Source organism: Strix aluco, chromosome 1 (assembly GCF_031877795.1).
Source record: "Strix aluco isolate bStrAlu1 chromosome 1, bStrAlu1.hap1, whole genome shotgun sequence".
In the NCBI taxonomy this organism is placed as follows: domain Eukaryota; kingdom Metazoa; phylum Chordata; class Aves; order Strigiformes; family Strigidae; genus Strix; species Strix aluco.
The window spans coordinates 171,907,664-172,010,874 of record NC_133931.1 but is presented as its reverse complement, the minus strand read 5'-3'; the positions used below and the strand labels follow the sequence as shown (position 1 = coordinate 172,010,874).

At 41.3% G+C, this 103,211-nt stretch overlaps 2 protein-coding genes across 21 annotated transcripts; one reads left to right on the top strand and one right to left on the bottom strand.

Annotated features, from left to right (window-relative positions):
- Window positions 1-3,515: 3,515 nt before the first annotated feature.
- On the bottom strand, window positions 3,516-29,708 carry SEC22C (SEC22 homolog C, vesicle trafficking protein). Of its 10 annotated transcripts, none has more exons than XR_012625822.1 (10): window positions 29,640-29,708; window positions 25,696-25,791; window positions 23,988-24,083; window positions 23,227-23,436; window positions 20,884-21,047; window positions 18,881-19,063; window positions 12,742-12,860; window positions 12,083-12,148; window positions 8,762-10,523; window positions 6,839-7,660 (listed from the first exon to the last, which is right to left on the bottom strand). XR_012625822.1 is itself a non-coding variant. In XM_074845878.1 (10 exons), the coding sequence occupies exons 4-9, from the start codon at window positions 23,406-23,408 to the stop codon at window positions 10,323-10,325; spliced, it is 915 nt and encodes a 304-aa protein (XP_074701979.1). In that variant the 5' UTR covers window positions 23,409-23,436; window positions 23,988-24,083; window positions 25,696-25,791; window positions 29,640-29,708; the 3' UTR covers window positions 6,839-9,029; window positions 10,311-10,322. The 10 variants fall into 10 exon arrangements, 9 of the variants coding, with proteins under 9 accessions (XP_074702022.1, XP_074701979.1, XP_074702003.1 ...); XM_074845878.1 differs by having other exon boundaries at window positions 6,839-9,029; window positions 10,311-10,523; XM_074845902.1 differs by having other exon boundaries at window positions 6,839-9,029; window positions 10,311-10,370.
- Window positions 29,709-53,047: 23,339 nt separating this feature from the next.
- On the top strand, window positions 53,048-98,718 carry NKTR (natural killer cell triggering receptor). Of its 11 annotated transcripts, none has more exons than XM_074845770.1 (17): window positions 53,048-53,121; window positions 53,438-53,531; window positions 61,677-61,751; window positions 68,705-68,812; window positions 69,861-69,905; window positions 71,652-71,739; window positions 80,702-80,731; window positions 81,585-81,730; window positions 82,967-83,189; window positions 83,775-83,927; window positions 85,110-85,197; window positions 88,608-88,753; window positions 89,728-92,673; window positions 92,902-92,997; window positions 93,320-93,379; window positions 94,551-94,646; window positions 96,258-98,718. In XM_074845770.1, exons 2-17 carry the CDS (start codon window positions 53,474-53,476, stop codon window positions 96,334-96,336), a joined length of 4,437 nt encoding a protein of 1,478 aa, XP_074701871.1. In that variant the 5' UTR covers window positions 53,048-53,121; window positions 53,438-53,473; the 3' UTR covers window positions 96,337-98,718. The 11 variants fall into 11 exon arrangements, with proteins under 11 accessions (XP_074701871.1, XP_074701852.1, XP_074701862.1 ...); XM_074845751.1 differs by having other exon boundaries at window positions 94,548-94,646; XM_074845761.1 differs by having other exon boundaries at window positions 83,772-83,927.
- The last annotated feature ends 4,493 nt before the right edge of the window (window positions 98,719-103,211 follow it).

Genomic DNA, 103,211 nt, shown 5'->3' with positions numbered 1-103,211 from the left:
CCATCATGATGTCCTTCCACCAGATCCTCTCCAGTTTCTCCACATTCCTTTTGAACTCAGTATTTCAGGTGTAATCTCTCCAGCAGCACGTAGGGGTGCAGAGCAGGATCTGCCGATGCAGAAGAGGTTAAAACCAGCCCCTATGGGTTGAGGTGAGTAGAAAGCATCCCTCTGCAATGCCTTTGGGAGGTGGCAGTGTGCACGGCTTCCATTTCAATTTGTAATGAATTCCCTTCCAGAGCCGAGTTCTTGTTTAGACATCAACTGGCAATTATCGGGTTTATTGTTCCTGGTTAAACTTGGTTGGCAACCCAGAGTTCAGTTCAGCACTTGTGTCTGAGCCACCGCATAAGACGTCTGGTGGTGCAGCTGGTATCCCTGGCTCGCAGAGAGCCATGGCTGTTCCCAAAGGGAATAATTCCCACAGGGAAGTCGGGCACCTTCATGTCTCTCTGTCCAGGCAGGAGCAACGTCTCTGCTATTGCCTGACTTGCCATTGCTCCAGCCAGCAATCCCCAGTTATGGCCACGGCCCTTTCAAAACAAGCTGGCAGGTGGTTTCCAAGCAAGGTGCTAGCAGGTAAACCTGTATAATCCACACCGTGCGTGAGCACGCTTGGGCATTTGGGATTTTTCTAACAAGCATTAGAACTGCAGCTGTCCCCTTTTCAGGGGGATGGCACTGGGTACCAGCTGCCATCTGCAAACTGCCCCTCTCTTTGCCAGTGAAGACGTGGTACATGACAGCCCATCGCTCTCCATGCAATGGTCCGTAAGAGATTAAAAAAAATACCAAACGTATAGGGGAAGAAATTGCTGAAAAAGCCTAGTATTTGTGGCTGGGAATTTTATTCCTGACCACACAGTGATACCAGACATAGGTAACTTCTGGTAGATACCGACACAACTCTCCTCCCCAGGCAGGCAGCTCCCCCTCACCCCTGAACAGCAGCAAATTTACTGTGGGCTTAAACCTGGCAAAACCCATCGTGTTTACCTGGCCCAGCCTTGGCACTGAGCTGTGTCACCTCCTCTTGCCAAGGCACAGCTTTCTCCAGGAAGAAGCACCCAGGGTTACCTCTCCCTCCACGTGCCCTGGGGAGCTCAGGCATCTTGGACATTAGGACGAGGTTGAAGCAGACGTAACCAGGGTGCAGTCTGGCAGCCCCAGGTGCCCCAGTTTCTGATCTTCCCTGCCTCTTTTTCTCCATTTACCCTTTTCCCCTCCATGCTGCCCTCTCCAGTGTGCTGGCACGTGTAGGCTTGCAGTGAGGTAGGTCCAGTCTCTTCTTTACACCCATCCAATTTCCCCTGCCACAGAAATCAGCACTGCTGCCAGCAAAAAAGGCAGGAGGAAGATGTGGTTGTTATAAAAACAAGTTAATCACAGAGCATATGCTGCTGGGAGGGAGGAAGGACTAATGAGATCCTGCGAGATCCCTTTCAGTATCAGCAAAGCCTCTCTCAGACCTCACTGGAAGCAGCCTGGTGACCTCAGTCAGCTCCAGCTCTGGCTCACGGGGTACTCGCCAGGACAGACAGAAAGGTTTGAGTTCCTACTGGAAACGACCCTATGTGTCCTCTACCCCACCCCTGCCAGAGCTGCCTGCTGCCATCCAGGTTCCCCCCCTTTCCACTGCACAGCAAACGGCAGCATCATCCTTTGCCCATTTCTTAGCAGAGTTTTGGAAACAAGGGTTTGCCTCAAATCCCTTTCCATCTAACTTAACTTTCCAAGCAGTTACTGCAGATGGATTAAGTCCCGAAAATGTATGCATGTATGCCTCCAGACTTCGCTCTAATTAAGCTGCTGCTTTCTTCTCTCAGAAACCCTCAAGTCCCTTCCTGAATCCACCAGGCAGAGAACAAAGCCTCGATGCTCAGACCAGGAGCACCAATATTTAGCACAAAGAACACTGCTTTGACTGGGGAGACAAAAAAAGAAGCTGCAGTGACTTTGCTTTTGACAAATTGGTTCCAGCCTAGCTAGGAAAGCGGATTTGCAGCCCTGAAGTGATTCGCCTACTGTCTCCAGGGTGTTTTATCTCCGTTTCATGAATCCCACAGCAAAATCTACCGGGAGAACCGTAGCATTCATACTAGCAGGTAAAAAAATTTGCAGGTTCCCTGAGTCAGCTGCTTGGCTTCCCTCCCAGTCTGGGCACGCAGCATTGTCTTGTACACTGGTGCCTCCCAGTGCTCGCAAGAGAGAGAAGCACAAAGCTCAAGAAGTAACCTTGAAGATTGTTTAAAATATTTTATTTTAAATCCAAATACTCCTCGATATGTGCTCGCCCATGCTTGGGGGGATCGGGAAATCCTGTGTGAGTGTAGGGAACAGCCAAGGACACATGAGTCCTGGGAATGGAGGCAGCAAGGTTCTCCCTGCTCCCTTTAGTGTATTAACCACAAGACCAAAGGGCTTCTGCTTCTCACCTGCTCCCTCCGACCCCAGCATCTGCAGAGCAAGCCAGCCTCAGCGAGAAGCTTTAAAGACAGAGGGGAAAAATGACACTGTGCCTTAGGTATGTATGGGCTGGCCACAAAGCAGAAGCTTCAGTACCAACACAGGACACACTGCGGTAATTTTGGCTTGTGAGTCCAAACCAGCAACCCAGCTGGAGCTCTTGAGAGGACTCAAGCACCAGGGGTTCCAGCTCTGCGTCATCTGAATGTTTCTCAAGAGTCTTAAGTGAGACCTGCAGGTGAATGGTGCAGGTGAAAGGTACTACCGTGGGAGGAGACTCATCTTCTGGAAGGACGCCCCAGTTCCTGGCTGTGCTCACAGGAGAGACACCCAACAGCTGCCTTGTCCTGCAGGGAAACCTGATGCTGCACACACATTCGGCTCACTCCCAAGATGCGAAGACAGCAAAACCCAGGGTGAGGCAGAGCCACTGCAGTCCCTGACACCCAGAACCATGCTCAGCAGCTGCAGTTGTACTGCCACACCTGAGCACAGCATTCATTCCCCTTTGGCCAGGGCACATCTTATCCCATTAAATGCAGGGCACTGCTGCTGAAAGCCCGACATTTTAACTGGCTGAACAGGAGCCAGCAGTGTGCCCAGGTGGCCAAGAAGGCCAATGGCATCCTGGCTTGTATCAGCAATAAATAGCGTGGCCAGCAGGGACAGGGAAGGGATCTGACCCCTGTACTCGGCACTGGTGAGGCCGCCCCTCGATGAGTGGGTTCAGTTTTGGGCCCCTCACTCCAAAAAGGCCATTGAATGACTCAAGCGTGGCCAGAGAAGGGCAACGGAGCTGGTGCAGGGTCTGGAGCACAGGTCTGATGGGGAGCGGCTGAGGGACCTGGGGGGGTTGAGTCTGGAGAAGAGGAGGCTGAGGGGAGACCTCATGGCCCTCTGCAACTCCCTGAAAGGAGGGTGCAGAGAGGGGGGATGAGCCTCTTTAACCAAGTAACAAGCGATAGGACAAGAGGGAATGGCCTCAAGCTGCGCCAGGGCAGGGTCAGACTGGCTCTTAGGAAGGATTTCTTTGCAGAAGGGGCTGTTGGGCGTTGGAATGGGCTGCCCAGGGCAGGGGGGGAGTCCCCATCCCTGGAGGGGTTGAAGAGTCGGGTTGACCCAGCGCTGAGGGATCTGGTGGAGTTGGGAACGCTCAGGGTGAGGTTCATGGTTGGACCAGAGGAGCTTCAAGGGCTTTTCCAACCCAGATGATCCTGTGATTCTATGACAGGCACAGGCTTATTCAGCATGCCTGGCACCTTCACTGCAGCTTGACTTTGGTTTTTTGGCTTCATCCAGCAAGCAAATAGCAATAATTTGGGGCTGATCACTCCAGGTCTGTGCCCTTAGCTCTCGCTCAAGGCCTCAGCAGGTAGGAGGTTGCACCTCCTAGGAGAAGGCCTCTTGTTTGTTTTGGATGGTGCATACAGATGGACACTAACGTGTTTCAGAGCTGAACTTTCCACATAATTGCTTTTTAGTGTTGAGAGCCCATGAAATAAGGGATTTTGTATGTTAATGGCTTTCCTTGCATAATGAAAGAATAAATCTCAGCCCTCCACAGCTGTATGTCATGCTATACTGACTGGTGCTTTACATTTTAATGGTCATTATTTCAAGCCTTTCTTACCATTCTTATATCGAATGACATTTATTCCACCAAAGGGAATTCTATATGCTTCTGTGTTTTGCTTACCGTATACTTTAAGCGGGAACAGAAAGCAAAGACTTTTAAGGGCTCTTTGGTTTGTGCTACTATTTAATTACTTTTGAAACGGTTCTCCCAAGCAGCCTGGACCAGCCTTCCTGGGGCTAGAAAAAATGACTCAAGGGAAAAACCTGCAGCCTCAGGGATGGGGAGACACCTCCCCTTTTAGCTGCATCTTCCTGATTAAAAATCAGCTTAAGCCAATCTAAGGCACGCCTGAGCTCAAGTTCATGCTGTTATTCACCACCACACATTGGCAAAAAAGAGCTACGACCATATCTGGCGGGGGACAGGCCCAAGGGAAGGGATATTACCTTTCATCTGTCTGCCCACCCGCAAAAGTTAACAGCTTCTCTCCTTGAACAGCCCTTCCCGAAGTGCCTGATGGATACAGTCCCATGCTATTATACATTTGCAGCACGGGAAAACGTAGCAGATACTATTCACTCCCACTCAAGGTCCTTGTTTTTGCGAGAACAACACTTTAAAGGGAAAACAGCACGCAGCAGTTGGTCAAATTTAAAAATATCACTTTGTTTAGCCTTTTGGAAAAGGAAAACTGAGGGGAAGAAGAGAAATTTCCACCCCGCACCAGGGAGCAAAAAACATACCTTCAGTTCCTGCTGGTGTGATATTGCTTCTTTCCAGAATGTTCTCCAAAAGGTCATACCTTTAGTAGAGATGTATTTGCAGACCCCCAGGAGGTACCTGTAAGAGCCAACAGGCATGGAATAAAGCCTCTGACCACTTCAGCCTTCATCTTCATCAGAGGCACCTCACTACTGAGGTTAAGACATGTGGCTGATTGCTTTTAAAAACTGTTCAGTTGTCCCCACATCCATGGGCACAAGAGCTGAGCCAGCCAGCACCACGAGGAGGTAACACATTTGAAGACAGAGCTGCTCTTTTTCTTGTGGCCATTGTTTCCTTCCCTCCCGCCCTCATAAACAGTTTTTACATGCAATTAGGTCACATTTGTAAGTCAGCACACAGCAGGAGTTACTTTGTTTAAAATAAAAACATGTATTTCTATCACCTTAGGAGCTGTTCCTCTTTCGGCACAGAGACCCTCTGATCCTCCCACCTCCTTTTATCAGCATCTTCAAAAGAGAAAGGGAGTTATAATTGCTTTCTCCCCTCACCTTAGAAAAAAAGGGAAAGGCTGCTGTTGTTCTCTGTTGGCATCTTGAGAAGAAACACGTTTTGAGCAATCATTTATTTGCAGAACAGAAATAACATCTAGATTTCAAAGGGCAGAGCAGTTCAGCAGAACAAAGTGCTCTCCTCCCTCCCTCGCCATCAGCTTTGGCTTATTATGACCTACTGCCTGCACAACCTACTGTTCTGCCCCTTTCCTCGTTACAGGGGCACACACAGGCTTCTCGTTCTCTTTTGAGCACGGCAACGAGCGCTGCAGCACCGTAACCATCCCAAACATACCGCTGACATTTCTGCGGCACAAGCCAACATCTGAGCAAGCTCCGCGGCTAAAAGGCCAAGTCAAGGCAAAAAGTGGGATATATCTTTAAAGCAGAATAACGCTAAAGAATTTGCAGTTCTCCCAGATCCACTTTACCCACAACTGCCTTCTCGATAAAGAACAACCCTCAGAGATGAGAAAGTTTCGCTTTTCACACACTGGAAACCAGTGGAAGAACCTAGCCCTTTACCCATCACGTTTTGCTGTTGCTGCAGATATCTAGGTATCGTTCCTGTGGAGGACCAAGGAGCAAATGGAACCAGTAGTTCCACAAGCCTGATTTCTTCCAGCTTTCTGATTTTTACCTCATTCTTCGGTTTCTGATGAGGCAGGGTCCTCTATGAGTCCTGCCTCTGAAAGCATCACTCTCCCAAAGCACATTTCCCAATGCCTGAACCCATCACATTCAGACGATGGGAAAGCTGAATTTGTGTCACATCAAGCCATTCATTTTTATAATAAAGCCTGATGAATCAGTGCCTTCAGAGCCTTTATCAAAGTCGGCTGAAATTGGCCAAAAAGAGTCCACAAGCTCTTAGGCACTGACTGGTAGGACTAATAGGCCTAGTTCCATTAAGAGACTAGGCTAAAGGTCTAACAGCAACCTGCAAAAAGGAAGAGGACCTATGGGACTGTGTTACATCTTACTTCACATATTTCAATACGCAAGTTTTGCAGGAAAAACCTCTATAACGTGGTGGCTAAAAGTAAAGAGCAAGACTTAAAGCTACAAAGAGATTATCACAGATACTGCAATCTGTTGCTTGGAGAAGCAAGTTTCTATATACATCTTTATAAATATATTTGTATAGTTCAACTGATGAATCCAGCCACTTTCCATCACGTAGATGACTGAATAAAAATCCTACCTAATTCCCCCTCAACAAAAAGTGCCAGTGTGCACCCAAGTAGATTAGGTCTCAGAGAAAGCCACGCTGAGTTCATACAGCTATTTCCTTCTGTAAGAGACCACAGAGACCATACACAGTCTAGGATGCACTATGACAGCATTTGCAATCACTCTGAGTTTGAAGCTCTTTGTTAAAGAGAAGAGTTGAGTTTATTTTTAAAATATTTTGAACGCTGCCACACAAACCACTAAAGATGCATATGAAAATGAAATGGCTGACAAACCTTGTTTCTAATACAATCAGCTATTTCAAAACTATTAATGAAGACAACCATTACAAAAAAGCCATTTATTAGATATGTACATATATACATGCAAAATGATTTTATACACATTTACACAGGTACAATTATTAATACAGTACAAAAATGTCTAAAAAGGTACCAGCCCACCTTCTACAAACTTAACAGGTCTTTGGGAGAAAGAAAAAAAAAAAACCAAACCCAAAACCACAGAAAATTATCAGCTTCATAAAGGGACTAAGCACTGCAAATCTTTGAATTCATGAAGTTTATTCTTTGCCAATTTTCTTGTGCTGAGCTGCTGGGTGAGGAAAAGAGTTTCCAAAAGACTTATCTCGAAAATTGACAGAATTAAGAAGATGCAATTCAAACTACATTAAACAGTTTAAAGTTGAACAAAAAAGGGTTAGATTTCTGTTTGGGGATTTGATTCAATACAGGCATAATCCCATGTTATGAGTCAGATTTCATGTACTCAAACTGCAAGTCATTCTTTTTTATTAAATCTTAGAGCACTGACATCAATGTAAACTATTCTATTCCTCTTGCTGTCTCATCAGAAGAAAATGATTAATTGTATAAATACCATACAGATATAGAAGCCATTCTAAATACTAACATTAAAAATAAAAAATAAAAATAGGCCAAACTGTGCATGCTCTGCCTCATCCTGGAATCACAATCGAAGCCTACAAAGTGCGCAGATACTAACGCACACATATTAATCCACTTAGATTCCTTAATATGGTTTACACATATTACAGGAAATAAAAAAAGGTTGCAAAGGGATTAAGACTTAACAACAAACCAGAGCTTCGTTCATTTAGTAGAACAGTTCTAGTTGCATCCTCCACCTAATCCACAAATCAAAAAAAAGAAATTACACAAAGGCAGAACTGAACCAAATGATTTTGTTTGATTTTACTGAAACATTTTCAGGAAAAAGACAATATTAAACAAAAGCTGAGTTTAATCTTTACCTACTCAACTTATGTTAATTACACAAGCTATCTAAACACCTTGTTCTACCACCCTCATTGCAGAGCCGTTGCTAACATCAGCTGGCATGGGGACGTATTTGTTTCATGATAAAGCAAACAGTCAGACGCTTGGGAAGCATCCGGAATGTTACAGTTTCTTCCAATCAGCTCAACACAAGGCTGAGGAACAGAAAGCAGGTAACGCTTCACTGGCCCCATGCCCCAGCTGTAAGTGTTCTGCATGCCTTAAGCTATAGCAGACTAGATTTATCTGAGTCTCTGGAGAAAGTAAAGCTCTTCTGGACTCTTTAGACAGATTGAGGCTAAAAAGGTAGGAGCAGGGAGTTGGGTCATATCACTAAGGTCCTTTTCACAAAGTTTTCTCTATCTGTAGTATAAAATGCTTCATCCTTTCCCCACAGGATGATTTCCCATGGTAACCCAGTGGACTGATACCTAGCTTATGCTCCAGTAAAACACAATCACTCATCAGATCCAGTACCCTTAACAAAGTGTTAAGCTTCTAGTATCAGATTTTTGGGGGTGTCCTTTTTTCAGATTTTCTTTTTTTTTTAAACTTGTAATCCAAACTCGTGGCTTAGTTCCCTGCAGTCTCTAAGAGTACCTTCCCAAGTAAAACTGGGACTGAACAGTATGAAAACTTAAAAGCTTGTCAGTACTAAAACTCCCACATCAGTGTGGTCACCTGGGCGTCTTAAGGACAGTGGTTGAATTCTGGCTTCATTTCTCCACCTACACTCTGGCAGAAAACTGGGGTAATGACAGACAAACAAACTTTAATCCACTCCCTTATAACAGAAGAGTATTCCCTTATGGCACACAGCTCTAGCTCTTTTCTGAACTGACTGGCTAAAATATTCCTCCATTATTCCTACTAGACTACTCCTCACAGTGTAAAGGATTTCATTATGTTACAGTAAATAAGCTAATATGGGATGGAAAATAAATACCTACATTTTACCACTGGAAAAAGCTCTGGCACCAAGTCTATTGGTGTCCTAGAAACTGTTCAGGTTGTAACGGGCTGCCTATTGATGCTGTTGCTGCAGTCAGCTGTATCACAGGTTTCTGGTCTAGTAGTCCACTGACACTTGTGTTTGCAGCATGAGGATTCAGGAAAATTCACTGAGATGCAAGAAAGCAATTTTGTTCAGCATTTCTGGAAACTCAGGAGAACAACTCTGCATCACGTTAATCTCTTTGCAACCACTAGAGGTAGAGACTATGTGAGAGGAAAATAAAACTTTGGTGAGACATGTCCGGTGGTAGAAACGGGGTGAACAGAGAACAGTTTCCTAAGAAAAAATGAAAGAAAATCTAGGACCATACTTCCACAATAACACCCCTACAGTTCTCTACATCTTCTCAGCTTGAATCACTACAACCCTTCAAGGACAGCTGCATCCAAATGCTGTGTGTTTTTTTGGTGCAGACAGCTTAAATTATTCATACATGTTCTAAAACGCACCTCAGTACATTACATACAAGAATACCCAGTGCAGCAGAGGTTAAGAACTTCAGCTCTTAAATACTATATTCAAAAGTGCACACTAATAAATTCATCTTAGTGTAAGAACTCAACACCATTACCTAAAGGTGTTTTATATAATAAAGAGAACCTGCTCTTGCTTTCCATTACTGGAAATGGCTTTCTACTCACCAGCTACGTGGTTTTTTTAAGAAAGGTGAAGGAGTCAGTGGCCTGTCGTAAGTAGGCTGGAAGATTTATTATCCCTACAGACCAAGCAAACATGGAGTTACCCTTATACTAAGAGTGACCTTAACCAAGGAAATAAAGGCCACTTGAGCTGAAAGATTCACTTGGTTTATTTTATGCTGCCCCAAGCATATTTGCAATTAACCAATGAGCACATACTTAACTACAACGCACTGTTTAGCCAGGAGATATTTATAGCCTTTATGGTTTTTAAAAGAGCCACAGCCTTTTCCTTTCCTTCAAAACCTAGAAAAATTACCCTGAGGCTCATCCTAACAATTTTTCCCACTGATATTTAACTCATCTAATTATGGCAACAACTCCTTTACTTAATATTTACCAAGAATCTTAATGCTTAAAAAATTCTATAGACAAAAATGTTACTCACCATTTTATCTTCATTTTACTATACAATTTTAATATTTTTGGAAGCATTGGCAGGCAAGACATTGACCTGACAAACTGTTACAAAGCCAGTAAGACAAATGGCAAAATGCTGTCTAGATGGTATTAGTCGAGGAGTAAAAGCCTGTTTATGGTAAGGAGAACCTCCATCTGTTGACGACACCTGACAAGATCTACCATGCACAATTACCACATGCCATGTTAAATACACCTACATTCTTCACTGTATGTTTGACATGATTACAGTATCCTACTTTATTTCAAGTTGCTTTGAAATATCTTCCTTGCAATAACCTTTGTCGCAGATCTTTAAAAATACTCCAAGCTATTTTTGGCCAGTTTAATAAAAAAAAAAATATTTGTAAAAATAGAGTAGCAAACCTAAAGTCTTCTTCATACTCCGCAGTCAGGCTGTTTCTCCATAAGTTGCCTTGTCAGTATCTGATAAGAAGAAAGAGATGCCACTCCTATGTGAAAGGCTATTTGCCAGAGGTTCCGTAATCCGTACAGGTAAATGTTGCATAAACAAACAGAGAAAAAGAGTACAAACGTCTTCACCTTCCTTGCCGAGCTGTAGAAGAGGTACAAGTAACACTACAAAAGGATCAGAGAGGAGGTATTAGCATTAAACTATACACATATTAGCAAGAGACGCAGCTGGCAATTGCTGGCACACCCATGCTGCTTCGATGTGCCTGCCGTCGCAGTGATCACAAAGGAGCTCAAAGCTTCCCTTCAACTCCTATGTTGAAAGTCCTCCAAGAATAGCTGGAGCAGTGGCCTCAACCCAGAGCCTACTGTGTAAGCATAGCTGTCAAAAGAAGTCGGTCAGCACAACTCATGTCCCTCCTGCCTGCCTCAGCCTGGGGTAAAATGAGTCTGAAAGCTAAGACAAAGGCTCAGAAGCAGGAAAACAGCAAACCCAAATCTGCTTTTCCTTTATTTGTTCCTGGGATAAGAAAAGGACTTAATTCTCTAGCCTTGACTTGATAGAAAGACCATCATCTCTGTTAGCTTTAGCTGGGGTTTTGGGCTCTTTTTAAATTTAAGAACAGGTGGAACCCACTTGCTAGGCATGTGTGAAGAGCATCAACCGTTACAGGAGAAAACTAAAAACTCAAAGTGCTGGCAGAAGAGTTACTTTTTTAAATCCAGCAGTAACAGATCATGCTTTCTCACTTAAGGTCACAGTTTCCAACTGTGCTGATGACATAAGTAGAGATCATCATGTAGAAAGCACTTCACATCTGAGCTCAATTTATGCACAAGCATTTTGTGAAGATGACTGCTATAAATCAAAAGGGTAAGAGAGAACTCTTCTTTATTTAGCTTCTCTAGGTTAACTGGAAAAAAGCAGGACAGAGCCTTCCTTGTGAAGAATGACTTGCATCGAGTATTTAGATCCAAATTAATATCTCCATCTTAAATGGTCCCCAAACCATTAGCCAAATGCAACAGTACTAAGCAATGAATACACTGCAGGCATTATGTTATTCCTTCTGTTAACTTCTAACTCAACTACCACAGCTTCCTGAGATGACAGGCGAAAAATTGAAGATTTTGCAAACAATACATGGCCCTCAAGTTAAATACTGTGGACCACTGTTTTCAGCATTTAAGGAACCTTTCAAGAAGAACACACTTGGAGGATGGGTTTCTTATTCTGCATAAGGAGGTCAGAGAAAATAAACCATTAAGAAAAAAAAAAAATCTAAGGAAGTCAGGACCCACATTTGTCCCAAGAACTAAAAGTAATTGTTAGTGTAATTTATGACATTTTCAACAATGTTGCTATCCTATATTTGCTTAGTCTTTCAAGGTGGTTACGCTACAAAAGCCCATCACTAGGTCTGCCACTGTCAGAAAGACATCGTGCCTATCCCTCTGGGACACAAACCATCTTTTGGCTCGCACTTATTTATCATGCTCAGCCCCATCTGGCATGTCACAACATGAAAGCACAGAAAAATCTTGCACCTGCAATTTGCCAAGGGTCAAATTGCACCTTTAACTGTATTTGTGCCACTTCACTGGAATACCTCAGTGTAGGATACTAGAATCCAAACTGCTCGTCTGCTTAGCTGAAAGTTATTTTGCCCTGTATATTACAATATAAAATTAATCAGAAAGTATTTTATTTACAGTTAACATACCTGAAAAACACAGGCTAGAAAAGGTAGAAGAAAAGCTATCACATTTCCAATTCCTTCATGGTCCTCCTGTTCGGATTTAAAAAAGTGACAAACAACTATGTCAGCTACAGTTTCTAGCAAGTACTGCTTGATATTTTAGAACACTATATTTCTCAAGTTATCTCTCATCCTAGTTTATGTTGATTTAAACAGCATGTTGTGTTAAACAGCAAGATCAGTATCACTGAACAAGATACCAAGAACTGAGGCTTATGTGACAATTCCTGCTAAATAAAACTGTGCCACCATACAATACTGGGTTTTTTCTTTTAAGAAGTTGTTTACAGTTTCACATTTGTTTAAGAAAAATTACACAAAAGCATCTGGAACAAAATACAAGAATGGAAAGAAAAAAAATAAAAAAAATCAAGCCAGTCTGGTAAGACTAAAATATTTCTCCAAATGTTAATCTCCCTAGAAAAGAATAAAATGCCATGTGCTGCAATATACAACGAAACACATGAGGTAAGCAATCAATTGTACATTCCCTGGACAAACAAAACACTTCTTGTGGAAAGATGCATGCTCTGCTACGAAGCAGAACAGCCATGCTTAATCTGGTTACCCAAATAACTCTCTCCCCTTGACTCATTTACAGATTTGAATTTAATCAGGGTTACCTGAAATGAATACTCTGCTAGGTGAACTCCTCGAATGAGATTCAAAGCTCCACACATGATGTTCAGAACAAGCGACAGAATCCCCAGGGGAGTCACACGCTGCATTCTGTAAGTAGGGACTAAAAAACAAAATAATAATAATAAAAAAAAGAGACATTACTGAAGGTTAGCACCATTCCTTTGAATCTTTTAACACGGGTTTTAAACATTTTCTAAACCTTTCATGCTTGCTCCAGAGAAGACCAATTATGAATAGAAACACCGTTTTTTTGTTGTTGCATTACACTGTTCAGTTCTTCAGACATCTAGAAATCAGTACTTTTTAATCAGCTTAAGCAATAGAATTTGTTCTTGAGATACCTGGCATTAATGTCTTCTTTAATGGTGCACACAGATATTTTTCAATTGTTTATTTCAGCAGATCACCATACTCAACACTCTTCACAGGTCAGTAGAAAAGCTAGAGGCTTTAAGCACCCAAAGGTCTGGGAAAGAGCTTAGATTTCTGACACCCATAACAGCAAGACAGCAATCAGCTCTTCCTCCACTGGTAATGAGGTATTTCTTCCCAGTGAAAGTTTGAGGCATCAGTCTGATATGCAGCAATTTAGTTTCACCTGCACAGTTTCCATACAGCATTTGGTGCCTCAATCAAGCAGTTGCCAGAATACAACTGTAGGAGCCAAGGACTTGACACTCTGCTGCTGGAACAGTTGTTGTAGGAGTTGTCGAGACGGTACTACACAACCACAGAGGAGAAACATCCGTCACAGAACTGCTGCTCTTACCTCTGGGCCTCTCAGACTGACAAAACATGGTCAAAAATGGAGCCCAGGAATTAAACTGGATGATACAGTTTTTGGCCTTTGAACCAGATTTTACAGTGCATTATAATTCCCTGCCTCCCAACCTGCCCATGCCTCACAGGTCGTGAACTACTTTGTTCCTTTCTCGCCTCCTCCACTACTACTATTTAATACCTACACCCCCAAATATCATTTCTTCAGGATGTTCTAACCGATACATACCTAATTACGGTCAAAGCAATTACTGTCAATTTGTATTTAACTTTGGAATCTGCCACTTCTAATTTGATTGTCCAAAAGCTCACCTAATTTTTTTCCCTAGCTATACTAGCTAGCTCAACAACATACACCACACCTAGATACTCACCTACATCTCTTGGCATACCCTCCCCGCCCTTGGATCACAAGTAGACCACTGTCAGCACAGCAATAAGAAGGGTAATTGGCAGTTCAGATACCAAATTCAGATCCTCTCCTGCACCAACATCCGTAAGATACAGGAGAGAATGAACAAGCGCTCAGGAAGTCTCCCCAAGTCTGAGGATCTTCCGCCTCCTGTCCAGACAGCCAGCTCCTGACTACTGTAGACAAACCATGCAACACAGCAGAGATCATCTCTGGCTTCGTTTCAGTGACAGATGAAACACTTTAACAGCTTAAATATTGCAGTACTGCATGGTTTAAGACAGGAAAACACTTGTATCTTCTCCTTCAGGAGAGATTTTGATGGATGTAAGTTCCCTGCGAAATTAATATAGGGCTATAAAATATCTTTTATAAGCATCTATGTAACTGATTTGTCTGGCATGTACTCGTCCCTCCATAATTTCATCTCCAAAGCAGCTGCAAAAAGAACTGTATTAATTCCACTTGATATATGACACATTACGTGGCATTACTGTGTATCATTGTCATACACATGCTCATGTAAATAAATGGTGCAAGTAACCCTATCATTCAAAGGCAATTTTGGTTTTTTGCTATGCAGTGAAATTTAAGGTCCGAACAGCACACTGAATAGAAGCTGTACCAGCATGTTTGGTCGTTCACTGACCTGAGTGGGGTTGTTTAGTTTGGAGAAGAGGAGGCTGAGGGGAGACCTCATCGTCCTCTACAACTACCTGAAAGGAGTGTGCAGAGAGGGGGGATGAGTCTCTTGAGCCAAGTAATGAGTGATAAGACAAGAGGGAACGGCCTCAAGTTGCACCAGGGAAGGTTTAGACTGGATATTAGGAAGTATTTCTTTACAGAAGGGGTTGTTGGGCGTTGGAATGGGCTGCCCAGGGAGGTGGTGGAGTCCCCATCCCTGGAGGGGTTGAAGAGTCGGGTCGACATGGCGCTGAGGGATCTGGTGTAGTTGGAAACTGCCAATGCTAGGTTAAAGGTTGGACTAGATGATCTTCAAGGTATTTTCCAGCCTAGATGATTCTGTGATTCTGTGTGAGTATTCACTTTCCTATTATTTCTGATAAATTAAATGACGTTGCAGCTACATATCTCTCTCTCAGGGAAATTTCCTAATAAAGACTACTGTTTCTTCTCCCTCAGTTTCTAAGGTTTACTTCAGAGGCACACAGTGTCTCTCAAACAAAGAAAAATTATTACACACAAGTTTCATTCAATGTGCAGGATCTTGTAAACTATACATCAATAGTTACCAGTCCCCAGGGAAGAACAATGCAAGTCTCAATATCCTCCTGCTTCTGCAGGCTGAAGACCACAGCATGGAATATTATGTAAAAGTTATATTTTTTTTTTGTCCAGTAGGATGGAAAGAATTGCTATCACAGATGCAGGGGAGATTACAATATCCCGTCGCTCAGGGTTCAGATTCTGTGAAAACTGATCTTTAAGTTGTTTGCTGTGGAGCTTATTTCTGCTGTATCATTCTGAGGTTTAATTCACAAACTGAAATTGCACAGAACAAGCAAGATGGGTGCTGCTAGGGAAAAATTATTACACTTCCTTGTGTGAATTCAATCCTATTTTTACAAACAGAATTTCATACTAGAATTGCTTATTACATTAAATAAGGGAACAAGACAGTACAAGCACTCTTTGTCCAAGACAGCACAATTTTGCACGAGCAGTTAAACGCTAATTGGGATTCAAACTGATTTGACTCTTCGAGTAGAAAAATTGCGCACTTCAGAGTACAAGAACAGAAGATGTTCTGGGGACTGTGGGTTACCTGGCACCCAGGAAAAATGCATCTGCAGGTTTGAACATGTACAGAACAATTTTGTGAAATCACCTTCACACGATGAGGAAACTGAAGCTTCCACACAGAGGCCTCTGGCTGTTTAATCGGAGCCTGACACGAATGCCTGTACCACGCTCCATTCTGTCTCTTCAGGGCACAGCACAAGGGTTTAACACTGAGTCACATACTCAAAGTTCCAGATAAAGATAGCACCACCAGCAAAAAAACTACATCAGACTTAAACATTTTAAAATAAAATACAAGCACACAAAAGAGATGTGACACATCCTCAGAAAACACCTTAAAAAGGACTCTGCGAAGAACTTCCTGTGTGCCTACAAAAGACTGAGAGCATTCATCAAGGGGAGCACAACGCTGCATAATTTAACAGCATGCTGACTAGATGAATAGCACAAGTTGTTCTTCTACTTCATAGAGCCAGTTCTGCTGTGAAAACTCTCCCTCCTCACAGAAAGCTACTTCCACTTCATATTTCTTCTGTACACACACCCCACTGTCCTCCGGAGCTTTATCAGCTGTGCCCATATCGAGACACAAGGTGAAGCTTTCGCAACAACAGCTGCGGTTGTGTAGATGTTGATCAAGAATGCCATGCTAGTGTCTTTCTAGCAAGAATTTGGTTGGGTTTAGTTAACAAAGGAAGGAACGAACAAAAGAAAGAATGAAAAAAATAAAAAAGAAAAAAAGCTCTTGTTTCCATATATACTAACACGGACAAAACTGCCCTGACGTTTCAGACTCCTTTCACACCAAACTGAAGAACCAGGGGGTGTGAACACACAGCTCAAAAGAAGACAGGAACCTGCTAAAACCATGTAAGGAGACTGATGTTTTGATCAATCCATTGATTGATCTGTCTTCACTATAGAATGTGGACAGAATTAAATTCTGCTCTCTTGCAACCATCACACTTCAATGCAGGCTCAAGAAGTCTCCTGTATAGCACAGCCATAATATAAATAACATTAATATGGGAACAGACACTATCCACACAGCTAAACTTAGAGCAGCAAAGTTGGATTCAGTTGGTAGGTAACGATGAGAGGAGAGAGACATAAGCCAGGAAAGATGACTCCAGCTGAGGGAAACAGATGATCACAAACACAATCCTTAAAATAAAGACAGAACAATCTGTAAGAGTATTTGCATTAGAACAGACAGAAATACAAAGCCAGATGGAAAGTAAAAGAAAGCAATTAAGAATATGGGGGAACTGAAAATGTATTTCTGATCTGTGGACACAGACCAGCTTGCAAATGTGAACAGTTTCAGTGCCAGTAAACACTAGTGCTAAGAATTTCTAATCCCTGTCACATCATGAAAATATTTAACCTTCAAGCACAGTTCTGAGGAGCGCTGACAAGTCTGACTGGCAAATCAAATGTTTTCAATTTTATTTTTAATTCCTCCTGGCCACCATCCCTCTACCTTTTCATTTAAAATACCTATGTCAAATTAGATTTCACTTCATCCATCAGAAACAATAAGACCGAGCAACTGGAACTTAATTTTATGAGTGTTTCATAAGCCAAGAACAAGAGAAAAAAAAAAAAGAGGAAATACAAGCTCATGGCACTCCAGCTGCATTTAAACCACTGTTGGAAGTGTGGGAAAAGCAAAACAGTGAAAAAACTGCAAAACACACATTTCCTTAACACATGGTGCCCAGAACAAACACAGGACGGGATGGAGATCCAGTGATTTGTGTTGCCATGGTACCAAGGGGGAATGCAAAGAGAGGTGGAGGCCGTGTGGTCGCGTTCTTCCACTTTTCTCAAGGAACATTTGACTATGCAGATTTACCTCCTGATCTTCCCCTTCTCTTAAGGACTGTTTTGCAGTACTTGCAGACCTTATCTCTCATTCTTCCTTTTCTCCCACAAAACCAGCACACAACTTGCACCAAGGAACATGCTGTGTCGTTACTCAAGAAACAATGGCTTGACCACAGTCCCACCCGCTCACACATCACACTTAGATAAATACTACCCCGAGTTTGTATCTTACTCGGAGGGATGATAATCTGACACCAGATTGGAGGGTCAGATGGATGGGTTTGTGCTCCTCACCCCCCCCAGAAGGGACGCCTCTTGGTAAGATATGGACCCTCGGCTACACCGAGTGATTACCCGGGAATTAAGCGTGTGTGATTGCAATCATTTCTGTGTGTAGTGCTCTAGAGCCAACCTGCAGTCTGTGCATTTATCGTGCACAATCTCAAAGAATCTGTAGATGTTGCATAAGAATAAACCATACTATTTGTGAACCTGACTGCTTCTTTTGAACGCAACCGGACCTACAGCATATGGGCTGTTCGTGCATCTGGTGTCAGGCTTATAGTCATGGCCATAACTGGCATAACTATTAAGAGATAAATCCAGCCACCCTAGCCCCTCTAATCTCTGAGGACTAGCTAGAATGCGAGGGGATTCATCTCTCACCAAATTAATTCATTACCCTAAATGCAACAACCATCATGCTAATAGGATTAAAATAGGGTCATAGTTTAGTGGTGGACTTGGCAGTGTTGGGTTTACAGTTGGACTCGATCTTAAAGATCTTTTCCAACTTAAATGATTCTGTGATTTCATTTTGTAGAAGAAGTAGGCAGGACTCTGACTATGCAACTGAAACACAAATAAGAAGATACCAGTTTTATAATAAACAAGTTGAGGCTAGTACTTCTAAAAGCAGGTAAAATGTCAGTATTTGTTACAAAAAGGTCTCTTGTCAAGCCTCTATGTGTTGCTTATACAGACATATCCTCTTTCAGAATTTTAGTCAAATGCATTAAACTTTAAAGAATAAAAAAGGAGAAAGCAAAGAGGGGAGAACAACCCAAGACAGACAGTCTGGGAATAAGAGTTTTACCCTCAGCTCATGTTCTTCTTGTCTTTTCTTTCCTCAAGGCTGAAGCAACTCACTGCTATAATCTAAAGACTGTATGTTGTTTACTATGATAGAACAGCAGGGGGGTTTTTTTGGGTTTCATACACATGATACATATATTTCTCAGTACAAAAGGAACGACTGCTGTTACATGTTTTTCTGTCATTTGCAAAGTTAGGTTCAGGAAGTCTACAGTCACCTGTGTGTAGTAGTAACTTACCAACCTCCACATGAACACCTGCATGCCCACCATTAGTCATCCCATTCATCAACTCCGTATCCTCCAGTTTCAGCTGAACTGGGGGCTGGAACTTCAGCTCCTCCTCAATCTTCTCCCAGTTGGCATTCGTTTGAGAGCTACTCGTGCAGTTAAAATGGCATTTCACTTTCTGAATAACGTTATCTGAAACAATATAAAAACAGGCTTCAATTAGCTCTGCAAAAGTTAAGTGCCTTAGTTAATTATTAATCAAACCATGGCATTCTTTTTTGATTGTTCTTCATTTCTTCCTTCATTTCTTTTCCTATTAGTTTCAGGTATAAAATTCCACTGCTGGTTAGGGAAGAAAAAATACCTCTCCTAGGTATTTTGTATCACACCCACTCCCTTCTGGATACTTTAAATCTCAACATCCTGCCTACCAGTGGACTGAAAACAAGCTTTCATATTCCAGGGTCCATGTTAACACGTATCTTAAATTACCCGTGAACTACCATGAGAAGCAATTCCATATTGTGTTTTAACAATGACAAGCATTAGTTTTTTTTCCAGCAGAGAGATAAAGTAATTCAATCTATATTTGAATCATGAAGCAACTCTGACGGGCAAAGTGATTCCACCAACATCCAAGCCACAGATCTATGTACAGATCACCCTGCTGGTTTGACAGGAGTTGCACTGAGGCTAAGCAGAGAATTTGTCCAAGTATGACTTGCTCATACCTCCAGGGATGAAGTATCTCACTGTGGATACAGCTACTTCCTATTTAATTGTGTAAAGATATTGGTAAATTCAAGCTATTTCAAATGCTTAGGAAGCTAAAATGCAGAAACATTTATTTTGCTAAGATATCCTGTAAGTAAAATCCATATCGTTAAGATATTGTTACACTAGAAGATTTGCATAGGGTGACCACAGCTGCTACTGGATATGACACATATGTAATAGCTTACGCACGAGTTTTGAGACCACACAGGTGGACTTTATGTTGTGCTAGAATACACAGTGCCATAAGCATTCCTTACAGTAAAATACAGGATTTTTCAGTAAGTCAGCTTGCTACAATTATCTGTAACTACCAGGCAAAAGGCTAAGATCAAGTGCATCTTTGATCCAAACACAGGAAAGGAGGGGGAAAAAAAAATAAAATTTCACACAGCAACATTAGGTAGACTCAGTAACAAAACACAGTACAATAGTAAAAATAATAATAAAAAAAAAAAAGCAATTTGTTCTTTAAAAAAGCCTTGTGCAGTTACAAGAGGCTAGAAATTCCCAAATTCCTACTCAAGTTAAAAAAAGAAGTAATTTGGATCTCAGTGTAAAATTACATCATTCTTGGAATATGCCCTGCAGGGACTCCACACAAAATACAAGATGGCTGTATAACATGCTTTCCTTGTGGATTTCTCAATCTTTTAAGCATGAGCTTAACAGTATTACCAAAATCTGGATAGAACTGTGCTAACCCACTGCAATATCTTATCCTTTCCCACAAAACAGTTTCTCACTGCAAGGGAATTGTGTTTTTCAGATGTGCCACATACAGTACAGCAGTTACTACTTAGCAAGAAAACCACTTGTATCAGGTTAAAAAAGAAACGCTAGGCATGATTCTGAAGTATTATGTGAATCTAAGTCATGCCAGAAGTAAAGCTGCCCATAATAATCTATTCTGTCTCCCTTTTTTCCTCTACCCATCTGTCTCCGCTTGTCAGATTTTTTAAATTAAGCTAGAAAGTGTTTGAGGTGTGGATTTTTTTTTCCTTCTGTGCTTGTTTTATTAATCGCCACAGCATTTTGTTGATCTAATACAAGGGCTCTCAGGAACTGTAAAACCAACAATTTAAGGCAATTACACGATCTCCTTCTCCTACACATGTATGCAAAGGCAGACACACAGAGATTCATTTTTATGATCAGGCTTTGGTCAGGAGACATTGTTTAGCATCATAAAAGTAGCAGACACAGAATCCTTACTATTAGAGAACAAAGTTACAAACCAAATTCGAGAAAAGCATATGGTCTGGAAGCTAAACTGATGCTTGTTGTATCGTAGGAAGCAGCAAATTCCCACTGAAGCTCTTCCAGGAAGCAAAATGCCATGATGGTTGAATAATTGCTGGAACAGATTGCCATGCAGGCAATATCCCCAGAAGAAACGAAACTAAAATAGAAAAAAAAAAAAAAAAAGTAACATCAACATAAAAAGGTAAGAGAGTCATGCTGAACATGAGAAGTAAACTGTGCTTTCTGTCAAAACAAAATGTAGAGACTGCAAAAAAATACATTGTTTGCACTGCTGTAATAGTCCTGCAGCCCCTGTAGATCTAACCCTCATTCCTAACTCATTCAGTACGCCTTAGCATACTACAGATCACAATATGGATTCTATTAAATTGCTACCTCAGTTCAAATTGAGGATGTTCTCTTCCCAGGCTGGCTTTAAATCATGTTAATAAGAAAAGACATGTCCAGAAAACATCACAGGCAAGATTTTGAAAGAAAACACAGTAGCTTTCCACAAACAAAAGTAAAAAACAAGCAAGCTTGTTCACAGGAAGCAAGCAGATGTACTCCTTGCTCCCTTCAAACATGACAACTTTGTGTTAACAGTAAGAGTTATTTTTTAACTTGCACAAACCAAGATATTCAAACACTGTTACTGCTAAGTCATCCGTTACAAATAAAGATGAGTTTGTACCAGAAACAGCACAATAAAAATTCTACTGCTAAGCGGGTCCCTCTAACATTGAACCCATATTTAGCAGAAGTATCCACTTAGAGATGGCTCAAAACCTTCCAGGAAACTTAACAGGGGATTCATCTGACCAAAATGTAGGCATGTACTTAAGGATGAGAGAAATCACTCCCATCTAGGCTTCATTAAGTAAGATGGGAGTCAGGGCACCTAGTTCAGATGTCAGCACTCATAACACAGACAGTAAACTTCCACAATCCCCACCATAATTACAGATTCGTAATTATCTCTGAAAGAAGACTGAGGAAATGTTCCCTTACAGGTTAGCCATTTGGTAGCAATATTTCAGTATAAAACAAAAGTTTTCAAGCTGAACAATTACTCTCTATTTTCTCTCTTTTCTACTATTTATATACTTCATCCATCTTATACAGAAATTCTTGTGGTTTCTATTTTATCACATTTTTATTTATTCGTTATACTACGTACTTGGGATTTATGGCTTTGATTAGCTCCATTACAGCCTAGTTACACTGGGTACTTTCCCTAAATTCCTTTTGTCCCCAGCTCACAGCTGAGGATCAACACCATACCTGTGAAAAACTACCTTTTCCCAGCTGTCAATAATCTATAGCCTTTTTGCCACGTATCTGTTTGCACTCTTCTCACTTCAGAGCCAGATGCATAACTACTTCTGTAAAGACTACAGAAGATTAAAAGCAGCAGAACGTGATAGCATTAAAGGGCATAAATTCACTCTGAGGGAAAAGGAATTAAAACGCTAATCTCTGCTTTTCCAATTGATCCAGTGTAAATTCATGTATCTTTTCTCCAGTCACTCCCCAAAAAAGGGATACTTAGCTTTTGCTCAGAGTCACTTTAAGTTTTTTTTTTTACATTTGCCAACCAGAAATGCAATCACAAGCTAAAACTCATTTTTAGAACTAAACTAAAATCAACAGTAAATGAAAATTCTCATCTCTGAATGAAACCTTAATTTCTTAAAATAAAGACAAGCAGATCCTTCTCCAATGAATAAAAGCAAAGATTTATAATTTCTCCATACTGGCTATTGTCAGTATGTTTCAGGTCTCCTCAAGACTCACCCATCAGCCAAGACCTCCTAGAGACTTGAACCCTGCTGGTATTCAGAAAATGGAGTGGGCCGTACGCAGGAGGGAGTCAGGGCAGTTCTGTGCAAGCCAGAATCAGACCTGCAGGGGCCTGAGAGAAGGCATCAGCAGGACTTGACCGTCCCTGAAGAAAAGGGTTTGGGACTAAACTAATTCCTAGGCACTAGGATGCCATCTTGGAAGGTATTTGTAGAAGTCTAAGATACTCCAATTGCCAGTAGTAACACGGACTGCCCATTGAGCAGAAAGCGTTTGCTACAAAAAAATGACAACTAAAATAAGCAATCTTAACATATGCTTACTAAACTGAGTAGGAGCTGTGTGGCTGTGGTGCTGAGAAATAAGGTTTCAAAATCCTGCTTGGAGGTTATAACCTAGACATGCATGGTGGGATTTCAGATTGGAGTTAGGCACTATAGAATACACCTAATCTCTAAAATTTAACTAATCCCCAGGACAACCATTTCAAAAATTAAAGTCAAAAAGCCAAACAAACAAAAGCAAGGACTTACTGTATGCTGAGGTCACGTCCTTTTGCTGTGCCTCGACTTGGATACTGCGCCAGAATTGAGGATAACACCTTTAATCTCTTTCTGCATTCCAGAAAGTCCTGATTGAAATGAAAATCTGTGGAGGCTGAGAGGGGAAGTCCATCCCTCACCCGCACCACACAGGCAAAAAAGATCATGGACATTCTCCACTGGAGTACTCATGAGGACAACCTGAAAATGAAATATTGAATTAGGTTAATGGATGTGATATTAGTTAGTTACAATCCAATATGGTAGCCAGAAATATGTCAAGGTAAGAGTTTACAGAACAGTACCTCTTGTAACACCACTGCCATTGAAAGGCAGTCAAACTGTTCTCAAAGGTCACGGCTGTGTCCATTTTTTGCTTCTCTCAGACAGAAAGGTAAGACAGCGGATTTGACAAGGAAATTATCTACCTGAAAAATATCACTATTTTCCTTCCTGCGTTACCTCAAGCATCAGAAACGCTGAGTAAAGTTCTTAAAGGTATTTATGGAAACCGGCTAACTCCCACTGACACACGGCATCTTCACTAGTGTTGTACATAACTGCATTAGCGTTGCAGTTATCTGATTTCCTAGTGTAACACACAAATACAAAACTAAATTCTAGGCTACAGCCTGTCAGGTTCTTTTTACAGAATCAACTAGGACTAAATATAGAATAAAAGTTGCCCTCCCTTGACTTCTTTCTCTTTAACTGGTCACAATCTCCCATGAAAAGTTACTGTTGGGATTTACCTGGTACATTCAGAACACAAGAGATCTGTCCTTCAGACATACCATGAGCATCCAGTGCAAGAAGTTAGAAGACTAATGCAGCAGGTCACATAATCTCTGAAAGATAACCATAACGAACTTTTTAGAAAACTAACCTATATGTACATACATATTTACAATGTAAGATCTCTGGTGCAGTGGGTAAACATATCCTAGCAAGTATTTTGCCTAAAGGAAAACAAACAACTTATTTTCTTATCCAGAATATCAATTCCTAGATGCATTCAAAGACATTATGAAATGATATGCAAAATATTTCTGATGCCCCAATCACAGCTTTTAAGTTAACCTAGCTTCTTGTAAAACAGCAGTTCTAAATCAGCAGACTTTAAGTGATCATCACAAACAAGTCAAGGAAAAAAAAAAGGGAAAAAAAAAAAAGGCATTTACTCTGCTTCAGGCAAACTGCACACATGAAGCAAGAAAAAAAATTCACACTGTGAACTCGAACTTTTGATAGAGGGAATGACTGCTTTAAACAGCCCTGTATCAAACAATTCATTACAATGTTCAAAGTTTCTTTGAAACGTGTCACGTGATCAAGTGGTTTTCCTGTCTAAGAAGGTAAGAGAGCAAAGCCTCTTCTAGCTCAGGCATTCACAACTCTCTTGCCTGTAGGGCTGCTCTAATGTCTAATAAGAGTTGAGTTCTTACCATGAGCAGCACTAAGAGAGTCTTGTTTCTGCACCACAAGAATAATTTTCATGTCACTTGTAGGAACTATCCCTCTGTCAAAGTTGGCTGCAATGTGCCAGCATGTTAAAGCAACTAACAACTGTCAGAGGAACTGACAGAAAGCATAATTGCATATAACTTGCTTCTTTAGAAGACAAAATTAAAACTGCAGAAGATTGCACATCACTTGAAAAGTATTTTGAACTTTTAAAATGGAGATTAAAGCGTTAGATGTTAATTTTTTTCCTCTATCCCTCTCACAGTTCTTCTCCAGTAGTCATTTGAGTTGTAAAATCAAACTAAGCCCACTGACTTCATTTCAGCATGCATCAAAAAGACTTTCAGCAATATTCAACGCTGTTACATGTCAACTTGAAACAACACATCAATCTTCAATGTGTGGTGCTAGCAGCCATGAAAGAAACACTGCAGAAAGCTACTTAAACATAAAAGTGAAATGAAAACAAAAAAGAAAATTGCCAACTTGGAAATATTAACTTTAACACAGTTAACTTCTACGTACAGTTGCTTAGAACAGTTCAGTTTTATGGTCAACGATGGTAATGCTGATGAATTACGTGGGAATACAACAGAAGATTGGCGAGGAGGACTGTAAACACGCCCAAGTGACTTGCAGCTGGGGTGCCAAAAACCACGTATGTCACACTAATTGTTGTTTAGCTTTGTGTGCTTGACAGGTAGAATGTCTGTGCTTAGATAACACAGGCCTGTGAGAGACTCAGAGGCATCCTACTGAACACCCTTGAGATTCCTGCCCTGCTGTGGGAAAGGTCAAAGCACTGTGGAAAAGTACGTCTGTGAAAATCCCTGATATATACAGCTAAAAGCAGCAGGCCCGAGATTTTTCCTTTCTTCTCCTTTTTCTGACTAGCAAGGACCAAGCTCCACGCTGCCTACGTCCCCACTTGCATGCCTCTACCTGGGCGTTGCTGCGGAGATCCCCCGGGTTGCAAGGTAATGGGAATAAACTTACTCTTTGCATTTCATCCGTGGTCTTGTGGTTGTTCCTGTGTCCTGTCTGCGCCAATTCACACAAAGTGTAACTCCAAAATATCCCACTTGACAAACTCTGCAGAAGCAATACGTTGAACACTCTCATTTACCTTTCAAAAACAGCCAGAAGACCAGGAAAATGGAAAGGCACTGATCTTAGAAACCAAAGACATTTTCTAAAATGTATCTAGCCTATGAAATTATTCAACTCATTATGCCACTATCAGCAGTTAACCAACTGCACATCCAAAGGTATATAGCCTTCCAAGACATACAAACCTTCATGCTTCAGGGCATAAGGCTTTTACTAAATATCAGCTGCCCATCAGAGAGATTCTCTGTTCTCCTGTGAAAGATCTAGTATCAGTCACCATCAGGCAGACTTCCAAATCAAGTGCCAGACTTCACTGGAGAAATGAGTCAATGCTCCTTCCTTGAAGATACACCTGCTGTATCGTACTATCAGACTACCACTGCTGAATTCATCCAAAAGGTTTGATTTATTTTTTTTTTAAATCTACCTGCCTGTCAATTTTTAGTTTTGTTGCCTAAGGAAATGAGGCTTATGCAACCAAGCTGTAAGTGCAAGTGGGATAGATATCTTACACGCCTTTTGGTCTTGTGAAAACAGGTAAATGTGTATAAAAGAAAGGTACATCCCCAACAGAGAGAAAGGCTGACGTGGTGACTCAAATCTTAACAGAGAGCAGAAGAGCACAACCTCAAGGCAAAACAACCGGAAATGTGTTCACTGGTTCTTACAGAACTCCCATTTACATGGTCTAAAGAATATTTGCATAGGTAACACCCTACTCCCCAAGTGCGCAAAAAGGTGTGGGATTTGAGAACAGTACCTGCAAAGACTTCTGAGGAGTTTAAAAAAAAAAAAAAAAAAAAAAAGTTTTTTGTAATTCAGGGGTTTATTTGAAATGTAGCACAGGCTTAGCTAAAAGAGGCAAGAGCTAACATCACCACACAGAAGAGGGCAAAGCCTAAAAATAAATTAATGCAACTGGTTCATCTGTCTTCTGTGTAACTCTTATCACCAACCACCTATCGCTCAGACTCATCTAGCCCTTTCCTCTTCCACGTTCCCCCAGCCCACCTACTCTGGCACTGCACCTCAATGAGGCTTTGGGTTTTCTTGTTCCTTTTTCACCAGTCTCTTGCTACACGCACATCAGAAGGTGTTCTGTGCCTGTGGCAAATAACAGTTACTAACGTCACTCCCCTTCAAAGTCCAATTACTTGCAAGCCAATGTTGCCACGTTACCCGTAAGTGAACACATACTATCACAACTAACTGGACTGATCAAGGTGTGTACACAACCAAGCGAATCTATGATCTTACTATTTCAGACTGACCCACTCTTTCCTCCCCCAGTCTCTTTCTATTTGCATATGATTAGCAGCCCAAAGTATCTGCAACTGACTTTACCCAGCAGGCCTTTGAACTCAGGTCCTGAACTTTGACAATGTACTTGTGTCTTTTGATTAAGCAGTTATCAAATCTTGCTGTATTCAGAATTAATAACATCATGTCAGGACAGCTATTTTACTGGCACAATGAAGGCAAAACCTTGAGAAATATCTTAAGCAATTGTTTCAGAAGAACAAGTTATAATTTATGACTGAAGTCAACAAAGCTTGCTTTTTTATTTGAAGCATCTGTACATCTACCAACACTTCAGAAGAAAACTGTTTAGTGTTAAGACTCACACAAACAGTACATATTTACCAGTCTTATAACAAACAAGACTCTTCAGGATATTTCCACAGTAGGCATCTAAGAAGTTATCTGAAGTGCAGTTCCGCCATCCCTCGCTTCCTAAGTAGCGGCCAACTATCTCCAGTGACTACACAGGGATTAGTAAGGCAGCCCTAATCAGACCTCTTACATTTTGCTACACTGTTATGCAAGATCCTTCAAATAAGAAGATTAGACGCAATTCACAAGCGCCACACTTCTCCAAATGCTAGACAAACTCCTACTTTATTGTCTGTACTTAGGAAACAATTTACTCAAAAGGCTATGAAAGCAAATGCAAACCCATACATAGCTCATGGAGGGAATTATTTTAAAAATTCTGTTCTTCAATAAATTATTTTATCTAACCATCAAAAGCAGAAGTTTCTTTCTAAGAATGGCAAAACACTTGCAAGGCATGTCTTGCTACCAGGATCTCTCTCAAGCACTTGTCTTCTCTCCCTCTTCAGAGTCACATTTCCCTTCTTTCTAGAGATGGCACACAGGACAGTTTCAAACCCAACAACATCCCACTATTTTGTCAAGTTCTGATCTTCCTACTGAAGGAAGAGCAGAAAGCTTTAGTGAATGTTACCATAGCCCAGGAGGCTCCTGAAGCAGTCTGTGAAGTCTTCTGGAGACATGATAGTTTGATCCATGACTGTAACTATTGTACCTAACGCAACTATCCTCAGGCAGGTAAGCTTCAGAGGGTTACAGACAGCTACAAGTGGGATGCCAGAATACAAAAGAGATTCAGGTGACTCAAACACAAAACATTTAATAGAGCTGCAGCTCAAGTGCTGGTTTCAGTCTCAACCAACAAGAAGAGAAAAGCAATTGAGACACAGTTCATGAGGGAGTTACTACTTCTCTGCAGGGTCACGAGGTGGATTTTATCCTCTTCTCACATATATATAAAAAACCAAATCCAAAATGCTGTTAAATTTCCCATCTTCTAAGATTGCAGTAATCGTATCCATCTGCTTCTTCCCAACGGCTCTCCTTCAATGATCACAGCAGCGCTGACCAAGCTACAGCGCAACAAGGGCCACTCTCCAGATTTAGCAGTGAATAAAACCAACTCAAAAGCATGATGCTATCTCAACTTTTAACACAGGACTTGTGGATATCAAGAGCCTACAGGTTCCTACTAACCCTACGGGCTTTATTCTTATCCCCAAAGGGAAGAATGTAAAAAACCCTTACCATCACAGATCTCCTGTCTACACATACTGCTATGAATTACCAGAAATAATGCGTGTTACACAAAACTCAAACCCCAACAATCAGCTCCCCCATCAACTGCACTGTCTCAGGGTGCTCCTAACCCCTGTCCAAACCACACTGTAACAACTCTGTAAGGCTCTGAAGCTCTCCCCCTACATTAAACTCTCAGAAACATCAGCCACCTTATCTGATTCCAAATACACCCCCACCCCCACCAACCCGTACCCTAAAGCCTCCTAAAGCCCATCAGCTCATCTCCATACCAGTCCACGTAACTAAGGACGCTTCCCATATCCATCCTGTTCCACTCATCACATTGTACGTACCTAAAATCTATTTACCCCTCTTCTCACCCACACTGAAAGTCCCAAAGCACCCCTTTCCCACGCTCTTTAATAAACCCAGACACCCTGAAAACCACCCGTCTCACGAGGGCACACTTTCGTACTGACCAGTCTATCCATACACCCCTCAAGCACCCGGCCCCCCCCGGATCGTACTGCCATCCCAGAGGTGCCAAACCCTCACGTTAACCCAGCTCACCTCCAGACATCCCAGCCCGGCCCAAGCCCTCCTCCTCCACCCCTCAAGCACTCCAAGGAACCCCCAAATCCTACAACGATACAACAGGATCCCCACCCCGACACACGCATCACCCCTGCTCACCCCCACCCCCTCCTTACATCCCCCAGATCCCAACTCCCCTCATCGCCTCCCCACACCTCCCTCAAGCACCCCACAGCCTCACATTACCCCTGCTCACCCCAGGCCCCCCCCCGACTCACCCCCTCAGGGCCCATCCTTCCCCCAATCACCACACACACCCCCGGCGCGGCACGGCTCAGCCCCGCCCCGTCCCCGGGGACCCAGAAGGGGACGGAGGAGAATAAAGAGGAGGAGGAAGAGGAGAGGCCCCCCCGCAGCCCGGGGACCCCTCCGCCACTCACCTTCCCCGCCCCTCGCCGCGGCCTCTGGCCTCTCCCGCCCCCCGGCGACAACGGCGGCGGCACCACAACACAACACAGCCCGCCCCGCCCCACCCCCTTCCGCCCAGCGAGACGGCGGGTAGAGTGGCCGCGGCGCGGTGCACGCCGGGACGGGGGAGGCCGCGGGTGGAGGGTTCGGAGTCCGGGCAGGAGCCGCGGGCTCCTCGCGCCCCCCCGGGCGAGGGGCACGGGCGGGGGTGGCGGGCACCGATGGACGCCGCCGGCAGGCTCCGGAGGCAGCGGCGGGCCGGGCGTGGGCCTTGGCTGCTGCGGGTGGCTGGAGCAGGGCCGCGGGTCTGGGGGGGTTCCCTGGGGGCTCCCTCAGCGCCGGGCTGGGGTCGCGGCCCTCAGCCCCTCCACAGAGCACCCACAGCGGACTGTCACCCACGGTCAGGGCCGGACGTGGGCCTGAAGAAGATCTCCAGCCATTCTGGCAGCGGCAGGGCAGTGAGGTCAGGGTGTGGGATGTGGGTGCTGTCGTCTTGGTGGCAGCACTCACAGAATCCCAGAATCATCCGGGTTGGAAAAGCCCCTGAAGCTCCTCCCGTCCAACCATTACCTCACCCTGACCGTTCCCAACTCCACCAGATCCCTCAGGGTCAACCCGACTCTTCAACCCCTCCAGGGATGGGGACTCCCCCCCTGCCCTGGGCAGCCCATTCCAACGCCCAACAACCCCTTCTGCAAAGAAATCCTTCCTAAGAGCCAGTCTGACCCTGCCCTGGCGCAGCTTGAGGCCATTCCCTCTTGGCCTGGCGCTGGTTCCTTGGCTCAAGAGACTCATCCCCCCTCTCTGCACCCTCCTTTCAGGGAGTTGTAGAGGGCCAGGAGGTCTCCCCTCAGCCTCCTCTTCTCCAGACTCAACCCCCCCAGTTCCCTCAGCCGCTCCCCATCACACCTGTGCTCCAGACCCTGCACCAGCTCCGTTGCCCTTCTCTGGACACGCTCGAGTAATTCAATGGCCTTTTTGGAGTGAGGGGCCCAAAACTGAACCCACTCATCGAGGGGCGGCCTCACCAGTGCCGAGTCCAGGGGTGAGATCCCTTCCCTGTGGGAGCCACACCACAGCCCATGCGACAGCCAAGGGAGAGGGGGAAATGGTGAGCTTCTCAGTGGCACAATGCACATGGGCTTGGACATCAAGTCCAACATGAAGCAACATTACCAGGCCCTTCTGGAAGCCATTGGCTGAAATAAAACTAAGCTCTGTAGCTCAGTTCTTGTGTTGGTGCTTCAAGAGGAACCTGTGCCACTGTGTGTCCTAGGTGACAGATGAATTTTTCATAGAATCCTAGAATGATTTGGGTTGGAAGGGACCTTAAAGCTCATCCAGTTCCAACTCCCTGCCCCAGGCAGGGACACCTTCCACTAGCCCAGGTTGCCCAAAGCCCCGTCCAACCTGGCCTTGAACCCTTCCAGGGAGGGGGCAGCCACAGCTGCTCTGGGCAACCTGTGCCAGGGCCTCACCACCCTCACAGGGAAGAATTTCTTCCTTATAGCTAATGTAAATCTCCCCTCTGTCAGTTTAAAACTGTTACCCCTCGTCCTATCCCTACACCCCTGATCAAGAGTCCCTCCCCCCCTTTCCTGTACCCCCTTTAAGTCCTGGGAGGCCGCTCTAAGGTCTCCCCGGAGCCTTCTCTTCTCCAGCTGAACACCCCCAACTCTCTCAGCCTGTCCTCACAGGGGGGTGCTCCAGCCTCTGATCATCTTTGTGGCCTCCTCTGGACTCGCTTCAGTAGGTCCATGTCCTTTTCTTTTAAATAATAAGAAGATGAACAGGGATTCAAAGTAGATTATCTTCTTCCTTCCTTCTGGTGGTACCAGGCATAGAAAAAAGTCGGGAAGCTCTGCATCTGGAATGATACCTGTGCCTCATTGCAGGTGCTGTGGCAATCACACACCGCAAACTGTCTTCTCACAGGATGTTCACCTGAAAAAACAGCAGAATAAAAAGAGTAGAAAAAATAAATCAGGCACTGAACATGGGAGCTCTGAATTCACAAATCTTGATGTGGGGACATTATCCGAGTGTAATCAAGTTGTCGCTATTCTAAGCAATAGCAGCACTGCTTAGCCCCATGTGCAGTGAATAACCATTGATGTTCCGCTGTTGTAACAGCTTCCACTCCTCATCAAAACATTTCAGCAGGTCTAGCTTGTTTAACAATCTGATTTCATTCCCGCTGAGGGTTGCTGCTTTGGATTCTTCCTGTCAGTGAAATGAAATATCCTGCTTCAGGGCAAAAAGATGTATTTGGGATTCTGGGGTACAGCAATACATCAGCTTAATTCCAAATACTTCTTTCCTTTCATCCATGCAGGGTGTTGTTTGTGTGCTTCCCATAGCATGGTGGATTTTGATCTCATTCACTTTAAAGGGAACATCTCTCTGTTTACCAGCACCACCAAAAGAAATAGATATGTTGTCTGGTAGGCTTTTTCCTCCAGTTTTTAGACCTTTGGCAGGAAGCTGGTGACCCTCCCACGTGCAAGTCCACAGTGCAGCAAGTAGCCCCGACTGCTCAGCAGTCGCTGCATCTGTACTGCCGGGTGCGTGAGAGGGAGCTGTGCTGCTGCTGAAGACAGCGTTCTTCTCCCTGCGAGTGGCAAAACCCTCTACACCATTGCTGTTACACTCTGTTAACAGCAGCTGCACTTTTTTAGCCGGCAGAGGCAAGCCAGTTAGTGATCTTAGGGTGTCACAATCTGTTTGCTTGCTTCACAAGTTCTTTTGAGGAGCTGGCTAAAGTTTAGTTGCATGGGGATTTGTTAGGCCAAGACAGCCATCCTTTGAAAGCGGTAGAGACTCCAGCCTTTGCTCCCCTCTTTTACTCTTCCAGCTCTTCAATATTCAAGATAGTCGTGCGGCCAGAAGACTGAGCAGGGATATCACTCGGGCAATGACTGAGTTGCTGCTGGCCCAGGAGGAATAAGCAGACAGAAGTTGTGTCGGATGGTTAGCACAGCACAGCAGAGATTATGTTTGATCGTGCTCATCTCGACTTAGTGACAAAAACCTTCCTGTTACCCTTTTCTCCTAATGCAGTACAAAACGCAAAGTTCCTGTCCTTTACAGAGACTGGAGGGTTGATCTACAAATTCATTGCGTGTTCAGAAGTGAACTCCTTATGTTACTGTAGCTTAGCAGCATCCCAGTGAATGACAGACAGTGCTATGCAGGGCTCTGTCTTACTGGCTACACCAAGTTGTAGCCCAAGAGTAGCTCAGAAGATTGGGAGATACGTGTTCCTCCAGGCAGCGCTTTGCAACTTCTTGTTGCCACTGACATTCTTTCCCAGTACCTGCTGTCAGAGAAAATGACGAGCCCAACAAGTAAAAATGCCGAAGCACTGCCACTCTGTCAGTAAGGCTGCACTGACCCCCAAATGCTCTGTATCTTTCCAGTTGCTCCACCAGTCTGTTACCAGTCACCCCACATTGTTCCTCTTCGCAGTAGGCAGTGGATCTGGGACAAGGAGTTTGAAGGCTGAGTCCAAACAATTACGAGGAAAAAATGTTTCCAACTACATCAGCAGTGATCTGCCAAATGATGCTGAAGAGAAAAAAAACAAAAAGCTGATTTTTCTTTTGCCACAACTCCAACTAAAAAATGAGAACAATGAGTCACAGAGCAACAACACCGACCTTCCAAAGAAAACAATGTTACGTGCAGTCAGGCTTGAACCAGATAAGCTGAGATGATCTGTATCCTATATGAGAAGCTTTGCCAGGGAATTTGAAGCCAGTTTTTGCTTCCATTTTGAAGCAGCATGTCCTCATGTCAAAGACAAAACTATAGAGTAAAGCATAGACTGAGTATTTGGGGCAAAAGGCAAAAAAAAACCCCAACCATCCACCATACTAGAGTGTTTGAAGAACCACTACATTGACAGTGCATGAAAGCCTCAGTTGTTGAAGAGCTGAGAGGTGGTGATAGCAACAGTTAGCAAAAACAAACCAGACAGAAAACTCCTTACCACTTCTCAGACTATTCAATTTTTTCCACTTCGCCTGTGAAGTAACTTAAAGATATTTAAAAACCAAAACAACAACAACAAAAACCCCAACCAAACCCAGAGTACAGTCTGAAATCAAAGCAGCTCCTAGTTTGCTGTGCAGCCAGGCCAGTTCACCGGCACTGAACGTGAGGTGATGGAAGATGGTCACATTGATAAGAGGTGGCAAAGCAGGTAAATTGAATATATTTTAAGGTTTCCTTCTGCATGGTGATACAGAGTGGGGTTAGCATTAGACATGGCACATTCAGGGTCAGGCAGCCCAGCCAAATGGATTACAGAAAATCATGCAGTAGTCCCTAAATCCCCAGGAAGCTGTGGAAGTGCTGGCCGACATGAGCAGTGCCTTGCTGTGAAAATAACTTGCTGTTATTTCACTGAAGGAGTTTTTACCCTTTCTTGTATTAAATGCAAATTCACTTCTTATTGCTGTGGCATGGCGAACAGAAAGACGCAGGGTACTCATCCACTCATTTCCCCATGCCATTCTGAAAAGCATGATTTTTTTGTCTGACCTTCTGTTTGAATTATCATGCCAGCTACAAAACAAAGGACTTCTTTATTAGATTGCTTGCCTTGGGGATTTTCTTGTGATTTAATGATCCTAGCCATGACTGGCAAAGAACAGAGCATGGCAAATACTGAAACTTTCACTAAGAGATTTAAATTAAAATAGAAGAAAACACACTGACATGCAAAACCCTTGACAGCTTTCTGCATGGATGCACGTCGGCATTTGACGGTGATGTTAAAACCAAAATAGACATAACAGCTTGTTAGAGCTCAAATGTCTTCACTAATACTTCCTGAGTGAGCAAGAGTCATGGACACAAGTCCTGGTTTTGGAGGGTCATAATGCCGGTTCCAAGGTAAACAATTGTGAATTATCCAACTGATAGCACACAGCTCTGCTTGAAAAGAAAGGTATACCCTAATTTGAAAGAGGTTGTTACAGTCTTTATGCCTTTCACAGCCACTTATTTATGGTATGTGGATACACCTTGTGCGTGTGTGAATAGTGGAGCTAAACCACTGTTGTGTATCTTAGATATGCAAATAGTGAATCCGAACCATTTGCAAAATGGAAAATTATGTGTAAGATTAAAACCTTCTCAGCATGCTCAGTTTTACACATGTCCAATAATCACAGCCTCGGTGAAAACACGTTTGAGAATATTAGTAATTTTCTGAATGGAGATTTGATGTCTTACCCAAGACAGTGGATCACGATGCCCCTCTGATAATGGCCGGCAAGAAGGCAGCTCAAGCCCCTGGTCTGTAGCCAGTGTTTCTTCTGCAGCTCCTCATTTCTCTCCCACACTGCCAGCAGGGTGACAGGCTGTCACCAGAGGCATAATTAAATGTTTTGCATGACCAACACATCAGCATAAGACACTGGCCGAGCACTACATGCAGACAAGTTTAAACACATAGTAAAGCCAGTCTCTGAATCACTTTGTAATGCTCATTTCATTATTTCCTAAAACATCTGGGAGGGAGGAACATAAGAAGTAAAGTCTTAAATTTCCATTTCCTAGGAATTTGGGAAGTAGATTTGTTAACTTCTAGAATAGCTTATTTAATATTGTAACAGGAGGGAACGCCTTCTATTTGCTCTACGTTATTGTAGAAGAACATGTCGCAATTTGTAATCTAAATCCTCAATTTTGTGAGCATTTGATGAACACATTTATTTATTTACCTCACTACTCTCACTGAGCTGAATACATCCCATCCCATCACATGCATTTAAGAAATGTAATGTTGGTTTGTATAAACATTCTCAGAATATAGGGTTTGTTTTAAACGTAATATGAGAAGAGTCAATCAGCAATTATTCAGCTTTGTCATTGTCATGGTTTAAACCTGGCTGGCAGCCCAACACCATGCAGCCGCTCACTCACCCTCCCCTGCCTTGGGGATGGGGAATGGAATTGGAGGGGTAAAGGGAGACTCATAGGTTGAGATAAAAACAGCTTAATAATTGTAATCAAATAAAACAATAACAATAACAGAAAGTACAAACCGCTAATGCACAATGCGACTGCTCGCCACCCGCCAACTGATACCCAGTCTGCTCTCGAGTAGTGAACCTGAAATACCAAGATCCCACAACTGCAATCCTGGAAGCAAGAGAGAAGCCAACTTCCTGGCCAGCTCTGCTCTGTATACTGAGCATGGTATTACATGATATGGAATATTTCATTGGCTAATTTGGGTCCTGTGCTCTGGCTCTGCCCTCTCCTGGCTTCTTGTGCACCTGCACACGGGCAGGACACGGGGAGTTGGAAACTGAAAACGTCAATACGTTATCAACATTCTTCTCATACCAAATCCCATACTGAATCCCAAACACAACACTATTCTAGCTACTCAGAAGAAAAATTAACTCTATCTCAGCCAAAACCAGGACAGTCATATTCATGTTAATGGTTTATCGTTAATAAATAAATAACATCAAAAGGGCAAAGGAGCAGGGATACTGATTCAGACCAAATGCACATGTCGACCACTGCCCTATTTCCAAAAGTGTCCATAAGCAGATGTCAAAGAATAAGTGATACTTCCCTCACAAACTACAGTTTCTAACTACTTTCATCTCAGAGAATTTAATGAACCTGATGTGGTTTGTCTACTTGGTAATCCTCAACAGATCTCTCTAAAATCCTGTCTTAATTTCCCTTTTAACCCAGGTAAACTTTCTACATCCACAACCTCTGGCAAAGAGTTCTACAGTTCAGCTGTCCATAGCACGAAGGACCATCTCTTCTTCCTCTGTATTTATATTGAAATATGTAAATACATGCTGACCTTCTTGCATATGTTTGTTGGGTTTTTTTAATTAAGGATTTAGCCTGAGTTCTCAGGTGTGTTTCCGACATTATCATGACTTGCAGATAGTTTCCATTGCTCCTACATACCCTGCAACAACTACCTCCCAATTTAGCAAACTGGTTTCCTCCCCTCAAGAATAATAATCACCAGATAAATTCATTCCGTAGCCCTGGCCCCATCTCATTTTTACATTGCTTGCAGCAGTGTTCAAAGTGACATGTAGTGAACTTTGCAAGATGCCAAATAAATAATCACGCAATCATTACATTTTAAACCAATGGTTTCAAATGGAATGGTTCGGGGAAAATACTGACTGGATGCAATACACTTTGGAGTCTTACCAAAAAAGCACAATTTGTTAGTTCTCATTGCACACTTCACAGCTTATTTTGTTACTCCGAAACATCAGAGCCATCAGACAGGATCAGCTCAGTCTATCCAGAGGAATAACCTGACTTCATCAATAACCAGTAACGTCACTCCCGGGGAAGGTACGAGGACACTACAAGATGCAGGCACGAGCTGTGCAGAGGGTGTCACCACCACTGTCTGCTTTACTCTGAACAAGCCCATATACTCTGTGCTCCCTCTTCTTTCACTCCCCAGCCAATACTCCAAGGACAAAGAAAGCAGCCTAATCCTTGAGGTAGCTCACAGTAGCTTTTAACTTTCTGCCCAGCTTTCACGTTACATAAAAGTAGCACAACTGGCTTGAAGTCTTCTCTCACCCACTGTTCATTCCTGTCACGCACTGATGTGTTGGTTTTGGTGAGAACAGCCGTGAGAAAGATCAGAGAACAGAGCAAGAAAAAAGACGTGATGCACCTACTTCTCTGGAAAAGCTCTGTTAGTGCCCTGCTCCAGTTCAGAGCAGAGCCCCACGGGCACATTGGTGCAACCAAAGGAGCAGTACAGGAGGACCATGAGAGTGTTTTAAGCCGATACCGCTGACTGCTTTGAGGTGGTTTCACATTGCGTTCACCCTCAAGTCAAGCAACAACTTGGAATATTTTTATCAGCAGGGAGCCCTATGTACTTTGACTTTTAAAAGCCTGAGCAGCATAAGCAATAAGCCAGATGTGCTTTCTGCTAAATGTAGCCCCATCAACACCGTTTCATTTTGTACTCCATTTGCGGGCCACATGAAGCAGGAACTAAAGGACACAGTGCCTCTGCAAAGGGAATTAATAATCAGTTATGCATATACCGGCAAAGAACACACCATTTTAATACTTACTTATGAGCAGAATGGGAATAAGCCTTTACTTTTATTATGTTACTACCTCCATCTTCCTCCTTCCCTCTGCCAGGAAGCTGAACGAACTGCTTGTCAGGGCGGGGCAGGGCAGAGCCATACCTGCACCCCAGCTCAGGCAAGGACCAAGGGTAAGGGCTTCTGTTGAAACGCAGCTCTCGAGCCCACAGCTGGAGGGTTCATGGGCAAAGACACCAGACAGGACTTCCCACAGCTCCCTCTTCCAACTTAGCTGTTTCCACAGCAGCCTGACGCAAGGTTAGAGCTGCTCTGTGTCAGGGCTGACCCTGAGCACCAGCAGCTGAAGTTCTAGGAAGGGCACGGAAGACGTTGCAGAACCTGTTGGTGTACTCAGCGCTGTGACAGGCACCTCCCTTCCCATCACGGTTTGTCCCCACATCTTACACAGGTCCAGCTTTGGAGAGGCAACTGTTGTGAAATGCCCAGTGTGCAGACACCACCCCACACATGCCAGATTCGCCTTTAGGTGTTCAGGGGCCACCAGTTCAGGGTGCAAGACTGTGTAGATGCTCCCAACAGACTCTTCCTTTGCTGGGATCAAACCAATGGGGCAAGCATAGAGGCAGTGCAGTGGCAGTGTTTCTGTCCCCATCACAGAATCACAGAATCATTCAGGTTGGAAAAGACCCTTGGGATCATCGAGTCCAACCATCAGCCCTACTCTACAAAGTTCTCCCCTACACCATATCCCCCAACAGCTCATCTAAACAACCCTTAAACACATCCTATTCCACTGTCTGACCACTCTTTCTGTGGAAAATGTTCTCCTAATGTCCAGTCTGAACCTCCCCTGTTGCAGTTTAAAAGACATTAAAAGACGTTGGCAGTCACTGCACTGGTCTGGGACTGCGCCTGGGGCAGAGTCGTGGTCCTGGAACTGCAGGATAGGGCAGGACAGAGTCTGAGCAATTGGGTGCTGCAGTGACCTGGAGGGGAATGGTCTTATGGGTGACGGGCCCCCTTTGGGTACTCCTCCCACCAAGAGCAGTGGCAGTCATTGGGGTGGCTCAGGGCTGGGTAGACATCCAGACTTTGGTGGCAAACTCAGAGGCAACAAAATGATGGGACGCCCCAGGACCACCAGAGCAGCAGTCTGGGTGGTGTGTCCAGCCCATGGGGTGATAGTAAGGGATACTGTGAGGTGGGGCTCCAGCCTTAGCCACAACCATATAGGTGGTGATACCCCCCAAAAATAACCCAGAGTAGTGACCACTTTCAGGGTTCTTTAGTATCGGGTTTTGACATTCAGTATAGCGCATAACCCAATCCAGGGCCCTCTCTGAGATTATTTTAATTAAACAACTAAAATCTGCTGGATAGGTGACCAATATTAGTCACATCTGACTGGTAAACCCCATAGCCTTGCCTTATCCCCATTGAGTGGTTCAGGGGCTGAGGGACAGGGACCACCATGGCTGCAGAGGTGTCAGAGGAACCTGCAAAGTCAAGACCTGCCTCTGTAGGCTGGCCAGAATCCCCTGCAGGGTTTGGAGGTCAACAGCAGATGTGGAGGGGCATCTGGAGTGGGGCTGCCCCACAGCAGAAGGGAAGCCAAGAGATGAGGGTGGCAGCAGCTTCCCAACATGGACCTGGTCCCACAGCACCCAGGCAAGGAGAGCAGAGCAGGTCCAATGAGAGTAACCAAGTCTGGCCAAGAGTCCAGCAGATGCCAGACATGTCCATAGCATCAAGGCAGGTCTAGGAAGCCAAGTCAGCAAGGTACAAGGCAGGGCATGGACAAACCTCAAACATCACTCAGGCAAGGGTGTGAGCTTAAATGCATCTCCTGAAGTATGGGAAGGAGACCCCTTCCTGGATTTCAGCAGCTCCCCACACACAGCAGGCTGACCCAAGCCTAAGACTGAACTGTTCGTTATCAGAGCTTCTTCCAGCACAGGCGGCTAAAACCCCTTATTGAGGGGAAGGGAGGAGATTGTAGAGCTTAGTGGTGCATGCAGGACCCTGATGAAAGCCTCCTCTTGTTCTTTACACCCTCTTGTCACACTGTATTAACACTGAAGACCAGACACAGGCCAGGAGCCTCTCAAGCTGACCAGGAGTTAGCGGAGGCTGTGAGGGAGCTGGTTGAAGCTTTGTGTTCCTTTACACAGAGCCTCCCTCTCTCTGTTCCCTCTCCTCCTTCATTGTAAGTCACAGCATCTTCAGACTTTAAAAGATAACATCTGCTTCATATTGGAGAGCTTTGCTATTTCTTGGCAACTAACAGGACACTCAGCTCTGGGTAAATGTTATGACAGTTCTTCCTCCAAAGAGCCATCATTGCTCCTCCTCCTCAGGCGATGCTGTGGCATCTAAAATGCATTGACAGGAGGTAGTTTAAATGCTCAGGCATTTTTTTGTCTCACAAATAAGCTGATTGACTATATCTATACCTGTAAATAAAGAAGGTCGGGGCTCATACTCTGACCTAAGATCAAATGCCATGTCAGGACTCCTGTTTATATAGCTGAACTCTGATCCTGTTCTTCTTCCCCAGGAGAGGGTGGCTTCTTTCTGCTGGCCAGGAATAGCTGCTGGCCCATGACCTTCTCAGACCATGCTCGGGTCAGTCAACAGAAGCCAACGCCACAACAAAGGGCAATGCCAACAACTGAACAGTACAGGCATCCACAGCCAAGTGTTGACACCCACGCCTGGCCCTGTTTACTGGTTTGGATATGTCCATCTAGTCCATTGGGTAAGTACATGCATAATTCTTTGCAGGACTGGATCCTAAAAAATGTTTAATTTTCTCCTCTGATTCCCAACTCAAAAAGGGGGAGTTTTAATTTACCTACCATCTGTAGGTTACTGACTTTTAGTTTCCCTTTAAATGACAAGTTATCAGACTCCATGGAGAAATAATTGGGGAAAAATCCAATCACAAATGAGGTCAGACTGGACAATTTCCTCATCCCTTTTAGCTGTCAGTATCTGAGGATTTGGGTGCTGATACTGCTGCTTTTTTGCCTGAGTTGTGTCACTCGATCCGTTTGGCTGTGCTGGAGGTCCAGCTTTTACTTCTGTGCTAGCACGTAGCAATGCATGATTTCAGCGAGGGAGGCAATGACCTTGGCTTGCCGGCATCTTGCTGTTCCCTGTGGCACTGTCATACAGCAGATAAAGAGACTCCATGCTTGATGAGCGCTTTCGCCTACCATCTCTGAGCCAGAGAGAATATTTCAATTTCACAGCCTGTGTTTCATTTATTAACCCTTCCCCACCTGCTTTCAGGGTATTTTTCTTCTTCCCAGTCTCCAAGAAGATTCAAACTGGAGGTTGTATTTGCCAAATTAGCAGTCAGCAAATAGGCAGTTTTGTAATGTTCAAAGAACCTTTTTCCCCTGAGGATCTCTAGGATTAGCCCTTTAGAGAAACAACATCATCCACCATGTAAATACACCCTGCTCGTAGCACAGTCATGACGAATGCACAGGAATGGAGAACTGCAAATTTAAAAAAGCGTATCAGAAGTGGCCAGTTATAATTACAGGGGGAATTTAAGTCTGACAGCATCGGCTAGGAACACCAGAGCTAACAACCCTTCTAGCATGCCACTGTTCAATGAGTCCTAGGGACAGGTTTAACACAGGAGGAGGGGATGTGGCACCTACACCGATACCACGTGGTGTAGCGCACCCTGCGCATCCAGCGAGAGAGTAGCAGCGGTGTTACTGCACACCCCGCCTCTGCTTCTTGCCCACGTGTCTGCATTCAGTCCGGAGGGATGCAGCGGTTGAGATGTCATCTCTTCCTCCTGTCAAATAGCACACACGTCACCAGACGCACAGCGGTGAGAGCACGTTGGGGCGTTCGGTGCATACCCAGAGTGTGACTTCACGGCAATTAGAGGCTGGATTGCAACATGCGTAGGTGGAGCGTGTCTCTTCCAACACAGCTTTAGTTTACCCTGGGAACAGAGGAACATTGTCTTCAGTACAGGCCACATAAACCCACCAGGACTCTGGGTTACTCTCCGGTTGCCGTATCTCACCAAAAGGCTGTGTCACCCAACCGCCTTTACTGTCGTACCCTGCTTGCTAGATTAAACCTGTCCCAAGCACGCCTACAGGTTTTGGGCACACATCCATTTGCAGGCACCTACAGGCCTTCACTGATGAGACAGAGAGAATAGCAGCTTCTGAGCATCCCTGGAGCACTTTTCTGTAAGATGCAGCTGTATACTTCACCGTGAGGGAGAATACAGTACCTTCAGTGAGTGACACTGCATGCACCTACATCCCCAAGCAGAGTGTATGGGAGTGGCAGGGATGGGAGGTGAAGAGACTGCCTTCCCTCCAGCAGCATCACCTTCCAGCCAAGCCCTTGTCCCAACCTGCCTGTTGTCCACCCAGCCCAATCCATTTTAGTCCATAAAACCTGAATCCCAGGCAGTCCTGATGGATCTTATCAGAAAGATCCATTCTGTCAAACAGTCATTTGATTTTTCCTCTCCATTCCAGTTACATGAGAGGTGGTCTGAAAATTAGACAGTTCTTCATCTGGTATTTAGAGAGAAGAGCTTACATAGCTTATTTTGAGCACTGTGATCATCAATTTTACCACAACCTGTGAAATATAAGATTTTAAGGTTCAAAATTTTGGAATAATAGGAAACCGGGGCAAATCCCAGCTTGCTTTCCAAAACAAATGTAATTTGTAGACCTCATAATAGGAGGGTAGAGCAAAAATATGAATCCTTAGAAGTATTAAAGAAAAGCACCCCCAACCTTCTTTGCTTTAAAAATCTGATAGACTTTAACTCAATGTTAAGATTATTTGGGGTTGGACTCAGGAGATGAGCATCTGGAGGTGATGGCATCACAGATGTACACTGGGAGTGGTGCATCAGGAGAAGGTGAGTCATCTGCCACCCAGGTCAGACCTTTGCTGATGGGGAAAAGGAGCAGCCTTGCATCAGGTTTACGGAGCGACTCGTCTTAATAAAGACATGCAAAAGGATGCATGAGAAGTATGCCCTGAACAATGAGATAACACAGGTTAAACCACTCATAAGTGGTTTTCTTGAGAAAAAATCACTTGAGTACAGAAACTATACTGATCTCATGATTTCCTGCAAAAGTACTGTTATTCCACATCAGTATTTTACCCTGTCTTTTCTGCCAAAACTTGGTTCTGCAGCCCAAGCTCTGAGTATGAACAGAGAGTGAAACTCTCACATCTTTCTTCCTCATCAGTTAAGACCTTTGTGTGGTTTGATCAAGAAGGCTGCTTCCTGAGTTATACCCACACATCACTTGCATGCATTACAAATACTGGCCAAAGAGGAGGATATCTGGTGGGTATTAAGCAGGGAGGAATGTAGAAAAGGACGACATGCTTGCATTTATATAAATCCCAGAAGTCAGGGCGCCAGGCTCAGAAGCGGTTTCAATTTTGTTTTCTCAGTCTTCCTCCAAAGAGCCCACATTTCACTGCCCTCAGCAAATGATGCGTATGCTCATAAATACTGTTTGTCCTAGAAACCTGCCTTCTAGGATAAAGCTTATCCAACTGTGGTGCTACAGCACTCTTGTTGTGACTAATCCAAATTAACGATCTCATCTCAGTTTTAGAGCATCAGATATCAACAGTGCTTGTAACCGCCTAGAAAACTGCAAACAAGAGGCCATCGGGAAAATTATTTGGAAAGTCTGATCAAATAGGGAGAGAAAACGGAAGAAAATCACTGGCCTCGGGAACAGAGAACAGGCTGTGCTGACCGAACACGATGTTTGCTGTAAATAACGCGGTGCATGCACACTGACTTTTGCAAACACTGCAATTACTGTCTGGCTGCCCTAAATCTTCGCATCTATCTTGGGAGACTTCCTCTGCCGTGTATGATTTTTCACCTCTCTTCCTATGAGCTGTTTGTTCCCCGGCAGTGTTGCTGACATGCTTGTTATTTTTATGCTTTTCCCCTTCATTTCCCTGTGAGTGGGACAACAACAAAACAGTGTAGAGAAGGGTGTGAGTGAGTTCATGTGATGGGTCAGTGACGGTTCGGTCAAGCCAAAGATCAGGTGTTTTCTGACAGCAAGTTCATCCTATGACTGTTTGAGACGAGTAACAGGAGAGGTTGTCTTTGGTGAAGGAAAGTGATTGATGTAGTTCTCTGGCAGAGGGGAAAATAGGAAGAAAATGAAGGCAGAGACACAGTTATGTTTCAGGAAATTCATTTTTTTCACCTGAGAATTAGGGGGCACAGTTTATTCCCATTCATAGTGCCAGGGGAATTTGACTTGGCCGCATCTTGCTTGTCAATGCCAGCAGGGCACACACGAGAAAAAGTGGCCATGGAGATGTGATTCAATACCCAATAATGAAGTTTTTCAATTGTTTTCCTTAGTTGATATGTTTTAACCAGATATCCAATGCTTGGGTCAGAAATTATATTCAAACCCTTTTTCTACTGTGTGGCCCACAATTTGACCAGCTCTGCAGATGTTGGCCAGTACCACTGAAGTTCAACTTTACAGGATGTGGAAGAAACATTTTCTAGTGCAGCCAAGATCTAAAAGCTCAGGAAGATGGGTTTATGGATGTTCCTCAATTAGCATATAACAACTAGATTTATAGATTTTTTTTTTGAGGCTTTGAACATTAAATGGATGATTTTGAGTGAGAGGTTTTTTACTTGTAAAATCTTTTTTTTTCATTTTCTACTCCATTCTTGACGCAGTCAAATGTTTCTTCTAGAATACATGTACGTACTTTCAGGAATTCAGTGTAACCACAGGCACAGAAAGATACTGAAGCATTTTTAGGATATACAAGTAGGATGCTAAAGGTACAGGTGATCAGGAAATTAAGTTTTGTAGCCTTAAAGCTGCTGAATCCACCCTCAGAATCTGAGGCTGAGCAAAATAGCAAAGGCTATTTACCTACAAAAAACCTAGGCTGAATGATGGAAAGGTGAATGCTCAGACAGACTTCTGCTTTCACGGCAGCTGGAGCCGTGGAGTGGGATGGGGTTGGCAGCCTTGCCTGTACTCTCATCATGCAAACTTGGCATCAGGATTAATAGCCTTCTCCTCTTCCCCCCCCCCCCCCCCACCAGCAAATTCACTCTGGTTATACCAATAGAAGTCTTGATTTATGTGCAGAAACTTGAAGGCTCCATTTTGGAAATCTCTGTGTGGTTTCAGATGTGGCCAGTCCTGATTTCTTGCCGTGGGAGGGCAGTTTTGTTGTGCACTGTAAGGGGAGCGGGACTGGAGGCTAGCTGCTCCCTGACTTAAAGCATTCTGCTATTTGTCTTGGTCTTCATTTTAAAACTGCCCTTGCCCCTGTATTTTAAACCACTCGAACTGACAGATGCTGCAGTTACCATCTTCATATCAAAAATGTCAATGTTAAAAGTGCAACTACAGTATATTTTAAATCCCAAGCAATTACCATTTGTTTATAGCAACAATTTCAATCCATTAAATGAATATGCTGGCACAATTGACAGTATATCTGCAATTATGAGCATGCCACTAAACTAGAACAAACCTGTGGCATTCTAGCCTGCATTTCAAGTGGGAGCTGGAGTAAATACCAAGCCATTTTATTTATATTTTGGGAGCTAGAATTTAGAGTCTGAGGTAAATACCAAACCTTTTTATTTATATGTTTACATTCAGGTTTTACTTTAAGCTCCTGCCTTATCATAAAGCAAACTCTTCCTATGTGGAGGCATAAACAAGATTCTCACTAGATCACGCTGGCAGTTTTAAATACCCCTGTCCACCAAGATCCTTTAGTATCAAATTAAGTGAGGCCAAAGCTCTGAACTTCCAGCACAAATATTTTGTGGTTGTTGCAGAAAAGAGAAATTGTCATTCCCAAACAGATCCATGTAGTATCCTGTCTCTGACAGTGGTCAGTGTTGAATCTTTCAGAAGACCAACCTTCTCTGTTTGTAAGTGCCCACAATGCATTTAATTGTTCAGTCCAGAAAAATAATATCTTCCTGACCTTATCTGATCATAATTGCATATAGCTTTATTTATATCAGTATTAACATTAATCTCGATGGCTATTACGCTGTTAGCAAGGAGGCACTGCATATTTTATTAATATTCTTCTCTAAACTCACTGTGCCAGTCCAGGACTTCTGGCAACTCTTCATCACCCAGCAAGTTCCTCCCATAGAAACCTCCCACTTCTTTGCAGGAACTCCCTGCATGCTGATCCATCCCTCTCCCTCATCCCAACAATTCTGCCCGTATCCACAAGCCAGAATTTCTCTGTGCCCTCTTTTGTTACCAGTGTTGTCCGTTCTTCCCCCAGGCTCAGGGGCAGGTAGCTGTTCCCTTTTGCCTGCTCTGATCTACTAAGAATTACCCGCCTCGCTGCAGCCATGCCTCTGCCAACCACTCACCTTTTTTCCTTATTGGCACTGTTCTTGCTGTTATTATCATTCTGCTTTGGAGCCTCAGCTGCAGATTCGTAGTTTTAACACCAGAACAAAGCGCTGTATCAATTAGTTTGACCTCCCAGCTCGCAGGGGCCACTAAATTTTACCCAGTTACCTTTGCGTTGTGATTTGAACTGTTTATTTTTGAAGTGCTGCCAGCTGTCTGGATTTAGATGTACCTGAGATGGCTTTGTGTGGAGTCAGCTTGGCTTCAGTATGATTTACTGGTTCAGGACCGGCAGTGCATACAAATGGAGCTGGTACCAATTTGGGTCTAGGTGCGATGCAGCTGCCTTGAGCCAGGGCTAGTAAACCCCTGCCAGAGCTCAGCTGGTTCTGCCTGGCACCAGCTCAAGCATCTCTGTGCCACATGTCACACCCCCGGGAACAGCAGCTTTGGGAGGACAGTGACAAGGTGCCCCACCAGCACTACGTGAAGTAATTTCTGGCTCAGCACAGCTTACTGATGAATTTCTACTGGTGGTAGGCTGATCTGCAGAGCTACTTTGATGTCTCTGCTCCACAGTCCCCACCACAGGCACTGCCCTGAACCCCTGCTGTCTGCGTACATTTGCATTGCAGCTGAATTAACAAACCCTCCTGCAATCCACAGCGCCGGCAGCCGGGCTGGGGAAATGTCCAAACTGTCTGAGGTAAAACTTAACAAGCTCTGAACTACCTGAACTGATTCAGTTTCAAGCATTTCAAGCACGTTGTGCTGCATAACAGAGTGTTCTCAGATGGAGCTTAGTGAGAATGTTGAGCTGGGGTTTACACATCTTTAATGTATAGGTAAGAAGGTAAACTAAACTTTAGAGAAAAAAATAAAGACAAAAACCTAGGGGAAAGGAATCATTGCAGCATTCCCCTCAAAAACCTGTTAATTAAATATTAGTTTGAATCAGGTATTACATTACACCTGGGGATATTACATCTCATACCAAGCTCCTTACAGGGTTGGTTAGCTGCCTTCAGCAATATGTACGATTTTTCCTTTTTTTTTTCCTACTTGTTCAGTACCATTTTTTATTTCTAATCCCTACCTGAGTGTGACTTCTGAATAAGGGTAGGCTTTTAGGCAAAATTGCCTTATTTCTTTTACTGACATAAGATTGAGATAGGTTGTCCAAGTACATACCAAAAGACCTTTGTTGTCATCCATTCCAAGAGCTCATCATTTAGTACAAGACAAGAGACAACAGGCGCAGAGAAACAGATGGGAGATTGCAAGAACATGGTAACACAAACAGTCTAATTTTATTGTGAGGGTAAAAACTCACTTGTGTAGCTGTTATGTAGTGTGGCCCACTCACTGGTTTCCACACAAGACTCCACATGCAAAACCAGACATCATCTCATTAACCTCTGCACTTCCCTGTGGCAGCAAGTTTCACTGGTTAATTATATGCTGCATAAACAAATGTCTTTTTTTGACCAAGTTTAAGTATTATTGAAAGGGTAAATCAAGTCTGATATGAAGTAGGCTTCATCCTTTGGATAAAGAACAGTTTTGATTACTAGCAAGACTTCATTGTCTTTCAATAGCCCTGAGTTATAGGCCCCCTGAAGTAAATGAAAAAAAAAAAAAAAATTGCATTGGGGTTTGGATCAGGCCAAATGTGATCTTGAGTCCTACACAATACACCAACCCACACATTAGACATCTGGCGTTTATTGGTTAAGAAAATATAAAATCATCAACCCATTTCTCTGCAAGCAGTGAAAGGAGAGTGAAATGGAGATATTCTTGTAAACTTATTTGGGGAGAACACAGATACTAATGATGGGGAGCAGCTAAGCAGCTAGGTAGATGGGAAGATTGTGGAGGTAGGAATCAGTCTAGAGCAGCTGGGAGAATTATATAGAAAACTACATTAAATGATGTTCCAGCTTCTAAACTCACTCATATTCAGGTTTCTTGACAGCATTTGCTTTTGCATGTTTTCTGGATGAGATGTTGGCACTGTTGAGATTTATGCCAGATCAGCCAGAGGCTGAAGCTGTTTATTTTACCCAGGGAGAGCAGAGGCAGCTAGAGGAGGAGACCTCAAGGCTCCCAAACCTGCCTGACTTTATTTCCAGTCTCAGCAAGCTGCTGGTAATAACCTGCACACATCATGTCCGTTTGAAGTCCCATCTACAGGTTCACATGGGGTATGGGTGTCGTGGCCTAAAGAAGCCATACGTACAGGAATATACCCTGCCCCATTAAGCAATTTATCCCATAATGGATTAATGGTTTGCTTATATTTCTATCATGCTGGGACAGTCATTAACAAATTCTGTTTACTGCCTGGATAGCAGATGGCTCCACCTCCTCATACCAGGGATGGAAACACTCCTAAAGCTTTGGGGCAGGATGGGGGAAAGCTCAGTAATCCTTTAGGAAGTGTGTTAAAGGTCTGGGTACTAACTGGGCTCACAGGAAATCCCCAGGGAAAGGGAAGCATGAAGGAAGAGGAGGACCGCAGGGAGCGTTTGGATGTGTAAGGTTACAAATATCCCCGTAACCTGTCCGAGCATACGTGTGTCTCCACATCAATGCTCCTTTTCAGCAAAAGCAAGTCCTAAGACAAAGGTTTTTCTTGAGACATGAATTTCAGCTATGGGACAGCTGTGTAAGCATCCTAAGAGTTTGTCAGGGAACAAAAGACAGGGATATTTATTGGAGCTGGCTCAGCGTATGGGTGACTATAATCTGGCTTTATTTTACTTCTGTGCCCTTGTCTCTATGAAGTTATTAATGACATTGTTAGTATGTTAGTAACATTAAATATAACTTTACTTTTACGTAATGTTCATATTCGGTGAAAGAGTGATTTCAAAAGATCCAGCTTTCCATTTCGATGGGCAGGCAGGGGGATGCTGGACTCTGGGGCAGCCGAAGGGTAACAGATTGTTCCTCGAGTAATGTTCAGAGGCTCTTTGGGTAGCTGTTAATGCACAGTGCCAAACAGGAAAACTACTGTCGAAGGCAGGCACTAGTGACAGTTGACCCGCCTAAGCCCCCATATCTCCTGCTGCACTTGGAACATTCTCCTCTCTGTGTCCTTCAGTTCCCACTTCACTCAGTCCTGTCAAAATAGGAACCACTAACTGTTTCCAAGGCTCTATAAAAGCCCAGAGTTTTAATGGGTTTGGTAATGTGGACAGATTCTTGCTAGCCACGCACAGATCTTCAACCTCTTGGCATTCAAATGTGTGGGAAGACGTCAGCTGTTACTGCCATGCTGTGGATTTTGATCAGCAGCCTAGAGCTGACAGATTTTGCTCTTTATTACTTATCCCCAAGCCATTTACTTCCCTTTAACACTCTAAACTCTGCACTCAGATGCTGACATGGGTATTTTTTAATTAAGCACATTTTCACTGTTTAAGTTTGCTTAGCAGGTAACTCCTGTTGGCTTTTCGCTTTCAACTTCTTGTTTGCTCAGCAGTGCGGCTTTTCATAATTATAGGCCTTTTTCAGTTATTCTGGTCTGCAATATTTATTCTTCAGAAAAAAATATCGAAGAAATGGCTTTGCACAACTGAACGATTGCAGGAAACACTTCAGGTGCTCATCTGTTCTTTAGTAACACAAGTTTTTAAATTTAACTGTAGAATTTTCTGGCTATTTTATCCACCATCTCTCCATGTTCAAAGCTTCAGTGACCCTCGTGAACATATCTGAGTCACTTCTCCTGGTGTCAACACTTCACATCCGTTTGCGCCGGATGAGAGCCTGCACAGAGCAGCGACAGAGCAAGATCTCGAATAAGCAGCCATGAATTTGTCTCACAGAAGTATTTTGAGCACAACCCCCCCCCAACCCAAACTCTCCAGATAATGAAAAGTTATGTTGAAAATTCCTGCTCCTCCTGATCTAACTAATGTGTGTGCAAATCTCAAATTAGGTGAGAAAATATTCAGCAGCTGAGGAGCAGACCAGAGGTTTTTCAGCCACTAGGCCCTGTATAGTATTGTAGCTGACAAATAAGATGGAACTGCAATGACAACATCTAAAATAGCACGAGAAAGAACTGAGCAACGACTTATTGCTCATAAAAAAAAAACTTGTTTCCAATTTCAGACTCAGGTCGTATGCGTGGAATTTGCAAAAAAGATAAAGAAAAGCCTCTATAAATACCTAAACAAAAGCTGGTTAGTCCGACCATTCATGGCCAGGTGCAGACTAATAATTATTAGGGCAATCAACACCACTTTGGAAAATAAAGACTGCGTCCTAATTTAAGCAGTTTTACCCTGATGGGCATGTACGTTGCGTAACTGTTCAGCACTGGCTTTTGCACCCTCCTACTTTTCAAACTCCTGTAGCCAAGCACGCTCTATCTCAGAAAAGAATGCAACTTTTAGCCAAGATTTGTCAACATGAATTCTTGGGCACAAAATGTACCACTGAGAAATCTCTAAAACTGATCTGAAGTGCCTTGGGTCCACTGATCTCGGTGCATGCAAAAGTTGTCTATAGGTTTAGAACATAGCTGGGAAAATTTTAGCCTATAAAAGGGGGCATTTCACAAATTTATGGCTTATCAAAACCTAGTATTATACAAAAGCAATTATTCATAACTATACTGCTTTGCCACGCAGACCTTAATCCCCCTCGAACAGCCTACAGCCATAGTCACTGCAATCAGTGGGGACTTTGTCACTGGTTTCAATGGGCACAGGAGGTTACCAGAGCAGCATCTGCAGCACTTCCCAGACAGGAACACTAGGAAAAATCTTCATTTATATCTAAATGTTTCATGTTTCAAAAGGCTGGCCTCAGATGTGCTTTGGAAACTTTTTTATTTGGGGAGTATGTCTTTCTTCCACCAAGCTGCATATTTATCAGCTCTAGTCCTAGAGATGATCCTAAGAGCTTATCTCCCAGGGGATCAGAACTTCTTTCTAATTTGCTTCTTAAAATATTCAGGGCTTGAAATCAACTTTTTTCTTTTTTTATTGCTCACATTCTTTGCTACTTGCATGAAAAGCAAGTAGCACTTTCCATGTCTTTTTTGAGACTTTTGCTTATTTCTTTGCTCATGTGCCTTTAGCAAGTTCATGCTCTGAAAACAGAAGAGACTGCAGGTAAAAGGGAATTAAAAGTTTATTCAGCTTAGGAGAAAAAAACCTCAAACCATAAAAACACAAACATATATTTACTGTTTGGGAAGATTAAGGAAATCAAGGAGATGTGTTTTCAAATTTTAATTTTGGAAAGAAATTCCCATGGACCTACTGTAACTCAATTTCTCAGCAGCTTTTTTTCTCGGTTTACTGTTTTAAAGTGAGGCAAATAATACCCTTCTACTTTATAAGAGCATTTCACAGCTAAATAATTTAGGGCCAGACTGTGCTACATTTTTTTCATGTTGTGTGATAGCTTACTGTGAAAGTAGCCCCAAAGGACCAGCAAACCTCTGTGACAAAACTCCAAAGACAGGCTTCCTTGGGGACAATCACGTGTTATTGGACATAATAAAGAATGACAGAATCTGACTGTTAAAACTTCATGAGATGCTCAAATACTGTGCTGACAGCAGCCGTTAAAGCTGTAGGTAAATTACATGTAAAACAATCCCACTTTGCTGCATTCTAAATGTCTAAAATACCCTTTGATTTCAGTATTGCTACTCTTTATTCTCAGCACATTTTTTTTAATCTAAGACCTCTGAATTTCTCCTCAGACAAGGACGTAACCACAGAGATACTGCTGCCAGGTAAAATTACTGCGGCGAGTTCTGGTTTGTATGACTTTTGGAAAGCATTCCCAAACTTGGTTTCTCGGGTGGTGAGTAGAGAATAAAAGTGCCCTCACTGCTTAGAAAGTGACAAAACTTCTTTCTGAAAGTAATAAAAGACTTTCTTTTGCACCAGGTGGTGAGGCTGTTGTTTAGCTGAATACGCAAGGGCTGTAGGGATGGGGTGTAGGCCATGCTAGGGGTGCTGCTGTCCTCTGCCTCCCCAGAAAACCCATCTCTGTGAGGGTGAGAACGGTTACAGGAGTAATTACATCAATTAAATGACTATCAGGGGCTACGTGAAAGGCTGCTGGACATCCTTGGTGTGAAGTAACTCGGCCTGAAGCATGAGGCTGAGAATTTATAGATTTCATACTCCTTCCTGAACAGCTTGACACTTCAGTGGCTGAAGTTACCACTTCCACACTCTGGGATGGTCAGAAAAAATAACCTACGGCCTGCTGCAATAATTAAAATTTCTTTGGGCCGCTAAGCCACGGCTGGATAAGTTTACTTAAGGCTGAGGCTCAGCAAGGGACAGGATCATCCCAAGCCGGGCCCTGGAGCGGCCTTGTTTTCACGCCAGAGGAGAACCCGAGCAATCCCACCACAGCCCTGACGAACGCATTGCAGCGAACATTTTCTGGTACAAAAACGTTCTGAGGTTTTTTCGTGCACGAAAAAATATTTCCCCTCCGCAGGGAGACATCTCTGCGAAACCGCCCAGGCTTCTCCCTCGGCGGTGGGGGGATGGCTCAGCCCCGCAGCCCTGCACGGGAGGCACGGCCCGGGTCAGGGCGGTGGGGGGCGCTGCCCCCGCAGCGGGGCTCCCCGTACCGTTTATTCTACCAAGCACCTTCCTCGTGCCCGTGCCTGTCTCCCCGGCACGGCGAGGGGACGGGGAAGGGCCGCCCCCGGGGGGAGCGGAGCTGCCGGCCCTCAGCCGCGCTACGGGCCGCGCCCTCCCCTCGCAGCGGCGCGGGAGGCGGGAAAGCGCGGCGGGGGCGGGGCCTCGCCGGGGGCGGGGCCTTGCCGCGGGAGGCGGACGGGCCCTTGAGTCCGTCGGTTAATGGCGCTCGGGGCCGGCGGCGCTGCGGCGGCTGGCGGGGAGTGGGGGTAGGGGGGGCCGAGGGGGGCGCGGCGCGGCGAGCGAACAAAGCGCCGGAGCTGCCAGGTAAAGGGAGGGGCAGGGCGGGCTGGCGGCGCTCCCCCTCTCCCCGCCCCTCCCCACATCGGCGGCTTGCGAGAGGAACAAATTCCCCTCAGGGTGCGTTGTTCCCCCCCCCCCCCGCCGGCCTCCGCCCGCAGCCGCGGTCCCTCCGCCGGCGCTGGAGGCAGGGGGAAGGGGGGAGGGCGCCGCCCCGAGTTCGCGGCCCCGTAATCGTCCCCGTCGGTGGGGCCGGAGGGCGGGCGGAGCTCGGCGGGGCGAGCCGGGGGCGGGAGGCGGCCGAGCGCGGCCGCTCCCCAGGGCGCCTCTTCTTTGTGTCCAGGTGGCGAGGACGGCGGCTGCGGGGCCGCCCGCGGCCATGGGGGTGCAGGACCGGCCCCAGTGCTTCTTCGAGATCGAAATCAACCGGGAACCAGGTACGGCTCGCCTCGCCGACACGAGCGATCCTCTCAAGTGTTGGGGGGGGGGGTGGTGAACCACCTTTTCCCCTCGATAATTCACTCAGGCCGTTAGCCATGAGTGTGGCCATTGATGTGTTATTTCTGAGTTAGTTTTTAGTCACTTTTGATCTTTACTGGGGTGCTGGATGCTTTTAATTCTCTCATGTGATTGATTTTTATTTTCATACACGAGGAGAGGTTCGGTGAGGCTAACGCTGGTCTGAAGATAAAAAGCATTCTGTATTAGAAGCGCTATCTGGTTATATATTGTACCCTTACAATTCTATAAACTATGGGAAACTGTTGTGAGGAAACTAGAGACGTGCTTCTAGAAGTATTTTTAATCATACAGTAATTAAAACTGGAAAGGGACCTCAGGTAGGTCATCTGGTCTTAATCTTTCCTCCTGCTCAAAATGAGTGTTCTGAAATGTAAAGGGAGAATTGACCGTGGAAGCATGGAATATCTTACCAGGTGGCCTGTTTAAAAAAATAATTAAATCCATCTCTTAACTCATATTTTCCCTATGGGATATGTAATCGCCTGTAAGTGGTAGACTGTGAGTTTTAATCCAGGAATAGTTAACTTGATTCCCTCTTCTGCTTTCCCCACTCTGTGAAGATGGTTGTACAGATTTACTTACCCATTTTTTTGAACACGAGTTTATCACTGCATAAGTTGCCTCACATATACTCAGTGCTTTATATTGCTACTATTTGTCTCTCTCTAAAAATGAATAAACGTGATGGCTTCATTATGCTTTCACTTTCATTTTCTGCTTCAATGTTTCTCAGAAAGCCTTTGAAATAGAGTTAATAGCTCTGCATTTTCAAATTTCAGTTGCATTCAAACATAACTGTAACCCATTTGGCTTGCTATTTATTTTCACCAAATTTTCAAAAGAAAGATTCAATTCTGCCTTCAGTGACCTGATAGGGCTTATCTGTAAATCTGTTGCTATTGTAACTCCTATTTGAGTTATTCAGAAAAGGCACTGTTAATTAAAATACTTTTACTGAAGAGAAAAATGTTCATGCAAATGGAGTTTTAACATTTTCTGTTGCTTTAAATTCAGATCTACTATGGAATGAGACCGCTAAAAATGTTTCAGGTTGGGTAGGTTTCCAGTTCAGGAGTGGTAGTTTGATGGGATTGGTTAGCAAAGACAATTCATTCTTCATCTCGCTTGCATTTTTCGTCTTTGTTAGGGTTTTTTGCTTTAACTCTTCACCTGAAGAATCTGTCTGTGCGCTGTTTTCTTCTGCTCTTCCCTTAAGTACATGTTCCTGCTCCCATTTCACAGTACCTCTTACTGCCTGCCTTGTCCCCCCCCTCAGCCTTGTGCTGTGCATCACGAGTGAAAGTGGATTACGTTTTTTCCCCTCACATCTACTTGGGTTTGATGACTGATAGCGGTGCCAGAGAGGAATTGCAGCGTTAGTGTTCTTGGTGGTGCAGAGCTTTGGTTACCTGGAATAGACACAGGGCTTTGGCTCTGTTCAAGGCTGGCTGTATTTATTTTCTCTTTAAAGTAACAGGAATCTCACAGCTGTATATCAAATTCAGAGCCCTGCTGTTTTTACTGCACCTGACTAATGACTTGTATTTTTGCAGGAAAATGTGCCAATTTGTAAAATGTTGGTGTCAGGACTTGGGTGTAATCTGGCTATACTACTTTATTCTAGCCTCTCTATTAATTCACTATGCAGCTATGTCTCGGAATTTAAGGTTATGTTTAAAAAGCTTAAACATTGCTCTTTTAACTGTAAGATGACCTTCACAAGCTGAATCAAGTGTGAATGATAAAGCAGTGCTTCCAGATGACATGAAGCACTGAGAGGTGTAGTCTCCTGCTGATACTAGTGAGGTATTAATTTTAACTTTTAAACTGCCAGCAGATTTCTGAATTAACATTTTGCTTATTTGACTTTAATGCAATAAGCTAATTTGCTTGTTCATTTTTATTAGATGCAGGGAGAAAGAACTGGGGAAAAGAACAGTCCTGCATTTTGTTGCTAGCCAGGAAATAAGACATTGCCCCTACCCTGTCTAAACTGAAAAGCTGAACTAACATCTCTCCACAAAACGCAGAGAATAAGAGGACGTGCCTCTCGCAGTACTGGAAAAATCTCTTTGCCTGCAGAATACAAAACTAATTTTTAACAGTGTAGGTTGCTTGGAGTCCAAAAACGTTCCCCCATGCAGCTGCCAACTCTTAGCTTTCCCCTTTCAGACTTTGCTTACCCCCTGTTTGTCAAGATACCTGTAGCAATTAAAACTGAGAGCAGTGCACAAGCTGGATGAAGAGGCAAAAGTGGGGGGGTGGGGTGCGCATATGTGAGAGGGGAGGGGGCTGCAGAGTTGGAATTAGTTTTACTCTAACTAGATCCCTTAGCAAATACAGGAGCAAATATTGTAGCTTTGCTTGTGCTTTCAGAAGCTTTATTACAGCTTGTGTGTCCATATTTTAATTTTAGCTACAGAATCTTGGAGTAAAACTTGATGCCTGCTTGTATGTGCCTCTTGCAGTGGGTCAAACTTCGTAAGCTTTGTGTCAGTGTGTTTTAAGTCTAAATTTAGGCTGCTTTTAATAAGTTGCCCGTTAAGCATTTTGTTATGAATGCACATTGTTCATAATTTTTAAAGCACAAACGGAGAATAAATCAGGAATAAGCATTTATTTTGATACTAGCCAAGAGAGCAACTCTCCCTTCTTTTGGGTCCCTCCCACCAATGGATTTGAACACATACAGCATGCACATAGGATTAAACTACTTGCAGTGTTCCAAGAATTTTGGGATGGCAGCAGATGCTTACTTAAACGATTCTGTCTTTACTCTGTGATGCAAAATCTGTGTGGAGTTTCAGTCTTTCAGGTACCGTGATGATTAGAACAGATGTCTGACTAGGATGTCACATACGTAATCTGTTGCTAGAGCAGTTCATGTGGCTGTCCAAGATTTTTTTCACACATCTCCCCTCCCCACCCCCTGACTGGCTTTATCCATCATAAAGTATGTTTTATTTACTCCTTTTTCCTTTGTTTTATTCTTACTCACAGAAGAATTTTCCTTCTCATCTTTTTTTTTTTTTTTCTCCTGTGTTCTATTATCGTTTGACCCCTTGCTTGCTCTTTCATTCCACTTCAGTTTCCTTCCTTCCTGGGCTATGTCCCTTCCCTTAGCAGTCAGTCTGTCCTTTCATTCTCTCTTAGTCACTTTTGCCTAAAGTTTGGTGTATTTTGGGATTTCAGCTGCTACAAACTTCTGAAATAAGCTCCACTGCAAAAGTCACTGTAGTACTGTGCCTGCATTAGTAGAACCGGGGATGCCTGACAGGGTTTTTGTGACCCTTCCCGAAGACAGAAGCTCTTCTCAACTGGCTTCCAATTAACTTCTAGCCCTTTGAAGGCAAAAAGTTGTAAATTCGCAGAAAATACATCAGCACTTTGTCCCTGAACCTATTGGCAAGCCTGTTGAGTGCGGTACCACAGGAGCCAAGGGACATGCTATATGGGTGGGTAAGGCAGATAAGGTGTAGATTTGGAGGGAACTGGTTTAATAAAAATTGTAATCCAATCATCATATAGAATTGTTGTCAGTGCAGAATGAAATACCCTGACGGCTTACCTTGAGGCCTAGAACAAGTTGGATTAGTAAGTGGAAGACGGAACTGATGAGCCTCTCCTGCTAGAAGACAAAGTATAGTTTCTCACTTGCATTTCTCTGTGAGACTGAAGACAGGAAGTTTTTATGTGCAGTACTGACATGTGTGCTTTTGTGGAGATGACGGAAAGTTAGAATGGAGGGAGCTTCAGGTAGTGTTTGTGAAATACTGGGCTTAGTAGACAGCTGGAGAAAGAAGTTTATGGAGGCTTTTGTTGCAAAAAGTGTAAGGTGGGGTAAGGAAGCATTAACAATATTAATGTGTCAAGACCAGATTCCTGCTCAGGGGAACTCGGACATCCATTGTTTTAACTGATGTTTTAAATAAAACCTGTTCTTTTTCCACAGTAAGCTTTTACTTTTCTGAAAACTGTAGTCACATTTCTGCTTTAAAGCAGTCTTTTTAAAATGATACGACTTAGTGTTCACAAATTTAGGGATAAATAACTTAATAAAATTAAAATACGGTCATTTTAGCGAGCTGTTATTTAAACTTGTATGCAGATCTACCGAAGCCTCTGGGCCTCTGGCAGACATCCTGGTCTCTGTCTGTAAGGGATGTGCATCACTGTCTTAATGTTTGTAATTCCTACTTTCTCCTTCAGCAGGATATTCCTCTTGATATACTGGGAAAGGTGCTGCAGTGGCTTCTTACTTGGTTTGCTCTAAGAAATTGGGAAAAGACAAACCCAATATATTTAAACTTAATTTTGAATAGGTTTATTTTGGGAGTCTCTATCTGAAATTGGTACCTTTATGACCTAAACAAAACATAATCTAGTAAAACAGTTTGTATTACATGGGAAATACATTCAAGCAATATGTGTTTGGCTCCCGAGGTTGTTTCTAAAGAGTTAAGCATCTAAGTTGAAGGAAATTACTGGATAAACATTTGAAATCAATGATCATTTAATGAACTTTGCTAGCAGGAGTCCTTATTACAACATAGCATGGATATTTATACCCTGAATTTTTACCACTTACTTTGAATCAAGCACTATTTCTTCCTCAGATGAAAAATTTATTAGGGGTTCAAAAAAAAAGTGTTCATCTTTCAATTTGAAAATAGAGTTCTGAACTAGGATTATTTCTGTTCGTGATGCTTTGTGGTTCTGTAATTGGTATTGCTCATTAGCTACAGCACTTTATGAAATCAAACTTCAAAATGTCTTAGACTTTATATATGCGTCGCTGTGTAATTACAAGTAATGTAAACAACTATTTCATCACTTGCTCTAATTTCTATCAAAAACTGTCTTTAGAAAATAAGTTAAAAGCCTGCCAACAAAGATACTTTATCAAAGTATTGTTTTACAAATAATAGGCAAATGTTAAGTTATGGTTGGATAAATTTCTGTGGTGTTGGCTAGCACAAAAAGTACAGTGATGTACTGTAAAACCTACACTGAGGTACAGACAAACATGTCTTCGTAGCTATGAGCTGGTGAGAATCAGTCGTCTTTTGAGAACAACACTAAATTAAAATTATAGATATGTCCTGTCTGCTGATGCATTAAAATTAAGTTTTTAATAGTTCGTATAATTTCCTTGTGGTACTGGAAGATTTGCAGCTCAAGTTAGGCGAGAGTTTCATTTTTAAAAATATAATCCCAGTGTTATTTGCTTTAGTTAGAAGTGAGATATCTCTTCAGGCTCGTTCCTTGGCTAAAGCTGAGCGAGCAGTCTGGGTAGGTTTGTGAGCGGACTTCACCTGCTTGAATAACTCTTCTCACCAATTTGTTTAATTGACTATTCAAGTCTTACGGTTAGTCACAGAAAGCTTGCTGCCTAGTCAGATAACCTTTCTGTCAGGGAAGTGAAGTTAAAGTATTGGAAATTTTCTCTGTACAGTGAAGGTGGATCATTTCAGAGAAGAGGTGTCTAAATCTGAGGAAATTAATAGTATCTTGAGTGCTTTTTTTATCTGTGTTATGTCAGCATATACCTCAGTTCCAAGTTTAAGATGTTTCTTTTTTTTTTTTTTCTTTTTGAGGGAAGAGGTAAGAGAAAGTTTCTTAGGTTCTAAGCATGCTTTTAATGCATTTTATACAGATTTTTTTTTTATTAACAGCTGTTACTTCATGTGTACTTTCCTGATCAAGGTGTGAAAATGTGCATGATTTTTCTCTGGCACATTTAATTGCCTGTTTGTCAGTGGAAAATAGAACCTTGCAGTGATAATGGTATTCATGCAGCTTAGGTAAAATACAGATAGTAACCCACCAGATGGATACACAGTGTGTGGTTTTTGTATTATAAGCACATGGCAACATTTTGTATAGCTGGATATAACAGTAAGCAGTACTTCGGGTTGTATGGAGGAGAGGGGGCCTTATCTTTTAAACCTGATGTATAGTTTTTGCTGTTGGATATGTGCATTGCAAACAGTCTGTAGGAGTTGAAAGACATGGGAAGCCAGCAGACATGATTATTGACAAACCACTAGTGAAAGATACTCTTGAAATCATGATACCTTGGTTATGAATGTCTTTTTCCATGTTCTGCCCTGACACCTTCAGGAAGACCGATGTGGTGGTGTCTGCTGCTTAAGGTGCTGAATATGGTGGGTTTTTTATGTGGGACAGGGACTTGCAGCCATAAGGCTTCTGCAGTTGATGCCTGAGGGCAAAAGTCCCTTCTGGAGCCCCTAGGCAGTAACACCTATTAGTTATTTGGCAGCTGTCACCTTGGTAAATCAGAAGCTGGTCTTTATTTCTCTACTATTAGTAGAATGGGGATAGTGACAACTTTTTCCCTGAAAGGTGTTGTGTTATTCCGCACAGCAAATGCAAGAGGGAATCTGCACGTGCCTTTCTAAAGCACTTAGTCACTGTTCAGCACTTTTGCGAGCAGAGGAATGGGAGTTCTGCTTTCCTGAATTACTGCACTTATAAGGAAAACTGATAACTTTTTTGCTAAAGTGTCTTCTCTGTTGTGTTCTCTGTACAAATCTTCAGTCCACACAGCTCATAATGGTTTCCTCTCTTTTAAATAGCTGTCTTTTTCGTAGTGGTAGTTACAGCTACCACTGTTTAATGTGGGGTCTTTGAATATTTGCTATTTCTTCATTCCTTGAAGACTGGCCCTACCATTTTCCTGCTGTAATGCCGAATGCTCAGAGAACATTCATACTGCAGTTAATGAAATGCAGACAGTTACACAGCTGAAGGCATCGTGGATTTTTATCTAAGAGTACAAAATACAGGTGGTATCTCTGTGTTTTGTTCTTTTTCTCCCCTTTTTGGACCAACAATTCACCTTGCTGGCAATTATATACATTTGGACAGAGCCCTAAATTGAACGCAGTTTCTTAGGAGCCTCTCAGAATTTTTCTTGGTGATGAAATATTGAATAAAATACATTTGAACTTCAACTACTTTTTTTTTAAGGGATGGAAAAGGAAAGTAATTCCTGGAGTAGTTACTTTTCTAAAATGATCCTTGAAGTCTTACCAGTGTACCCCACTAGAGGGTAGTGCTCATTGACAGATTGTTACTGGTTTCCTAAGTGTGACTTTTATGGCTTATTTCACAACCTATAGAGATAACTTTTTCTTTGCTAATTATGTGGTTTTTTAAAGATTTCATATATTTGGGAGATTTTTTTGGTTTTTTTTTCAGTAATATACATCCCAGTATCTTGGAAAATAAAATGGAAAATGTGAATCTGTTCTACAAGAGTTTTTCTTTATATGAAACCACTCCTCAGCAGTATTTTAATAGTTTTCCAAGGTACAAAGCATAACTACCACCAGTAGCGTTGGGGGTGGGTGGCTGTGCTGAGAGTGAGACTTACTCTGCTGGCTTTGCCTAGACAGAAAGTAGTATTTGTTTCATAGTATCTGGCAAGCGGAGCGTTAATCCTGAAACTGCTAGTATTGTTCTGTCTGCCTTTCATCTTTCCTATTTGATTCATCTATTTTTATTTTTTTTTTAAACACAAGGATTTCAGGCCAAGAGTGCCAATGTATCTATAATCCTTAACACAGTATGGGACTAAGTCAGTTGGATTTTTAGGTAATGATCACAGGGAAAACTGTAGAAATGTAATTATTAATGTATTTGTATAAACATAATACTTGGGGAGGGGAAATGACCCCAGCTCTCTGAGGGCCTGTATTTATGGCAAATTTTTTCTTTTTCAAAACAGAAATGAATTGACAGGGTACACTATTTTAGTAAATCAGTTTGGCTTTCCAGGTTCAAATCAAAGTAGAATCATTGGGATTTTTAATAAATGAGATACAATGATGTTACTTAATCTTCAATTTTGTACAATTACGGTATTGTTCTTTCCTGCTGCTTGTTTTAATGTATGCATATTTGAGGTGTTTTCTTATTCTGATAAAATAATTTTTTCTCAAATTATATTTTCAAAATATGATTTATTTATGTGCAGATTTTCTTACATCATTATAAACAGTTATACAACTCTTATTTTTTTTTTAATCTTCTAGTTGGTCGAATTATGTTTCAGCTTTTCTCAGACATATGTCCGAAGACTTGCAAAAACTTCCTTTGCTTGTGCTCAGGTAAGTAACATGCTTATATTTAGGAATTTTAATGTTTCTTACAATTATTATTTGTTTATGCAAGTATAGACTACAGCATAATAATAGCACTGATCATTTTTTTTCTGGTAGAAACAAAGCTGAGAGACTTGTTAGTGCTGAGGAGGATGTGAATAATGCATAGCAGGAAATAGTGTGGTATTCTGTAACCGTGAGTTAGAGTAGTGGAGATAATACATCATTACAGAATACAAAACTGTGAATTCATGGAACAAAACCATTTTTTTTTTTTGTCCCTAATGTGGGGCTCCTGTAGGTAGAAGTGATGGACAAGGCTGGGGCTGTGGTGGAATTATTCATCACTTAAGTTACACAACTGTGACAAAGGCAAGTGATTCTTTAGGATTTATCAGGGCTTTAGGATTTATCAGGATAGACATTAAGTATTAATGTCACTGCACAGTGTAATGGTGACATTTGATTTGGGACACTACTGAAAATGTTGAATATATATATATTTTTCTTATATAACATGTTGAATGTATTTAACAAACTTTTCAGGTGTATAGAAGTGCTATGCAGGGATCAGAGGACAGGAGCATCTATTAAATATGAGAAAGTTTTTCATATTTAGCTAAATGAAGGACTAAAAGGGAATATGATGGTCCCTTAGAAATCCTGGGATCATTTGGTGAGAGAAAAGAGAGATCTCTGAAATCGAAGAGACAGCATTGGCAAAAGAATGCCAATGTATAACGTAGCCCTCTCCAACCCATTTTTTTAAGCAGGACTTAACTTCTTAAAAATGGTTTCTAATGATTGGAAGAGTGAGGTTAGTAAGGGTTTGGTGGGTGTTTTTTGGTCTACGCTGTTCCTCGGGGATTTTTCAGCTGTAAATTGAAGATTAATCTTGGTTAGGTTATTACAGGAATTGGTGTGTGTTATGTGAAGAATGCATTCTGTGTCTCTGGGTCATCTCCTGGTCTTTTATACCTGATTGCTCAGCAACTTGCAGTATATCTTGAATTAACTGCATCAGTGAAGCCCCTACCTTGTACATAAAATAACTCTTTCCCAAATCATTAAAACACTCCAGCAAGACTCTCCAGGCAGTATTTTAACATGTGGCCTTAGTGAACAGCTTTTAGCTAACTGGTTATGGGAAACAAATTTGTGGTTAGCCTCATGCGTTAACTTGTTGAAGTTCATCTTGTCAGAGCTCAAATCCCCGAATGTCATGTGTTTGAACTTGTGGAAGGTACAGTACATCTCTCTTTTTTTTTTTTTTTTTTTTTTTTTGATGTCTGTGTGGTGAGCCCCCTCTTTTTTGTTCTACTTTCTGGTGTTTTTTTTAATCACTTAGACTTATTAAAGAGATACCTAGGGATGGACTGAGAATGGGAAAGAATGGTACACTACCATAGAAAAATGGGAACTTGTTTGAAGTTTATCTTAATCAGAATAGATTAAAAAAGATAAGTAAAATGCAGTAACAGACTGAATAGTGTAATGTCTGAGCCTCATGTTCTGTAGCTCTGAAGGGTTGTTTAAATCCTTACAGCAGCTTGGCTAGAAAAATGTTACGTGGAGATAAAGGAAGAGGTGTTGGAGATGATGAGGAATGAAACAAGCAGAAGAAAGAACAACTTTAAAAAAAAAAAAAGTCTGCCTTCTCTGTATTGCATCCCAGTTTGAATTCTGTTCTACAGCTGGCTGTACAGGTTTCATTGATGTCTTCAGCTGGAACCTGTCTTTAATTGGAAAAACATTTGAAAGTAAGCTCAGAATTGGGAGGTCTACTCTTGAGATCAGACTCGCAGACTTAAAAACTACTTGAAACATTTGTTTCATTCTTGCAAATTGTGTTTGCTGCATACTCATAGGATAGAATGAAGATTTGACAGGTATCTTTAAAAATTTGCTAATAAGAACATGATAATTAAATTCTGCATGGGAGAGAAAAAGCATATAGAAGAACCTGAAGTAATTTCATTTCTTTTGGTGAACGTAATGTTTAAGAGAATAAAGTTACATTAATTTGTTTTGTTGGTAGAAGCCATCTCTTTTCTGCTCACTGACCTCAGGATGGCTGAGCTTGGATGCTAGGGTCACACAGCTACCATTAATTCTTTTCTAATTTGCACTAATTACATCTGTGTTATTGTTCAGTTCGCCTGAGGTTTTTTCTTATCAACTGTTGTGTCTGCCTTTCTGCTGCTCCTTGACAAGTTCTTCCAGTGCACTTTGTTCTGCTAGTTACCTGCATTATGTGTGCCATTTTCCCTGCCCTCCTGCCTTGTCCTGTCAGAACCTTGATTGCCTCAGCATCTGAACTGAACACCCTACACGAGGGTGCTGTCTCCTGCATGGTACCGCAGACAAGAGCTGTGGCCTGGAGTGGCAGGCCAGGCTTAGTCATCCGGCAGTTCTCTGGTATGTGCTTTCTCCCTGTCCCCATGGACTGATGTAGCATTCCAGTTGGGCTACTGCTTCAGTGTTTGCCTGGGTTATGTTAGAGGACCTACAAAGCCTATCTTCAGAAGAGCAGCAGTTCTGTGATGGGAGATCTGTAGTGGTAGGATTGCACTGATCTCTGGCAACCAGAACTGAGATGTGAAGGGTTGCTTTGAATTTTTAGAGTTGTGAGCTGCTATACCATCTATCAGAGACCAAATAAGTCATTTGCTTCCAGAAGTCAGGCTCCCCTGACTCCTGCCACTTTTCACAGCAAGATCCATTGGTAGAACTTCAGTCATCACAGAGGTGTGAGTTCCTCTCAGGTATCTCTTTTGTCCTTTGCAAGAAATCTTTGAATTGAGAGGTTTACTCAGTACAGCATCACTTCCTGGAGCTGACATCTTTGTGTAGCTGTATGTGAGTTCTATGCTGGTCTAAGGAGGTATATAGCTGTATAACAGGGGATGCTATCCCATATTGGACCATATAGTCTACGTAATGGAATATTTTAGCAGCAGACTGTGAGCATTTTACACTTCTGTAATACATAAATTCTGGATTCTGCCTGTTAGGCCAGTCCAGCATGTTTTTTTCCTTCGTGTGTGGGTACTGACCTGGTTTGTGGATGGTAAAGGCATCAGAGCTGCAGAGTACCCCGCGACCTCACTTATGCTGTTATGGACCTCACAGCAACTTGATCTGGGCTGTGCACTTCTGTTGTGCCCTTGTGAAGAGGGGTTTCACTTGTCTCAGAGCAAAGTGATATGCCCTGAGAGAAAGACTGGAGACCAGTGTTTGAAATACTGTGCCCTTCATTGTGCCTGCTGCTCCCTCTATAATCTCAGGGTGATTCTGGCTGCCTTCCTGCAGCATGACATTGTTGTCAGAAATAGACCTGTCTCCTATGAGAGTGCTGTCTGCCTTGACAGCAAGAGGCTCCTTGCATTTAAATGAAAACATCTGGACTTGCAGGTCCTTCAGTCAGTCCACCTATTGAATAAACACAAGCCCATCTGCTCTTCGGTGCTTTGTCAGGAGCTTTCCTTCTCATAATCTCGAATGGACCACTGTTGGGCGTCGAACGCAAAATATCTCGGATTGGGTTGGCAGTGCAGGGTGTTAGGGCATGAGAGCAGATTTTACCTGTCAAAGGGAGAAGGACACTTCAATAAAGGCCCTTGTGTTGTGCCCTCCTCAGCTAATGGGCTATCCCTTGCAATCACTATCTAAGTTCTCTTCCACTATCCCATTTCCAGGGGATTTGCAGCACGTGCAAAGAACTGCTTAGGAAGGGTGCAAGTAGATGGGGCTGAAATACAATTTTTTTTTCTTTTTTGGGACAAAATTCATGCACATTTAGGGCAAAAAGAATAAAACTAGTATTTGGCCATAAACAGAAAAGAAGCCCAGCCCATGGGCTTTGTAGTGGCTGTTGCGGAAAAGTGTCTGAGCTTAGGGAGGTGCTGCAGCTCTAACCAGTGGAACAACTGGTCTCTGTCTTTTGCCAGACTGGGAGTCCAAGGATTCGTTTTGAAAATCAGAGTGACGTAGTACATCTCTTGCAGGAACTTAGTCCCCCACCATTTGGCCAGTAGCTTAAGCGCATTGTCTAAAGTATCTGTGGCTTATGGGGAAGTACTTGAGAGATATGATTTTGACCACAGTTGTATCATGCATGAAAAAAAGGAACACCACAACTATTGCCATTTATTATGATAGGGACTATGCTGTCTCGGCAATACCATAAAGGAGAGTAAAAAAAGGGACTACAGCTTCTGGCCATGGTCTACAGCTCACCTCTCACCTTAATGTACCAGCTCAATTACATGGAATGCAGTGCAGGATCCCGTTCTGTGAGGGGATTATTCATAGCCTGACGGACACACCGAGACATGACCAACAGTCACAGAATCACAGAATCATCTCGGTTGGAAAAGACCTTGTAGATCATCCAGTCCAACATGAACCTCACTCTGGCCGTTCCCAACTCCACCAGATCCCTCAGCGCTGGGTCAACCCGACTCCTAAACCCCTCCAGGGATGGGGACTCCCCCCCTGCCCTGGGCAGCCCATTCCAACGCCCAACAACCCCTTCTGCAAAGAAATACTTCCTGAGAGCCAGTCTGACCCTGCCCTGGCGCAGCTTGAGGCCATTCCCTCTTGTCCTAGCGCTGGTTCCTTGGCTCAAGAGACTCCTCCCCCCTCTCTGCACCCTCCTTTCAGGGAGTTGTAGAGGGCGATGACTAGTACAATGTAGAACTACAATGAGTAGACAATGTAGGCACGTACTCCTTGGTATTGACTGATGTGGGTTTTCCAGTGCTGTAGCAGAGGGATGCGTTTTTTGGGGAAACAAAGTGTGTCCATCCCTGTAATAAATAGCTTTTCTTGGATAACTTCTGTGGAAAATAAAAATGGGGTAGAAGGAAGCGTGGAGAGCCAGGGTAATGGAAAGTAAGTTGTATTCTCTTGCGTGAAGGTTTCTACAAGTATGATAAACAACAATGCCATGAGTGGGTTTTGTGCCTCAAACTGCTCTTTGCCATCATCCTGGCAGCAATGGGCTGTTTGGAATGGCAAATTTGGAGTGCTTTGATCAGTTAGTTTTGGGTGGAGGAACAATAGATCGCAAAAATAGATCTCTGGGTACCAAGTACACGTGCATTTCTGAGAGCACTGTGGTACGGAATGGGTTAAGCATCCTCTGACCAAGTGTCTAATGCCTGTTCAGTAACCAGTGGAGGGATGAAACTGAATGGTGGGTTATTTGTCCTGCCTCACTACAGAATATCTCCTGTGCATGTGGTTTATGTAGGGTTTTAGCTGTTGCACAGAGTATAATATACCTATTACTCTTAATGGCTGTGTTCTGCCAGCTCCCCTCTTCTTGGAAGCTACTGTCAGTGTCTTTATGTTCCCTGACTGGACCAGTATAAATCCCTCGTGAACCTACTATGTAGGACCTCTGCCCTGCCAATCATAGTACCCTCATCCACGTGCTCAGTGCAGTTTTTCTTCTGAATTTTGGAAGAAATGTTAATGAAGCTTGAGGTTCTGGGATGTCTTTCTCAAAAATCACCAGTAGGCTTGAACTACAGCTGCACTGGAAGTCTACTGAGTGCCCCTTCTTAGGAAATCTCAGGCTCAGAAAGGATTAACAAGTACCACGGCCTGTCTTGGCTTCTGCTGCTGGGCAAGAATGGCCCTGGTACCTGTTTAGGGTTTGGGGGATTTTTTATTTTTTTTTTTCCCCAGTTATGATTCTCATTCACAGAATCACAGAATCGTCTAGGCTGGAAAGGACCTTGAAGATCATCTAGTCCAACCTTTAACCTAGCATTGGCAGTTTCCAACTACACCAGATCCCTCAGCGCCATGTCGACCCGACTCTTAAACACCTCCAGGGATGGGGACTCCACCACCTCCCTGGGCAGCCCATTCCAACGCCCAACAACCCCTTCTGTAAAGAAATCCTTCCTAATATCCAGTCTAAACCTTCCCTGGTGCAACTTGAGGCCGTTCCCTCTTGTCTTATCACTCATTACTTGGTTAAAGAGACTCCTCCCCCCTCTCTGCACCCTCCTTTCAGGCAGTTGTAGAGGGCCATGAGGTCTCCCCTCAGCCTCCTCTTCTCCAGACTCAACCCCCCCAGTTCCCTCAGCCGCTCCCCATCAGACCTGTGCTCCAGACCCTGCACCAGCTCCGTTGCCCTTCTCTGGACACACTCGAGTCATTCAATGGCCTTTTTGGAGTGAGGGGCCCAAAACTGAACCCACTCATCGAGGGGCAGCCTCACCAGTGCCGAGTACAGGGGTAAGATCCCTTCCCTGTCCCTGCTGGCCACGCTATAAACTATTCAGGAATGGTTCTTGTAGACACAGTTTTGTTTCCCTGTTCTGTCAGTCTTTTCAGAAATGGGAGTCTGTTTTGTTCAGGTTTCATACTGAGATGGTGAGGGTTGGTGTCAGACAGATTGGCATTAAGGGGTGGCCTGACACTGTGCATGGATTGCTGAAGATGTGGCACATGCTTGGCGTAGCTCAATCCCACTTTTTCAAGAGTGCAGCACATTGAAACTGAGTTGAAGCCTGTTCTGAGCTCAGATTTTTGTCCTGGGATTCAGCTGCCATATCAGATGTATGTGGTTTGAAAAGGACTCCAGTGTAAGCTTCGGCTAACGTAGCAGTGTAGCTGTAACCATAAAAAATAGTTAACCCATCGTTATCATACACTCTTGTTTTCTTATAAATTGTCCTGAGTGGATTGCTAATGAGTACGCTCCTTCTGGGGAGGGGAGGAAATTTTTTTTAAGAAACCTAATTTTGACTTGAGAGGCCCCATGTAAAGGGGTCCCTTCTGCTATTAATGGGGGGTGAAAAGGCAACGGGTAGGACTGTTATCTTTTATAGTTGTGCTATTCTGATGGCTCTTTTACCAGCCTAGTGCTAATAGATATAAAACCATTGGGATTTGTTCAGTGACAATCTGTGGATTCTTTTTCTTTAACCTTCGTGCAGGTGAAAAAGGAATTGGCAAAACAACTGGAAAGAAGCTATGTTACAAAGGCACTACATTCCATCGTGTGGTTAAAAACTTCATGATTCAGGGTGGGGACTTCAGCGAAGGTAAAATACACTTTTAGAACTGAAATGTTTTAAATGGAACAGAAATGTTATAACTTCTGGGGTTATAATGTAACTTTAGAAAATGCCATGGAAGTATTACAGTGCCATAAAAAGACTGCATTTGCTGTGAAGTATTGCATAGATGACCCACTTCTTTGTTAATTTTTGAAATTCTAAAGTGTTTCAACTGAATTAATATTTTTTTTTAGAAAAATGTGTTTAAAGAAAAAAACCTTGCTGGAGTTGATAACACCTATCTTATTAAAACGATTCAAATCCAAACTGTAGTCTTAACGGCTTTTCTCTTATGTCTGCAGTAGAGGCAACTCTAGTAATGCTGTATTGATACAGGGACATAACTATGTGAATAATGAATAATGTTACTTATTAAAATAATAAAAAATAATAAAGTAGTAAACAAGCTGGAAGTGTTTAATGAGTAAGTTTCTAAAAGGAGATTTTTTCCCAGGAGTCTCTTTGTTTCCTTCCCTGCAGTCTGTGTACAACATAATGTTTTAGCCTGTTGTCCTTACTTGAAATACTTGTCTGTTTTCTTCGCTGTGTCCTGAAATCTTGTACCTGGTAACACGGATGCAGTGTTATGAGAGTCAAGTAGAAGTAAGGATGCATTTAAAACTGCTAGCTACTTTACCTCGTCCATTCTAGTGGGGTCTCGGCTGCTTTGAGCCAGGCAAGATTGTTGGTCATACCTACTGTTTGTTTTTTGGTTTTTGGGTTTTGTTTTTGCTTGCTGTTGTTTTTCTATCAGCTGCTGCTTTAGCAAATACCAGTGAGGATTAGCCTTTGGAGCCCTGCTTCAGACTCTCCAGTGTTCAGAGGCACTGTGACAATCTTCATTCTCAATATTTTGAGTGTCAACACGATAATGCACAGCTGTGACTTCTAATTAAACAGTTTATGCTCAGATACTAGTAACTGACTATGCTAGTAACTAAGTATCCTGGTTTGTTGTGAACTGGTGGAATGTTACATACAGTTTCTTTCATAAATGGAACAATGTGTTTAATTCATGCTTTTTAATGCATAGGTAATGGAAAAGGAGGTGAATCTATTTATGGTGGCTATTTTAAAGGTAAGAGGAATTATGTCTTTGCAGATTCTTTATTCAGTTCTGAGATAAACAAGTCTTGATTCCCAAGCTACTTAATGACAACAGGTCTACTCATAGATCACCTCTTGCATGAAACTAATGTTGCATGCGAATTCTTTTTATATGCATGACTTTCAGATAATTTTTTTGGTAATATTTAACTTTGACAATTAGTTAAGGCTAACATTATTGGTTAAACATGACTTTCAACATGGAGGTTAGGCAACTTTATTCATGAATAAACTCCTATCTTCCTGCCTAAAACTGTCAACATATTCTTTTGTTTATAGAGAATGTGGTCTTTTGCAAAATGAAAAGGTAAGAGACAAAAGCTCAGTAACACAAATTCAAACTGTTCCCTTGTACCCTCCCTAGTAAATATATAGACAACTGATACGTCCGTTTGTAGATGGATATCTGTGTTGCTTGGAGAAATGGAGAGTTCTGTGTTTAACCTCTCTGAGGGTTAATGACTTATTCTTAGAAAGAGCTGGAAATTATGCCAGTATTCTAAACAGTTATTTCTTTTGTTAATGTCCCTTTCATCCCCTTCCCTATTCAAGGTTTGTATGCTTAGTGTTTGTTTCTGAAAGTGTTTGACGTTTGTATGCTACACAAGTTATTTTACTTGCAATGAATTTGTAAATAAATGTACATTTACCTCTTTTTAAAATCAGTTGGAAGGAAAAGGGTGAGTTTATAAAGTATTCATTTAGGCATACAATTCTTTCTTGCAAAAAAAACAGGTACTTGCTGTGATATTCAAGTGTTAATGAAGGCACTATATGTATTTATGTAACAGCCCCTGGTTCTGTATGTTTTGCAAGTAGCTCTTCGTGGTCAAGTGCATACCATTAAGTTTGTCTTAAACAGAGACATGGTTTGGTGTTGAGTACTGCAGCCTTTAGTCAAAAGAAAGTCTTGAATAGATCCATTTGCTAAGAAGTTACTAGTTTCTTTCTAAAGGCGGTGAGTGCTAAACATGCAGCATTGTGTTTTGCTATGTAATCTTAAAAATAATGGCTTGTACACTCAAATTACTATTTCTAGCTTTGAAAATGAACTTCAGAAGATCTGGGTTTATATTATGCTGTACAACCAGAAGTCCTCTTTAATTCACTGGAATATAAAATGCATGTTAGATTTAGTCTTTATTGATTTTATACTTGGGTTGCAGGAAGAAAATGTTCTTTAGTTTCTCATTCAGACCTAGGGTTTTTTCCCTTGTACATCTTGAGACTCCCAGGTTTGAGTGGATAGGTGGCTATCTTTTAACATGCCATCCCAGGGCAATGGCTTTTTTTCTCTAGATCTTTCTACAAGGTGCATGCTGTGTAAATAACGGTATCATGTATGTTAAGTCTTGTTTTAGGATGTCAGTAAGTCTGCCAACCTTGTTCTTATTCAGAAAATGATGGATTTAAATCCAAGTCTGTGAGAATCTAGTGTTTATTGAAGACACTAATAAGAGTTAAAATTTTTTTCATTAGAAATGTTTGCGCTACATCTAAAACTTTTTCTTTAAGAAAGAATGCTTTCTGTCTCGTAACTGCTTCTACAGTAATTTCCGTGAGGCTTGTTTCAACTTGATTTTTGTCTTTTCCAACCTGTTCATGTTTCTTTAGCAGCAGCAAAATTTCTCCTTATAGCATCCATAAGTTGCTAAGAAAATTAGACTTGCATTGCTTGTCAGGGAAAATCTGACAAACATATTTTTTCTTCAAACAGATGAAAACTTTATTCTCAAACATGACAGAGCGTTCCTTTTGTCAATGGCAAACCGAGGGAAACATACCAATGGTTCCCAATTTTTCATGTGAGTAGATGTAATATGGCAGTTGAGCTTTTCTTAAACAGAGAAGCGCTGTTCATGAGAAAGATGGTATTGCTAAATTATCTATAACGTTATCCGCCTTATTTTAAATAGGGTTGAGCGGGTACCTGCAGCGTAAGCTATAACAGGAAACACTAGTTATCACAACTTGCTTGTGGCATTTATGTGAATTAGAAGCTGGTACTACATGGATATTCCTTGTTCATTACTTTTTACCCTAAAAATATGGCTTATGCAGTAAGTTCTTAGTGTCCAGAAAATAGATTCTTTGGCTTTGTGTGTGCACCAACCAAATGGTAACAGGGGTTGAGCATTGCATACAAAAAGGAGTGAGATCTAGAGGTGGTTTGTATGGTTTTGCATGTGCTCTTTAAAATATGATGATTTATGATTTAGTTTTGGGGTGTTTGGGTTTTATTTCGGGGGAGGATGAGTGGGGGGTTTTTTAAAATCTTTTTTAATTTTGGAGTGTTTGTTCCTGACATGCTTTTCTTCTATATTGCTGCATACTTGTGCATATACCAACTACTTTGGTACCAACACTATGTAAAATTGTGTGCTGACAATAAGATTTTTCCTTCATTACCTTAAAAAAAAAATAATCCATTTTAGTATGTAGCTATATTCTGCTAGATTATAGAAAACACATGACTCTACCATCAATAAATACTCAGGTCTGATATGTCAGGGTCTTCTGATTAAAGCAGTTGTATTCTAGGTTCAGTATTAGTATTTTGAAACTTGCTAATTTTTATGTAATTATTCCTCCTGTTAAATTCCCTTTAAAACTTGCCTTTTGTTAATGTTTAACAGTTTGTATTTGGAAGGATCTGGATTATAACTCTGGGCTTGTGCTGAGAAGAACTTTGTGAAATCACACTGGCGTTCAAAAGTAAATTTTAGGGTAGTTACTTAACTAGAAAAACTATTTTTTTCTTTGCCATCTTTCTTGGGGGTTAAGAATGAATGGCGCTTCACTGTCATCAGTAAAGGAGTAAACTGTCCTCAGGAACCTTTCTTTTTTTTCTTTGCCTGAAAAAGATCTTCAGTATGATATGATGAAGTTCAGATAAGAGACATTTTTAGGTCTCTTCCTAAAGAATGCCCTAAAAATGGAAAATGAATAGGAACCTAAGAGGAAGTCTTGCACAGTTACCGCTGTTCTGACTTTCCATAGAGATAAAATTTTAAGTGTCGAAAGCTTGTTTTCTGTTACCTTCAAACCAAATTTTAGATGTTGTGCTTCTTTGCAATAAGTCTAAATGGATTGTATACGCATTAATATGGAAAGCAATCTCTATATAAAAAAAACCCCTGTGGTTTAATAAGCTGTCTGAAAGACATGGGTTCACTATTTACTACTCGGTGACTTATCTTTTGGTTCTCTTCTCATAATTTTCCATTTTTAAGCTTATCTGAACAATATACATGAAAAGTTAATGATGTCACATCAGTCAAGCAGCTATCATTTGAGGGCTCTAAAGTTTCTTCTCTCCTGCATTTGATTCAGAAGTAGTCTTCTTTCCCTTAATGCGTAGTAGACTCAGCTTACTTGTTCAAACACCTTGTCTCTCCCCGCACACCAAAACAACCTAAAGTTGTTTTGGATGCTAAATTATAATTTACATGGGACAATAAAATTAACAGTGTTTAAGAGCACTTTCATCAAATACAGAAGTATTTTGAAAGATGCAGGCTTCCTCAAAAATTCTGGTTTTTCATAAAATCACTATCAGTTTGGTGGGAATTCAGGCAGAGTAAGATACCTAAACATGATAGTTTCCATGTAAGCTAGATTCACATCAGCTGCCTGTAGGAATCTAAAGCTGTTTTTACGGTCCTGGGGTGTCCTGCCTGGCCTTCAGCTCTTAGAGAGAAGGCTGTGGATGTTCTGAAGATCTTGTCTTACCTGCATGCCCCATGCAGATTTCTTGGATATCCTGTAATGTCTTAAATGACACCAGCTTGCCCTAGTCAGACAAGTGAATCAAGCCCAGGAGTAAACTCCCAGTAAAACCGATGAGATCTAAGTGGGCTGCTGGCTAAGTCTTTAAAGCATGCTCTAATGCTCTAGACTTTGGTGACCTTCTCGACCAGGGCTTTTTTTTTAATTTTACTGCATGCAGACATCTAATACTGTTCGAGACACCACTGGGAACTCCAAGACAGGGAGTGCAAATGTGATGTAGCACCTGCACGACACCCTGCACTTGTGGAGTAGCAGCTGGAAGGCAGGCAGGATATGGTAGGGTGGCTCAAGATGCCTAGATGTTGGCAATTGAGCATTCTGCCGAGATCTGATCAGCAGCTGAGATGCCTACTGCACTTGTGGATGCCTTTAATATATTGAAGTTTATGCATTTAAGCTGAATCCCACCGTTGGCCTCCAGTACTGCAGCCGATCCTGGGAATGAATACGTGCAGTTACAGATTCTGTACAGAAGCCCCTGAGGCTGCTCGTCAAGGCATGTGTGTATGTACGCAGTCGCTTGCAAAGTCAGGTTCCTGTTTGATAGCTCAGTTTATGAATAGGCAAGGATGGATGGTGAAACACACGGTTCAACAATCTGTCTTTTTGTACAGATTTTTTTAATGGTGGAACTTGGTTTGTGCTTCATAACATGGAGAGTTTGAATTTCAACACTGAAAGTAGGAAATGGCTGAAGATTTTATCTAGGCAGCTTCTGACTTGACCTTAAAATGCAGTATATTAAAGCAGTTAGTCTTGCTTGCTGACATTTGTCTGATTACTTTAGGGAATGTACTGTGCATTTATACAGCTTTTCTTTAAAATGTTTGCTTCCTTTAGTGTAATATACTTTAAGCTGAAATTAAAACGTTTCTTATACTCAAAAGGATGCTCAGTTATTCAGCAGTTTATTGTGAAGAAAAATGGTCTTCAAATGTATAACCTAAAAATTGTGGGAAAGGCAGTCTTCAATGGCAGCCTTTAGATTTTTTTTTTAAATGGTTTGAGCATGCTTAATTTTATTGACTAGTTTTGTAGAAAGGGAAATAGTTCATCTCCATCTGAACTTCTTTAGACCTCTGCATCTTTTTCATAGATAACTTCAGGGATGAGAACTCTATGTTTCTCCATCATACCCATCTATTGTAACAGTGCAAATAAGTTATTTTCTTTCATGTAAGTATTGGCCCATGTAGGGCTAAAATAACAGCAAGAATTCTGACTATAACAGTTCTGCTTATTCATCTGCAGTGCTTCCCCTGCTTATCACAGAGAAGTGTCATTTGGAATAACTAGTCTTTACAGAAAGTAATCAGGCAGCAAATACGTCTTTGGCAGACTGCACTAGCAAACTGGTCACAGCAAGACTCTAGGCGAAGCCTAAAAATTGTTAAAAGTTGAGCTGCAGTGGTCAGTTTTACTTGAAATAGAAGCTTCACACTAGTCTTAATGTGAACAAGCATCTGACCGATCCTAAATATCATCAGCTATCTTTAATTCATCAGAAATTTCTTTGGCGTGAACGAGCCTGAAGCATTTATAAGTAACAGTGAAGAACCAGGCACGGAAAGGACAGTGTAAGTATAGTTAGGAAGCTCCAGTGAGGCCAGTGTGAAAAGAATGAACGTGAATTAAAGCACTGGTAGAAACTGGCAAGATGCACAAGTAGAATAAAGAGTCAGAAGTGTGTGTGTGTGTGTGTATATATATATACACACACACTATAAAAAAAATCTGACATTTTTTTATATATATAAAAATACATAAGTGCTGTGTTCAATGTTTGTTGACTAATTTTCCCCGCTTCTTTTTTTCCTTACTCAACTAGGAGCAACAGCTGGGTTGAAAGGAGAGTGTTTAGCTAAGGAAGGACTGCGTTTTTCATGCACGCATACTTTAAATAGGCCATGTCTATTCACACATGGGTCTGAAACATTTCCTAGTCTGAAGAAATGCATCTTGTTGAAATCCAGCAGAAAGGTTACAGACATCATCCCTTTAGAATGTTTGGATTTGTGAAATACTGGAATTTTAATTTTCTTTACCCAAGGGGATCTGTTGTAACGTTTTACTGCAGACCTGTGTTGAAGGCACCAGGTTATAAATTGGCTACTTGTATTTTCAGATAGCACCATTACTTAGATGCTTTCTTGTGAATAACTTCTTTTAGAACCATCAGTTATTTAGTAAGTGTTCTAAGCACCACCTGAGTGTGTTAATCTTCTTTTAATTGTCCTGTTTCCATGTTGATACTCAGATATGGAATCCCTGGGGGGGTAGGTGTTGACAGGAACCCTGTAGAATCATCTTCCCTTTTCTATATACTCAAATACCTGTTTTGAACTGCTGCTGAAACGATGATGATGCTGGTTGTTAGTTATTGGGGGAGTGCATCTAGAGCATTTAGAGTTGGGGAGGGGGATAGTCGGCCTGTTCTTGGATGTTCCAGCTCAGTGGCTGTATTGTTGGGTGATGACGTTCTTGAGCAATGTATTCTGCTTCTCAGTCAAGCTGATCCGATAATGGTACTTGTCTCTTTAGAGCAACTCCGTCATGCATGTGGCCATACACAACCTGCTAGAAAGGAAAGTTACAGTACAAAATAAGTGCAATTCTTGTGAAAATGAATATGTACAGTACTATAAAATTAATGAGACTCCTGATCCTATAAATGCTTGCATGGGCTTAACTTCACTTCCATTGTCATACAAAATCAGTCAAGGGACACTTAGTAGAAAACCAGAAATGCCTATGCAGAATGAAGCATAAAGAAAACAATAGGAGGAAAAAAAAGTAACCACGCTCTTGGGCAATGGGAATTTTTGTGTAATAATTAATTTATTGCCTTGTTATTTAGCCATGTAGTTTACTGAGCGATACGTCCTTATTACAACTTAAAGAGGAGTCCTAGGTTGTGTTACCACTTCAAATGCTTGGAGTTCTTGCCTCTGTGTTCAAAAGCTATTTAAAACGTGAGGCTGTTTTGCTGTTACTGCTAGATTTATATTTTATTCCATATCGAGGTTATTGGTTTAATGTGTCTCTCAAGCTCTGCTTTCTTGCTCAAAACTAAATAGCTTTTTTTGTTTTTAGAAATGTTTGTAATGTGTGGTGCCATGCCTAGTTACTAAATTCAAACAAACTAACCATTTTGCTAAATGAAGGATAAAATAAATTGCGGGGACTCTTTTTGTTTCGATTTTACAAATTATTTCTGAATGTTACCAGCTTATTAAAAGTGGTTCATTCCTAAGTCTTTTTGGTGTCCCAAAACAGGTATTTTTCTAATCAAGTTGTTTTTTTTTTTTTTACTGTGAATGAAATAACTTTGAGCTAATTATTAAACAGTTGACAGCAATATAAAAAATCTAAACATTTCAGATGAAAGGGGCTGATGTTGCATCATCTTTGAGCAAAAGTGGTATATGTGCACTTATCACACAAGCTGGTCCTGTTGGCTTGATCAAAAGTTAATGTAAAACCACAGCCTGTGCATTCACAGGAAGCTTTTACGTGTAATAAGTAACCAACAGATCACTTCAATGCTGGAATAGGCAGAGACATAATTAAGAACTAATAGTTTATTTGGGGGGGAATATGGATAAGATCCACTGATAATGCATTTCTAAAGCATTGCTGATGTTCAGAATTATACCAGAGCAAAAGTATGGGATTAGCTGGTGCATATGTTTTGTCTTTTTTTCATCTGCAATGTGTTTTTCTATAATTCTGAACACAAACAATCTAGTAGCAATGCATATATTTTAGAGAAAACACCTGGTTTTCTCAATTTTAGAAAAGCTTCATAGTACGAGGAAGATGTCAGCTAATTGTGAAATGTGTGAAGATGCAGACGTTCTGACTTAACACATTGCATTTGTAACTGAAAACATTTAAGCTATGGGGTGCCACCCTATGAAGTAGGGGACTGGACTGGATTCAGTAGAGCATCTGAACACCTATGTGACTGCAAGCATGTGAATAAACCCATTTAAAACAGTTATTCATCTGCTTAAAGTTGTGCGCGTGTTCTAACACTTCTGCTGGATTGACACTTAGAGGGGAGTGGGAGGATTCTCTTTTCTAACTGTTTATCTTTGTCATAGTGTATGCAAGCAGGTTATGTCTATAGGTTTGTTTTTAAGGAGAACTTACTGTAGTTTTCAAAGTACCTTGTATTCTAAAGAAAATTTAGAGCCCTCTTTTAGGCATCCTTGTTCTGCATACAACTTGATTAATATTAATTTTAAACTTGTATTTAATAAAACATAGACTCAGTTTTGTCTGAAAATGTATTACAATTTATTTCTGCCATTTTTGTGTAAAATTTACAGAAACAGTGTTACATCGTGCGCTCCAAAGGTAATGTCTCATTCCTCTAAGGCTGTGTCCTTTCCTTTTCTTCTTTCTGTTTTTATCTTTCTTGTTTTTCTGATCATATTGCTATGTGCATTAAATCCTTTGTTAGGACTGAGGTTCTTGGGGGGGGGGTGGGGTGGGGGGGTGGGTGATAACATACTTTTGTCGAAAAGATGCTTTTCTATTCAGCAGTATCTATAACCAATTTACTTTAAACTTGAGTGAAGAAAGGTATTTGTCCTTCTGTAAATGACTTGGATAATATAGTACATATTATAAGGCAGATTTTGAATGTTTTAAATTTATAAAAGAACTGCATAGAAATGTTATAATAAAATAGTATTTTGGGGGAGGAGCTCATCGTGACTCTAGGATTCTGTAGTGTGAGGGCAGTAGGTAGGTTTTCTCCTGATTCAGTTTTGAAGCCAAAGCGAATGTTCAAGGATTGAAAGGCAGAACATATGCAGAAAACTTTGATGTGGTCTTTTAAAGCGCATGTTTGCAGAATAAATGTCAGGTAACAACCCTAACACTGAGATGAGAAAACTTTCAAAAGCACAAGGAGGAGTTGGGTTTCTGCTTCCCATAGGAAGCCTGGTAAGTCACCTAACTCCTCGTCCTGCATTTAAAAAGCTTTCTTTTTGGATAATGCTTTTCCTTGTGTTTTCACTTCATGAACAAGTAAATGAGAAGAATCCTATCCATTTTATCTATCAAATTCCAACTGTAATGGAAGAAACCTCTACATGAGTTTTAATGTACCAACTATCCCTTTATTTGCTTATTGAGGACTAAAGAAAGTACATGCTTAGGTAATTTACTTAATTGGTCTTCAAGTGCTGCTGCAGCATGGCAGGAGAACATTACTACAGCATTCAGATCAAGTGTGTTTGAACCTATTGCTGTTTATAGCTAATTCTGAGCACTAAGTTTTGTTTATTGTTTCACGGAAGTAACCCACTCTTTATTTTTTCACTACTTGAACTCAGCTTTATAATTAAGCCCGCTTAAACTGTTTACTTAACAGCAGGTTGTTAATGCAGTTACCTTTTGCTCATAGAACTTCAAAAGCTGTAAGAATTTTTCTGTTTGTAGAAATATGCTGTATTAGCAAGGGAAAAAGAAAGAACACCCCCTACTATTGAGAAATTGTTGTCTTGATAGCATTTCTTTCCCTCTGTTAAACCAAAGAAGTTTTCTGTATTATTCTAGGATTACAGAAGTGGAAGGTCAGTTGGCATTTGGAGCTTAAAAAAAATCAAGAGTGTAAACACTCCTGATTCATAGTTCCATCTTTTGGCATGTGTTCCAGCACTGCAGTGTTCTGAGTTCAAAACCTGAGTGAAGACCTGTGCTTAAAAAGTAGTATTTTTATTATAGCAGTGAAAAACTGACTTCATTGTACCACATCCATCTTAATCGTAAATTTAGAAAAAGCATCTGTGATTGATTGATTATTTATTTTGAGAGAGGGGAGTTCACTGGAACAATGCTAGAAAGGCAAAATAGTGCCTGGGGAGGAGAGAGGAAGAATGTTTTCAAATATTAAAATAATGTCAAGTGCAAATTATCTTGACTTCTATTTTTTTTTTTTCTTCCCCAATATACAAGATTAATGTAAGTTCTGATGTACCTTGCTGAATTTGTCTGCATAGCAAGGTTCCCTGTGCAACATTATGCAGGCTTACTTGTAGAAGTAATTTCCTTTATTTTTTGGAAAAGGATACAGAGAAATACCAGGTCATAGCGTTGTCATCAAAAAGGTGCATCTTAACATATAATTGTATATGCACAGCCTTGAATATTCCAATTTGAAGTCAACTCAGAAATTTGGCGTAACTCCAAATGCCTTTTAGGATAGTGTACAAATGTAATGCAGCTGCATTTCTCTTTCAGGCTAGAAACAGCTAAACGTGGGAAGCTGAAAAATAGGGAGGAAGTCTGCATTTATCTCGGGAGTAAACTGTAGGGTAGCATATAATGTCTGCTTGCATTGTGCTGCTGTTGCTTTTGGGAAGCCTGTGAGCTTATGAGCTGAAGTGCTGTAGTCTTGACGGTTAAAGGTACTATTGCTTTGTACTCTGAGTCATGAGGCCAAGCCAGTAACTGCAGGGTAAGAAAGAAGCCGGGGGGTGGGAAGCAAAGAATCTACCTCATGTTAACTCTTCTTTTTTTTAAATCAACTGACTTTAAAGTGACCTTGCCATGTAAGAACCCAACAATTTTAGCAACACTTAAATTCCACTAGTAACCCAATATTTATTGCCAAATTGTATCTTCTCTGATTAGCAATGTTAGTAAGTTATATATTAATGTGTATTTAAATACACTTCTTTGAAAAGTGTTTATTGCATGCATAAAATGATACTTGGTACAACATTCAAGTATGCACAGTTAGCTAAGCTTCAAACAAATTTCATGTAAAAGTTTAAAAAAGCCTGTGTGTATAATCTGTGAAGTTTTTTTAATTCCATGTATGTAACTGGATTTTTTCGCTATTTTTTTTGTCTTACCTTCACCTCTTTTCTTTTTTTCTGTGCCATTCTCCTCTTTTACTTCATCTGAACCCCTGATTATTTTTTTTACCATCTTACCATCTTGCTGTTTGTCAAACAGAACAACAAAACCTGCTCCTCATCTTGATGGGTAAGAATCCTTTATAGTTTCTTCAGTGATGGCTAAAATTTGAAGGTTGTAAGTCTTCATGTGTTATGTTGAAAGTGGACAACAATGGGGAAACATTCCTAATTCTGTGAAAGATTATACAGTAGAACAAGATGGAAAACAAAAGTTTTAGTTCTGTAAAACTTTCAAGTTGCAACTTGTTTCCTAAAACCGGTCAAAAACTTGGAAGGTCTTAAATCCTAACATTATTTCTTTAAAACTGGTTGATACCCTCAGTCCATACATCAGTGAGTTGAAATGTCAAGTTGAATATATTTGGATAGTACTTTCTTTTGTGGTGTGTTTTTATGAAGTATGAGGCAAACGGAAGGAGGAAAGAGAAATGTGGTATGGCAGAACAAAACTGGGGATTCCTTAATTAGAACTGTCCCTGCAATGCCAGTGGGAATTTGTATGCTGAGTTTATAGAGACCTATAAATGCTGCTTCTCTGGGGAAAACTGAGCTTCTCTGTCGTCTTTATGTATGGACTCTTGGTCTCTCTGTTGCACGAAATTTCAAGAAGAGAAGGATGGATTAGAAATGATGATCTGTTTACTCTGCCCATGCAGAAGAGAGTAGAGTAACGTCAAGTATTTATCTCAGACGGAACTGGGGTGGACCTCTGTTTCATGTTGCATGAAATCTTAGCATTGTCATAAATGTAACAGTAATAGAAAGCTTATTTTTAAGTTTAATGCATTTTAAGAGCCAGATGATGTCAGTGCAGCCTAATGTTTCTATTTCAGAATGACTTTTTTAAATCTGAAATTTGTTGGAAAATAATTACAGCCGTATATAAATGTTTGTACTTTTCAAATATTTTATTTCTGCAGTGTACATGTTGTCTTTGGACTGGTTATTTCTGGTTTTGAAGTAATAGAACAAATAGAAAACCTGAAAACTGATACTGCAAGTAGGCCTTATGCAGATGTACGAGTTATTGACTGTGGGGTGCTTGTTACAAAATCAGCAAAAGATGGTAAGCAGACATGTACCTGAAGTTAATTGAAGTTGACACTGTTTTCAAAGACTACAAAAATTATGTCAATGTCTGAAAATCATTATGGTAAATCTCTAGAGTCTTAATTCTTACAAGCCTTTAAAACTTAAATCTTAGTGTAGGCGAGGAAGCCACAGAAAGGGAAAAGGTTTTCTGGCCTAAACCTTTGTGCCTTGGAAAATGTATGCCTTCTTCCTCTTCTCCTTAATTAATGTTTGAGGTTAATGTGACATACTCAAAAAGTAAATAGAAGTTATTTTTCTGAGTTTGAAAGATAGCGACAAACATACGCTTTTCTTGAAGTTGAATTTTGTGCAGTTTCCAAAGCTTCATTTTAAGACCATGTGATGTTAATATATGTGGTATATGTAGTCAGCATAATTTTCCTTTTCATGAGAATTCATAGGGAATAAGTTAAATATATGTTTGGACAGTTGCTGTACAGTAGTGGAGTGTTACAAGTTTGTGTTTTCTACTTCGCTTTTGACTTTCCTTAAGGATAATGTGGTTATTTATGGCCTTTAGAGAAAGTCAAGAGGATAGATGACGTAAAAGTATGAGGATGCAGAAAGGGGAGAATGACAGAGTTTTAGAAATAAGAAATAGACAACTGAGGCTTTGACTAACTTTTTCTTAAACGTTGTTTTGTAACCTGTGCATTGCTTTCTAAAGAAACCATTTTTTTTAATTATAAATGGTCTTTGCTTATCTGTGTATTCTATTCTAACCTAAAGGTGTGAATTCAATGTTACAACCTAAAATACATTTTTCAAAGGAGAAAAGGGGGGGGAAACCCTCCTTCTTAAAATTACAGTTTTTCCTCAGCCTTTCTTTATATTAGCTTGGCACAAGTTAATGTTCAACTTCAGTTACAAACTTGCTGTGTATTAATTTAAAAATGTTTTGGCTCTGCAGTGATATGGAAGTGGTGGAAGTTGTGCATGGAAGTTCTTACAATTTACTTCATAGCAACTGAAATTTTTTTTTTTTTTTTGCAGCTATCTTTGCTGGAAAATAGTTGTAGCACTTTTTTGGTATGGGTTTAGACTGGACCCAGTTATACAACATTTTATTATCGTACTTTAATGCATGTCATTGTGAAAAAAGTTAAGCTCCTCTGAAGCAGTACGTGTGTTTATACATGTATATAATGGTATATTTTGTGCTGTATATATGCACATGTGCACACTGTAAATTTAAAATATCTGTTTTAAGCTTTGGAGAAGAAGAAAAAAGTGTGTTCTGACTCAGAAGCTTCAGAATCCTCCTCCAGTGTGTCAAGCTCTTCAGAAACTTCATCTGAAAGTGAAGCTGACAATGAAAGAAGCAGAAGAAGAAAGCGTAAAAGAAGAGTTAAAACCAAACAATCAAGAAAACGAAGAAAGGAAGAGAGAAAGAAAGAGGATCCAAAGTGCAAGCGAACCTCAAACCAAAGACGGTGACTAGTCTCTTAAATTAAAGAATTTCAGAGAAATTTGAAAAATTCTACTTTGTGTTCATGAAATCGTCAAGCAATGAATATGAAAATGCTTTTATTTAAATTAGGATTTTGGTGCTTGATTTTATAAACAAAGCAAGCCAACTAACCAAACAAGAAAAGCCCTAAAGCTGAGCTTGAGTAGATTTTTTCCATGAAAGACTTTGAGATCTTTGCAGATAGAAGCTAGAGTGACTTTGAAATGAGTCTCAGCATGTTAAACTCAGTATACCTGTGTTTAAGTGAGACATTAGGCAAGTAATAGATCTTTCATATATCTTTGATTATATTTTTAAAATAGTTCTTAACAAATGGCAAATTAAAGGCAAAATTATTTGCTGTAAAGCGAGAACTGAGCCTTCTTTCCACTAAGAGTGCACCATTCTTCCTTTAGCCTGAAATGGATTGTTAATGAAACATGGTTTGGTTGTTAAGTGACCTTAGTTTGATACATTGTGTGGACTTGTTTTGGATTTCACTTTGGAAAGTGGTGTTTATCAGTTGAGGGTTAATTTTTATTTATCAACTTATTTTTCCCCATAGCAGCCTTTCTGACAAGAGTGATACAACAGAAAAAGCAGTCGATGTTAGCATAAAGAGGGATAAACCTGTGGTACGTCCTGAAGAAATTCCCCCAGTGCCTGAAAATAGATTCTTGCTAAGAAGAGATGTGCCTGTTGTCAGTGTAGAACCTGAACCGTAAGGAACACTGAGCTTTCTTATTATATTGACTTGATGGAAGCTGTGCATAAATTTTTCCCACTAATGTTCTATTACTAGTACTAACATCAAATGATGGCTGTAGTGCCAGAATTTCTAAACGAGGTAATTTAATCGTCCTTCTTACAGTTTTCTGTGTAATATTCCTTACAACCTGTGTCAGCATTTTTCAGTGAGATCTAATGAGTGAGTTTCATTGGTCGTTACGGATCATGCATGTTATGACCTTAAACTCAATTACAGATGATGCAAAAAAAAAAAGTGAGTAATTCCAGAAGAAATTTTGCAATGTAAACCACAGCAGCGTTTGGTTGCAAGGGAAACTTGGGATTGGGAGAGGTGACTTTTCATCTTTCTTAGACTGAAGAAGAAACGTTGGTTCAAAATCAGTCAACCAGATTTGTATGACTTATTTATGATTTTTGAAAATAAGATAAGATAAGATCTCCTTTTGATAGAACAGAAGTAATGAGTTCAGTTACTTTCAGTTTGTGTTTTGCACATCTACTAAATTGCACTTAGGTTCTTTTTCTATTTAATTTCTTTGCTTTTGGACTCAGATGAGCTGATACATTACATTGCCAGGTATCTCTAAAATCAGTTTGGGTTTTTTTATTTCATTTAATGGTATAGTCTCCCGTAAGTCTTTTTTTTGAAACCTTACTCATGTTTCCAAAGCCTTAGTAACTGCTTCTTTCACGGATATTATGCAAACTGTAAAAAGGAGTGCTGAATTGCCTCTTGCTTAGGAAGGAAGCAAGGCTGTAGTACCTGTGGACTGTCGTGGTTGAGTAACTGCTGAGATCCTGAAACTCTCCTGTCCATGTTGTCTTTGTGATCTGTGCACCAAACACAAGTCAACTTCTTCAGAAAAGCCACCTACCACTTTACCAGAGTACTTTGCAAGTTCTCTGTTAGCATTTATTTACACATAAAGAGGTCAGATAGGTTACACGTTTGGTCGAAAACAAGTGTGTGTTGATTTGTCTTTTGTTGCAGAACTGTATGTCTTTATTTCTTGGAGAATTCACTGAATTCTTAGTTCTGCCATCTCAAAATAGATGAGTAAGATTAATATTTTGCATGATCAACTTAAAATTGATCTAAGTTAATTTTTTGGGTTTTTTCCATGCAAGCTCATATTTTTATTAATTTATATAGGAAGCTTCTTGATGCTACACCAGTTCTGACTGACCAGAAACCATCAGTCTCTAAATCTGGACGAAAAATTAAAGGAAGAGGCACAATAGTATGTGACAATCCTTGTATTGTTGTTTTTTTTTTCTTTCCTCTCACCCAGAGTATCTTGTCTGACCTTGATAAGAGCTTTTACTCTGCTCCACTCATGGGATTTCCTTGCTGTTTCTGTTAAGCATTAGGACTATAACATGTAACAGTAGACAGAGCTGTTCCACAGTGTCCTAAGTGTATGCAGCCCTTTCTGATGTGTATGGCTTGTCCTCCTGAGTTCTGGTATTTGCATCTCCTGATGGTTGTGCATACATTGCTGAGAAACAACAGTTTTGTCGGCAACTTTGGCAGAATCACATTGTTTGTTCTGCTTTTTGACATTTTAAAGTCAACTTTTTGTTTCCTTTTTTTAGCTACTTAATGTATTTTGTCAGGTTACATCAGCTGTGTTGGCTGAGATCATCTGTAATGTCATAGATGACACAGCGGGGACAAGAAGTTACTACTTTGCAGTGCTGGTAGTAAAGCATTTTTACAGATTTGCAGACTTGGTCTTTTTTTTTTTTTTATTACCTTTCTCTCTGAAGACTGCCAACTGTTCATGCAGATTTCTACCTCAGATCTTTGGTGTATCCTGAGGACTTTTGCCTTAGTTCTCTCTCCTCTAATAACCCACAGTACAGAGCCCCAAGCACACTGCACAGCTATACTGTTTTTCAGCCAGTAGAAGAGGGAGAAAGTAAGAAAAGCTTTTATAATTGTGCATTTCATTCTGGTATATTTCAAATTGTAGCATGCCATGACTGAGCATATTCTTTCCCTTTAAAATAATTTAGCAGGCAGCATTTGGGTAACCATAAACCAAACCAAGGCTTGGTCCAGAATTCTTTTGCAAGTGGAAGTCCTCAAAAAAAAAAAACAAACCAGTTTCTATATAGATATCAAGCTCTGTATAGCTGAAGACACTTTTCGTTAGAATAGTCTTAACTGAGACTCCTCTGAGCATGATTTTCTTATGTGATAGCCACTGGATTTGAGAAGTACTTTTCTACTGATCCCCATGATGCAATTATTTTAAGCCACAAAATGAACAGTTTAGATGGCCGTAGCGTCGACCAAGGTATTGTAGTGTTTGAGGTTCTGTTTTGCTGATCAGGGATATCAATTAAACTCAGACACCAGAGTGAAAAGAGTAGGTGTATTTACTAGAAATAACTAAATAATATAACAGAATAATATAGAAAACATACAGTAAGAAAAGACAAAGTAGCGCGCTTAAACAAATAGGAAAATACAGGGTAATGCATCAAATCATTACTGCCTGAGAGAGAGAATAGTGATTAAGAAAGATACATCACCACTTGCATACGTTACCATCATCCAGATCCGCAGTCGCTGGGGAGCCCCGGTTACAGCGAGGATTTGGAGAGCCTTTCCCTGCAAGTGGGAAATCCTACGCGGTGCGTCCACCCGTAGGTGAGGCTTCCAAAGTCGCTGTGAGCGGGCCCAGCCTTATATACCTAAAAATCAGTAAGCCAGAATAGCTGGCACCTTTGTTTTAAGCGGAAATATCTGGTTTTCATCTCAGTTAGGTTCCCCCCAGAGCCTGGCCAGGGCTTAAGGGAGAAGCTAAGGGAGTTTCCCTGCTTATCTAGTTAATTTATGAGCAAGGTCACAAGGCCAGGCAACTGTTTCCGTGGCCCTGTTATCTTGCCCACACATAAAGAAATATAAGGATACATTCAGGATAGACATGTTTTATGATGTTTAAACTACATCTTCTATGCATATTTCACCAATGACTACATACAGAGTTAGCAGTTTCAGTTCAAGGCCTGTTGCTCAGGCTTCAGTATTTCCACCTTTTACATCAAAATAGGTGGTTTGCTATAACTTAGTATAATACCTATTAGTACAATGATTATTAGTTATAAAATGTACAGGATTCATCTATAGGTCAACTCTGGCTTGGGCTTATTGTCCAAGCCTTAGCACTTCAGGTTCGCCTGAGAACCGACCCGTGTTCGCCAGCCTTGACATTAAATCTGATAGCTGTCTCTGCTGCATCCGACAGCTTTTGTTTGTATTTGACACTTCTGGTAGCCACTACAGGAAGCCTTTTAAATTGAATGTTTTGAAATATTTATGTAAATTTAAAAAAAAAGCTGAGTGGAATTTGCTTTTGCTAGGGATTTGGGTGTCTGTGTCTCGTTTTTCCTAATTTTGGCACCCTGTTGGCAAAATTAAGACTGAGAAGCAGTAATATCAGAAATAATTTAGGGCTAGCAATTAGTTGGAGAAACAAATCTTTCTGCAATCTCTAATAGTCTGATTAGCAACTGTTTCTGTCCAGGGCAAGCTTGTTTGATGTTTTTCAAAATGCTTGTTTAGTTTTGAATCCTCTTAGGTTCTGAGAGACTCCTAAGTATAATGTGAGAGAATTAGGGAGGTCCGTGAAACCTTCGCAACCTATTAAATGCCATTCCATCTGTAAAAAAATTTTTTTTAAGTAGTCACTGCTTCAGCTCAAAGGATAGGGAAGCTCCAAATCTTTATGGCAGGTTATCTTTATATTTTTGTATAATCCAGATGTCTTAAAGACTTCTGCCTGCAATTAACTGAATAAACCAATACATGTATCTTTCTGGTTTTATTCTGGGGGGCAATTTTTTTTTTGATGTTTTCACATATCGCTTGCTTTTATAAGTGGCTCAAAATAATTGAGTAAACCTTTGAGTCAAGGAGCATCTAATTTCCTCACAAAATTTACCTAAGTGTGTATCCAGCTGGGTAATGGAAAATAATGAGTTAGCAATATTAGAGGTTTTTTTTCTCTGCTGCACAAGTAGCTCTTATTGCCTACTTAAATGCTGTGCCTAAGCACAAGTTTTTAAGTATTAAGCTTCATTACACTTTTGTGAAGGGTGGGTTTTTTTTGCTTGAAAGGTGTCTTAAACTGGATTCCTATTTCTGAAGAGCTGAACAGCAGTAGCTTTTGAAATAGGGCTTGTCTTTACTCATACAGTTAAGTGTCTGCTAACTGAAGTGAAACAGCTGTGCTTTAGTATCCTGAAAAAAAAAGTTGGTTATCTGCAGTAATTGTGTTATTCCAAAGTGTGTTACCTAAAGGGGATCCATGACCACTTCCTCGAGTCTTCCTTTCACATTTTCAAGAAAATGGATTAGCTGCTGGCCCCTCTCAAACTTTGTGAAATGCTCTCGGAGTAGGTAAAGATACAGTTAGCTATGTAATCCAGTCTCACGTGCAGGGTATATGCATACCAAAAGTGGGTATTTTTGGCAGGAAATCTAGAGCTTGTTTTCTTCATGGACTTTGCGTGGGTAATGTTATCTGACTTGTGTTACAAAGATGCATGTAAAATCTGTGTAAGAGGCACCGTATCTTTTCTATATTATTCAGTCTCTTTTAAAGAAAAATGTGTTATGCATCTGTCTTTGTTTTCATAGCGATATCACACACCACCTCGATCACGATCTTGTTCTGAATCTGATGATGATGGGAGCAGTGAGACCCCTCCTCACTGGAAAGAGGAAATGCAGCGATTACGAACGTACAGACCACCTAGTGGAGAAAAGTGGAGTAAAGGCGATAAGTAAGATCCTAACCACAAATTTAAAATGTCTGGCTTTTTCACACAAGCTTGAATAGATTGTGTAGATGTACCATGCCGTTCATGTCTGAATAAAAAAATGTGTCTTTGTGGTTAACATACTCCATTTAAATTCCAAAAATCAGAGTGGAAAATTTTCTTAAAACCTTTCTACTTTGCTAATGTGACACCAGATGAACAGTGTCAGAAGAGTTGTTTCTGATGGTGCCATCTTGGATATTTATTTAAGAAGTAATTAATAGACCTGTCCAGTTTCCTGTTGCTTTCCATAAAGCCAGTCATGTCAGATTTCCTTTAGCCTCAACCTTGGTTATATGGTTTCTTCGGTTACCAAATAAGACAATTGAATCCACCAATCCTATATTGTTTTAGCTGTATGTTCCTTCTGCAATTGCAAACTGATGGAAGCCAGCTCTCCGGAATTTCTGATGACTTGATACTAAATATGAGCTGCTATCAAATTCTGATAGATAAACCTCAAAAGAAAAACTTAAGTATATCAAATATAATCATTACTGAGTAATTGTGAATGTTTCTGATAGTAGTCTTTTAGCTGGTACAGCAGTAAACTGAACGCACTCAGTATATAAAAAGAACTAAATAGATTATGATTTAAAGTTTGTATTTAAACGTGGTTTAAGAATCCGATATTTGTAGAGGTCAAAGTCCTGTGGACTAGAGTAGTTAAAACATGAAATCTCTTTACACAGGTTCTACAATATGCAAAACTTGCTGATGTTGGCTGATTCATTTCTTAGAGAAGTAGCTCTCCTGATAGTAATGTAATTCTATATCTTAAAAAGAGTGTAACAAGCTCAGTCAAAACACAGTTGTCTGGTAGTAAAGGGGGTGTGTGTCGGGGGGGGTGTGAATTTTTTTTAAACTTGGAGGTGGGGAAAATACTTAGTTTATCTGAAGTTTTTAAAGTATTTTCACTTAGTGCTTTGTTTTTCTAGGTTGAGTGACCCATGTACAAGCAGATGGGATGAAAGAAGTGCATCCCGGAGATCAAGATCTTGGTCACATAACGGTTATTCCGATCTAAGTACTGTGAGATATTCTAGCCATCACAAAAAACACAGAAAAGAGAAAAAGAAGGTGAAACATAAAAAGAAATCTAAAAAGCAGAAGCATTTCAAGAAGCACAAGCAAACGAAAAAAAAGAAAACATCAGCCTCATCAGATGTAGAATCCTCTCATTCCTTCTTCAGGAGGGCAAAGTCGTCATGTGATCGTGAGAGGAAATCTCGTTCTTCTTCATTGTCTTCTAGGCATTCATCCAGAAGAGACTGGTCTAAATCTGATAAGGAGGACCAAAGCTCATCAACTTTATCAAGCAGAGGGACTCGATCATACTACAGGTCCAGGTCTAGATCCAGATCTAGGTCTAAATCAAGATCTTATTCCCGAAGAAGTTCTAGATCAAGATCAGCCTCTAAATCATCGCATTCTCGAAGTAGGTCAAGGTCAAGTTCTAACCCTAGGCATCAAAAGACAGTTTCCAATTCTCCACGAAATATTTCAGCACGATTAAATGAAAACAAGTTGAACAAGACTTCTGATCCTGTAAGAGCAGTTATACTCCCGAGTGATAAGGTTGTTGTACCACCAGTTGTCCCAGAAAACCTCCCTGTTATTCCCTTAAGTGATAGTCCACCGCCTTCAAGGTGGAAACCTGGACAGAAACCATGGAAGCCATCTTATGAGCGAATTCAAGAAATGAAAGCTAAAGCAACCCATTTAATACCCACACAAACTAATTACAATTTAGTAGTCGTTAAAGAGGCTAACACTTCTTCCTCGTACTGTAAGCGACAAAGTTCAGATAGCGATCGAAGCGGCTATTCCAAATATCGTAGTGACAGAAGCTCAGATAGTTGGCTGAGATCAAGAAGCAGGTCCTCTCAAAGTAGGTCATACTCAAGATCTTATACGAGATCTAGAAGTCCATCTAGCTGTAGGACAAAATCTCATTCTTCTGGCAGGTCACCATTACCGAGTAAGTACCACAGTGACAGGTCGGGTTATAGTGAGTCAACATCTTATTATTCCCTTAGTGATGATGATAGACACAGAAACAAAAGAAAATCCGCATCAAGTGGTCAGAACGCTCGGTCTCTTAAACCGAGGCAAGAAACAAGCTCTGAAAGTACTCTCCCTTATAAGTGTACAAAAGACTATGATGAGTCTTCTCAAGGATTGAAAGAGAGCGACAGTTTATCATCTTCAGACTTCTCTACTGACAGTGAGTGTTCTGCCAAAATGAAAGCAGTCCAAGAAAAAGAAGACCGTTTTCAATTAGAAGAAGATACTCAGAAACAGGATAAAAATAGCTTAAGTTCTGAGAGGAGGGGGGGGAAATCCAAATGTGAAGGGGATTCTGATCATGCTAAAAAGAAAGCAGCTAAGGAGAAATCTCCTGAGCAGCCTAGAGGTGGTGCAAAAACTAAACGAAAATCCTATTCAGGTAGTAAATGGGACTCTGAATCAAATTCTGAAAGAGGGGATGCAAGGCATAATAGAGGAGATTCCAGACCCTCCTCTAGTAAAGAAGAAGGAGAGGCCACATCAGGATCTGATACAGAACTTAGCGTTACCAAAAGGATAAAAAAACAATCAAATTCTTCAGAAGGCTTTCTGGATTCTGATTGTACGTGGAAGACAAGCAAACAGTTGTCTTCTTCTGAGTCTGAGAGTTCTTGTTCTAGCTCAACAAACATTAGAGGAAAGGCAAAGAAACACAAACACGGATCAAAGAAACCTCTTAAAAAACCACATTCAAAAAAAGCAAAAGAAAAGTCAAAAGGGAAAAAGGAGAAGAAACACAAAGTTCAGAAAAGAAAAGAAATGTTTCATTGGCAGCCCCCGCTGGAGTTTGGTGAAGAAGATGATGATGAGGTAAATGAAAAGCTGGGTACTGAGGATGATAAAAAAGAAAACCAGCTTACCGGGGACATAAAGGATAAAAACCAAGTTTATGAAAAGGATGAAATAGTCAAAGACAAAATGGGAAATGGTGAAAAGAGTTGTGCAGATGAAAACCTTTTAGGTAGAAACGCTACATGTGATGCCTCACCAGATGGCAGTAACATTAATAAAGATAGCATTGAAACAGATGCTTCAACCAGTGCTTTAAACTCAGGAATAAATGTGACCACGTGCAAGGATGAGATTAAACAAGTTGAGGAAAGTAACCAGAACGGATTGGAAGATGTTATTCAGACAGATGACAGCATGGAGATTTGTACTCCAGATCGTAACTCACCAGGAAAGGTTGATGTGGATATTTTGTCTCCTGTTATTCTCACTACTAAACCTCAGGCTTTAAGTGCTAGTATAAATGAAGGTTTACACGTTGAAATGCCTGAACAAGATGCTGTCAAGCTAGGAAACAATATTATAGACTTTATTAATGTTAAAGAAGAAAAAGAAACAGGAAGGCAAGAAAATAACTCTGTCCCTGTGCCCAGTGCTAAAGACTGTAATCTAAAAAGTGAAATTACTGAAAATACACAAAGTGGTATGATAGATAATAAATGGAAGCCTTTGCAAGGTGTTGGTAACTTACAGCCAGCACCAATTAGTACTGCTGCAGAAGTTAAGAATGTAGCTTTAGCACCGGAGCCTAAACCAGCAGGTTTAAGAATTGAAATAAAAGCTAAAAATAAAGTAAGGCCTGGGTCTCTGTTTGATGAAGTTAGAAAAACAGCACGGCTAAATCGAAGGCCAAGGAACCAAGAAAGTTCCAGTGAGGAAGAATCTCCAAGTAGAGATGACAATAGCCTGTCCAGGAGTCTCAGCAGGTCACGAAGTAAATCTGAATCTAAATCCAGACACCGAACAAGGTCCATATCCTACAGTCACTCAAGGAGTCGGTCCCGAAGTTCTACATATTCATATAGGTAAGAAGTGTGTGCTAGTCCCACAGCCTACCGTGTTAACTTGAAAGTTCTGATATTTTTAAGGCGTGTTTTTCAACTCATGTTTTCCTTTTAAACGGCACTGTATCATTTAGCAAGTGTGGAATAAATATTTAGCTTAAAAGATAAAGCTTTATAATGCTTCCTGTTTTCTGCTGCCCTTCAGTTGTATTCTGTTACGTGCTTTCCAAAGTTGTTCATTGATTGTAGGTCAAGAAGCTATACAAGAAGCCGAAGCAGAGGATGGTATAGTAGAGATCGGTCAAGAAGTCGAAGTAGTTCTTACCACAGTTACAAGAGTCGTAGGTAAGTGTCTCTGACTGGAGGTGGTGTTGGGGTGTATCACAAAACCGGTAAATTAGGCGTAGCAGTACGATGCTTCAGTCTCTGAGCGAGTTGGAAATGTGCTTAGCTCTGCGTACTGCAGTCTGAAGTGTCTACTTGAAATGGGCAAGCTTGAATAGTCAGATTTCAAAATTTCCTGTTACTGAAAATAATTTTGTTTAATGTTTGGTAGTAGGGATAAGGAATTCTGAGCAAATCATGTTCCTCTCCTTTCGTTCCCCTCTCCCCACGCTCTCTTCAGCACTTGATTCTGATTAACTTCAAATGTCTCTGTTTTTGTCAGTCGGACCTATAGTAGAAGTAGATCCAGAAGTAGTTCCTATGGTCATCACAGTCGATCCAGGTATGGATTATAGTTTTATACAAACTCTACAATAAATGTACTTATTATAAAAATATCTCAGTATAAGAATACCCCTCTATAGTATTTAAAAATATACTATCACGATAGCAAGTTGAATCAAAGCTAAATCAACATAAAACACTTAAAAGCTGAAAATAACCAAATCATCCTGACATTATGGTTATAGGTGATGATACGAGATAAGTAATACTGAACACATTTCCCTTTATTGTTAAAATAAAATTGAGTTATAAATGGAATCACTTCTTGTTTTCAGAAGTATTAGCAAACGAGATTTTTACTGCATCTGCAATTTGTAGAGAAAACACAAAACTTTTAAAATGCTTAGTAAATCTTTTCTAGGGTAATAAATGAGAGATTTTTACAGTTGTTTTGAAGATACCTCTTATCCTGGTTTCGGCTGGGATTGAATTAATTTTCTTCCTAGCAGCTGGTACAGTGCTGTGTTTTGGATTCAGTGTGAGAATCACATTGATAACACACTGATGTTCCAGCGTTGCTAAGCAGTGCTTACCCTAAGTGCAGGATTTTTCAGTATTCCGTGCTCTGCCAGCGAGCGGGTGCACAGGAAGCTGGGAGGGAGCGTGGCCAGGACAGCTGACCCGAGCTAGCCAAAGGGCTACTCCATACCATAGGATGTCATGCCCAGTATACAAACTGGGGGTGGTTCGCTGGGAGGCAGATCGCTGCTGGCTCACCGGGTGGTGAGCGATTGCGTTATGCATCACTTGTCTCTTCCTGGGTTTTATTTCTTTCTCTCTTTTGTATTGTATTCCTTTTCATTACAACTATTATTTTTATTATTTTATTACTGTTGTTAATATTTTAGTTATTAAACTGTTCTTATCTCAACCCACGAGTTTTACTCTTTGTTCTTTTTAATTCTCCTCCCCATCCCACTGGGAGGGGGGAGGAGTGAGCAAGTGGCTGTGTGGTACTTAGTTGCTGGCTGGGGTTAAACCATGACACTTGTTCTTGTATTTAAACGTTTATAAAATGTAGAGTTACTGTTTGCCACGTCATTCAAAAGTAATTTCTGCCTAGCCACTCATCTCTGTATATAAATGTGTTTAAAACGTACATTTAAAATAAACAGCATTTTAGACAAGAAATTGTAAATTTACAATTACTTTCTTTTCCCTTAAAGTAGGTCATACACATATGATAGTTACTATAGCAGAAGTCGAAGTAGAAGTAAAAGGAGTGACAGCTATCGAAGATCTAGAAGTTATGATAGGCGATCCAGGTACGTTTTTGCTAGCATGACTTTGACACTGTATTTATGCAAAAGAGTTTGCTAAATACATACGATGGTCCTGAAGGCTAATGTTTTCTTCCCCCAAGCATAAAAAAATACATTATTACCAGAAGTAATAATTAAAATTAGAGCACGTGTGTGAGTGAGGAAATGGGAATTTCTGACATACTAAATTTGTGGATGGAGTAGAAACTAGGGTAAGAAAGATTTGAGAAGTCTCCAGTTCATTGTGTGTATGCATTCAAAATAAGCACATTTTGGGTTTTTTTAATAATTGTAAACGTTTCTTAAAAACGACAATGAACTAGCTCTCAAGATGTAAATAGAGTGCCCTGTTATGGATTAAAAGCCACCTGGTATGCAAAGAATTCCATTAGATGGTAAATTCTTTTTGGTTAGACTGCAGAAGTGGATTTGAAAAAAAAAAAAAAAATCTGGAAGGGAAATTAAAAATTGCAGTGCTATCCAGAATGAATTTTTAACTTTATGGAACATAGAAGACCTGCAAATCCAGTATGCTGCTGATGAATTTAGGATAAATCATATTCTGCTGAGTCGAGGGGAATTATACAGGTGTAAGTGAGCGCATTTCCCAAAGATCAGAAATGGAACAGGATAGAGAGAGAGAGTGGATGTCATTGATGATTTGGTTTGTCCCATGTTAGTCACTGGTAAATCAGGCAGATCTCTAAGACTGCTGTAAATTTTCATCCTCTGCTGTCCTCATTCTCGTTTTTCACAACTTTGAACCAACTTTTAACAGCCTTGGTCTCACCCATTTCCCCATCTAGTTCTGACAGCGAGATGACTTTCATCTTGTGTTTGAGGGGAAATTAATGAGATTAACGAAGGGTGTGGAAATAAGACTTGCAAAATCATTGTTTCAGTATGTTGGGAAGCTTCAGAGAAACAATGTTGGGTTAGGATATGCCCGTCTTTGATTTTAGAAAGCTTTCCTTACAGGCACGAGACTGGAAAATCTCTAAGAAAAGTTTATTCTCTGTAATTTGAGTATGTCCTGTGGCTTGTTTGAAACCATCTGGACTCTATCTTGATGTTTGGCCAGGTGCTGAACTTGGAATTCTTCTGGATAAGCCAAAACATTTTAATCTACAACTTCCACTTTGCAGACACTCACACACTCCTGTTGTTACAGGACCTAATTCTTAAAGAGCCTTCCTCAAAAGAAAAACTGCAATATATAAAGCAGGAGGTTGTGAAATTATCTTAGTTGAGAAACACTCACAATATAAAATTGTATTTGTTAGGATGTACTTCTCAGTCAGCTATTAGCACTTACAAAATCAGTTGTTTTGGATTATTTCTTAGCTGTATCAGAGAAGGCAAGAAAATTTTGTAGTTACAAACACAGTTTGACTCGTTACACAGGATTTTCATCGTGTAAAGTTCATCGTTATTTTGATTTTGAGTGTCCCTTAATGAATACTTCATTTGTATGAAATACGATCCTGTAAAAGACTTCTTATATGTTTTCTTCTTGTCTTGTGTGTGTCTGTCTTGGCAATTTTTTTACATGATACAATTTTGAATTTGAAGCTGAAAATAGAATTTTGAGGCATTTTAATCTTTTCTTTATAGATCTTATGGCTCTGACAGTGAAAGTGATCGCAGTTACTCTAACAATCGAAGTCCCAGTGAAAGCAGCAGATATAGCTGAAAACGTTTCTTTTGATGATGAAAACTGCATTTAATGATTTTTTTCAGTGTTATGTTAAAAACTGTTTTGACAGTGTCACAAGCGAAGTTGAAGGGTATTTACTGAGCTAGCTGAAACTTTGGCATTTAACAGTGAACTCACTTGACTGACTGTGTACTTATGGAGAGAAGTACTGAGCTCAACTCAAAAATTAAAAAAAAAAAAGAAAATCAGTTATGTCAAATGCTACTGTTACAAAATAGGGAGAAGGAAAAAAAAAAAATCAGTTTTATTTCCTTGAATGGGATTTTCCAAGCCATGAATGACACTTAGGTGAATTTGCTGCCACCACTTTTCTGGGTTCAGCAATCAGTACTGTCTTCAAGTATGTTTATAAACACCTTAGGGCTTTCTGCCTGTTTAATATTAAATATATGCTATCAACTATAAAACTGTGAAGAAAACTTCTTACAAAAGCTGCCATTTCTAGTTTATTAAAACGCTTTTTTTAGGGCTGGAGGATGGGTTCCATGCTGTCTTATTTGTTGATTATTGCATTATATACACAACAGCCAGGTGACAAAAACAGACTGCCACTCTGTCTTAATCCTTACTGTACTGTGATATTACAGAAGTCTGCTGAAAAGGGTGAGATTATGCACAATGGGAATTGTCAAACTGACAAGCAGTGAGCAAAAGTGTGGTGAATGAGTGTTGATCTTAAGATCCAACTTGTCTAAACTTATACGTTTAAAAGTGAATTTTGTGATAAACAGCAGTGTTCTTAAGAGTCTGAAAGTTTCTAAACACTTTGAACTTCATTTCAATCCATATTACAGTGCTTTGCATACTTCAACACGTTTTGAAGTTGAATTGTTGTAAACTGTTGAGTATATCATGAGTTTGTTCAATAACGCTTTTTAAAAAACTTAAGCGATGATAATTTTTTGAGAAAATCAAACCATAATGGTTTCTTTATAAAATGTCTGTAGATGTATCCCCTTTGCCATAGGGAATATCACATACTGATATTGCAGATACTGAACTATGTATTGTTGAAGTGATACGACTACAAAAATACTGGTATGCCTGGTAAAAAGCATGGACAATACTTTCAAAGTTTAATACCAAAAATGATTCCATGTTACAGGTAAATGGTTTGCAAAAAAACCCATAGATTTAAGCTGAAGAGCATTGAGTCATCTTTGCAATATTCTAATTGAGTTGATTTAAAATAATTTGTAGTTTTTCAGTGTTTAGAAAGTTGTGAACTAAGAAATACTTTTTTTTAATGGCATAATGTAACCTGAAAAGTAGGGTCTGTAGTGAAAAAACAGGCTAACGTAGCTTTATTAGAGCTAATGAGTACTGTTGTATTATAATAGTTTTCATTACTGGCTTTCTGTAATATCTTGAGATGCTTTCATTTTCTCAAATGTTTTCAATTATTGAAACTTTAAATCTCGTCAGGTCCTAACAGCTTTGAAAATTAAAAGCGGCAATTTCTTGCTTAGACGTCAATTCCTACTGTCTCTCTGATTGAATTAAGCTATCCAAAATTAGCTTTTGGTACACTTCTGAAACATGAAAAGAAGGTTGAAGACTGTAATGATGCCCTCCATTTCTGTCCGTGAACAGCTGAATAAGACATTTGTACGCAGTTTCCTAAAACTGAATTTCTCATATAGGTTTTTCACTTTCTAGAAGAACCCAGAATTCTGGACTTACACCCTTCCTACTCTTGTAGTTCAGTGAAAAAGTGTGTGCAAATAATCCTTTTGAATCAATATTTTGTAAGCTGCTTATGCTTTTTAACACTGAGTACATTTATTACTCAAGTCAGTATACATTTCCAGACACGTTTCTAACAGTAGCAGCCATGTCAGAGTCCTGAACAAATATTTCATTGCTAACTCAAGATAATGGTTGTTACAGTTTCATAGTTTTAAGTAACTTGTTTTTTCCCTTACTGAGAAAATAAAACTAGTGGATTAGTGGTGTAACAAAATATACAAATAGAACCATTGCCATTCAACACTTTTTAGAGAAAATGCTGTTTCAGAATTGGACTTTGTCATATTTCAGATCTGAGTTGACTTTTTATTTCCAAAGCCAGGAAAAGGTAATATGGTCAATCAATTAATTGTAGTTGTCCAAAATTGCTGAAATGTCACTAATGTCTATTTCATATCTTCAATTAAAGCTCTGTAAAGAAATTCCATCTGTTAGATGGTCAAGGAGGGAAGGTGGGGGGAGTATTTTTACTTAGTGAAGTCTGTTAAATTGTTCTTCGGATAAAAATTACTCCTGAGCTGTTTTTCTAATGTTGGTCTATGTTTTTGCAATTTTGTTATTCAAAAGTAGTTGCTGTTTGTAAAATAAACTTTTGTACATATCTGCAAATGCTGTTTTCTCTACATCTGGAAGAATCTGTTGCTGCTTGAGACAAAATAGTCAGGAAAATTAAAAATATACTTCAATTTCTTTATCCGCTTTTGTCCCTTGCAAGATTACATACAGGTCACCTCTCGTTCTCCTGACCTACATAGAGGATGATTCCTCGGCGAGAGACTGCACTGGGTTTACATAATAGTCATTGGAGGAACAAACGTTTTGAAATTTCAAAGTGATTTGAGGTCTCACCATTTCCACAAGGTATAGAAAAGGTTCCTATCTGTCACGAAAAGATACACTTACCAGATCTACCCAGAAATCTCTAAAAGTGCTGAGTTTAACTACTTTGCTAAATATCCCTTCCCGAATACACATTCCTCCATCCTTTCCGTAGCATATTGGAAATGTGCTGTTAGTTCAAGTCAGCAGATGTAATGGCTCAGCAAACTAATCCATTAGTCCTTTAGACCTTCTGTTCCAGAAAAAATGGATTTCATTGGAAAATACCAGCTCTGTCCTAATGGAAAGGCTAATTGCCTTGGTCTAAGGTAAAAAGGACAAGTGGAAGAGTTTCCTTGTTCAGTTTAGTCTTTAGTGTGATCCAGTTAACCCAGCATTTCCCAAATGTTGGAGCCCTGCCTTTGAGGGGGAGGCACAAGAAATCCTAGGCAGGAAAAGTAGGAACTGCAGGTATAGTGATGGAAGGTTAGAAAAAATAAAAGTTTACTGAACATAGGGAAAGGGTGAATGGCTACATCAAAGACAGAAGACAAAATAGTGTTAGAAATGTTAGACAAGCCCTGTGTTCCACTGTAGTGAAAGCAGCCTCCCTTGTTAAGGAGAGGTAGTCAACAGCCTTTCTTTTAAATGCATAATGTCGCTGTTTGTGCTTAAAAACCCGTGTTCTGTGCAGAAGTTACACAGGAGGCTCTCGGGGCTGCTCTCCGGTGCTGCGGACCTGCTGTGGTGGAGGTCACGCTGTGACCTTGAACCGGCCGCGGCAGCAAGTCGCGGTGCGGGAGGAGGCTGGAGGCTGGGCTGGGGCGTGCAGCGGTAAAAATAGAGTAGCTGACACCCCGTTAGGTATTACTCATTAGTGACATTTTTCTATTAAAGTAAGGCTTAAATCCTGCAATGTAGTAAAATTGCAATTTGAGTGTAAGTGGTTTCATCAAAAAAAAAAAAAAAAAGAGGGGGAGTTCTAAATAAGGTCAGCTCTGTATGTCTGTGGTGGTTTTGGGAAGAGATTATCCACTACATGGCACAGGGCGTGTTGCTGGAGTGTGGCTCTCTAACAGCAAGCTCTGTCTCCAGCTGCAGGTGAGTGACTTAACTTGCCTAGAATAAGACAATATTAAATTAACCACCTGGCTATCAAACAACTAGTTCTTACAAGGCACGTGTTTACAAAGCAACAGCATAAATGCTGTATAAATTCCTACGATACTGACGTGCAGAGAGATTTCCTTCCTACTGTACCGGTTTTAAACAAGGGCTATTTGTGTCCTTGCACTCGAGGGTAAGAAGCATTTGAAGTGCTCTTTCAGAAGATCACCAAGTATCTGACAGTGTATTAAATTTCTGGTGATGGCTTTGTGTGGCTTGTGATGATTGTGCTTACAGTTTGGAGCAGAACACGGTATTTAGATGACCTTGAGCTGCACTCTGGAATCCATCTGGTGTCATTTCCAAACCGAACGTTGCCTGGGATTTAAATCATGAGAAGATAAAGCTTTGCATGCTCCACCCCTGCTTAACAGCCATATAAATAATTTTTTTTTAATATGGTTGTGAAACAGTAATGATTTTCCACCTGGTTTTAAAATGCTTTAGCTGCTTAACTCTGGTAAGTTAAAACTTTAAAAATTGTATAAACAATTAAAGGGACCCAGTCTTGAATTTAATAATGTACATGTAATCTCTCTAACGTAGATAGGATCACATGCATGAAACTGGACAGTCTGTGGTGGTTTGGTTTTTTTGTTTTAAATGAAGGTAATATTTCAGGGTCACAGTGGATGCCCAAAGAGGGGGTGGGCACTTAATTTTAGTATTAATTGGTATTTCTGGTGTGATGAGTATCTGTCCTTGAAAGAGCATGGTGTAGCCCAAGAACGCCAGTGTCCTCACCCAAAGGATGGTCTAACAGGGCCAGTGCTGAGCAGAACGTACCTTGTGAGCACTTGTAGCTCCCGCTCTGGTGTCCCAATCCAGTGCCAGGGGAGGTTTCAACACGATCCCAAGAGCGAGATTAAGACACAAATGAGGTCAAAAGCTGTACACCCAAACCAGGTTTTTTGTTATTAAAGAAGTGAAGAGGGGTAGCGATAGGACACAATGGAAGGAAAAGGCAGAAATAAAGCAAGGATGGGGCATAGGGCTGCAAGAATAGTCACCACCGTGGATCCAGCGACGTCCCGTTGGTCCTCAGTCTTCAGTCCTTCGGTGGTGGGTGCACATGGATCAAGCTTCAATGGTAGATGCACACAGAGAAAATTTTCTGCTGTCTTTTTAAGTTCACAGTATCAACTGATTAACATATCTGCTCGCCTTTAGTTTTTTTTTCTCTGGTCCAACAGGTTTTGTTGCATCTGGCTTCAGGGCAGGAACGTTGCCTCTTGTCAGTTCATTAGCCATGCAGGCATGGGGTCTGGCCCACACAATAGAGCCACAGAGGGCTACAGGATGGGGCAACTCAGCACAGCTCTGCCCCTTTGACGCTTATCTACGGAGTCTGACAGTGCAACTGCAAAGAAGTGGGGGGGTGCATCCTTCAATACACTCCCCCTTCTCTGGGCAACATCCCCCAGACCAATTCACAGGCCGCAGCAGCTTCTCTTGGAGGTTTGCACAGACACAAGCAGGCTTTGAGACACTCATAGGACATTTCGGTCTCTCACATCTGGCATTATGTCCTAGTCCTGGCCTTAGGATGCAAACTTAATTTAGCCAGGAAGGGGCTGCCCTTCCTCTTGGGCTTTCTTTTTCTTCCAGCTCATTGTACACCCTCTGAGAGAAGACAAGGAAGAGTTCTACCCCTCTCCTAGTGCCTTAGCCACCCATCCCATCAGTCAGGCAGCGTCTGTGTAACTTCTCCACAGTGCATTTTGGAAAACGAGCCATGAAAAGCGTGAGGAGGATGGGGAAGGCCCTCGGGAATGGGAGAGGGTAAGGGACTGATGACTGCTGCCATAGGGAATATCACATACTGATATTGCAGATACTGAACTATATATTGTTGAAGTGATACGACTACAAAAATACTGGTATGCCTGGTAAAAAGCATGGACAATACTTTCAAAGTTTAATACCAAAAATGATTCCATGTTACAGGTAAATGGTTTGCAAAAAAACCCATAGATTTAAGCTGAAGAGCATTGAGTCATCTTTGCAATATTCTAATTGAGTTGATTTAAAATAATTTGTAGTTTTTCAGTGTTTAGAAAGTTGTGAACTAAGAAATACTTATGAAACACTCTTGTGAAATAAGAAATACTTTCCAGGAGAAACACCAGACCTTTTGGGAAAGGTACCAGTGAGATGAATCAATCGACAGGCTTTCGGGTCTTCAAGGGATGGTTGAAGAAGTATGTTTAAAGAAAAACAAAAAAGTAAACCCGTTCTATTGAGAGGGCCAGATATTTGGCATAAAGGAAGCTTTTTTTTTTTTTTTTAAAATCAGTGTAGTCTTATCAATTTTATGTGTTTATATTCACTGTCCCAGAACGTAAAGGGAACAGCAGGTGAGTGCTTCCCTGGCAAACCTCTGCCCACCTGACACGTCCAAACCAAACACCGCTCACTTCACATTAAAGCAGCTGACTGCCTGACATGAATGTATTTTCTGATAGTGAGGCAAGTTGAGGAGCAGCCTCAACTCTGGAGGACTGTTGGTTTAGGTAGTGGTCAGGCTCTGGCAGAGCCGGCTGCAAAGCTTTGCTGTAATAAAAGCAACATATTGGTGGTTATAACCAAGTCCCACGTGTACAAAGAAAGGGCAAATACATGATCCTTCCTCAATAAACTTAGCAGGTTTTTTGCAGTGACTGGGTTTGAACCACTGTGTTCAGTCAGGGCTGTATAAAGCAGTTGGGGATTTTTTTTTTTTAATCTCTTCGTAGTGCTGAGGTCTGCAGCATCCTCTAGTGATGGCTTCCACCTTTTAAAGAAATAACGCTAGTGCTGGGAAGTTTTGGGGGTTTTTTTCTACCTTAACATGCAGTTTGATAGTTTCATTGAGTGTCTTTAGCTCCTATTTTGAGAGAAACAGTAAGCAATAGTTGTCTGATCACTTTGTTTCATGTCTTCTCAATGTCTTCCCTGTAGGGCCCAATCAGTCCTTACTGTGTCCCAGGACTAGGGCTGCCCAGGGGTCCTCTGTGTTAGCTGCTAGTGTCATCCAGAGCTGCTGGCACAGAGCAGCGGCTGCTCTGCAAGGGGCATTGCTGTTTGGCACCGAGGCTTAGACATAATTTTGGGGAACGTGGGAGATACATTCCACT

Coding starts and splice junctions, on each gene's coding strand:
- NKTR (XM_074845731.1), top strand. CDS start 53,474: ATGGGGGTGCAGGACCGGCCCCAGTGCTTCTTCGAGATCGAAATCAAC. Junction 53,532..61,676: donor CGAAATCAACCGGGAACCAG/GTACGGCTCGCC, acceptor TTAATCTTCTAG/TTGGTCGAATTATGTTTCAG. Junction 81,731..82,966: donor TACAAAATCAGCAAAAGATG/GTAAGCAGACAT, acceptor ATCTGTTTTAAG/CTTTGGAGAAGAAGAAAAAA.
- SEC22C (XM_074845845.1), bottom strand. CDS start 23,408: ATGTCCATGATCTTTTTTGCCTGTGTGGTGCGGGTGAGGGATGGACTT. Junction 21,048..23,226: donor GGACGTGACCTCAGCATACA/GTAAGTCCTTGC, acceptor TTTCTATTTTAG/TTTCGTTTCTTCTGGGGATA. Junction 12,149..12,741: donor TAGCAGAGTATTCATTTCAG/GTAACCCTGATT, acceptor AAATCCGAACAG/GAGGACCATGAAGGAATTGG.